Raw genomic sequence first — 129273 nt, 5'->3', positions numbered from 1 at the left:
GGGCACATGGCTGGGTTATGGGCTCGATCCCCAGTGTGGGGCATATCGGGGGCAGTCAATCAATGATTCTCTCATCTTTGATGTTTCTATCACTCTCTCCCTCTTCCTTCCTCTCTGAAATCAATAAGAATTAAAAAAAAAAAAAAAGAACTGTGAGAAATAAATTTCTCTTGTGATAAGCCACCCAGTCTGTGATCTGTTGTCATAGCAGCTGCCTTTATTTCTCTTGAGGATGTTGTTGCTGAATAAAGAAGGATGTAAAATTGACAATTAGCTTTAGATTTGTCCATTTACATGTTATTTTCAGAAAAGAGGGAAACGTGAGTAAATGGTAACTTATTTAAGGATCTCATATAAATTCTCTAGAAATGTCTACAATTTGGAACTATGCTTGATTATCCATTCAGCAAGCATTTCCCTCACTTTCTTCTTCTTCTTCTTCTCCTTCTTCTTCTTCTTCTACTTCTTTCAGTTACAGGAAAATCACAACATCATTTTCACCTTGGAATAGATTATAGGCATCTGGATATTACACTGGTTTTAGAAGAGGCAAATATTATGTTTAAAGAACTTGGTCTATATAATATCACATAAAATTAGCACCAGTAAACAGAGAATTTTATGAAATTAGTAAAAATAAAAATTCAAACATCTAAGTTCATATATATATATATATATATATATATGTAAAATCTTTCTGGTAGGGTCTTTATTTTTTTTTTAAATATATTTTATTGATTTTATACAGAGAGGAAGGGAGAGAGATAGAGAGCTAGAAACATCGATGAGAGAGAGTCATTGATCAGCTGCCTCTTGCACACCCTCCACTGGGGATATGCCCGCAACCAAGGTATCGAACCGGGGTCCCTTCAGTCCCCAAGCTAACACTCTATCCATTGAGCCAAACCGGTTTCGGCAGGTCTTTATTTTTTTAACAAGAAACTGTGCTCATAGAGACTGCTTTGTTACAACCACAGTCATGTGCTTCATGGAATCTAATTAGAATATACCATTAGAGTCTTAAGATTTTCATACTTCCCTTTTTGAAGACCACTTGGTACTTTCGAAAAATTAGTTTTCTGAACAATGCTTGTGGTTCATTCTTCCGTTGAGAGCAAGAGCAGAACCACGCAGTCACTCAGCTGCAGGACACACAGATGGCCAGTGAGTGGCAATGTTTAGATGCTCTTCTGAAAGCTGATGCCACAGCTCTGTGCATGGATTACAAATGCACTCCAGGGTTATATTTTTCTTTCTCTCTTTCTTTCTTTCTTTCTCTTTCTTTCTTTCTTTCTTTTTTTGTTAATTTTATTGATTTTCTACAGAGAGGAAGGGAGAGGAGAGGGATAGAGAGCTAGAAACGTCGATGAGAGAGAAACATCGACCAGCCACCTCCTGCACACCCCCCACTGCGGACATGCCCACAACCAATGTACATGCCCCCGACCGGAATCGAACCCAGGACCCTTCAGTTCACAGACTCTATCCACTGAGCCAAACCGGTTTCGGCTATTTTTCTTTCTTATTGCTCAATTTGCCAAACAGAATATGGGAAATGAACATGAGATTTTCTTGCACAATTTTTTATAGATATATGATCAAAGTGTAAGCTCAATTGCTTAAGAAAATCATAAGCATGATTTTTTAAAAATATATTTTTATTGATTTCAGAGAGGAAGGGAGAGGGAAAGAGAGAAACATCAATGATGAGAGAGAATCTTTGACCTACTGCCTCCTGCATGCCCCCTATTGGGAATCAAGCTGCCCTGACCAGGAACTCAACCATGACTCATAGGTCAACAACACTCAACCACTGAACCAGGCCAGCTGGTCATCATAATAAACACAATTTATTCACTCAATATGGCTGTAAGTAGGTTGTTACTCTGGAGTATCCTGGTATGAAAAAGTATTATTTTCACTAAAAATTCTGAAGACCCAGGTTCTTCCCTTCTCCCACATAACACTTAAAAACAAACAAACAAACAACAAAAAATACATGCACTCACACACATTTTTGTTGTACAAGAGAAAAGTAAGGAGACATCATAACAATGTAACATGATCTTCTGGATGGGATTTTGGAACAGAAAAAAGGTCATCAAGTAAAAACTAAGCAAATCTGAGTAAACTATTGACTTTAGTTAATAACAATGTATCAATCAGGGGGACAAATGGTGACAGAAAATAAATAAATACATAAAGTATCAATGTTAGTTCACTATTTGAAACAAAAGAACCACAAAAATGTAAAATGTTAATACTGTGGTAGGAAAGCTGTGGAGGGAGGTACTATTGTACTTCCTGCACTATTGATTCATTTTTACTGGAAATCTAAATGAAAAAAGAAAAGATAGCAACAACAACATAACTCTCATCCATGTACCCATGGAGATGGATGGTGGTAATGACTGCACAATGGAAATGTACTTAATACCACAGCAGTATACGCTTAAAATAGTTAAAATGATGAATTTTGTTTTGTATATACTACAATACACAGAGGTGTGCCATTTTTAGTTCAATTTTTTTTTCTTTCTGTTCACAAGGTTTAGAATTAGGTGACTTGGTCAAGACACACTATTATTTTTTTTAAAAATATATTTTATTGATTTTGTACAGAGAGGTAGGGAGAGAGATAGTTAGAAACATCGATGAGAGAGAGTCATCGATCAGCTGCCTCCTGCACACCCCCCACTGGGGACATGCCCGCAACCAAGGTATTGAACCCGGGATTGACCGGAATTGAACCCGGGACCAATTCCCTTGACCGGAATTGAACCCGGGACCTCTCAGTCTCCAAGCCGACGCTCTATCCATTGAGCCAAACTGGTCTTGGCAAGACACACTATTATTAAGTGGCGGAACCGATATTCGAACCCAGATTTGACTGCCTCCAAACCACCACTTTATTGTTCTTCCATTCGTGTCCCTGGAGCCCCTCCTCCTCTTGCACTTTAGGTATATTCCAGGGTCTTACCGCCTGCCGGAAACCATTATTGCCACTAATAGAGAAATGTGAAAAGGTAATCGGAAGGCTGGTCAATCTTAATTGCTCTGAATGGTTGGAGCTAATCACTCATTATTTAGTTGAGACATTGTTAATCATATGTAAATTCTTGCTGATTATCTATTATTGAAATTTCCTGCCTAAAGGATATGGGTGTATCTCATACATCAATAAAAAGGATAGCAAAGACCAGAGCAGTGGTAGTTCTCCCACTAGAGTTGGACTACCGCCTGGCCCTCCATATCACCAAAATTAAATTTCTTCTAGTTTCTTTTCATTTGTGTGCGGCCCTTCTCCAGAACCGGAACCCTGAACCACAGGGGACGTGGAAATTCACAAAATGTCATATTCTGTGATAGCTCCTCCTGGAGGCGGAGCTACGGCGAGGGCGTGGCCAGACTCGGAAAATAAACAAGACTTAAAAACTCACAATTGTCCTGTGAAGCCACGGACTTGGACCCACCTTTTTTTGTTTGTTTGTTTTTAATGTATTCTTAATTTTTTCAGAGAGGAAGGGAGAGGGAGAGATTGAAACATCGATGATGAGAGAGACTCATCGATGGGCTGCTTCCTGCACGCCCCCTACTGGGGGGATCGAGCCTGCAACCCCAGCATGTGCTCCTATCCACTGAACCAAACCGGCTAGGGCTGGCCCCATCTTTTGCACCACGGGGAGCCTGGCATTTCTGTTGGCACCTACACCTGAGATAACTGGGGGGCCGGCCCCAGCCCTGGAACATTTACCGCCTCGCTCAAGACGGATACAAAGGCTCCACAGGTGCCTCCCTTTCCAAGCCTCAGTACAAAGAGTTACTTCTCGCACCCGCAGTTGTGAGGTGCTTCCTAATTACTACTTCCGACTTCCCCTGGCCAGTTTGGCTCAGTGGCTACGGGACCGGCCTGCGGACTGGACTAAAGGGTCAAGGGAATGTACCTTGGTTGCGGGCAAATCCCCCGTCAGGGGGTGTGCAGGAGGCAGCTGATGGATGTTTCTAACTCTCTATCCCTTCCCTTCCTTTCTGTAAAAAGTCAATTAAATATATTTTTAAAAAGTTTTCTGATTTAAAAAAAAAGAGAGAGAACAGCGCGGGGGCAGAGCCCCGCCTGACCGCAGGCGGCGCCGAACATGCGCAGAGACATCGGCGTCGTGGGCGTGGCTCAGACACTAGCCCCGCCCCTTTCTCCTCCCACCCCGACGCCCCGCCCCCTGTCCCTGTCTCCGCATGCGCGTCCGAGACCCGGGGGTGGCACTGCTCCATCCGGGTATCCGGCGGCCTGTGGTGGTTTTGTTATTTTGCCTGAAACCGGGAGCGTGAGGCGGCCCCGAGTGGCACGACACCGGGCTCCGGACCGACTGCACGGGCGGGGCTGGACGTAAGTGTCGGGAGGGAGCGGGGGAGGACGGCCGCGCCGCGGCAGGACGGTGCTCGGACCCGGACTCTGAGCCGGCGGATGCTGAGTCGCGGTCTCCCACTCTGGGAGCTGCAGGCGGGCTGTGCCCGGCGGGACCTCAGGCTGCCTCCTTCGGAGCTGGGCCGGCGGCGGCGGCGGCGGAAAGGGCCCCGCGCCCGGACTCCGCCAGCTGCGGGCCGCGCCTCCCCGGGACTCAGGAGCCCTGACACTCGCCTTGCCGCCCTGCCTCACCGCTGGAGAAACTGAGGCGGGCCGGCTCCCCCGGCGAGCCGGACCGGCACCCAGACCTCCGCGTCCACACCCCACGCCGAACACCGCGCCTGTGGGCGGAGCTGGGCCGGCCTGTGCAGCCATAAAGCCCAGGAGCCGGGACCGGAGGCGGGGCGCTGGGAAGAACCGAAAGTAAACACACGCCGGCGTGCGGTTCCTCCCGGGGAAGGCTAAAGCGAGTGCATTTTCAAAATTAAGCTTGTTTTAAAGGCAAATCAGCCCTGGTTATATCGCGGTTTTTAATATTTAATTTTAAATAGGGAAGGCACAGTTGGATTCGATGCTCTTTATTAGGATACCATGTTTTTTAGACCGTCATGAGTGCTTGCTGCAGATAGCTTAATGGACGGCTTCAGGTTGGCTGTGGGGGTTTGGGTGTCTCTGGATTATCAGCGAGTTATACGTAATTCTGGCTTTTTCATGCCCCGAAACAGATACTATGGCTGTGTCTCAGGGCCATGTCTGTACAGCTCAGCTAGGAAGAATGTTTTATGTAACTTGGTCAACTATGGTAATTTAGTAGTGCATTTTTACATCTGAATATTAATTTCAATGTTGTATTTTCTTTTGGCTGGAAAATAGCTGTTAGAATCAGAGAGAGAGATATCAAAATGAAATGGGTGTTCTTTTTGTAGAAATGACACCAAAAGCCAGGCTTGGAGAAAGAAAAAATAATGAGGTGGTATGAGTAGACCTGCAGTGCAGTGTTTTAATTTCTTAATCTGAAGAAACACATTTTCAATAAAGTGTATAAATTCATAAGAGAAATCTTTTTCGTCTGCATGCTTTAATTCAGCAAAAGTTGATCATTTGTGTCTCCACTATGTTAGTGCTCCTGGACTATAAATATCAAAATAATATAATAACATAGCTTAGAATTAAAATTAATAATTATTATAACAATTTTAAATACTTGGCTATTTACCTTTGTTCAGATTGCTTAAATATACCAAAATGATCTCTTATTTTTTTATTGAGATATAATTGAAATATATAATAACTTTAGTTATGGTATACAGTATAATGGTTGGATATGCTTTATATTTCAAAATGTTCACCACAATAAGACTAATAACATCCATCACCATATAGTTACAACATTTCTCTTGTGATGAGAAATCTACACTCTTAGCAACTTTCAAATAATACAATACAGTATTACTCACTGTATATTATATCCCTCCCCAGGACTTATTTATTTTATAAATGCCATATTTTAAATTAAGAAAAATACTAAATAGGAAAAAAGGGAAAATAAATGAATCCAAATTTTGTTTTCCAAAGTTATAATGTGGAAGTTTATTAAAAGTTAAACAATGTTCTGAAGAAGTGTATGTAGCCAAACTACAATTGAACCTTGCGTAACATGGTTTGAACTGTACAGGTGGATTATAGGCGGATTTTTTTTCCAATAAATATACAGCCCTCCGCATCCTGGGATTTCCCATCCCAGGAATCCACAGATGCAGAGAACCTACTGTATGCATTGGTCTACACTATCCTATATAATGAAAGCCTAATATGCTAAGTTTCCAGTTGTCTGGTCAGCCAATCAAAGCATAATATGCTAATGATATGCTAAGGCTGCTCAACCTCTCCTTATTATATGCACTGACCATGTTGGGGGGAGGCAGAGTGCAGACAATTGACCAGTTGACCAGTCTCTGACCACCAGGGGGCAGACGCTCTGATAGGTTAGCTTACTGCTGGGGTCCGGCTGATCAGGACTGAGTGAGACGGGCTAGATATATACCCTGGAGCCCTCTCGTGGTCCCTCTCTGGCTGGCCAACCTCCCACATCCCTCCCTGGCCCTGATTGTGCACCAGTGGGGTCTCTCAGGCTGGCCTGCACCCTCTCGCAATCTGGGCTGAGGAATACCCCCCCACACCCACCTCCTAGTGTTTGAATTTTGTGCACCAGGCCTCTAGTTTTATGTAAGGGACTTGAGCATCCTTGGATATTTTTAAAAATTATTTTTATTGATTTCAGAGAGGAAGGGGTGGGGGGGGGGAGAGAGAAAAAAAAAACATAAATGATGTGAGAGAATCATTGATTGATTGCCTCCTGCACACCCCACTCTGGGGATTGAGCCCACAACCCAGGCATGTGCCCTTGACCAGAATCGAACCTGGGACCCTTCAGTCCACAGGCTGACGCTCTATCTACTAAGCCATGCCGGCCTGGCCATCCTTGGTTTTGATATCTTTGGAGATCCTGGAACCAATCTCGCTCCTCGCAATTCCACCCCCCCCGCCCCCCACCTCCCCACTGGTTACTGAGGGGCTATAGTTAAGTTTTTGAGGACTTAGATTTCCCACTGTATGAGTGTTGGGCTCCCCTAAACCCTCTTGTGTTCGAGGATCAACTGTATTTGTAACTTTACTTTCATTAAGTTATTCCTGAGCTATTAATTATTTTCTAAGAACATAAGTCAGGTGTGAAGCAAGTAAAAAGAAGTGCTTTATTTAACTGTTTTTCTTTGTTTTTTTTAAGTGACCTGAAAAAATGTCTGGGTTTCTGGAAGGCCTGAGATGCTCAGAGTGCATTGATTGGGGAGAAAAACGCAATACCATTGCCTCCATTGCCGCTGGCGTTCTGGTAAGTGTCACTGGTAATGTGGGTCTTCACTGTTTTGGTGTGTTTGTTTTTATTTTAAATTCTGTATGCTGTTTTAAATTAATGTTTTTCATTATATATTTGTCCTTGATAATATCCAGAACCAGATTCAAGTAAAATAAATTATCATTTGGTGTTAAATTGATTTTCGCATCCTACCTGAAACATCTGTGGACTGTACTGTAATCAAAAGGAAATGCAAAACTGCAGCCATTATTCACAATGTCAAGAGAATAGCTAAAATTCTATCAACAATAATTATTCTCCATATTACTTTGAAGCTTTGTTTTATTTTTCAATACATATATCTTTCTGGAGGCTTATAGTATATCAGCAGCCGGCTATTAAATTTGTCAGTTGGAATCTGAATCATTTCTTTCTCCTGCCATGAGATAATTGTACCTGATTTCTAGTTCCCAAACCTAGATTATAGACTTTATTATAAAAATATAAATAATGACTAAAGTAAACATAGAAAAGAAGTTCATGTTAATAGATATTCATTGTTGTCAGATTTAAGGGTGTTTAATATTTAATCCTATATTATACCATATGTAAATGTGCCAATTACATGTAAGAAATTGCTGGGACATTAAAGAAAAATTAGAAATTCATTGAAGGGATTCCTTCCCTTTAATGTCTTGCTTTCTGCCGAGACCGGTTTGGCTCAATGGATAAAGCGTCGGCTTGGGGACTGAAGGGTCCCAGGTTCGATTCCGGTCAAGGGCATGTACTACCTTGGTTGTGGGCATATTCCCAGTAGGGGGTGTGCAAGAGGCAGCTGATCGATGACTCTCTCTCATCGATGTTTCTAACTCTCTATCTCTCTCCCTTCCTCTCTGTGCAAAATAAAAATAAAAAATAAAAAAAAATTAAAAAAAAAAATCTTGCTTTCTTTTGAGCCAGTAATATATTTAGTTAATATCTGAAATTTCTCCTTGACATCACCTTTTTTGTTTGTTTTAGTTTTTTACAGGCTGGTGGATTATCATAGATGCAGCTGTCATTTACCCCTCCATGGAAGAGTTCAACCATTCATACCATGCCTGTGGTGTTATAGCCACCATCGCCTTCCTAATGTAAGCGTCATTGTCAGTGACACTATTACATAGGTTATCACAAAGTAAAACTGTTTACACATAGTTGAGTAGATTTAAATTTTTGAAATGTTGTGGAGTTAACAGGTTGGGCATTGTTTAAAAGTCATAATAGAAGACTTAAAAAGAAAAGCCACAACGCTCTTTTCCATTCTTCCTTTTACCTCTCCTCTTCCACTTCTATCTCCCAGCTTCTCTCAGCTGTCCTATTTCTATTCTATCAATGTTTATAACATTACTTTTAGGTCAGAAACCATGTACTTTGAATAAGGGTTTGTTTATTCATCTAACAAATATTTATTAAGCTTTTATAGTCCCAGACTCACTCTGCTGTAGAAACAGGAAATACAGTAGTGAATAAGCCAGGAAAATCCTTGACTTTTTTGGAATTTATACTCTAGTTAATGAGGCAGATAGTAACAAAAGAGAAATCAATTAAATCATAGCATGTTAGATAACGGTTAGCACTAGTGAGAAAAAGCAGAGAAGGGAGATATGAAATGTCAACAGAGCGTGTAGAGATTTCACACCAAGAAAGCAATGCCTCACTAAGAAGGTGGTTTTTGAGCAAAGACTTGTAGAAATGAAGGAACTTATCATGGGGAGGAACATATAAGAGAGGATCATTTCAGACAGCACAAGTACCAGGACTCTGGCATGGAGATCAGTAAGATTGGAGTGAAGGGTTCAGGTAATAAAAGCTAAAGAAGACTGAGGAAACTAGAGAAACACTAGAACAAAGTGTACCTCATGATTCTGGACAGGATACTTTTGCTATTAAGAGCATTACTGGGGAGGGAAGGGAAAACAGCATTATTGGGACAGTTGGGAAACTTGAATGAGGTGTGAAGATTAAATGGTAATTAATCCTTGCTCATTTCCTGCTTTTGATGATCGTATTGTGATTCCTTCGAATCAACTGCCTTGTTTGTGGGAAATACATATAATTGTATGCCTTGTTTGTAGGAAGTACAGTTCCTGGGATTGTGGGGGCATCATGTTAACAACTTTCAAATGTTCAGGGGCAAAAATTTGAATTGTACTTTTCTGTAAGTTAAGACTGACAAGGCAGGGTCATAGCTATTTAATAGAAAATTGTGAATTTTATTCAAATGACTCAGCAAGGAAAAACAAGAGCTAAGAACCACTAACGCAGGAACATCTGGATTTTTAAAAATACCGGTATGAAGCTTGCCGAAACCGGTTTGGCTCAGTGGATAGAGCGTCAGCCTGCGGACTGAAGGGTCCCGGGTTCAATTCCGGCCAAGGGCATGTACCTTGGTTGCGGGCACATCCCCATAGGGTGTGTGCAAGAGGCAGCTGATTGATGTTTCTCTCTCATCGATGTTTCTAGCTCTCTATCCCTCTCTCTTCCTCTCTGTGAAAAATCAATAAAATATATTTAAAAAAAATAATTAAAAAATATGAAGCTTGTTTTAAAATATATATATTTTGCCTGGCCTGTGTGGCTCAATGTTTGAGTGTCAACGTGTGAACCAGGAAGTCACAGGTTTGATTTACTGTCAGGGCACATGCCTGGCTTGTGGGATGATCCTCAGTAGGGGGCATGCAGGAGGCAGCTGTTCATGATTCTCTCTTACCCTCTTTTCCCTTCCTCTCTGAAATCAATAATAACTTATTAAAAAGTAAAAATAAAATATATCTATTTTATGTACTAGGTAATTTAGTTAATGTCATTGAAAATAGCCCTAGTTGGTTTGGGTCAGTGGATAGAGGATTGGCCTGTAGACTGAGGGGTCCCAGGTTCAATTCTGGTCAGGGACCCATGCCTGGGTTGTGGGCTCGATCCCCAGTGGTGGAGAGGGTGTGTGCAGGAGGCAGCCGATCAATGATTCTCTCTCATTGAAGTTTCTGTCTCTCTCCCTCTCTGAAATCAATAAAAATATTTTTAAAAATAATTATGAACATTTAAAAAATTTATATATTTTATTGATTTTTTACAGAGAGGAAGAGAGTGGGATAGAGAGTTAGAAACATCAGTGAGCTGCCTCCTGCACACCCCCTACTGGGGATGTGCTCGCAACCAACGTACATGCCCTTGACTGGAATCGAACCTGGGACCTTTCAGTCTGCAGACCAACATTCTATCCACTGAGCCAAACAGGTTTCGGTTATTAGGAGCATTTTGATCATTCTAAAACAGATTTGAGTCCTCAGTGGTTAGAGCATCAGCCCAAGGACTGAAGGGTTCCTGGTTCAATTCCTATGAAGGGCACATACCTCGGTTGCAGGTTTGATCCCCAGTCCTGGTCAGGGCATGTGTGGGATGGGAGACAACCAATCAATGTCTCCCTCACATTGATTTTTTTCTCTGTCTCTCCCACTCTCTCTAAAAATTGATGGAAAAGTATCCTCAAGTGAGGATTAACAAAAACAAACAAAAACAAAGTTTAGATTTGAATGAATAAATTTAGACTATATTATTGAAAAAAAATTAGGGTTCAAATATTCAGTACACTTATTGAACACCTACTATGTGTCAATCCCAGTGATAGATACTGAAAATAAAAATGGGGAACAAGCCCCTGCCTTCATGACACTTGTATTGGTATATGTGTGTGTGTTACATGTATATAATGTTTAACTTTTTAACTTGGTATATTGTGAACGTTTTCCCATGACATTTAAACATTTTTAAGGGTTCTAAAGAAGGCAAGGCTATCTCATTCTACAGTGGTACTCTATGAAAGTCAGCAAGAGACTTTTTTATGTTTCAAAGATCTATCAGGAAGTGAAAAAAAGATTTACCACTTGATTCTCTTTGTGTTGAGTATATCTAATATGTACAAATAGAAAACTAGATAGGACCAAGCTAAAGATTATTCTAGTCTTAGCAAGATAAAACTTTGAGAATTTTTAAAAATTGAGGTATAATTGACTATTTTGAGAATTTCACTCACATTTTAAAAGGCTTCAGAATCATCTAAAGGACCTGTTAAAACTCATATTGCTCAGCTGCAGACCCAGAGTTTCTGCTCAAGTTTGGATAGGGCCAGGAATTTTCTTTCTAATGTGTTTCCAGGTGGTGGCTGATTCTGCTAGTCTTGCAACTGTAACTACTGCTTTAGAGCATATCTGGACAAAGGGACTTGCTTAAGGTCATATGAATCTATTACTTGAGACTTCTGAGGCCTAAGATTAAATTTGAGGAACTCTGGCTTATTGTATCTGATAATTTGATGTCATGGCATCAGGAACCCTGAATTCTTGGTTTTATTTATACAGGATTAATGCAGTATCGAATGGACAAGTCCGAGGAGATAGTTACAGCGAAGGTTGCCTGGGTCAAACAGGTAAATAGGTACAAATAATGTCTTACTATGCATCCTTAAAATGAGAATATATATGGGAAGGCCACTTATCTAACTCCTTCAGATTAGGAATAGAATGGAGGTGTATCGAGAGCAGAAGTTGCAGGTTCCAAGGCATAAGGTAAAAATTGCATTTGGTTAGAGTGGCTTTAAAGTACAGAAGATGCAGTTTTGAATATGGAACCCTGTGCAAGAATGTAGACATAAGTGTTTACAGTAAAGAACTGTATATAATGAATATATATGAAAACTAGAACTCGCCTTACTTTCAGCTGTTCTATATAAATTTCATTCCCTTTTGTAACAACCTTATTTTATTGAATTAGCATTTTGAAATAGTTTAGAATCATAGGTTTTAGTGTCTGTTTTAAAATACACAACGTAAAATTTGCCATCTTAGCCATTTCTAAATGTAGTTCAGTAGTGTTAAGTACATTCACATTGTGCAACCAACCTCCAGAACTTCTTTTTATCTTGCATACTGAATATAATAATAGAATTTTAGTGTGTTGGTTCATCCAAGCCCTTCCTCCTCAGCTGAGAAAATCATGTCCCTGGACTCCATTGCCATGCACCTGAGGTAGACAGCATACAGGACATGTGTGGCACAGTTTCCTAGAGTCCAGTTTGCTCAAAGAATTGAGGAGACAAATTTTTATTAAGCAATGTAAATGGTAAACTGAAAGTATTACATCCATATAGAAAAAAACATGGATGGATATAGGCAAATTGCAAGTTTTTTTGTTTGTTTTTATAATGAAACTAGAGGCTCGGTGCATGAAAATTCATGTACTGGAGAGGGGCATCCCTCAGCCCGGCCTTTCCCCTCTCACAGTCTGGGAGCCCTCAGAGGCAGGAGGTGACCCAGCAATCGGGAAGGCAATGCCCCATCACACCTCTGCTGCTGCCACTGCCGCCAGTGCAAGCCTCGACCAGCCCTGGTTACCTGAACCTTGGGCAGCCGCCATCTGAGGCTTGCCTGTGCCTTGGGCTGGCCCTGGGCAGCTGGGGGGCTGAGGAGACTGGGGGACTCCAGAGGCAGGTGCACAGAGCTGCCGGACCCACCTAGGGGCGGGCCTGACCATGCCACATGCATGCTGCCCTGGAAGGGGTGAGGGGACTGAGTGCTGCCATCTTGTGGCTGTGGGCATTGCCATCTTTGAGGATGTGATAGTCAATTAGCATATTCCCTCCTATTGGTTGTAGACACAGCCATAGTTGTGAGGGTGTGACAGTCAATCAACATATTCCCTCTTTATTAGATAGGCTATGAGAAATCACTAGTCAGCTATGATCTCTCTTGGTTTGTTCGCTGTCTTCACAGATGAACATAAGTAGAAGAGATACAGACACACACACACACAAAAAGGCTAATATGCAAAGTGTCACCTCGGGAGTTTGTCTGGTCTCTATGATATGCACTGACCACCAGGAGGTGGTGTAGAATGAAGGGAGGTCCCAGCTGGCAGCCAGAAGGAAGGTCCCAGCCAGCAGCCAAAAGGCCCTGATTGGCCCTGATTGGCCCTAATCTCCGGCCAGGCCTAAGGACCCGACCCATGCATAAATTTCATGCACTAGGTCTCTAGTAAGACAATAATAGCTAGAACTAAGACTAGAAGAATATGGCCATCATCACATCTTTAAATAACATTTTTTAGCTAGCATAGCTTTGTAAGGGTCAAAGACAATTGTGTGTGTGTGTGTGTATTTTAATATCACATCTATGAGTAACAGCTTATTTATTTTGTAACTATTATTTTATTCTATCTAATAAAATAGTAATATGCAAATTGACCATCACTCCAAACACAAATGGCTACCTCATGTGGTTAAAGATGACTGCCCCCATATGGACACAAGATGGCTGCTACAAGATGGCCAGCAGGGGAGGGCTGTTGGGAGGGACCAGGCCTGCAAGGGAGGCAGTTGGGGGCGATCAAGCCTGCAGGGGAGGGCAGTTAGGGGTGACCAGGCTAGCAGAGGAGGGAAGTTGGAGGTGACCTGGCCTGCAGGGAAGGGCAGTTGGGGGATACCCAGGCCTGCAGGGGAGAGCAGTTGTGGGGGACCAGGCCTGCAGGGGAGGGCAGTTGTGGGGGACCAGGCCTGAAGGGGAGGGCAGTTAGGGGTATACAGGCTGGCAGGGGAGCAGTTAGGCATCAATCAGGCTGTCAAGGGAGTGGTTATGGGGTGATCAAGCTGCAGGCAGAAGAGGTTAAGGGCAATCAGGAAGGCAGGCAGGCAAGCAGTTGGGAGCCAGCAGTCCTGGATTGTGAGAGGGCAGTCAGACATCCCTCGAGTGGTCCCAGAATGGAGAGGGTGTAGGCTGGTCTGGTGAATTTCATGCACCAGGCCTCTAGTGTTTGTATATGAAATAAATCTTTATATATAGCATTCTATTTGCCATCCTAATTAAATAAACTCAGCTCAGAGTTCAATTTAGGCATTATAATGATTTTATAGCAGATCTTCATAAATATTATTTAAATATGATTTAACTCTTCCTCAATTAACATAATTTTAATGCAGCTTTTCTAAGTGCAAGCCACAATAAATATGTATTTATTTTGCTGTCAAACTCCCTGGAAAGTGAAATATAACAGTGTTTAGATTCAAATATCACTGAATATTAATCTTTTTTTTTTTAAATATATTTTATTGATTTTTTACAGAGAGGAAGAGAGAGGGATAGAGAGTTAGAAACATCGATGAGAGAGAATCATCAATCAGCTGCCTCTTGCACCACCCCTACTGGGGATGTGCCTGCAACCAAGGTACATGCCCTTGACCAGATTTGAACCTGGGACCTTTCAGTCCGCAGACCGACGTTCTATCCACTGAGCCAAACCGGTCTCGGCTGAATATGAATCTTTTGAAAGTATACCTATGTTTTTGTTTGAAAGTTCTCTTGGAGGACTTTAAATTTTGCAGCACTATTTCTAAAAATTATGAAAAATGAGTCTCTATATATGGTGAAACATATTTTGTAAGACTTTTATTGGACAGTTGAGGACAGTTTTTTTTAGTGTAGATATTTAGGGAAAGTAAATATAGGCACTTAAAATACACAGACAAGCCAACAAGAAAAAGGCCAATGTTTTCACTATTGAAAGATACTCAACACATCTGGTATTTTTATTTTAGATTTTAATGATAACTACACATTTTTTTTGTTAACGTAATATGGTAAGTAGTTTTTATTTTTTAAATTTTTTTAAAGTTAATGGAAGTGACTGCTACCATCTGAAAAACAATTCTGGTAAAATGTTATTTCTTTTAAGGTGCTCGTATTTGGCTGTTCATTGGTTTCATGTTGGCCTTTGGCTCTCTGATTGCATCTATGTGGATTCTCTTTGGTGGCTATGTTGCTAAAGGTAAGAGAGCAGCTTATATTTTACTTCAATGGAATACTGAAGTTGAGCATTACAATTGGTTATTTTTTTCATTAGCTTTTTTCGTATAGCTAGGCCACCTACTAGCAATACATTTATGCTTGGGAACTCCCCTCTTCCTGGCAGTATTTTGTTTTGTTTGGTATATTTTTAATATCCTGGAGGGAATGGGACATAGCTCCAAGCCTTGCTATTCTTTAGTTTCCAGAAACTCAAAAGCAGAATATATATGTTCTCCAGCTACTCGGCAGATTTTATTTGCTGAATAATATCCATGCAAAGCTCTAATATTCTAAAATTAGAATTTATTGATATAATAAATTTCTGATAATGACATCATTTTCTTTTAGATAGAAAAGTAAATTGACATTTCACGTGCATCTGTTACATGAGGCCAGTATAAGGCAAGTTCAGATAAAGGCCTGCTCTTAGATCCTTGGCTGAAATTTTGCCTGAGGGATATCAGAAAAATATGAAAAACCTTTTAATGTTTCCACATAAAATTGACTCTTTATCATAGTGAAAATACAGCATTACTGATTTGTAGAAACTGGACTAGCAGAGATATAATCTAACCCTTTACTTCTTTGAACAAAATGTGGTTCTTGAACTAAAATCATGAGTTTCCTGAATTTTTATTAAAATCTTTTAAATCATACAGATAACAATGATAGGCATTTTAAAATATTTATATCTTTCTTTTGCTTATATGTTTTTTATTAAAATCATGTTGCCAAAAATATAAAAAAAGAAAAAACAGAAAAAGGAACTATAATAATCTTACTGCTGTTAAATATTTTGGTACATTTTCTTTGGTCTTTTCTGTTTTTTGTGTAGTTATAATTATAGCATAAATAAACTCTTGAAGCCTGCTTTTGCGTGTAACGTAATATGGTAAGTAGTTCTCTTGCTGCTACAAAATCTTTGTCACCATCATATTAGAAAGACAAAAAATTACTTTTTTTATTTGAATTGCATAATACTTGTTCATTATAGAAAACTGAACTATAAAAGAGCTCAGAGAAGAATATAAAATTACTGTTAATTCTTCTTTCCCAGATATAACTATTAATACAGAGTTCCTTTTTATAGGAATGTGTTTATCTCAAAGAATCTTTTAAAAATATATTTTTATTGATTTCAGAGAAGAAAGAAGAGGGAGAGAGAAATAGTAACATCAGTGATGAAAGAGAATCATCGATTGGCTGCTTCCTGAATGCCCCCTACAGGGGATTGAGCCCACAACCCAGGCATATGCCCTGATCAGGAATCAAACTGGTGACCTCTTAGTTCCTGGGTCAACACTCAACCACTGAGCTACACCAGCTGGGTGTTCCTCAGCACATTAAACAGTGTCAAACATAGTATGTACTCAGTATTTGTTGAATGAAGGGAGGGATCTGTCAACTACTAAACCAATACTAGACTCTGTCATGTATTATATTATGTCATTTAATACTCAAACCAACCATAGTTACCAGCAAAATCAATTGTATTAGTAAAATTGATACGCATCAGATTATCAGAAACTAAAATATTTTGAGATTATAAATCTCTAAATGTTATAATTATTATTAATATTTTACATTATCGTTAGTATATTATTATTATTATTATTATTATTTTTACAGAAAAAGCCGTAGTGTACCCTGGAATTGCTGTATTTTTTCAAAATGCCTTCATCTTTTTTGGGTAAGTTTTGCTTTTTTTCATCTTTTCTTTTTAATGCTTTCTTTATAATAGTTTCTTTTATGCCATTTATATATTTAGTTGTTTTATTCACCCCTGTTTAGTGCCCCTCTATGTTATTATCATAAAATATAAAGAATGAGATTTTTTTTTTAAGAATAATTTATTAACTTTTAGAGAGAGAGGTAAAGAGAGGGAGAGAGCTGAAACTGGTTTGGCTCAGTGTGATAGAGCGTCAGCCTGCGGACTGAAAGGTCTTGGGTTCGATTCCGGTCAGGGGCATGTACCTGTATTGTGCGCACATCCCCAATGGGAGGTGTGCAGGAGACAGCTGATCGGTTTCTCTCTCATCGATGTTTCTAACTCTCTATCCTTCTCCTTTCTTCTCTGTAAAAAAATCAATAAAATACATTTAAAAAAAAAAGAGAGGGAGAGAAAGACAGAAACATCGATGCTCTTTCTACTGCCTTCTGCACACCCCCATCGGAGACCATGCCTGCAACCTGAGCATGTGCCCTCGATCAAGAATTGAATCAGCAACCTCTTGGTGCAAGTGATGGTGCCCAACAATTGAGCCTCACAGGCCAGGGCAAGAAATACGTGTGTGTGTGTGTGTGTGTGTGTGTATTTTTTTTTTTTATGTTTTATTGATTTTTTTTTTTTTTTTTTTACAGAGAGGAAGGGAGAGGGAAAGAGAGTTAGAAACATCAATCAGCTGCTTCCTACACATCTCCCACCTGGGATGCACTCACAATCAAGGTACATGCCCTTGACCACAATCGAACCTGGCACCTTTCGGTCCTCAGGCCGACACTCTATCCACTGAGCCAAACCAGTCAAGGCCAAGAAAGATATTTTAAATACATGGGTTAGTTTGCTGCCAACCTTTGGAATATACATTGATTTTTAAAATTGCTACCACCACCCTGGCCAGGTAGTTCAGTTGGTCAGAGCATCATCTTGATAAGCCAAGGTTGCGAGTTTGATCCCTGTTCAGGGCACATACAAGAATTAGCCAATGAATGCATAAATAAGTGGAACAACAAATCAGTGTTTCTCTTTTTCCTTCTCCCTCCCCCATTTCTCTCAAATCAATAAATAAAAATAAAATTTTTAAAGAATAGAGAAATAAATTAAAGAGAGACCTGTTAAACAAGAATCAGAATGCTTTTTTATTATTCTTTTTTAAAAAAAATGATTTTTAGCCGAAACTGGTTTGGCTCAGTGGATAGAGCTTCAGAGCCTGCGGACTGAAAGGTCCCAGGTTCCATTGGGGTCAAGGGCATGTACCTTGGTTGTGGGCACATCCCCAGTAGGGGGTGTGCAAGAGGCAGCTGATTGATGATTCTCTCTCATCGATGATTCTAACTCTCTATCCCTCCTCTCTCTTCATCTCTGAAAAAAAAAAAAAAATCAATAAAATATATATATATATATTTTTTTAAATGATTTTTAGAGAGAGAGGGAGAAAGCGAAATGGCGATGTGAGAGCGATATGTTGACCAGCTGCCTCCTTCACACCCTCTACTAGGGATGAGGTCTGAAACTTGGGCCTGTGCCCTGACCAGGAATTGAACCAGCAACCTTTTGGTGCACAGGTCAACCTTCCAACCAACTGAGCCATACTGGTCAGGGCTGTAAATCCTTTTCTAACACATTCAGACAGAATAAATTCTCTGTTTCTGTGCTCCCTTAACATTTGCTATATATACCTTTTCCCTCCTCCCCAATACTTACCACATTGGATCATCTAGAATGTGAGCAGCTTGCCCTGGCTGCTGTTGCTATGTGATTAGAGCATAGACCCGTGCACTGAAGGGTCAGTGGTTCAATTTCCAGTCAAGGATACATACCTGGGTTGTAGGTTTGATCCCCTGCTCTGGTTGGGCATGTGTGGGAGGCAACCAATCAATGTGTCTTTCTCACATTGATGTTTCTCTCCCCACCCCCTTCTTCCTTTCCGCTCCCTCTAAGAAATCCTCTGGTGAGGATTTAAAAAAAAAAAAAGGAACAACTTGAGAGCAAGGACTATATCTTATTTATCTTTATAGCCCTAGCATCTAGTACCTAGTGCCTTGATACTCAAAAAAGGTTTCTTGAGCCCTAGCCAGTTTGGTTCAGTGGATAGAGTGTTGGCAGAAGGATCCCAGGTTCAATTCCTGTCAAGGGCACGTGCTCAAGTTGTGGGCTCGATCCCCAGTAGGGGGCGTGCAGGAGGCAGCTGATCAATGATTCTCTCTCATCATTGATGTTTCTTCCTCTCCCTTCCTCTCTGAAATCAATAAAAATAAATAAATAAATAAATAAATAAATAAATAAATAAATAAATAAGGCTTGTTGAATGAATTGATGAAAGTCAGGCATATAATGGTTACATATTAAGCCTTGATTAACTATTTAAGAGTGACATGTCCCCAGTACTCATAGTTAAGGATGTGGGACGCTGCTGATAAATAGCACAGCTGAGCCCAGTGGAAGAATTTACTGCCTTAAGAGTGATCAGTTTCTTATTTGATAGAGAGCATGGTTTTTTCATACAGCTCATCAATTATTCCCATGATTGGTGCTAGTTTCCCATGATTCTAAGTCTCACAAACCTTTGCTTTTCCCAAACTTAACTAGTCATGTAATACTTCTCGCTTTATTCACAGGGGACTGGTTTTTAAGTTTGGCCGCACTGAAGACTTGTGGCAGTGAAAACATCTGATTTATTGCTCCTGTACAACAGCCCTGCATGGGTTTGTTCCATTCTGTTTTTTATTTTTAATACTCACTCCCAATCTTTTGTAATGACATTTTCTAAACTTATTTCTGAGTGTAGTCTCAGCTTACATTTGTGTGATACTAAAATCATGAGAAATCACTATTTAAACAATAACAACAAAAATCTATTGTGGTATGCATTTGAATAACTTATCAAATGTTAAGGAAAGGTATTCCATGTAAGTTTTGTTAAGTTTTATCATGGCATAATTGAAAAAATAGAAAATTAGAAGAGAAATTGTGAATACATCTTATATGAGCATTTGTCATAACCAAGATCCAAAATGCAATTAAAGTGCTCTTAAGATATTATGTGTTTATTTAAATGTGGGCTCTTCTGTGTCAAATATTAAGTGAAATATAAACATTTTCTTGTTTTTAAAAACTATTCAGTGGTCAGAATTCTTTCTCACTATACTTTGTGTTGGGTTTATTCAGTTTTTCCAAATTCTGGAAATGTTTCAGTGCAAGTAAGGAGCTATTAAGTCTCCCAAAGGGTGAGTGAGCATGTCGGGAGCAGCTCCTGATCCAGCCACCAGGCTCCTCAAAAGTGCCCCTTCTGGCCCTAGCTGGTTTGGCTCAGTGGATAGGGCATCAGCCTGCGAACTGAAGGGTCCTGGGTTCAATTCCGGTCAAGGGCACATGCCCGGGTTATGGGCTCGATCCCCTGTAGGGGACATGCAGGAGGCAGCCAATCAATTATTCTCTCTCATCATTGATGTTTCTTTTAAAAAAAAAAAAAAAAAAAAAAATATTTTATTGATATATTACAGAGAGGAGGAAGGGAGAGAGATAGAGAGCTAGAAACGTTGATGAGAGAGAAACATCGACCAGCTGCCTCTTGCACACCCCCTACCAGGAATGTGCCCGCAACCAATGTACATGCCCTTGACCAGAATCGAACCTGGGACCTTTCAGTCCGCAGACCAACGCTCTACCACTGAGCCAAACCGGTTTCGGCTCATCATTGATGTTTCTATCTCCCTCTCTCCCTCTCCTCTCTGAAATCAATAAAAAATATATATATATTAAAACGAAGTGTCCCTCTGTGCCACTGATCCGTCATCAACTGTGCCACCTGGTTCTGGTGGGACACAGTCACTCCACAGCTGCCATTGAAGGAAAGAAGGAAAGGATAGGGATTGACGCTATACTCAAGTAACTCATTTTGTTGGTGGTGGTTTTGTTTCATAGTAAATTGGATTTCATGTTTCATTGTATCTCTGCAGTGAAACACTATGCTCAAAATAGACCAGCCAGGTCCATTATGATTACAAACGTTAACTACTGGGAGTGCTCATAGTCTCTTCCTCTTTGGAACCCTGCTATCCCTTCCCTCTTGCCCCCACATTCCCCCAGTCTCCCCACCTTATTTAAGCCAAGTGAGATTTTTTAAAAATATATTTTATTTTTTACAGAGAGGAAGGGAGAGGGATATAAAGTCAGAAACATCGATCAGCCGCCTCTTGCACACCCCCCACTGGGGATGTGCCCGCAAGCAAGGTACATGCCCTTGACCGGAATCGAACCTGGGACCCTTGAGACCACAGGCTGATGCTCTATCCACTGAGCCAAACCAGTTTTGGCCCAAGTGGGATTTTTTTTTAAAGGAGCTAACTAACTATGGGTACATGTTCTTCAGAACTACAGTTTGAAATGTTTTCTTTCATAAAACTTGCTACAATTAGCCTTCATTAAACACAAAATCTCTCTCAGGTGATTTAAACCTTGTCGCCATAGTTACCTCCCTGTATGTATGTTTTGAATGTGGCCTGGTCAAAGACATAACTGTACTGCTGTCATCCCACAGCACATCGGCCATGGTGCGTTTCACAGCCATAGGCTGTGAGGATTGGAGGGGATCTTAGAGGTTGAAGTCCCCTTCTGTTTTCACAGATGAGAGAACTCAGACAATGCAAATTGAAATCATTTCCTCAAGGTCATGGAACTAGGGTTTAAAGTTGAGGCCATGCACCTCCTCAGCCGACCATGATGTCTTTCCCCACAGCTCATTCAGAATGTGCCTGGGGAATAAGAACTGCTGTCCCTGGAAAACCGTTGGAATAAAACCATAATGTCTGCAGGGACTAAACATAAGTGAGCTCATTTCCCCTATTTTTTTTATTTATTTATTTTTTTTTTTATCATCTGCTCTGCTGGTGTAGACAAGAGTTAATTGGGTAGCATATTTATTAAGCATGAAAAAGAATCTATGAATTGTCAAGAAGTTTAACCCAAACCTTAATGAGGTGCCTGCATCCAAGAAAATACTGGTAGCATCATTTTTAATGAAACCAAACATTTATTTAAAGTTGTTATGACAGTTTGGGAGGATCCAAGATGGCTGCGCCCAGGTGAAGACCTAGCCGCAGCCGCACACAACAATTTCAATAAAATACAACTAAAATATAAAACAGACATTGCCCAGAACTACAGGAAGGTTGACTGACTGGAAATTCTACAGCGAGAAGCAAGGACAAAACCAGAAGGAGGCGCGGAGGAGATGGAAAAGCCCAAGGTACGGAGACGCGGAGCGCGGAGAGGACGGAGCCAGAGAGGAGGGGGAAACCGAGTGCCTGGCGGGCGTTCCCTAGCGGAAAGGAGATAAAACTCCGACTGTGCTAGGCCCCCGACGGCTCTGAACCCCAGTTCCCCAGACCCCGGGGACCCAGGCTCAGCCATAGGGAGCCGGGCTGTAAGGCGGGACCCCGGGAAAGCCGCGGCGAAAGGAGGTCCCGGCGGCGCGCACACCGCGCGCAGAGAAGGGCCGGCCGGCTGTGCCGCGGGATTGCCCTGACGGGAAGGAGACTGGGGCTCCAGACTGCTGTGAACGCCACCTCCAACTCCACTTCCAACTGAACTGAACCCCAATACCAGGCTCATTGGGGGAGAGCATAGACAGTTTGGCAGCAGGCGAAAATCGAGGGCACCTTTCTCTCAGAGGCGCCGGCAGCGAGCACTGAAGGACCCGCATAGGGCAGGGCTGACGGAAGCCAAAGCTGCAGGCTCCACCCTGAAACCCCATCCCATCTGTAACTGCGAAATGCGACAACAAAATAAATCACAAACAAAAGAAATGGAGGACAAAAAGCGTCTGGATATAGAGTTCAAATCTACGCTTATAAGGTTTTTCAAGAATTTCCTAGAAAAGATGGATAAGACCTATGAGGATATGAAAAGAGATCATCAAGAAATGATAAGGGAACAACAAGAAATAAAGAATACATTGTCTGAAATAAAACATATTTTACAGAGTCCTAAAAACAAAAGGGAAGATCGCAAGAATCAAGTCAAAGATTTGGAACATAAAGAGCCAGAAGACACTCCTCCACAGAAGCTAGAAGGCAAGAGAATCCAGAAAATTGAAAATAATGTAAGAAACCTCTGGGACAACTTCAAGAGAACCAACATCAGAATTATGGGGGTCCCAGAAGATGAGAGAGAGCAAGATATCGAAAACATACTGAAAGAAATAGTGACAGAAAACTTCCCCCACCTGGTGAAAGAATTAGACTTACAAGTCCAGGAAGCGCACAGAACTCCAAACAAAAGGAATCCAAAGAGGACCACACCAAGACACCTCATAATTAAAATTCCAAGAGCAAAAGACAAAGAGAGAATATTAAAAGAAGCAAGAGCAAAGAAGGTAGTTACATATAAAGGAGCACCTATACGATTGTCAGCTGACTTCTCAACAGAAACCATGCAGGCCAGAAGGGAATGGCAAGAAATATTCAAGGTGATGAATAGTAAGAACCTACAGCCAAAGATAATCTATCCAGCAAAGCTATCACTCAGAATCGAAGGTCAGATAAAGAGCTTCACTAATAAAAAAAAGCTAAAGGAGTTCATCACCACCAAACCAGAATTATATGAATTGCTGAAGGGGGTTCTTTCAGAAGAGAAAGTAAACAAAGATAAAAATTATGAACAACAAATACGTAACTATCAACAAGTGAATCTAAAAACCAAGGAAATTAAAAAAAAAAATCTGATGAACAATAGTAACTGTTGAATATAATAGAATCAGAGGTATGGAAGGGGAGTGAACTGATGATTCTTGGGGAAAAGGGGAGAGGGGGGTGTGGGTAGAGACTAAACATAAACTGTGCACCTATGGATGAGGACAATGGGGAGTGGGGAAAGGGCAGAGGGTGGGGTGGAAACCTGGTGGAGGAGAGCAATGGTGAGGGGGGGAAAAAGGAACATTTGTAATAATATGAACAATAAAAATTTATTTAAAAAATAAAAAATAAAAAAAATAAAGTTGTTATGAAACTGCCATTTAAACAAGTTTTTAGTCTTTTATTTTTAATATCAAATCTATTTCTGACCCCGTGTCATTGCACACAAGGAGACTGCAGTGACGAGTGTTTGTCACACACAAAAACGGGAAAGGAGGCGCTCTTGTTTCGGAACAGGCCTTGTTTCTCTTGGATGCTTTTGCTTAAAATCCAACAGCCAAATGAGGAAACTGTAAAAGCAAAGCAAACATTTTTGTTACAGATGAGCCCTTCCACTCTTAAAATTTGTACACATATTGATTCTGCCTTGATCTTCTGAAATCTATATTGACCAAAATGTCTCATCACAGAGGCTCTTGCATAAAGGCTGAATTGGAAGAGCTCCTAGACAGATCTCATTTCCAATGGCTCCGTACATGGATCATTGCCTAATAGAACTCTGTGTGTGTTTTTAACACCGCCAGTAGCAGTGGACTCACTACCATTTAAAGGAGCTCATTCCATTTTGCTGACAGTTCAAATAGGTAACAGTTTACACTGCATTACTTACGGGGCCCAGGTACATTTTTTGGAGACGCATAGAAAAGAACCTTTTTTCTCCCGCACAACAGCTTCTTAGTGTTTGAAGACAGTTCTTAGGTCACCTTTGGGTCTTCTCTTCTGCAAGCTGACTACATCCTGAATTCTCTAGTTGTGCCTTATAATATTGAGGCGCTTGGATTACAGAATTCTAGAATTGGAAGTCAGAGTAGCTAACATGTGGGGTGTTTTCTATGGATCAGGGTGCTAACATTCACACGTTATCTCCTTTGAATCCTTACAACAGCCTAGTGAGACATGACTGTTCTCTCCAGTTCAGAGATGGGGAGGCTGACGCTCTGAGAGGTCACAGAGTTAGAGGTGGCAGAGCCCAGATCTGTCTGCATCCAGAGTGTGGAATTTGATCCCATTCTACCAATGAGGAAACAGCCCCAGAGAAGTAAAGCGGTGTGCCTGAAGAGCTTACCAGGTGTGAGCTAGGACTAGAATGCAGATCTGCTTCTGCTAAAAGGGTAAGAGCACACGCAGGGCATGGGAAGAGATTGGCTGTTGGGAAAAGCCAAGAGCCAGTGATGAGAGAGAAGCAGGTGCAGCATGAGGAGGCTACACACAACAATGTGGATGGCTCTCAGAACAATGCCGAGGAAAAGAAGCCAGGTGAAGAAGAGCATGTGTCCTGTGGTTGGTTCCATTTCTGTAAATTTATAGAAAATGCAGACTAGCCTACAGCGATGGGGAGCAGGTCGGTGGATGCCTGGGGATGGGTGTGGTGGGGTAGGAAGGGAGTCGTTCCGAGGAGGCGGGAGGAAATGTTTGGTGGTGACGGATAGGTGCGTTATCTTGATTGTAGCTATGGTTTTCCCAGGTGTGGAGCACATTTAAAAGTATCAGATTGTACAGGCTTTAAATATGTGTGGTTCATTGCCGGTTACAACGCTGTTAGAAGAGGCGGAAGGAGGAGAGAAGAGGCAGGTCCTCTGTTTTGCTCCTACGGAGACAGGTGGCAAGGCCCGTACTAACACTGGTACTCTGACCCTTTAGTGATCAGTAGATGGGCAAGCAGGTGGAGAAAGGATTGGCCGGGGACTCTGAAGGGTCCTGGTCTTGTCTCTGCCACTCCTGAAGTATGATCCTGGGCACTAGCCCAACCACCGTCAGCCCCCACTTCCCGTTTGTAACAGGCAGTATTGATCAATAACAGGCAGTATTGATCCCCGCTTCTCCAACTTCAGCTTCAATAGTAGGATTACCCAAGGCAACCTACATCCGAGTGCGTTGTGAACTGTGAGTGTAGGTCAGATGGAGGAGGGCAGGGGGCGACAGTGTGTAGCCCAGTTATGATAACAACGGCTACAATGTAATGCAGGTGACTTCTTTGAGCTTTGTGTCCCCTGGAGAAATGACCCCAGATTCTATACTAAACGTTTCCTTGTGTCCGCCAGCTATCATTGATCAAGAGTTGTTTTAGATTCAGCTCTGCCACTCAATCACTTGGGAGCTTGGTCAGTCCTGGCTCCACTCTGAGCATCTGTCAAATGAGGGTATTAAGACTTGCTGACTCTTGCATTCAGGATTCTATCACCTTCACGTCAAGCTGCCCACATGGACAGCTCCAGGTGGGAAGAAGTGTGGCCAGAAAGAGCTCTCTCAACCCTGGTTCTCGCTGACTTTGAGGCATCAGGGAGCCTTTACCACATTGTGGATTTGCTCCTCCTTTCTTACCCTTTACTTCACTTTCATGTGTTTTTATTTTACTCTCATAAACACCAAATTAACATATGCCGCCATATCTTTTTTTAAGTTCATTCACTCAACATCTATGACATTAAGAGGTTAAAAAAACAACAACTTACCTCCCAGAAAGCTTGGTCATCAAAATATTTAACCACATGAGGAGCTTTCCATATTTTGAGGTTTAAGATGAGACCTGTTTAAATTCATTAAAAAATGTTGAACATTTAGAGCACAGCATTTGTTGTCTCAAAATATCCTGTCAACTATAGTATCTCAGCAGAAATCCTTTTTTTCCCTCCCACTACCAGGAGACAGACAAATGGAAGCACTGTTCTTCTTTGGCCCGCGTAATTAATCCTATACGCATCTTTTCACAGGAACTGGCAAGAGCAATTATTTTTAAAGATTTCGATGACCCTGAGAGGTGTAGGAAAACCATGGATCTGACACGCTGCCCGAGAAGGATAGAACAGCCCTATCAGACTGTGCCCCCAACGTGAAAGCTTATCCGTTTGAAACACAAGAGCTACCATGGAGAGCAGCTCAAACAAAGTAGGCACCTGGAAGGTCCAATACTGTGAACTCCCAGCAGCCTCAGCTCCAGGTTCCGCTTGCGTAGTTAGGAAAGTAATTTATAACCATCGGCTTTTGCCCCTTCCTTTTCACCCGTCCAGGCTCTCCCCGAGAGCTTGGCCCTGTGCATTCAGAGTAAAACCTGCCAGATTTCCCAGAATCCACGAAGTGAGCGCTTACCTTTCCCAGGAAGCAGGGACATGCCATTCACAGATTTATCTGTGTGTTTTCAATGATGATCGGTCTCCATGTATTCAGTAGTAAGATTAACAAGAGTGGGCGCATGCATAGTCATATTTCTCTGTTGTTGTGCATGCCTTTAACTGATTTTGGCAGGTAAGGTGCAATTAGCACGTTTCGTTTTGCTAGAATTACTCAGAAACGAGCTCTATCACCGACATGAATTTTCCAGGCAGCTGAGGTTTACTCGTCACTAATGAAAATCCTTCTAAATACGTAAATCCATATTGCATTTTCTTGTCATCACTGAATACATTTAGATTCTTAAAAAAGCCAGAACCATTGCTGGGAACATCCACTTATGAATTGTTATAGAACACAGGTAGATAGCTGTCAAGGGTTGTCGGCCTGCTGTCCAGCAGCCCAGGTTTTTGTGTTCCTGTGTCTGATGTTAAGAATGTCTTGCCGAAACCGGTTTGGCTCAGTGGTAGAGCGTCGGTCTGCGGACTGAAAGGTCCCAGGTTTGATTCCGGTCAAGGGCATGTACCTGGGTTGCGGGCACATCCCCAGTAGGGGGTGTGCAAGAGGCAGCTGATCGATGTTTGTCTCTCACCGACGTTTCTAGCTCTCTATCTCTCTCCCTTCCTCTCTGTAAAAAATCAATAAAATATATTTTTAAAAAATAAAGTAATGTCTTGTCCTCTGTGAGACTCTGCGTTCACTTCTAACATACTAGTGTGCCTTACCCAGAGGAACCTACCCCATTTCTAATCTATTTCTAATCTTTTTAAAAATATATATTTTATTGATTTTTTACAGAGAGGAAGGGAGAGAGATAGAGAGCTAGAAATGTTGATGAGAGAGAAACATCGACCAGCTGCCTCTTGCACACCCCCTACTGGGGATGTGCCCGCAACCAATGTACATGCCCCTGACCAGAATCGAACCTGGGACCTTTCAGTCTGCAGACCAACGCTCTACCACTGAGCCAAACCGGTTTTGGCTATTTCTAATCTTCCTGAGTCGGAAACCCAAAAACCACACCTGATGGGGTTGTACCTTAAATAGCATAGACAGATTCCCATAATGGGGTCTCTTGACAAGTAGAATGCTTGGCTTTCAGAAGGCAATTGGTGCTATTTTGGTTGCTTGGGGGCCACTTTGCTCTTCTGTTGTCCAAGTTCTTTCTAAATAGTTCCCTTGTGTCCAAAGCAACATGTGAGGAGGAAAGCCCATTGGTTTTAACTCTTCGAGGAATAAACTAGGTGTCTCTTCCGCTATTCTCTTTCTTAAACCCATTAGAGCATAAGGAACTCCCGCCCCCAGCATCCTGTACAAGTCAGTGAGTCCGTGTCACTTCGGTAACATCGGCGAATGGTGGAGAGCCCAGGTGTAGTAGGGTTGCCAGAATGCTCAGCTAATTTTGAATTTAAAATAATTGGGCACCTTATACTTTCATTTGCTAAATAGGACCACTCTACCCAGAACAGAATGTAAACGTATGGATGGAAGCATTTTTCTCATCTGTATTGAATTAATCACCTCAGACTCAAAAGCTGAGGCCAGATGGTACATTAAGGTAATTCTAGACAGTTTTACTCTCTAAAGGCACCCGGGGAACTCCAAAAAGTCTCTCCCTACATGTGTCAGAGCGGAGAGGAAGCCAGACGATTCGTTGCCATAATCCCTCCGTTATACAGAGAAGCCAGCCAAGCCCAGAGAAGGGGGGTAATGCGCCCAGCGCCACACCGTTCATTCGTGTCTGCTTATGCTGCTTGGTCTCCTGTTTGGCACCCACTCCCTGCTTAGGGACGCAATGTATGAGTGTCTAACCCATAAAAGCTGCTCACTTAGAGTAAAAGTGGACGTTTCTGAACAGAATGCGCATTTTCACCTGGCATGTAAGTAAGACTGGCACATTAACAACTCTCCCAGGTTCTTTTCTGTTTGACCATATTGCAGAAGCAGAAGTATACTTCAATCCTCCATGTAAAGACCCCCAGTAGCTCCCCACCTCTAAGAGGGACCTGACTCCTTGCTACCACTCTGTCCTCAACCCCAGCTGCTCCGCCCCTCCTCACTCTATCCACATCAGCTACACCGACTTCCTTGCTGTTCCCCAAACACACAAAGCATGTTTCTGCCTCAGGGCCTTTGCACATGCTGTTCCTTCTCATAGGATGCTCTTCTCCCAAATAAACACGTTGTATGCCTCCCTCCTTCTCTCCATTCAGGTCTCTGCTCAAAAGACTTACTAGCTAGGCCTTCCCTTACACCCTTCCAGAAGAGCAGACTCCCCTCACACTGGCTAGTCCCCCCACTCTGATTTAGTTATCTTCATAGCACTTACCGCCATCTTGCATAGTATGCGTTTGTTTGCCTATTTATTGTCGACTAGTGTGTCAGCTCATGAGATCAGGGTATTGTTTTATTCACTGCTTCGTCCCTCGTGCTTAAGAGTAGTGCTAGGCTCATAGTAGATATTGAATAAATATTTGCTGAGCCAAATAATATTATGGATGTCCTCAGGTAAGCATTCTGGCATAAGGATTTCCCTGGCCTTCTGTACAAAACTGGGTGCGATCACCAGTCCTGGCTCTAAGAGGCTGCAATCCACTCCTCCTTTCCCTGGCCCTCAGTGTCCACACCTGTGGCAGGTGACCTCGGAGGGCCTTTCCAGGTCTGGAAGGATGTGATTCTGTGTGTGTGTTTGTATTTTTTTTAATCATTTGGCTGGAGCTGAGGAGGTGGGCTCACAGGGAACAGGATGGGCCTGTGCACATCCAGCCATGAGGCAGATGCACTCTGAACCCGGGCCCCGGGCCTGGGCAGTGGTGGTAGGGTGGTGCGCACTGACCTGTCAAGAGACCAGATGCTAGACCCATCGCCAGGGACAAGCTGAGTGCTGCGAAGTCGTAGAGCATCTGGAAGGCGATCCTGGAAATGACAAAGCAAAGATGGTCACGTCCAGCTCTCAGGCTGCAGAGGTCATGGGGACAAGGAACACTGCTTGCGTGAGTAGCGACCCTGTCAGGAAGGGCCATCAGGGGAGCAAGTGTCCTCTTCCTGGTGGTATATTCCCCTGTCATCTTCCTGCAAAGCCATGCAGACATGGAGGAGGGGATTCTAAGGACCCTTTGGGCTTACTTTAATCCTCAAACCTCTGGACAATGAACTAGACCAGGAGCTAGAAAGACCAAGTTCAAGTCCCAGACCTGTCACCAGCTGTGTGGCCCTGGAAAAGGCACTCACCCTCTCAGAGCCCTAGTCTCCTCATTAGGCCACTAAAGATGAAGACCTTCAAAAAACTATGGTACATCTCTACAATGGAATACTATGCTGCCATAAAAAAGAAGGAATTCTCATCATTTGCAGCAACCTGGATGGAATTGGAGAACATCATGCTGAGTGAAATAAGCCAGTCAATGAAAGAGAAACACCACACACATGACCTTACCCATTTATGGATAATAAAGAACATTATAAACTGATTAACCAAAAGATAGATATAGAGACAGTAAAGCAACAAGCAGACTGTCGCATTACAGCGGGGAGGGGAGGGAGATCTGAGGGAGATAAGAGATCAACCGAAGGACTTGTATACACGCATATAAGTACAACCAATGGATATAAAACTCTGGGGAGGGTGGGTATGTATGGGAGTGGGGGGGGGGCAATGGTAAAATATGTGCACAGATAATAATTTAATAAAAAAAATAAAATTAAAAAAAAAAAGATGAAGGCTTTATTTCTATCAAGTCCAGGAGGGTACAGTTTGGCCATCAGATCCCGCTCCCCTGCCTGCCCCTCTTGAACACGCTTCCCTGTTCGTTGTCCTTCGAGCAACCCCAGGACTTCACTTCAAACAGTTAAACGGCCCTGAGAGGACATTGGCGTGGCCTTGCAGTAGAAATACAGGGAACAGTGATAAACTGGACTATATCAAAGCTAAGAACTGTTCGTCAAAGACACCATTAAGGTGGTGAAAGATAACCCACAAAGTGGAAGCAGGGGTTCACAGTACATCTGATAAAGGATCTATTAATATATCCAGAACAGATAAAGAATTCCTAAAAATCACCAAGGAAAAGACAAAACAACACAATAGAAAATGGGCAAGAGAACTTGACATTTCAAGAGAAAAAATATCCTAAAAGCAAATGAAAAGTGCTCCACTGAGCCATCAGGGAAATTAAATCCAAACCATAAGTTTGCTGGCTACATGGCTAACATACAAAAGAAGGAAACCACACGGAGTGTTAGAGAATATATGGGGGAAGGGGAGCTCTCATGTGTGTAGATCACAATGGAACACAGCCAATAAAACGGATGTATGCAAGCTGTGTGATCCCACAACCCCACTTCTAGGCATACTTTCACTTGAAGTGCATGCATATGTTCCCCCAAAAACATTAGAATGTTTATAGCAGCAATACTAGAATGTTCCTGATAGCTCCCAACTAGAAACTGCCCACAAGGCCATCAATAATGGATCAATGAATTGTGCTGAATTCACACGATGGAACACTTGTTTCAACTGTGTTTTCTTAGGCTCTGTAATCTGTCTACTTGGTACTCATTTATCACAGGGCCAAACTAATGGGCCAGGCTATCTCTCTCTCTCTCTCTCCCTCTCTCTTGCAAGTCAGCTTTTGTGGGAATTCAAAACTCATATTACAACCCCCTCAACCACAAACTCTAACACGTGTTTTCACTTCCTGCCCAGTAGGGGATGTCCCCACCGCCATACTCCCACAGGCACAGTCTCAGTTCCCCGTTCTCTGCTGCCTGGCCCCGTGGGACATGTGGTCTAGCATGTATGCGGTGCTTCTCATTTTGAGGGGAACTGTAACGTTAACTTGACCTCTTCATGTTGTCACTTGTCACCTTTATAAATTAAACCCAGGCACAATTCAATACTATACCCCAATGAAAAAGTGCAGTCTGCAGAGATACTCAACAGCATGGGCGAATCTCACAATACAATGTTGAGTAAAGGAAGCCAGGCCCCCAAGGACACAGACTTCCGGTATGACTCCATGTGTATAAAGAACGAAAGCAGACAAAGCTGACCAATGCTGTTAGAAGTTAGAATAGTGGTTATCCTGGGGCGGGACATGAAGGAGCTCTGGGTGCCTTTTATATGGACGGGTCAGAAGATCAATATCATCAGGGTGTCTTTCATTGATCAAGAGACACCCTGATGATATTTGCACTTTTCTGGAAGTAGACTGCACTATAAAAATAGTTTGCTTGTTTTTATTTTTAAGTATTATTAAGTGGCAGAAATAGAAGCTAAATCCAAATCTGCTGACTGCCAACCCATAATTCCCTCCATCCTGATGCCATCTGAAAGCCACTGGATGAGCAGGAATCACCATACGACAGTCCCCACACAGACCCCCTGGGCCAGGCCCTCGGCTCCACGCTTTTCCAGCTGATTTCACATGGTCCTCACAGCAGCTCTGTGACAAGGTGCTTCACAAACGGGGAGGACTGGGTTAGGAAAGGGAACCGAGGGTTCCAACGTCATAGGCTTGGAATGGATGGTTCTTGGGACTCAAACCAGGCAGGTGTGTCTGCCCACCAAGGCTGGCCAGATCTGTCTCCGCTTTCAGCATTCGAGGGTTACCTTTACAAATCTGGCCATTCTGACATTCCAGAAACAGTTTTTTAAAAATATTTTTCTTTAGATTGACTTTTTTTGGTTACATTAAAAAAGACATATTTAAAATAAAACTTTGTGTCACTAAAGTGGAAGACAAATGAGAGGCAACTATAAAAAAAATACAATGAAAACAAAACAAAGCTAGAATCTCCCCAAGATGTGGCAGCTTGTACAAGTCTCTCAGCCTGAGACCTCCTCTGCTGTCATTCAAACGGAGGTCATCGTTTGAGTGTGTGCAGACTCCTAAAACCCAGTGGAGACTTTCTCCCTGATCTAATCAAAGGTCTTAATGAGAATTGAGAAAGAGCCAGCGCACTCTGTGATTCAGTGTTCTTCAATTGTTTTCACACCTCTTAAAATCCTACATGTTGGGAAAATCTCTCAGTCCTGGCTCAGAGCACTGCCCCTGACTCATTCACATCCACTCACCAATATTGGCAAATACTGTTTGTGGAAGGAATGAAGGTCAACTGGCTTGCCCAATGACACCACGCAATACAGTAGCTGATCCCCATTTTGTATGGGTATTCTCGCCTGCCCGCTCAGTGCTTTCTCCATCTTTCAACTATATTCAGATGCCCCTCTCTGGAAGCAGCGGCATCCATAACCATAGGAAAGGGGCCATTGTGGGGTAGTTTCTCTACCCCAAGCACCGTCCTGAGCCCTTTAATATGTTGCTAAGTCTTCACTGCAGTCCTGAGATGTAGATCTTATTATCCCATTTTACAGACAGAGAACTGAATCCTAAGGGGAGTTTGAGTACCAGGCCTAAGGTCACATGACTGGTAAATGCGACCTCATCTGTCCCTTCCGGCCGAACGAAGGCCTCAGAGGTCACTGCCGTCAATGCCCTCCCCTGTGCTGGGTTCCTGCAGAGGAGAAAGAAAACCTCTTGGGCCTCAGCTGTCTGGTCCTGGTGAGAGCTGACTTGCAGAGTGAGCTGGAGGCAGGCCACACAGGCTCTGGGCCCTTGTTCTCATCTCTGCCCTACTCCACGTTCAGTGATGTCCCTTTGATGGCAGCCATGGTGGGAGTATTAGCACCACAGAAATCAGCAAATGCGCTAAGTTAGGATTTTGTTTTCTTTGGAGAGTGTTCATCCTTTACTGGTATACCATTGGTTGGCTTTTTTGTTTTGTTTTGTTTTCTCTAGGCCAGTAATGTTCAAGCTTGTGTGAGAATCACCGGGAAGGCTTGTTGAAACACAGACTCCTGGGCCCTACCTCCAGATTCCTAATTGAGCAGATCTGGGTGGGCTAGAATTTGCATTTTTAAAAAAAATATATTTTGTTGATTTCAGAGAGGAGGGGAGAGGGAGAGAGAGAGAGAAATATCAATGATGAGAGAGAATCATTGATCGGTTGCCTCCTGCATATCCTCTGCTAGGGATCAACCCTGCAACCCGGGCATGTGCCCTTGACCGGAATCAAACCCAGGACCCTTCAGTCCATAGGCTGATGCTTTATCCACTGAGCCAAATCGACTAGGGCTCTTTTTTTTTATTATTAGAATTTTATTTTTCAATTACAGCTTACACTCAAAAAATTATTTTGTATTAGTTTCATGTTTACAGCATAGTGGTTGGACAATCATATACTTTGCAAGTTGAGCCCCCTGGTATTAGAATTTGCATTTCTAACCAATGCCTGGGTGATGTTGGTGCTGTTAAGAACCACTGCTCTAGGCGAGCCATGGAATCACAGAATTTGGGATCTAGAAGGACAGATGGTCCAGATGTTCCAGATCAGCAGCCTGGAATTTGCCCCACACAATTTTTCTAATGATTTTGAATCTTTTGCCAATGCTTAGGAGAAGGCCTACCATTTTCCTACATTCACTTATCTAATCCTCTAAACCACAGGGTTCCTGGCCTCAGCAGCCTCCAACAATCCCATGAGGGGCGGTATTATCAGTATCTTCATTTAAAACCGGGGGACCAAAGCTCAGAGAAGTTAGGGAGCCTGCCCCGCTCGTAAGAGGTCAAGACCAGTCTGACTCCACGGCACACTCCTCAGAGACCTACACCACAGAGGTTGAAACATGGGCTCACTCAGCTGGCATGGGCCTGGTTGCCCTGCTCTGTCTGTTTTCTGGGGGGGCCTCAGGGCTATCTGCCTTTGCCTGGCACCTAAGCTGTCCCTTTTGGGAAGAAGAAGTGACCTGAAGAGGCGATGACTCCACACAAGTTAGGGGCTGGGAAGAGTTTCTGAATGAATTGGCCAACAAATACTCACCGAGGCCTGCTGAGGCCTAGCCCTGACTGCATGCACCCCAGCTAAGGGCTCTGGGCACACGCGCCCTGAGTTGGGTGGGGGTATTAAGGGAATAAGCCAGGCGACTCACAGAGGATCCTTGGACCAGCTTGTCAGGTACACGATGTAGGTGATCCCTCCGAGCAGGCCCGGCAAGCCGAAGGTGTAGTGCACGCCACAGGTGTCGTGGATCCCCAGCACGCGGTTAAAACACACCTGGGGACAGACGTCCTTGTCAGTAGATCTGCATGTGAGACTGGCGTTCCCTGACACCCTTTGCACCAGGGCCACCCACAGGGATGGGCTGGAGGGCTCCCGTAAGAAGCACTTCTTAGACGCACCCGGGCGCTCACGTTACCTGGGGAGCCTGGTGAACCACAGAGTTGGATCCAGAAGGTCTGGGGCCTGAGATTCTGCATTTCTAACAAAGGCCCAGGGAATGCCAGCGCTGCTGGTCCAATGGCCGCACATGGGGAAGCAAGGGTCTAAGCCAGGCACTACTCACATTGTGGGCTATGATTCTGCGTTGTGAGTGTGCTGTCCTGTGCACTGTAGGATGCTCAGCTGCATCCTTGGCCTGTACCCTTTCGATGCCTGTAGCACCCCCACTCCAGTGTGTCAACCAAAAATGTCCCCAGATACTGTCACACGTCCCTGGGAGGAGATTAAGACCTACCGGCCCAGCCCGAACTTCACTGCCACCCAAAGACAAACGGCTGATGGGAATAAAAGTCAGGAGGAAAGAATGTGACCACACTCTGAGGTTCCCACTCACAGCTCCTCCTCCTCACCACCGAGCCTCCCAGATGGCCATCAGCCAACAGATAAGGCTACAAATGAGGATTTGTTCAGGCCACTTCCCTCCTTAGATCCCCCACTGTCTTCAGAATAAAAACCCCAGACTCCTCAACTCGCTCAGGAGCTGTACCCGAGCACCTGCCGTCTCTCAAGACTCTGATCCCACCACACTCCCAGGTGAGCCCAGCGCTTCAGGCAAGAGAGCATCTTCCTGTTTCCTGGCTGGGCCGTCTGCTCTTCTCCCTGTTGAGCCTCTGAACACACTGCTCCTCTGACTGGAATGCATCTCCCTCTTCTTGGTCTTGCTGATATTAGTTATTTGTCAGTGCTCAGAGGGGTCATCCTCTGCTCTGGGAAGCGCTTCCTCAGTGCCTCAGGCTGGCTTAGGTGCCCTGGAGCAGTCATCACCCCAAGTTGTCTTTTTTGTCCCTTTTCCTCGCTGCGCTGTAGCTTGGGAAGCAGGATGAATGCTAGGATATATGTGATGAGTGAATGAATGAATGAATGAATGAGTGAGTGAGTGAGTGAATCATCCTTGAACTGTTTCCCCAGTGATAGAGTCAAGGAAACCGAAGCACAGATAAAGTGATGGACTCTAAGACTGATGATAACTTAGGCGTTTTAAAATACTGTTTTAAAATGTGATTTTTGGAGAGAGAGGAAGGGAGGGGAATAGAGAGAAACATCGATGCGAAATGAACATCATCAGTCGGTTGCCTCCTGCAGGCCCCCTGCTGGGCTCTGACCAGGAATTGTACCAGTGACCCCTGGGTTTCTGACTAGACGCTCCACTGCTCAGCCACATCTGCCCGACACCGTGTGCGTTTCCTGCTGTGCGCTTCCTCCTTGCATCATAGGGCCTCAGAGCCAGAGGAGATAAAAGGCATCTGTTCCCATTCCAAAGATGGAAATCAGACTTTGCTCAAATTGAACTATTGGTAATCTCTTCCTTATCTGGAGTTGAAACTGCCTCCCTGAATAGCCACTGTCAGTCAAATTCAGCTTCCTATGCCACCCAAAGTATACTCCTTTATTCTCCACCAGGCCTTCAAAAGCCAGGAAGGTCTGTGGTTCCTGAATATTTCCTTTCGAAGTGTATCCATAACCAATGGGCTATAATGAAGTATTCTGGTATTATCTGTGCCTGTTGAATTTTGAAGGAAGAAAAAATCCAGCCACTTAGAAGAACTAAACAATCAGAAGCGGGCATGACCTGATGATCAGCCAGCATCTTTCTTCTAGGTGCCGCCCTTCCCACCATTCTCACGGATCATGGGCAGCCGCCATGGGTGCACAGCATGCCCCACCCCCACCCCCACCCAGACATGGATGGGCGCAGGGTTCAAGTTAGACCAAGAGCTCCTTCTTCAAAGAACTTGGAATTAGGACCAAGAGATGTCACCCAGCTGTATCTTTGGAAAGAGATACTCCACCATGTGAAGCAGCAGTAGGAGAACAGAAAGGAAGTCTACAGCATGAGAATAAAGCAGATCTTCGGGAGAAACAAAGAAAGGAGATCAGGACCTCCGTGGGCTCCCCAAACACTCCCATCCCCGGTGCCAGCCATTCCTGGGCTCCCAGGAGCATTTCTGTCCTTGGGCCCCATGACATCCCAGGGGCCTTATAAAACATTTCCTCTTACGTCTGAGCAAGCTTGATTGGGTTCCACTACTTGCCCCCCAGATCCTAACACATGCACCACCCAGCCTGGGTGGGTCCTTCACCCCCAGCTTTGAAGCTAAACAGAGAGGGTGCCCACACCTGTCTGGTGCAGCCTCTGGTGCCACACGATGGTCCACCATGGTCCCAGGGTCCTTCTGGTCCCAGACAAAGCAGAGGGCGTTCGTTGCCCAGCTCCTTACCGGCATAGATTTGGCTCCCCCGATGGAGATCAGCCCTGCCAAAAGGCCCAGCACCATGGCCAGCCAAGGAGAAGGGATCAGGTGGCACGGGGCACCCACAGCCACGCCTCCCGCCAGCACTGCATTGTGGATGTGAGTCTGCAAAGAAACAGCCTGTGGGTGAGTGAAGGGAGACACAGAGAGGACAGCATCTTCCCCAGAGTTCCTCAGGGAGCTGGTAGGCAGGCACTGCTGTAAGGTGCTCCCTGCCTCAGTGGTCCTGGACTTTACCAATGGTCTCCTCTCACCCCACTTCGCAGGCTCAGGGAACAGTCACCCTGATGGGGCGGCATTTAGGGAATCAGCTGGAAAGTCTAGTTTCTCAGCATTCAGCCACCCTCACACCCATCAGTGATGTGTCCTCGGCACGAAACAGCTCAGCACTTCAACGTTTCTACCGGGTAATGGGGTTTTGATTGTACCTGCTGAACGCAGGTTATTGTGAGAAATAAATGAGTTGCCACTTTAAAACCCTTAGCCCAGTTCCTGGCCTAGAACATGAGTAAACGGCCAATAAACATAAGCCATTATTATAGTTTTTATTGTTTTTATTATTAGTGTTTGCTACTTGGTGCCTATGCCACCTGTATGTACCCAATAAGCCAAATCCCGGATCACATGTCTGCTCGGTCCTTCATTCCACTGGACTGGGCCTTGCCTCCTCTTAGCTTCTCTTCTCCCCCCCCCCCCCCCCCAAATCCCTCTCTACTCTGACCAGGTCTAGGAGCTCTGGGCCCTTGGACCAGCTTCTGGGCTTCCCTGACCTGTTGGCCAAACTTGCCTCCCGGGATGACCCCGCCTTGTCTGACCCTAGACTGCCTGTCACCATGGAGCTCACCCGTGGGGATGCCTGCCTCCCCTCAGTACTGTTAACCTGTCACCCGTGGCCACGTTCTCTCCACTCCAGGCCCCACTGCCTGTCTAGATTTCCCCACCACCTCTGGCTGGCTGACTGCATGCCCTGAGCATCATGGGAACTTGTCTTGTCTTTAGCTCTACACTCTCACCATCTCCCCCTCCTCACACAATCTCCCGGCTCCACTGATAGTAGCAGCCAATGTTTGCCCAGAACTTACTCCACACGAAGCAGGTTACATATCAAGTTCAAGTGGCTTCACCAAGGCCACGTGGCTAGGTGAACCTACTTCTTTACTTCTGATTCTTACTCCAATCTCGACATTTCTTGGGTTAAGAGGGAAAGGCTCACACATTCTATTCTAGCCTCTCTCCTCCCTGCCTTCTTACCCCCTCTCCCCCCAACTCTTGCTCCTGACGGCTGGCTTTAATAACTGGCAGGAATGGGGCTCAAACCTGGGTCTGTCTGATGCCAATGCTGCTGGACTGAATCACTTCCCTGGTAAGCCTTTCAGCACTGCGCAGCCTCCTGAGTCCCGGTGCCCATTTCACAAGCCGCTGCTCTCCCCTGGGCCCCATGACACAGCAGACAAGGCTCCCCCACCCAAACCGAGGGGCTGGGGCTGGGGGCAGGGCGTGAACATGTGTGGGGCCCAGGCAGCCCCCTCCTCACCATGCTGATCTTCCCTTGGGGGTGAGCCAAGGCCGACAGGGAGATGGCCGTCACTGCGCTGACCGTGAGCGCATAGTAGGTGTTGAACACACTGTTCTTCCTTTCCTCCAGGATGCGCAGCAGAGCAGAGTTGAAACTCGGCCAGAACATCCACAAGAAGAGGGTGCCTGGGAGGGGGAAGGAGGCAGAGAGGGTCAGTGGCCAGAACCAGGACTCCGGCTCCCGAGCCTGAGCCTCGGCGGACTTCAGACGGGAGGTGCCCGGAGCAGGCAAATCTGGGCTTGATCCCTCTCTAGCTAGGTGACTTTGGGCAAGACCCGTGTCCTTCCTGGAGCCTCCAGTTTAGGGCCCAGCTAACGGACTTCACAGGCAGCGAAGCCAAGGCCTTGAGAGTTTAATCACCAACCCCCAGACCTCCTGACCACAGCCCGGGATGGCCAAATGCTTATTTTAAAAGTTAGCATGCTGCCTTCATCCAGCCCCATGGCCTGACCCCAGGGGTCTGATTGCCCCTAAGCCAGCGGTTCTCAACCTTCCTCATGCCGCGGCCCTTTCATATTGTGGTGGTCCCCAACCGTAATATTATTTTTGTTGCTACTTCATAACTGTAATTTTGCTGCTGTTAATGAATCGTAATGGAAACACCTGTGTTTTCCAATATTATTCTACAGCAGCGGTTCTCAACCTATAGGGCGAGAACAGGCTGAGAACCGCTAGCAGGGTCGCCTAAGACCATCGGAAAACACAGATACCTCCACTACGATTCATACCAGTAGCAACATTACAGTTATGAAGTAGCAACGAAAATGATGTTATGGTCGGAGGTCACCACAACAGGAGGGACTGTATGAGAGGGCCGCGGCATGAGGAAGGTGGAGAACCGCCGCTCGAAGCTCTCCCAGCGGTCTGAGTTCATCGTTTGCACCGCAGCTTTTCAACATAGACCGTTTTTGCCTTCCAGTCCCTCCCCTCTCCTTTCCTCGACGTCAGGGCCCTCCTTTCTTCGCTTGTCCATTCCCCTCCTCTAAGGTGAGGCCAGACAGATTGGGTAAACTTATTGACACACCATTGAAGGGGGTTTTCTTCTCCCCTGGACGTGAAGGAAGAGGGTGCCCGCAGGGGAAGGCTCCGCTCAGAGGCCTGAGTCCATCCCTCGCCACGCGGGGAGGTGAGCCGTGGCAGAGGGGCTTCCGACACCGGGGCGGCGGGTGAAAGAGATTTTCTGCAGAGTTCGGGAGCCTCTTGCTCCCCCCAGGTACGAGACCCCCCTCCTCCTCGGCCTTACCCAGCATGGCAAACAGACTGGGGCTCGTCTTCCTCTGGTCTTTCTCCTCCGCTTCCCTGGGCAGAGGTCTGGAGAGGCACCAGGCCACCGTCAGCCCGAAGTAGGCCGCAAACACGTGGATGTGCATCATGCTCACGTGGGCGTCCGCCTGCAACCAGCCCAGCGGGAGCAGTGAGTGTCGGCACCCTCCGCCCACCGTAACCCCCTCTTCCTTGGAGAATGTTCTTTTTTTTAATATATAATATATTTTATTGATTTTTTTACAGAGAGGAAGAGAGAAGGATAGAGAGTTAGAAACATTGATGAGAGAGAATCATCTATCAGCTGCCTCTTGCACACCCCCCATTGGGGATGTGCCCCCAACCAAGGTACATGCCCTTGACAGGAATCAAACCTGGGACCTTTCGGTCCGCAGGCCGATGGTCTATCCACTGAGCCAAACCGGTTTTGGCCTTGGCGAACGTTCTGAGCTTCACAGAGAGGGATGACTGGAAGTCATGAGACGGGTGCTTGAAGCTTATCCAGCCCAGCGGTTCCCCTTTCAGAGGAGCCCCGTGAGCAGCTGAGTGTCTATTCCAGGGATGGTGCTGGGTGGTCCTATCAGTAGCTTTTATTATTACTTCTTTTAAAAATATATATATATATGTCTAAAGTTTTACAAATGTCTCCCTTTCCCCCTATTGAGCCCCCTCCTCCTCCCCTGCCCCCAGCCATTCCCACCCCCGGCAAGCCCCCACCGCCCCAGTGTCTGTGTCCTCTGGTTATGCTAATCTGCGTGCATACATGTCCTTGGATTGCTCTCTAATCCCCTCCCCCCTCCCCTAACATTTGTCTCTGGATCTATTCTTCTTTTTTTTAAAAAAAAAATATATTTTTATTGATTTTTTACAGAGAGGAAGGGAGAGAGATAGAGAGCCAGAAACGTCAATGAGAGAGAAACATTGACCAGCTGCCTCCTGCACACCCCCTACCAGGGATGTGTCCGCAACAAATGTACATGCCCTTGACTGGAATCGAACCTGGGACCCCTCAGTCCGCAGACCGACACTCTACCACTGAGCCAAACCAGCTTCAGCTGGATCTATTCTTGTTCATCAAATTATGTTGATCATTATATCTCACACATGAGTAAGATCATGTGATACAGTGGTGCCTCACACAACGAACTTAATTCGTTCCAGGAGCAAGCTTGTTATGCGAAAAGTTCGTTATGTGAAACACGTTTTCCCATAACAATACATGTTAAAAAAAATAATTCGTTCTGTAGCATAAAATATGCTAAGATGACATAAAAAAATATGCTAAGATGACATATTTTTATTTAGATACATCTAAAAACATAATTTTTTTTAAAAAAAACACATTTTTTTAATTTTAAGACAGACTAAGTAGAGTCTACCGAATCTTGCACATCTTCATCCATTTTCTGCTTTTTGGCCGATGGTTTCATGAAAAACCTGTCCAAAGTTCGCTGTGCGAGGCGTTCGTTATGTGAGGCACCACTGTATTTATCTTTCTCCAACTGGCTTATTTCGCTTAGCTTAATGCTCTCCAGTTCCACCCATGCTGTTGCAAATGGTAAAAGCTTCTTCTCTTTTCTAGTGGCGCGGTATTCCATTGTGTAGTTGTACCACAGTTTTTTAATCCACTCATCTGCTGACGGGCACTTAGGCTGTTTCCAAATCTTAGCTATTGTAAATTGTGCTGCTATGAACATAGGGGTGCATATATCCTTTCTGATTGGTGTTTCTGGTTTCTTGGGATATAGTCCTAGAAATGGGATTACTGGGTTTCATTTTTAACTTTTTGAGGAAACTCCATACTGTCTTCCACAGTGGCTTAAAATATATTTTTATTCATTTCGGAGAGGAAGGGAGAGAGAGAGAGAGAGATATCAATGATGAAAGAGAACTATTGATCAGCTGCCTCCTGCACGCCCCAAACTGTGAACTGAGCCTGTAACCCCAGCATGTGCCCTGACTGGGAATCCAAGGTTGACCTCCCGGTTCATAGGTCAATACTCAACCACTGAACCACACTGCTGGGCTACCAATAGCTTTTAAATGCTTTTGGCCAACCCTGGCTGGTGTGGCTCAGTTGGTTGGAGTGTACATCGGAAGGTCACAGGTTCGATTCCCAGTCAGGGTACATACTCAGTTGTGGGTTTGATCCCTAGTTGGGGGGTCCGGGGTGTGTGCAGGAGGCAACCAAATGTTTCTCTCTCACATTGATGTTTCTCTCTCTCTCTCCCTCTCCCTTCCTCTTTCTCTAAAATCAATAAAAACAAACAAACAAACAAAACAAAAAACACCCACATATCCTCAGGTGAGGAGTAACCTAAATAAATAAATAAATAGTCTAGGCCAAGGTCCGCTAAGATGGGGCCAAAAGCCACATGGCCATGTCCCCACTGCTTCCTACTTTTCAGCAGAACTTCATGGAGTGATGAGTGTTGTAAACTCTGCAACATGAAACAGCCAGATTTCTCATAACTGAACTGAAGTCCTTAGTGCATCCTAGATATATGCTAATTTTGCTTTATAAATATCAAGTTTAGAAATCCTTCATAACTCACTCAGTGGGCTACTCCTGAATCCCGTCAACCGTGCCTTCAAAAAAATATCCAGAATTGGCGGAATTTTCACCACCATACCTCAGGGACCTCGCTTTGGTTTAAGCCACCATCACCACAAACCCAAATGATTGAAATAACCTTCTTAACAAGAGACCGAAGTTAACATCCCAGGTAATGAGACAAATGCCGCTGCCTGGCTGTGTGATCTTGGGCACCAGCTTTCTCCTCTGTGACCATCTCACCTCCGGGTCATAACTGCCGCAGAAGAGCCGGGGAAACCATCGGCCTGGCCTCAGCCTCCCTTGGCCTCAGCCTTAGCCTCCTGGCAGTTCCCCCCATGAGACCCCAGGTTCAGCTCGTGACACCCATTGACCGGTTTGAAAGAAGATGTTGGCCAGGCAGCTTGCTAGGCCACAGCTGGGGGAGGTGCGGGGAATGAATTACCTATTTATACATCTTATAATTATCTTGTGATTCCTACTATGTCATATTCTAGAAGCGAAAGGCATTCATTTGCTATGCTTAAACATTTAGCATAGATCCCACTTTTGTCACCCCACGTGGGCCTGCTGTATTATTTAAAACTAGAGGCTCAATGCACGAAGATTCATGCAAGAATGAGCCTTCCTTCCCCTGGCTGCTGGCACTGACTTTGCTCTGGCCTGGAGCCACCTTTCCACCTTTTCTCTGGCCTGGAGCTGCCTTCCGCCTTCCCATGCTGCCCAGAGACCTGGAGCAGGTGCGGAACACCTGTGTTGTCGCCATGGCACCACCCCTGGCCACTCAGAGCCTGTGTATGCAAATTAACCCACCATCTTTGTTGGGTTCATTTGCATACTCACTCCTGATTGGCTGGTAGGTATCGCAAATGTATGGTCAATTTGCATCTTTTCCTTTTATTAGTGTAGATGCTAGAAGCTTCACCAAATAGAGGCCCCCCCTTCCACCTCCTTGTCCACCCTCACAGCACCATGACTCACAGAGAGGAACTGCCGGCTGATCATCCTCGTGGCACTAAAGGCTGTCACCTCCAGCAGCACCAGCAGCACCAGCTGCGCCAGGTTGGCCTTCCCCAGGATGGCACCCGCAGAGATCAGCACAGACATGGCAGTCATGGTCGCCTGCTGAATCCTGGGGAGGAAGGGCGAGACAGGGAGGACTAAGGAGGAAGGATGACTCTCGTGCATGCACTCGGTCACTCACTCATTTAACAAACACGTGTTGAGGATCTTCTTACTCTCTGCCTGGCACTGTTCAAAAAACTCGGGACACAGAGGAGAACGGGAAGGCGAGATTTCCGCCTACCTGCCCAGCCTGGGGTTTCTTTCGTCCCTTTCCCCCATCAGGGTGGCATCTACACTCGGAGAGACTGGTCTCTCGTCCACACTGAGGGTGCTCAGAAGTTCTCTAGGAATGCCACTGCGAGTTCCAGGCCAAATGTTCCCTCGGGGCTCCCTCCTGGGATCTGACAGCTGGGACTCTGCCCATGGCTTTTCCTCTGCCGGCATTGCTCACAAATGCTCAATAGAGGGCGCTCTTCGCCTGCCGCCCGCGCCCGCCACCCTACTCTCCCCCTCTCCGAGGGAGTGGAGAAATACTGGGTTTGGAAGTAGGACAAGCCTGGCTTCCAGGCTCAGCTTTTCCACTTGAGCAGCTATTTAATCTCACTGAGCCTGTTTCCCCACCTGTGGACGAAGAATGATAATAAAACCCCATGGTAGTCCGCTGGGGATTAGAAGGAGTATTTGTGCATGTGTGGCCGCACAAAGAATTACTGAGGAGTAGAAGCCGGCATTATTAGTATTATTGATCTCTTCCTCCTCTTGGCAAATGAGCAAGCTCAGTGTGCGGATTCAGGATAAAACCATGTTTGTTTCTGAGGAACTTGTGACTCAGCTGGGGAGATAGGGCTGGCTGACATTATGAACCCTGCTGTAACGAGGCTAGCGAGGGAGACATGGAAGGGAAAGAACAGTACAGTAGGCTGGACTCATCGAGGAGGGCTTCCTGGGGGAGGTGGCACCGGCTAGAGCAATACCTGGTGGTTAAACCAACCCATCCTCTCCTGAGCACTTTGTTCTGAGACACCCCCACCCCCTCCACTTGGGAGTTGATAATGATGATGCTACAACCAACATCACAATAACAATAATTTGTTAAGCGTCATGTATCAACTCATTTAACTTTTTTTTTCAATTACAGTTGACATTCGATATTATTTTATATTAGTTTCAGGTGTACAGCATAGTGATTAGACATAATTTTTGAGGTGATCCCCCCGTAATTCCAGCACCAACCTGGCACCATACATAGTTATTACAAAGTTATTGACTATATCCCCTATGCTGTATTTTTACATCCTTTCACCTTTCCCACCCAGCCTCCCAACCCCCCTCCCATCGGCAACCATTCGTTTGTTCTCTGTACCTATGAGTCTGTTTCTGTTTTATTTGTTCATTTATTTAGTTCTTTAGATCCCACTTATAAATGAAATCACATGGCATTTACCTTTCTCTTTCTGACCTATTTCACTTAGCATAATAATCTGTAGGTCCATCCATATTTTTACAAGTGGTAAGATTTCATTCTTTTTTTATGGCCAAGTAATATTTCACTGTATAGATGGACCACATCTTCTTAATCCAGTCGTTTATTTATGGGCACTTGGGCTGCTTCCAATCTTGGCTATTGTAAATGATGCTGCAATGAACATAGGGGTGCATACATATATCTTTTAAGATTAGTGTTTTGGATTTCTTCACATGTATACTCAGAAGTGGAATTGCTGGGTCATAAGGTAGTTCTAGTTCTAATTTTTTTGAGGAAACTCCATACTGTTTTCCATAGTGGCTGCACCAATTTGTAGTCCCACTAACAATGCATGAGGATTCCCTTTCCTTCACATTTTCACCAACATTGGTTGTTTGTTGATTTACTGACAATAGCCATTCTGACAGGTGAATGGCACTATATTACTATGGTTTTAATTTTCATTTATCTGATGATTAGTGATGTTGTATTATTAATGAATATAACCTTCCCATCAGTAGGCTGACTTTTCATTTTGTTGATAGTTTCCTTTGCTGTGCAAACCTTTTTGGTTTGATGTAGTTCTACTTGTTTATTTTTTCTTTTGTTTTTCTTGCAAGGGGATATATACCAGAAAAAAATATTCCTAAGAGCAATGTCAGAGATTTTGCTACCTATGTTTTCTAGGATTTTTATGGTTTCAGGTCTTACATTTAAGTTTTCAATCCATTTTGAGTTTATTCGTATGTGTGGAGGAAGAAGGTGGTCTAGTTTCTTTTTTCTTGCTTTCTTTTTTTTGCATATACCTCTTCAATTTTCCAACACCATTTATTGAAGAGACTATCTTAAGCCCATTGTATATTCTTGCCTCCTTTGACATATATTAATTTAACATATAAGAGTGGATTTATTTCTGGACCTCTATCCTGTTCCATTGATCTGTTCTTAATCCCAGTACTAAGCTGTTTGATTACTATAAATTTGTAGTATAGTTTGATATCAGGTAGCATGATACCTCCCACTTTGTTCTTTTTTTCTTCATGATTGCTGTGGCTATTTGGGGTCTTTTGTAGTTCCATATAAATTTTAGGATTATTTGATCTAGTTCTGTGAAAAATGTCATTGGTATTTTGATAGGGATTGCATTGAATCTATTGATTGCTTTGGGTAGTATGAACATTTTAATGATGTAAATTCTTCCTGTCTATGAATACAATATATGCTTCCACTTATTTATTTATTTATTTATTTTTATTTATTTATTTTTTAAAATATATTTTATTGATTTTTTACAGAGAGGAAGGGAGAGATATAGAGAGCTAGAAACGTTGATGAGAGAGAAACATCGACCAGCTGCCTCTTGCACACCCCCCACTGGGGATGTGCTGGCAACTCAGGTACATGCCCTTGACCGAATCGAACCTGGGACCTTTCAGTCCGCAGACCAACACTCTACCACTGAGCCAAACCGGTTTCGGCTCCACTTATTTATTTTGTCTTCAATTTCTTTCTTCAATATCTTACAATTTTCTGAGCACAGGTCTTTTACCTCCTTGGTTAAATTTATTCCTACATATTTTATTTTATTTTTTTATGCAATTGTAAATGAGGTTTCCTTAATTTCTCTTTCTGAGAGAAAGTTTATTATTGGTGTATAAAAATGCTACTAATTTCTGGATATTAATTTTGTATCCTGCTATTTAATTGAATTTATTTATTAGTTCTAGTAGTTTTACCTATATACGGTATCATGTCATCTACAAATAATGACAACTTTACTTCTTTACAATTTGGTTGTCTTTTATTTATTTTTCTTGTCTGATTGCTGTAGCTAGGACTTCCTCACTTACATTTTAATCCAAGTGACCCTTTGAAAATGGTGCTAGGGTACCATGCAGTCTCTCCATCTTACACACGAGGAGACCAGAAGAGGAGACTTTTTTTTTGGCAACGACCCACAACCAGTTAATGACAAACATGAGGTTCAAACCTACTTGGCCTGATTCAAAGACTGTGCTCTGAAGTCTGGACACAGCGCCCCCAGTGCTTGCTGCCAATGCAGGGTCCCGCTGAAGGTCAAGGACTTCAGAGGGAAGGTCAGGGGCAAAGGGCAAGGGAAGGAGTCTCACAGGGACCAGGAGTTATTTAGATTCTTACTGTGTGAGGAAAACAAAGGACAAAAGCTGAGTAAGTCAGGCCTCTGCCCTGAAGGAAGTGGTCATGGATGACTCAAGGCTGAACCAAGTGAGCGCCAAGTCAGGCTTCACAGAGCGGGCGAGGCTGCGGGAGAGGACCCATCCGGAGGCAGGCCTGGGCGCACCCACCAGCCCAGTCCAGCTGGAAAGGTCAGGAGGGAGCCCATTGTTCACATCTGTGATGCCAGGCTAAAGGGGTCACACCTGGGGAGGACCCAGCGGTCAGAGGCGGGGCAGGGAGGTTCCGGACGGCACATGACCTCTCCTTGTCTTTCTAGGTTGAGTCAAGAATAAACAGGTCCCTGCGGGCAGGACCTCAAAGAAGGCAGCAGCCCGGAGATGCCTGTGGACTGAAACACAGGAGGCTGAGGGCTTGTGTGCCATGATGCCCAGGCAGCAGGAACAGCAAGACCAGGGCTATCCCTGTCAGAGTGCCCCCAGCGTGCCTTGTGGTGCATCCCATGTGATTACTGGGGTCATCGAATCCCTACGGGGATTAGCTCTAAAACGTTCTAGAAGAAAAAATGTGGAGGTTTTATTTTGTTTTGTTTGTTTTTCAGGGCCAGTAGGGAGCTGACTATTCCGTGTTTCATGTCCTGACAACCTGGAGTGTGACAAAGCCAAAGCCATGTCCCCACTTAGCTGTGTGACCCTAGACAAGTGCCTGACCCTCTCTGGGCCTGTTTCCTTGCCTGCACACCAGGTTAGACCTCACCCAGAAGGCTTACACAAAACCGTGTTTGCCAAGTGCCTGGCTCATAGACAGAGTGCTCAGAGGGCTAGGAGGGTCTCAGAGGGGAGGATGGAGGGGCCTTGAGAGGTGACCAGTTCCACAAGATGCCTACAATGAGATATACCATCATCTGGGCAATACAGAGATTTGGAGTTCCATAAAACAAACAAAAGTAATAAAATGTAAGAAAACATTTTACCTCGTTCCTCCTGTGAAGTGCTAATATCATTTTTAAAAAGTGTATGGCTCAATATATTAGTATATACCCTTGTGAAACCATTACTCAAGATAACAAATAACACTTACTATACACCCGTAAGGTTCTTTGTGCTCCTTCCTAATCAACAACTACCGCCTTCCCTGGGTAACCATTATTCTGACTTCTAGTAAACCGGATTAATTTTTATGGTTCTTAGAATTCCATATAAATGCATCTAAATGGATCAAAACTGATTTATAGAAAGTAAAGATATGGCTATTTCTTGTTGATCAGCATTTAAGGACTGAGAATACCTCTTTCTTTTCAAGAGACTGTCTCACTGAGTATGACATTTCTATTTCTTTTTGTCTTCACTCTATGAATTTTTATTTGAATCCTTTATTTGAATCCTTTGGGTAACTTTCCAAAATTAAACCCAATAACAAAGAAAAGACTTAGGGATTTGAGTTTGAATGTTAGATAAACAATGAGCAATTTGCTACTATAAGTACGTCCTAAATATTGCTTAGTTTTGATGCTAGGAAGAGAAGTAGACATCTGGCTTTTCTAGAATCCACCCTCATGGGCCCCATACCCTCAAAGAACCCAAAAGGAATCCAGCAGCCATTGGGTTTTTACCTGGACAGTTTGATGAACACTTTCTCTAAGGGGGGATGTTCCAGAAAGCCATCCAGCAGGACTGCCCACTGCACCCCGAGGGCCAGCATGAAGAGGTTGAAGGCCACGCTGCTCCAGCTGTATCTCCACAAAGACGAGGAGAGGAAGCCCAAGCCCAGGGCCGCCATGACCACAATATCCTGTAAGATGGCTGAGGGAGGAGCCACCGGGGAGGAGGAAGAGAAGCAGACAAGATAGAGCAGTGATTTTTCAACCTTTTTTTTTTTTTTTTTTTTTTTTAATCTCAGGGCACACACAAACTAATTACTAAAATTCTGCAGCACATCATAAAATATATCCTATTTTTTATCGATCTGACAAAAAACGGTATAATTTTAATTCATTCACACCAGAGGGCTATTGTTGTGTTGGCTGTTGTCATATTAAAAATATATATATTTTTATTGATTTTATAGAGAAAGGGAGAGAGAGACAGAAACAGCCATGATGAGAGAGAATCATGGATTGGCTGCCTCCTGCAAGCCCCCCATTAGGGATTGTGCCTGCAATCTGGGCATGTGCCCTGACCAGTACTCAAACTGTGGCCTCCTGGTTCATTGGCTGATGCTCAACCAGCGAGCCACACCAGCCGAGCATGTTGTCATTTTTTTTATTTGACAATCTAAGGGGAAAGAGGTCAGTGCCCCTGACTCAATAGTCAGGTATTGCAAGCTCTAAAAATTCTTGTGGCGTCCAGCCAATGTGTCTCAGTGGTTGAGCATCGACTTATGAACCAGGAGGTCATGGTTTGATTCCCGTCATGGCTGCCCTGGTTGCCACCTCCATCCCTAGTAGGAGGCAGCCAATCCATGATTCTCGCATCATTGATGTTTCTCTTTCTCTCTGAAATCAATCAATTATATATACCGTATATATATATTTGTGTTTTTAAATATATATTTTATTGATTTTTTTTTTACAGAGAGGAAGGGAGAGGGATAGAGAATTAGAAACATCGATGAGAGAGAAAGATCCATCAGCTGCCTCCTGCACACCTCCCACTGGGGATGTGCCCACAACCAAGGTACATGCCCTTGACCAGAATCAAACCTGGGACCTTTCAGTCCGCAGACTGACGATCTATCCACTGAGCCAAACCGGTTTTGGCTGAAATTAAGAGTTTAATAGAATGGCAGCTGGAAGTGACATTAAAGGTCACTTGAGAGTGCTTGGTCAAATTACTTCACCCCTCTGAGCCTCAGTTTTCTCATCTGAATAACGGGGACAGTACATGCATGCCATGCAGGGTGAGGGAAGGATTAGATGAGCTAAGCTGGGTAAGCATAAAGTCAGAGCTTGCTTGGTCCACTCGTGAGTGCTCAGGAAATGTAGCAACTATTGCTATTATTAAGCATAATGATATGAGCAAGAACAGAGCCTCAGGACCAGTGCTTGGCACATATAGTAGCTGACACCCAGGAAAGGTTATTACTGCTGCTATTGAGGACGAGGTTCAACCTCCTGATCTCAAGCACGAGACAGTAAGGTCCCAGGAGCCAGCGGCAGAAAAGAGGGAGGAGAAGCTCGCCAGAGGGGCCCAACATTGTTTTAATCATTTTACACAGACTGTTGCTTTAGTTCTCACAACTCCCCTCAAGGTGTGCTATTCTTAGGACCATTTTACAGATATGAAAACTGAGGCACAGAGGTGTTAAGAAACTGGCCACAGCCCAGCCTGTGTGGCTCAGTGGTTGAGTGTCAACCTATGATCCAGGAGGTCATGGTTCAATTCTCAGTCAGGGCACATGCCCAGTGTAGGGCATGCAGGAGGCAGCCTGCAACCTCTCTTTCATCATTGATGTTCCTATCTCTCCCTTTCCCTTCCTCTCTGAAATCAATAACTATATATATATACATATATATATATATATATATATATATATATATATATATATATATAATTTTTTTAAAAAATTTTAAATAAACTTGCCTCAGCCGAAACCAGTTTGGCTCAGTGGATAGAGCAAGGTTCCGGGTTCGATTCCAGTCAGGGGCATGTACCTTAGTTGCGGGCACATCCCCAATGGGAGGTGTGCAAGAGGCAGCTGATCGATTATTCTCTCTCATCAATGTTTCTAACTATCCCTCTCTCTTTTATTGATTGTAAAAAATCAATAAAATATATTTTTAAAAATAGTAAAAACAAACAAACAAACAAACAAACTTGCCTCAGCTGGTAGAGCCAGAATTTATACCTGCATTTTGGGGGGAGGGGGAGGGAGGGTAACCAGGATCAGGGCAGAGGTGGGGCTCTGAGGATGAGAAAGATCTTGGGTGGGGACTTCATGGGCACAGCAGCCACCGCTGCTGGGTACAGGAGCTCCGGGCCTTCCTCCCCAAGGCCCCGCACTGTCCCTGAGGGGAGGTGTGCTCCAGCCAGGGGGATGAAATTAGGGGGGCAGCATCTGGGAGCCGTTGACAGAGCCCAGTCACCCCACACTCGTCAGTACATAAGATGTCAGGCCCCTTTTTCCTCACCCCCTGCTCCCTCCGGCTTCCTCTCCCGGGGCACTAGGCCCACACCTGCTCCTCCCACATCTCACTGCCTGGATCCCCCCTCAGGGCTGGGCCCCAGCTCCAGTGTCCTCATCAGTGTCAGCCTCCACCTCTCCGAGCCTAGGCTGCACCTGCAGCAGCTGTGGGTCTGATAAGCTAATGACGGTAAGGTGTTCCTGGCTGATAAGGAATTCATGTGCCCCAGGGGCCCCAGGGTCTGGGCGCCAGAGGGGAATGTCACCTCAAAGGCAGGCCTTCCACAGACGTTTACAAAAGCCCCAGGAGCCGGAGATGAGGCAGTAATCACTATCATGGTGACAGCGGGCACATGCGCGGTGCCCTCCACATACCAGCTTCTGTTCCAAGCGCCCGGCAGCCTGAACTTGCAACAACCTCATGCCGTAGGGATAGTATCCCCATTTTACAGATGGGGAAAGGGAGGCACAGAGATGCCAAGGTCACACAGCTGGCAAACAGTGGTGGGAGATGTGAATCCTGACTGTCTGGGCACAGCCACTGTAGCATCCTGCCTCGCCACACAGCATAGATAGTGTAATGGTGAAGCCTCTGGGGGAGGTTGTTCAAGTTCACAGCGTGGTTCTACCTCTGTGTCCCAGCTTCCTAAGCCTAATGTAAAATGGGTATGAAAACAAGGGTGCCGGATCCGAGGATTGCTGTGAACATTGAACTTGCTGGCTAGCATTGGAAATCACTCAACTTAGCACTGGATGCATGGTAAGTACTAGTAATTATTACCCCATGCCTGCCACTTGCTAGCTGTGTGACTTTGGGTAAGACTGTACCTGCTCCCTGCTCCCCCAACCCCACCTCGGGCCTAGATGCCCCAGCGATCCTGGCTCTGTGCTCCCACCCACCCTTGCCCCTCCTTCTGGCCTGTAGACACAGCAGCACCATCAGCTCTGATGCCAGGACCTCCTTCTGCCCTCAGATGGTGGGCTTGATCTCCACTCTGTGTTCTCACGGCTGATTGGGAAGATTATTGCAGCCCCAACCGGGACCATCCATGGAGCCCCACGCAGCCTTCCCCTCCCCACAGACTCTATCCCACCGTCATCCCTACAGCAGAGAAGAAGTGATTTCCCAACCAGAGGAGCAGCCAAAGCTAAGGTGTGGAAGGTACCAGGATTTGGGGGTGTTCCCGTGTCACTGGGAAAGCCCTCTTGTCTTTCAGTAGCTCTTCCTCCTGCTTCTGAGGAGTACAAGGGGATGGGTCTGGGTGGCAGTCACAGTGCAGGGCCAGGCTGCACCCCTACCCCCCCATTTTGGCAGTCTTAGAGCAGGCTCTGTGTGACAGATTGTTACAGTAATGCCTCCAATGAGTCATGCCTTTTCATGTAGATCCCTCCCAACCTGGGCTGGGCCTTGTGATTTGCTTTGGCAAATGAGACATTAGTAAACATGATACAAGCAGAGTCTTGAAAAGTTCCTGCACATTGGGGCTTGCCCTCTGCTACTGCAGTAACTCTTTTGCCGCCATGTGAAAAATTCCGGGCTTGTCTGCTGGCACCACACGGACTAGCTGCCAACCCACAGCTAGAGAGCTAGCAGACACGTGGATAAGGCCATCTGAGGCTACCTGCCCCAGTTAATCCTCCAGGCTGGAGTTACGTGAGTGACTTCAGGTGAAACCAGCAGAAGAACTTCATTGCTGAGCCCAGATGCTAAACCCTATATAGGATCGCGATCGTGAGCAAATTAAATGGCTGCTATTTTAAGCCACTCAGTTTGGGAGTGGTTTGTTATGCAGCAATAGATAACTGATACGTTCTGCTTTTCTGAATTATCTCAGAGGCACCGCAACCCCAAGCCTAAAATGAACATCTCCTTATTCATTTACCCCACCATCTGCCCTTGCCCTTGCTCGTCATCTCAGGAACTAGCACCTCCATCTGTCAAACCACACATCTGAGGCCATCTTTGACAACTTAATTTTCACCAAGTGCTGCTGATTTTACCTCTGAAATATCTCTTGAATCTGACTCTGCTTCTCCTTCTCTCCCCATGCCCATTTGGCCTCATCACAGGTTATCTAGGCCAGTTGTCATCAGAGTAGGGAACACACCTCAGAAGAGTCTCCAGCCCTAGCTGGTTTGGCTCAGTGGATAGAGTGTCTGCTCAGTGGATAGACTGAAGGGTCCCAGGTTTGATTCCGGTCAAGGGCACATGCCAAGATTGTCAGCACAGTCCCCAGTGTGGGGCGTGCAGGAGGCAGCCAGTCAATGATTCTCAACATTGATGTTTCTCTCTCTCTTTCTCCCTCTTCCTTCCTCTCTGAAATCAATAAAAAGTAATAAAAAAAAAAAAAATAAGAAGATGCTCCAAACAAATCATAGAGGCTGCCGGAGGAAGCTATTAGCACTTCCAGTTTTACTTATTTTATTTATCGTTTAGTTAGTTAGTTATTTAATCCTCACCTGAGGATATTTTTCCATTGATTTTTTTTTTTTTTAAAGAGCGGAAAGGAAAGAAAGAAAGAAAGAAAGAAAGAAAGAAAGAAAGAAAGAGTGGAAAGGGGAAGGGAGGGTGGAAGAGAGAGAAAACATCCATATGAGAGAGACACATTGATTGGTTGCCCCGAACCAGGACTGAGATCGAACCTGCAACACACACAATGATTCCTGCTGTGCTCGCTGCCTTCCATTTTCACATGATTCACTCCGACTGCGCCTTTCCGACCTGGCTAGGTAGTCATCCTCCTGCTTGGTGTGGGCTCCTCTGTGAGTCCATACACAGTAGATGTCTGAGGACACTTTATATCTATGTTAGCAGCACAGCATGGGGGCGAAGAACACAGACCCTGGAGCCAGTCAGTGAAGTTGGAACACCGGCCCCCATGCCTATCGGTTATATGAGAAGTGACTCAGCCTCACTATCAAATGGGGTCATGGAGGATAATGGTTAAGTGCATGCAGATGAAAACCAAGCTGCCTATATTTAAATGTGCGGTGCTGTTGCTAGCTGAGTGACTTTGGGCAAATTACGTAACGTCCCTGGGAAAAACAGAGGTCATACTAGTGCCTATCTCCTGGGGTTAGTGTGAGGGCTCAGTGAAAGCATTTAGAACAGTGCCTGGTATACAGTAAGAGCTCAGTAAACACCAGCTCTAATTAGCACGTGTCTGGATCCCACCCTGGTGGTAGCAGAGGGTTGAATGAATGAATGAATGAATGCATTGAATTACACTGTATTGGACTGAAAAGAATTAAATGGAAATGAATTAGAACTGTGCCCAGGCCTGGTTTGTCTGTAAGGGCCCCTCTGGGCCAGCCCACTAAGTGGTGTAGGGGCTTCCTTCTCTAAGTCATCTTTTTGTCCTGCTTTCCAGTGCTGAGGGCCTAGGGGTACCTTCCCTTTGCTCCCCGTGAACTAGTCACTGGACGTCACTAAGGAACAAGCAAGGACTCAACCAGACTCAAGGGTCAGCTTTGTCTCAGGAACCTCACAAGGAGATCGGCCCGTGATCAGGAGATGCTTGAAAACTCATCTCAGTTTTTGTGAACAACAAAAGCCACACCACTGTGGACATCTGTCTTGTGGGCACCTGAGTTGCTCTCATCATCATCTGTACATATTTTTAGCTGTATATGAAATAACAACCATCCTACACTCCCTTCCGGCCACACCTTATGGCTTTGGATTTGCTGACAGAATGCAGACTTTTCAGCCTCAAAGTGAGGAGAGGCTGGGAACAGAGGAGGGGCAATAGACTAAAGCTTCCGAAAGGTGGTTAATGCAGGAAAGAGCAGGAGAGACCGCCCCCCCCCCAAGAAAAAAAAAGATAGCAAAATCCCCAAACCCAACAATGTGAAATTCTGCTGCTAAGGAGAGAGAAGTTGGGGGAAGCAGGGAATGATGGAGACTACCTGTCCAAGGGAATTCTGGGAACGCAAAAGAGGAGGCTCCTCACTCCGTTCTGAGAAATCAAGGCAGGCTTCCTGGAAGAGGTGATGCCTACACTGGTCCTAAAAGAGAGCCTACGTTGTGAGCTGCATCTTGGTGCAACCTCTGGCACCAGATCAGAGAACCCCTTTCCTTGGAGACGTGGTGGAAAGGACCATTTAGGCTCCTGAGGACCACAGACCTCCTTTGCCCCCGCCCCTATCTGCCTCTGTGTCCACCTCCCCTCGGGCACTCACCTCCCTGAGTCACCACCTTCTCCGGATACTCTATGAAGCTGTCATAGCTGGCGAAAAAGAAGAAGATGACAATAAGAGCTGCCTGCAGCAGTAAGGTCCACAGGGGCAGGCAGCCCCGCACAGACCGTGGGTACTTAGAGGCCATCCTGGTGCGTCTCTGTGCCTGGTTCCACCAGCACCGGCATCACCCCTCTGTCCCCACACCCCTTGGAGGGAGTGATGGGGAGCCACCCGCCAAAAGCCTTATCTCAGGCTGCAAGGCTGGCTCTGCTGGCCTGTCTATGAAGTTAACACGGGAGCAGAGAAACTATGACGGGGGGTGAGGGGGGGATGCAATTATTCCAACATTCATTCATTCATTCATTCATTCAATCATTCATTTATTCACTCAACAAGTAGTGGCTGCATGCCTACTAAGAGCAGACTGTTGTGCTCAGCTTAAAAGGGGGGCAGCCAAAACTGGTTTGGCTCGGTGGATAGAGCATCGGCCTGCGGACTGAAAGGTCCCAGGTTCGATTCCAGTCAAGGGCATGTACCTTGGTTGCGGGCACATCCCCAGTAGGGGGTGTGCAGGAGGCAGCTGATCCATGTTTCTAACTCTATGTTTCTCTCATCAATGTTTCTAACTCTCTGTCCCTCTCCCTTCCTCTCTGTAAAAAATCAATGAAATATATTTTTTTAAAAAAAGGGGGGGGGGGGAGCATTCATTCACTCAGCCCCTAACCATCAGAATCCTCCTTTATTCATTTCTTTACTTTACCCTCATCATAGTCCTGCAAGAAAGGCAGAGAATGGATCCACAGCCCCATTTTACAAACGAGGAAACTAAGGCTCAGAGGAGGCTTTAGATTGGCAAGATTTTACTTTAAAACTTCATATATCAGAGAGGGCGTCTAATAAGAATGTATTAGCCAAAGCCGGTTTGGCTCAGTGGATGGAGCGTCGGCCTGCGGACTGACAGGTCCCAGGTTCGATTCTGGTCAAGGGCATGTATTTTGGTTGTGGGCACATCCCCAGTGGGGGGTGTGTAGGGGGGCGGCTGATCGATGTTTCTCTTTCATCAATGCTTCTAACTCTCTGTCCCTCTCTCTTCCTCTCTATGGAAAATCAATAAAATATATTTTTTTAAAATGTATTAAATGCGAATGAATGAGTGAATGAATGAATGAATGAATGAAAGCAAGGAATAATACTAAGCCCTCGGGAGGATATAGATATACCTCATGGAGAACTCCTTAGAGTTATACAGATGAAGTTATTTATATTTTAATCTGTATTTAAATCTGCTTATTTCTAAACTAGAGGCCTGGTGCACAGATTCGTGCACTGGTGGGGTCCTTTGGCCTGGCCTGCGCCCTCTCACAATCTGGGACCCCTTGGAGGATGTCAGAGGCCCAGTGCACGGATTCGGCCCATCCCCACAGGCCAAGTAGAGGGGCCTCTAGTATGCATATAAAATCTTTGGTTAATATCTTCCCGCCCTCCCCCTTCTGCCCTTCCCTCTGAGATTCATCTGTGCATTGAACGTCTGCCCCCTGGTGGTCAGTGTGCATCATAGCTACTGGTCAAAGGGTCAAACAGTTGCTTAGGCATATATATATATATATATATATATATATCTTTTAAGGGTAGGTGGGAGAAAAGAAAGGAGGCTTCAGTCCAGTAAAAACCTGGTGGGAGACCTGATCCAGTCCTAGGCTGAAGTTGCTCCTACCTCTGGTCACTTCCTCACAGAGCAGCCTAGGAATCGGCTTGGGGCATGAGCACTTTGAGGGAAGACACCAGCCTCAGCATCCCCACCCCACAGTGGTGGGCCGTCCCTGAAATGGGGTTTAGGCCAACTGATTTCTAATTCTGACCCTGCAGCTAATTTCTCCTATGACCCACATGCATGTGCCTAGCGGAAGCTCTGACATATAATAATCATAAAAAAAAAAAAAAGAGGGAGGGAGGAGGAGGAAAAGGAAAGAATGAAATAAGGAATGAAGGAAGGAAGGAAAGAAGGAAGGAAGGAAAGAAGGAAGGGTGGGAAGAAGGGAGGGAGGGAGGAAGGGAGGGAGGAAGAAAGGTTGCTTTTGTTTCAGATGCTTTCCGGAGCTAACATTTACTAAGCGTTTACCATTGCTAAGCACTGATCTAGGCGCTTAACATGTGTGAACTCAGGTGATGACCCTGCGAGATTGGAACTATTCGTCTTACAGCACAAATGAGGAGGCCGAGGCGCAGACAGGTTAGTGAGCTGCCCAGGTTTCCAGGGCTGGCAAGTAGGAGAGCCGGGATTGAAACCCAGGCAGTCTGACTTGTGCACGTGAGTGTTTAGCCACTTAACTCTAGCCCTCATGACGTCGAAGTCTTCCAATTCCAAAGTCTAGGAATACAGGATTCCTAGCCCTCGGCTACCTCAACAGTAAATAAGGGAGCGGGGGCCCTGGCTCCTAGAGATCAGAGATCAGAAGTCTCCATTCCCCTCACGATCCCGGTTCTGATTTCCAGCCTTTTTCTGGCCATCAGCACTTCCTATGCCCTGGGTATCCTAAGGCAGGACTCCGCTGGGTGGAGGAATACATGAATATGACCCCTGTTGGTCTGGGTCCTGGGCCAGTAGCTGGTAAAGCAGGCAGTAAGACCCACTTGCCCAGGGGCACCAGACGTCAGCCAGATGAACCCAAGATCTCCAGCCCCTATGACTGCATCCCCGTGACGGTTGTATCTCCCAGCTGACAAGCCCAGTGTGAATGGCAGCTGGTTCCAAGGGACGCCAAACACCTGTGCATCCTGATCCAGCCCCAGAGAGAGCCTGGCTGCTTGACATGGGGGCCAAGCTCCTTGCTGAATAGAGAAGCTTTCTTTAATAAAGGAAGGTCCCCCCACCCCCGGAGTTGGCCTCTTCCAACAGGTTTGTCCAAAGGGGAGTTTTCTCTCTTCTCCTCTGACTCTTGCAAAGGCCCCTGGTTTCTGACAACAGTCGCAGGTGGTCTGCAGGTCTTCAAGGCAGGTCACCTGGAACCAAAAAGCACAGGGGATCGAGAGCAGCTGTGTCATCAAACAAACACAGCTCAATGTCATGTGTTGAATCTAGGTGGAAGGGGACTGACTTCACCGAACCAGTCTTTCCACTTTTTTGTGTGTGTGTTGGACATTTTTCATAATAAAATGGCGGGAAAAGAGCAGTGTGCACCCGCCGCTCGCTCTGCCTGAGATACTCCTCCCAGCAGACCTCAGATCCAAGCCCCTGGGACTTCCGACGGTTTAACCTTCAGCACCTGGTGCTCGGTCCAGAGTAGATGTTCAAAAAATATTTGTTGAAGGAATAAGAGCTGCCATTTCTGGAATGCCAAGCTCTGCATCCATTCTTTCATTGAATCTCCCCCTCAAGCTTGTGGGTATAGGCATCATCACTTTTATTTTATTTTATTTTTATTATTATTTTAAAAAATATATATTTTATTGACTTTTCACAGAAAGGAAGAGAGAGGGATAGAAAGTTAGAAACATCGATGAGAGAGAATCATCGATCAGCTGCCTCTTGCACACCCCCTATTGGGGATGTGCCCGCAACCAAGGTACATGCCATAGACCGGAATCGAACCCAGGACCTTTCAGTCCACAGGCCAACGCTCTATCCATTGAGCCAAACCGGTCCCAGTGGCATCATCACTTTTAGTTCACAGATGAAGTGCTGCTCAGAGAGATGAAGCCAAAGCTACACAGTTGACAGATGGCAGAGCTGGGACCCAACTTCATGTCCATCTGATGCCACGGCTTATGTGGTGAGCTACTTTACAATTATGCCTTCCCTTTCCTAAGCCCTTTGCAGTCTCCATTTCCACATGAGCCCCATAAGATGAGCTTCTCTGCTTTCCTCACAGGGTCAGTATAGAAAAGACTATGTAAGCATGCTTGGCACGTGTGTAATAGAAACGGAGGTGGGCAAATGGTGCTATGACTGTGTCATCCCGGTTTGAGTGGTTAGGTGTGATGACTCAAGTCAGAGGGGCTGCAGCTTTCACAGGTAATCATGCGTTTTCTGTAAAAACAGGACTCTGCGAGAAGAATGCCCTGCCCTCCTCACCTCGGTCATGGGCAGTGATCGAGGAGGAGCAGAGTCCCTTCCTTCTCTTTCATGAAAGGCTGACCACACCAAGGAGATGATCCTGCTCTGGGCACACACCCAGTTCAAGTGTGGCTAAGTCAATTATTCATTCATTTAATAAACATGAGCTTGAGAGTCAGGCAGCCTGGGTTCAAATCTTACCTCTGCTGTGTGACCATGGGCAAGACGATCAATATCTCTGAGTCTGTTTCTTCATCTGTCAGGTGGCTTTCACCATGGTGGGCAGCCTTGGTGAGAGTTTGAGTTCCGAGTTTATCCTTGGTCACCTAGTGCCACTTTATCAACATGCTGGAGTAGAGGCGAGGGATAAAACAAAAACAAACAAACAAACAAAACAACAACAACAAAAAACAATGTCCTGGTTTAGTCATTTCTTGCTATCACCTACTGCCTGTCTTTCCCTGAAATTTTATTATCCTGGAAGCCTTTAAAAGATACCAAAGTGGAAACAGAGGCTCTGAGAGATTCTGTAACTTGCCCAAGTTAGTAAGTGGCCAAGCTGGGATTTCTATCCTCGTCTGCCATTTTCCTAACTTCCTCTCTGCTGGGTATGGATCCAATCCCCAAAAAGCTTTTCACGGAGGCAGATGGATGAGCCTCACCCAAGAAACCACCGATGAAGAGCAGTACTGAGGGAGCTGCTCTGTGCGAAAGCAAAGGCAGGGAGGAGGGAAGAGAGGTTGGGGAGGGTTTGAGGACAGTGAGTAGATAAGCTTGCTTGCCTGGGTAGGCCTTGAGAGGGTCCCATCGTGACCAGCTCTGGACTCCATAATAAAGAGAATGGGTTTTCTCTTTCAGGCACTGAGGATATTTTGAAGATTTGCCATTAAGATACGGTAACAGAGAGCAGCGATTGAGGACAATGCATTTGGTATAAATTGCTAGTTCCTCCTTGGAGTGGGTGTGGATTAAAGGAGTGATCACAGGGTAGGGAGAGAGAGGTCGACCCTTGCCAGGGCAAAACAAGATGCCGTGCACTTCCTGGAATTTTAAAAACTGTGCTGGAAGGCCACCTAATAGTCCACTATTTGTGAACAGTTAAGTTGGTATAGCCACTTGCTAGATTCTACAAACATCAGAAATATCTAGGAAGGGGGCATGATAACACTTAAAAATGCTTTTTATTAAATAAAGAACAGAATGCAAAATTGAGTATCTAGTATGATCACTATTCTGTTGAATAATAATAACATAATAGTAATATCACACATAGAGAAAATAGGGAAGGAAAGAAAAAATAGAAAATACTAACAGGACAGTGGGTTTGTTAAGGTGATGCGATGCATGGGTGTTTTTCCCCCCTCCAGTGACTTCTACACCTTCCATTTTCTTTAATGACATATGTTCTTTTTTTCTCTTAAACACACACACACACACACACACAAAAACCAAAAAACAAAAAACCGGTTTGGCTCAGTGGTAGAGCGTTGGTCTGCGGACTGAAAGGTCCCAGGTTCGGTTCCGGTCAGGGGCATGTACGTTGGTTGCGGGCACGTCCCCAGTAGGGGGTGTGCAAGAGGCAGCTGGTCGATGTTTCTCTCTCATCGACGTTTCTATCTCTCTCTCTTGCTCTCTGTAAAAAATCAATAAAATATATATTAAAACACACACACACACACACACACACACACCAACTTTGCTATTTTTTCTAGTAGTGATTTTGTCATACCTACGTTGCAGGAGAGTAATTGTTACTGGAAAGGGGACCTGACCCTGAAGGGGCCTAGGGTCAGTTGGTAGTGCGTGGGTTTTGCCTTGGTGCAGGAAAGTTTTTATAACACGAGTCCAGGGGATTTTGAGGGTGTGTTTATTAAAGCGGGGGACAGTGAAACATAGAAAAAGCAGCAGGAGAGACCTATTGGGGCTGCTTTGGTTCTCCAGAAACGTTATAGGAAAGAAATGAGCAGAGGTGCGGCTGCTTTAGCTCACTGGGAAGTCAGAGAAGATAGGATTTACTGGATGGCTGTAAACTGCTTGGCCATTTAACTGTCTCAGGGCCTTGGGGACAGGTTTGGGAATTGGCCCTGGGAGGAGCTATCACTGCCCATTGCTCCCCTGGTTTCAAGTCTCTGAGGACGTTTAGAGTTTACGAGATGCATGCCTATGGGGAAGGAGGGAAGGAAAGGAAAGGAAAGGAAAGGAAAAGGGAAGGCAAAGCTCCCAGGAGAGAGAATACACACTGGGGCCTTCTTTTTGAGGTTTTTAAAGGCTAGGAGTTTAGGGAAGGTCTTGGGGGAGGATCTCTATATAACATTTTTTTTTTTTTTTTACTTTAAAAATTGTATTAAAATTTTCTTTTGGTGGCTTTGGTTAATAAGATTATGTTTCGCCCTGGCTGGTTTTGCTCAGTGGATAGAGCATTGGCCTGTGGACTAAAGGGTCCTGGGTTTAATTCTGGTCAAGGGCACCTGCCTGGGTTGCAGGCTGGATCCCTAGTGGTGGGCGTGCAGGAGGCAGTTTATCAATGATTCTCTCTCATCATTGATGTTTTTTTCTCTCTCCCTCTTCCTTCCTCTCTCTGAAATCAATAAAAATATAAATTTTTAAAAAAGATTATGTTTCAAGTGTACAATTCTATAATACATCATCTGAATATTGCATTGTGTATTCACAATATCCATCAGGTTTATGCTGAGGGTGCCAAAAGATTTATTTCCTTAACTTCATCTGTCTTTGGTTGTGGTTGGCACAAATGGCACTCTTTGGATTTCTGCTATCTACCTCCCTGAGTAGAGTGGTTTACGCTATTTATCCTCCGGTTGGGGAAGAGAAGTGTAAGCCATTTACTCTTTTCATCTCCCGCCTAGTCACTCCTCGGTTCCTGGACGGGGCAGATACTCCTCCGACGCCCACGCTGGCTCTGTCCAGCAGAGGCGGCGCTCCCGGAGCCCGCCGCCCGGCCCGCCCTGCGGACGTGGAACCCGGGCTGCGCCGCCCCACGCGCACACCAACAGCCTCGCGCGACGTCGCGCGCACCCACGGCCCCGCCCCGTGACGTAACGTCAGGGGGCAGGACCGCAGTGGCCCCGCCCCACGCTTCTTCTTATTGGCCGCCGCGCTGTCATCACCTCGCGGGAAGCTGGCAGGGTATGTGCGTGTGTGCGTGTGTGCCTGTGTGTGGGGTTTGCTTTGTCATTTATACCCCCATCGCACACTGACGCGGCCGGCCTGGCCCCGCGGTCCAGGAGCCGCAGAAAAGGCCCCCGGCGCTGCCCCTGGAGCCTCCTGGCCGGGGAAGATGCTGCGAGCTCCTTACATAATGACGCGACTGACCGGAGCACATGTCAGTGCAGAACCCGCACATGCAGCAAACCCAGGCCTCCTTGCCGCTAGTGATAGCCTGGTGTGCTCTCGTATGGATTATACAGTGAAACGCACTCCATGTGATAATGAAGGACACAAGGCATAATATAAGGATGTTATATTTATAGGGCCTATTTATAAGCCTCTATTTAAATATTTTCTGATAGGCCCAGGCACTGGCCCAGACACCATAATGATTGGCGCATTTTTCTGTCCTTCAAAGAGGCGGGCTCTCGAGTTCGTTTAGGCTCAGTAGGCCCTCGGATTGGCCAGCAGCTACGTAGCGGCGCCTTCGATTGGCCCCAAGGGCCGTCCGTCGGAGCCGAGGAGGCGGGGCCGGTGGCTGGCTGGTGCTGGGGCGGGCGGGCCCCGGAATTGTCATTTCTTTGTTTCCGAAGGCGGAGGAGGCTCTGAACCCCCCTCCCTGGCCTCCCCCCCTCCCCCGGGTGCTGGCTCCGTGTCTGCGTGACCGGCCCCAGGGGTAGAGTCCAGGCCCGACGAGGGGCGGGCCGGCGGCGGCGGCGGCGGCGGCTGAGGTGAGAGACGGCGGCGGCGGCGGCAGCACCCGGCCCCCCAGCGGGAGGATGAAGCGGCGGAACGCCGACTGCAGTAAGCTCCGCCGCCCCCTCAAGCGGAACCGGATCACCGAGGGCATCTACGGCAGGTGAGCGGCCGCGTCCCGGCCCCCGGCGGCCTGGACCCCGAGGCTCCCGGCCGCCCCAGAGGGTCCCAGCCCCGTTATGTAACCCCGACTAGGCCGCACGCCCGCGCCGGGGGCTCTCCTGTGGAGCGCTGCCCCGGGGGCCCAGCCCGCCCGCCGGGGTCCGCCCCGGGGGCGCGGGGCGGGGCCGAGGGCCGCCGGCTCAGCTCGGCTGGGCTGGGAGGGAGCGGCGGGCGCGGGCCGACGGAGCCGCCGCGCCACCGTTGGAAGCGCCGGGCCCCCCCGGGGGGGAGGGGCGGCGGGCCCCCTCTCGGGCCCACGCCCCCCGCCTGCGTCGCACACCCGGGGGCCGCTCCGGGGGCCGGCTGGCCTCCGCCGGCCCAGCCCCGCTCTGCCTGGGGAGTCGCCGGCCTGAGCCCGGAGGCTCCAGGACCATAGGCGCTGGGGGGCAAGGCTGGCAAAGTTGGGAGCGGGCAGTGTCCCCGCGGCCCCGGGCAGACCGGGCAGGTGACCACAGCGCCCCATCTTTTCGCTGTCTACTTCTCTTATGGGACCTCAAACTTGGTACCGAGAGCTGAAGCCGATACCCCCAAATCATGCCCCGTGGCCCCACTCCAGACTCGGGAGGAGCCGATGATCATTTTGTCAACAAACGTTATTTTGACAATTACCAGTGGATGGTGATTTTCGAACCTTTCCAAATGGATTTTCTCCAAATTCGCATTTTTATTTATTTTTCCCTCCAAGAGAAAGGCAGTGTGCCTTTAAAGAGAAATTGAATTCCGTACTCTGGGGGTGAGGGGAGTGTGTGTGTTGGGGGGCGGGGAGGAGAACAGGTTCTTGGGGCAACTTAGGGACAATCACTGCTACCCCGAGCAGCATTTGTGTACGACTGCTCTTTTCTGCTTCTCAGGATGTCAATTCTCAACGGTACTTGCCTTGATAAAGAAATGATTTCAGTGGAGAAGTAATTAGTTTACAAAGGAGAATTCTCAGCACGTGGATACAGGTTAAATTGAGTCCTCATGGTGTCTTACAGGTTAGCGTATTTCTCTAAGCTGTGGGACTTCAAGAAATATGTGAGGTAGCCGAGGACATCCAGTTGTCTGAGCATAACTGTACACCTCGCACATGCTGCTGTTTACACCAACGGGGTGATTTCTTTTCCCAAGCAACCGACTGCTGTAAACATTGGGGGTTTTCTCTATTTCACGCTTAAAAGCATTAGGAAAGTCAAAGTAAAAAGTCCTTGAATATCTTCCTATGGAAGAGCCATAGATCATAGGAATAATTCATTCATTCAACAAATAGCTACACCATATGCTAGACCTCTTCTAGCCAGTCAGAAGACAGCATTGAGTAAAATAGACCCAAACCCATGCTGAATTAATCAAACCTGACCGTTTTAACTAGGACTGTAAAAGGGAAAAACTGGTTTTTGTTTTCCTATAGATTTAATGGATGGGCGAAAGGACTCTTCAAGTTAGTTACACACACTAGAATTCTTGAGAAACAAATGGCTTTTTTTCCCTGGCTATTGAAAAAGAGTTGGACAACTAAATATTAATACTGACTCAAGAATAGAAAAAGTATATGAAGCAGAGTTGGTAGACAAAGGACAACGGTAGCATTTTAATGGCTATTTACAGTAACGATGTACTTCCATTTATAGAGAGAAGATTGGGAATCCCCTGTTGTTTACATGTCTGCTACTGTATTTCAACTTCTCTTTGTATTTGAACAAATATACCCTGTTTAGTACCTGTCCCATTATAACCACTCAGTCAATGTCAATCAATGTGAAGAAGTGAATTCATTGTCTAGTGAAAATTATTTTACTGATGATCTTTTGTCATTTCCATTCTTACATTAAAGATTAATAGTAAATACCTAATGCAAGTGATTTAGAATTTCATATGTAAAATTTTAACTAACCAACAATGCTTCAGCTTTCAAATCTGTTTGCTTTCCTCCGTGTGGCATGAAGTCAACTGTTAATAAAGGACCTAAATATATTTTTGCATCATCTGTCAAATGAGTGTTTCATTATCTGTTTCTTGGTTTATATGACGGAGTATTGGACTGAAGAATAAGATCATAGGTGGTTTCCCCCCCAATTCTGTTTTTAAAAGAAGATTTAGAAAATTATAATCATTCTTGAAGCAAACAGATGGAGTGAGCTAGTTATAAATTGTGATGCTTGAGGATTTGTGAATATCAAATTTCTGTTGATCATCAAATTTAAGTCTATCCTAAATTGCTTTTCACACTATTGCCCATTTTGTTTCTCAACATCTGGCCAATTTTGGTCTTATTAAACAGAGAACTTGCTTTTTATTTTTATTTTTCTCTGAGACTCTGTTGACAGTTTTGACAACTATTGTCCACTGTGTCATAGCATAACCTTTCATGGATTTATATTTTCTTATGTTGTCAGTCTATACAACTTTCACAGCTTTTTCTCCAGTTCTCTCATCTTTCAAATGAGTTTTGAAGACTACAGGAGGTATATGCAGTTTGTGAAACTCCATAAATTCTGACATGCCATAGAAATATTACTTGACATGTTATCACATGTTTGGCTTATTCTTTAAAGAGGTAAAGAGGCAGGAAAGACTATAAAATTTGGTACAACTATAAACACCAGTCGAATAGTCAAAACAAGGGTCGGTTGCTGCTGGTCTTGAAAAAAATCCGGTTGCTGATCTGTTTTTAATCATGGGCTCCAGTCCAGCCACTGTGACTGAGGTGATTATCAAATGATAGCGTTATTGTCAGTATAATGGCTGTGATAGAATTTTTTTCAGGGGCAAGATAGACGGAAAATGGATTTTAGACATGATATTAATGTTAGCTACATTTAGATATATGCTCATTATTTGAAAATTGAAATGTTTAGAAATATGTTAGTCTAGTCAAGTTAATCAAGAATGAGAGAAAGGAAACAGGAATGGTGATCATTTTCTTTTGCATAATTAAGGGCTAAAATTTAGTATCATTAAAAAAAAAATCTGAGCCAACACAGAGCAAGAATTCAGTGCTCAATAAATATTGAGTGAGTGAATTGATAAATGAATATAAACTAATCCAACCCACTGATTGAAGAACCTGCATTGTTCAAGGAATTATGGGAGGCTACAGGATAAGACAGGCAGTTCTTTGTCTTCAAAGAGTTTGCAATCTAGTAGGTCATAGTAGTTCCTCTTAAATTTGTGCAGTGGTTTTGAGGTTCTAAAGAATTTTGAGTTCTGTCCAAATAAACATACTTGTGTTGACTTAAATTTTCGATTGCTGTTTCCATGGTTCACCTGATACATTAACAGCTTTATTTTGCCCCATGCTATTTTATGATGAAATAGATACTTAAGTGAGGGAATATTTTCTAACTCAAAGAGACAGATGTGAAAGTACTGTGGAAGTTATGAACACAAGTTATTAATAAGGGAAAGATGAATAATTCTAAACTATTGCATTGCAGAGGTCCTCGAGTTCTGTGGCAGTGGTTCTCTCCCTGAGTTTGCCTTCACACATGCACCAGACACTCCCCAGTCATATCTAATTCTGTGAAGTGACCCTCCAGGCCAAGTGGGGCTGGAGTGCTATGCAGAGTTTAAAAGCCTTAAAGGGGTTCTGGGTGACTCACCCACCTTTCACCTTGCCATACTCCTCACTCCTCTCTACCTGAAATCACTGACTTTATAATAGGAAGATGAGGAGATAAGGTGTGGTAAATAGAAGACAGAAGCAGAAACATTTATTTCAAGTCTCTACAGTGAAAATTGTTACCTAAGTAAATAAAATAAGAATTTTAAGTAAGTCATGTGTTTTAACTTCAGGAAACTACTTTATAGCTTTGTTACTGATGATTGAAGAAAGCACCTCTTCATTTGTGAATTTATGAATATATCCTGCCATTGTACTGGATTAGGTCTGCATGTAGCATGTTTCCTGTAGCTTAGGCAGTGCCATACTGTACCGGACTCTTAGATTTTTATAGCTTAGTGTCATAAAACCAGGACTGAGGACTTCCCTGGCATATATATCCTTTTCCCATCTTTGTTTCAGAGAAGAGTTTTCTGGCCTTTAACTTTTTAATTGGTCAATTTGCATCCTTCTGAGCTTCCTTTTTCAGACCCTTGTCTGAATGATCTGGTCTCTAGAGATTTCACTTGACTGTTTTTCCTGCCTCCTTAATGATGTTGCTTTGCCTAAGCCGAGTCTTAGAAGCCGAGTCTTAGACTCCTTTGGGCTGTGTTTATTAAAGCCACTGGAGGCTGGTATAACCTTTGGCTGCCTTGATTTTATATGTGTCCTGCAACTGAAACCCCAGATACCGGTGTTGCAATCTCACAGCCTAAAAGCATTTTGGTAACTTGGTAGGCTTAATGTCAACAGTGCGGGACCTGACGTAAAAGTGGTAAATTCGGTGTTATTTTAGAGAGGTGTTGGTACAATGGGGTAGGTACAATCAAGAAATTGAAATGTTTTCACCAACCTTTCCAGCGTGGTGTTTAGCCAAAACTTTTTGTTTGTTGCTTCTATAAAATACATTTTTAAAAATCTGCCACACTGGAATTTTGTACTTAATTTTTGTAGTGTACCATGTTATAAAAAGAAAAAGTACTTTCCTCCAACTTTCATTTATGATTCTTCTTTTCTGAGCACTCTTGGCAGTTTAGTTTCATTAGACGTTTTGAAAATTCCCTTTAAATTGCCACTACCATTTGATGCTGGGAAAAAGAGAGAACATGATCGATTTCAGATTTGCTTAAAAGCTTCCTGTTTTATCAGTGATATTCTTTTTTTCTTCATATTGAGTCCTTATGGCCTTTCTTGAACTCCATTGATGTTTCTATCTCTCCCCTCTCCCCTTCTGCTCTGAAATCAATATAAATATACTTTAAAACAAACAAACCCAAAGTATCAGCCAGTCCCTTATTACCCCGCCAGATTTCTCTATTAAAAAAAAAAAAAATCAATATAGCCCTGGCTGGTGTGGCTCAGTTGGTTGGAGCATCCTTTGGTACACCAAAAGATGGCAGGTTCGATTCCCCATCAGGGCACATTTCCAGGTTGTGGGTTCAATATCCAGTCAGGGCACATGCAGGAGGCAGCCCATCAATGTTTCTCTTTCACATCAATGTCTATTTGTCTGCCCCTCCCTCCCTCCCTCCCTCCTTCCCTCCCTTCCTCTCTCCCTCCCTCCCTCTGTCTAAAAATAAATAAATAAAATAAGAATCAAATAGATATGACAACAATGCAAAGTGTGATCCTGGACTAGGATCTGTCTATCTGTCTACCTTCCTATCTACCTATCACTATAAAGGACATTAGTGAGATAATTACTGAAATTTGAATAAAGTCTATAAATCACAAGTAATACTATAGTAATGTTAATTTCCTGATATTGATAATTGTGCTGTGATTATATGAGACTGTCCCTGTTTTCAAGAAATCTAGGAGTAAAAGGGCATTATGTCTAATTATTTTTAAATAGTTTAGGAAAAAATAATATGTGTTTTATATAGGGAGATATATAGGGAGATAATAATAATAACAGAAAGTTGGTAAAATGTTTTTATCATTTGTGAAATCTGGGTGAAAGATATATGGGAATTCTGTGTACTATTTACGCAATTTTCTCTAAGTCTAAAATTATTTCAGAATGAATAGTTAAAAAAATAAAAGTAATACGTTTGTTACAAAAAAATTAAAGCAGCTCTGGCCAGGTAGTTCAGTTGGTTAGAGGGTCCTCTCATATGCCAAGGTTGTGAGTTTGATTTCCAGTCATGGCACATACAAGAAGCAACCAATGAATGCACACATAAGTGAAAGAGCAAATCTCTTTCTCTCTCTCTCTCTCTCTCTCTCTCTCTCCCTACCTCCCTCCCTCTCTCCCTCCCTCCTCTCTCCCATTCCCTCTAATTCTCTCCCTCCCTCTTCCCCTGTCTCTAAAAGCAACAACAACAAAAACTTTTTTTAAATTAGAGCGATATGATAATATTAGTGTATATGTCTAATGTAAGAACCTTAGTACTCCTGCTCTGGGATGTCCACTGTTATCTAATTTATAAGATAGTTTCTTTTTTTTTTCTTTTCTTTTTTTTTCTTTCTATAAAGCAAACGTATTTCTTAACAGAAATAGGGTCTATTTCACATAAAATTTCTTGGCATTTCTCCTCATTTACTCTCTTGCCTGTTTCTTTACCTACACATTTATATTTCTAGCAGCAATATAGCATTTCATATAGAATTCACTCTATTCTCTATGGTTTTCTAACTCCCATTTCTGTGCTCTTTCAGTAGTGCCCTTCAGCCTATGAGGCCCTGTTTCTCAGGCTTCTTTCCTATAAAATGGTAATAGCTACCCTTTCCATTTCGCAGTTGTAAGGATAAAATGAGATAATTAATATAAAAGCATTTGGAAAAGTTACAAGTGTAATATAAGTGAAGGTGTGGCCGGGTATTGATGTTGTGAAGCATATCACTTAATTTACTTATGAAATGAGTTTCTAATGTTTATACAACATTAACATAGTTTTTTAGAGCCTGTGTGTTATTTCTCTGCATGTTTTATTTCTCTCTCCATCCCAAACCCCATGGAGTTCACACTGTTGAAAGTATTTTTGAAGCAGAAATTCTCCAGTTGCATTAGGTTATAATACCTGTCCTTGATATCTCTGTAGTCTACATGATCTTTTATAAAAGTACTATACCACACAATTCTTAAAACCTCTTACAGTGATCCATTCTAGGTGCATTTTTCTTTTTAAATCGGACATATTTCACACTGATAGATTTGTCGTCATATACATTGGATGTATATGTATGAGTTTGTGTGTATGCTTGTGTAAATGTGTAATTGACTCTAGAAAGGTTCTCTTTGCAGTCTGCGGAGGCTTAAAATAGAAAAGAGAAATATGGAATAGCTTAGGTCTTCTCAGGCTGCTTCCCTTTTCTGGATTTACATAAGTATGTGGTTGCAGAATGCAGCACCAGTTTTGGTCCAATTCATCTGGAGGCTCAGACACAACTTTCTGCGCTACACCATTGTCCTGTATTAGAAATTAAGACAAAAAATGTAAAAACAATTAGTAGTTTATATAAAAATAACAATAACAAATCCGTGAGAAGAGTAATGATGTTTTACATTTTTGCAGATTTTTTTCACGTCAGGCATAATAGAAGACACTTTGAGAACCCCTCGTGTAGTCAGAGCCAGGGGCAGGCAGGCCGGCTGGAGAGAGAGTTTGGAATCCAGAACAAGGCTGATGACATTCATTTCTGCCTGAAGAAGAAGAATCAGAACGGATTGGTAGCAGGTGCCTGGTAATCCTTCAGGCAGAAGCTGTATTTGTTATCTTTGTTCATGTTGCTTTGTTAGGCACCCTTCCCAGTCACCTGTGCATCATCCCTCCCTCTACCTTCATTGTAAGTGTACGTTGAGAAAAGCCCTACAGGCAGTCCTAAACACTCTTATGCGTTGCAGATCAGTTCAACAAATATTTGTTAAGCTCTTGCAGTGTGCATGGTGCTGTGCTGGGCACTGAGGATGAAGCAGCTCCTCTGTTCTTGTGGACTTCACATTTAAACTGTTACTGACACAGAATATTATTTAATTATAACTGATTAAATATTCTTACGGCACAGCATGTGATGTGAGCATATAATCGGGGAACTAGTTTTGCTTTGGGGTCAGGGAGGGCTTTGCTGAAGAAGTGATGTTCCCGTGTGTGCTGAAGGATGCGTAGAAGTGAAAGTGCACCTCGTGTAACTTAAATTGTATTTAGGTAGGGACTTTTTTTGTGACTTAGAAAGAAATGTAGAAAAATGGAAGCTTTAACCCTGAACAAGTTGAATGTTCCCAGTTAAGGGAAGTACAACTAACAGTTTGGAGATAAGTACTGATTATCTGAGCAGATCATTGTCTTCCTTTTGAGACATTGCGGATGTCAGTGGCAGTTCCATGACAGGCGATTGAACCAGCAGCCTTGGTGTGTCAGGACGACATTCTAATCAACGGAGCTCCCTGGCCAGGGCCTCCGATTTTAATGTATGCACAAATGGCCCAGGGAATCTGGTTCAAATACAGGCTTAGATGAAAAAGACCCGGGGTAGGCCCTGAAATACCGCTTTTCTTAAAAGCTCATACGTGATGCTGGTGCTGCTGCTGTTCACGGACCACGCTTTGAGTAGCAAGACTATATTTCCACATTGTAAGACTTACACAGGAATACCAGCTGAATGAGAGGCTGGATGAATATTCTAGAGGCGATGCCCAATAGGGAGAGGTATTTGATAACAGAAGACAAAACAGTTTGGTGTAGCAAGTTATCTTGCTACCACAGAAAGCTAAAAGCAATTCACAGTTACTATTACAGAGGACAGGAAAGCTAGGGATTGAGATAAATGTCCACTTCACAGCCAGTGAAATATTCCACAGAGTCATTTCTGTCGAGAGGAGCGAGTGAACTAAATGGCCATTAGTCTGCCTAGGGAAAAGGTCAGGTACTGAGGATTGATGGCCACCCCGTGGTCATTATGTGGACTCTAAAAATGATCTGTGACAAGCAACGAAAGATACGAGAGAGGAAGGTGCACTTGACTTTGAAAAAGAACATTTAATACTACTTTTTGTTATTCATAGATGATTAATCCATAAATGGAGGGTACTGCTACATAGATTTAGGTTAAAAAATGTTGCAAATGGCAAAGATAGAAATAAAATGGGAAAGGGGGGAATCTTATAGTTAATACCAGTTCGAAAGAATCACCTCCATTAAGCCTATTAATTGCACGTGTCTCTTTTTTATTTCACTGGCACCCAAAATAGAAGCTTATAAGACCGTCAAAAGACATCACTGGTCTGCCCTTCTTTCATATGTTATTATGGAAAATATCTTTTTGTTATAGTTATGCTTTTAAATTTTTATAAGGTGTTTTATAGTTCTTAGTAAATTTATTTGGATCAGAAAATTAAAGTAACATCAAGTTAGCTTGTTATATTATGAACTGTATGTATAAAATATTTTCTATTTAATCATATTTTCTTCGTGGTTTATTTTTCTAAGAATATGTCTAGTTCGTCTAGGTTGTCCAGTTTGTTGGAGTAGAGTTGTTCATAGTATTTTTTTTACAATCCTTTGTGGGATCTGTTGTTACTTCACCTCTTTCATATCTGATTTTGTTTATTTGGGTCCTCTCTCTTTGTTTCTTGGTGAGCCTGGCTAGAGGTTCATCAATCTCGTTTATCCTTTCAAAGAACCAGCTCTTGGTTTTATTGATCTTTTGTATTTTTTTTTTTTTTTTTGTCTCTATGTCATTTATTTCCGCTCTGATCTTGTTGCTCTGTTTGTAATTCTTTAAGTTGTAGAGTTAGATAATTTATTACTGTTTTTTCGAGGTAGGTCTATAGAGCCATGAACTTCCCTCTCAGGACTGCTTTCACTGTGTCTCATAGATTTTGGTTCTTCATGATTTAAGATAAATATTTAAGTTATAATGACTTGAAACCCTGTCTACTTTTCTCACCCTTTAGAATGTCATGTCTTTGGATTTGGCAAAATTATATGACCTTCAGTGCATTTAAAGAAAGGAATTAGGGGTTCTACAGTGATAAGCAGTCATTTTAGGCTACTTGTCTTTTAACTTTTGTATATTAACTTATGGAAGGATAATAGACATCATTTACTAATAAAGAGGACTAAGAGAATACTAAATCAGGCAACTGTCATAAACTTTTTAAACCCCTCTAGGACTGAATTCGTAGACTTCAAGATTCATTCTAGAATAAAATCCACTTTGTTAATTAGATTGCTTCTTGATTTTTAGACGCAGGCCCACCTAAAAGGGGAGACTGAGAAAAGCTGAGGGTATGGCATATGTTTGTAAAAAATCAACTTTCCTTCTAAACTGACTCAGTAAGAACTGGGTGTCAAGGAACATCAAAGGTATGGGAGTCTTTGTTTGAAAAGAGATGAAATGTGTAAAAGGGGAGCCCCTTGAAGTTACTGAACTGAAAAAGAGTAGTCACTGTCACAGAGATGATCATTTTTGTGTTGCCTTAGGATGAAATGATTGAGTATTTTAAGTGTTCAATAGGCTGCCATTCTATGGATAATGCTATCGTGGCACGGAATGTTGCCTGTGAGACTGGGTTCCTGCCATGCCTGGGAGCATGTGGGGCAGGAACAGTTGGTAGTGCTCTCCCTTTCCCACCTGGAAAATATAAGACTAGAGACAGGAGGAGCTACAGCTACATTCCAAAGGCAGCCCCATGGAAAAAATGATTCATCAGAGAAGTAACTACATTTCCATGCTATTTTTCTAAATATGTTTTTATTGATTTTCTTAAGAGAGAGGAAGGAAGAGAGATAGAAATATTGATGAGAGAGAAACATCAATCAGCTGCCTCCTGCACGTGCCCAAACCCATTCATGAGCCCTGACTGGGAATCGAACTGCTGACCTCTTGTTTCATGGGTCGGTGCTCAACCACGGAGACACGCCATCCAGGCAATTTCCATGCTATTTCTTAAATGCCTTCGCAACATGGATGAACAGCTATTATTTCTTCTTTAAAACTTAGAAACAAGAAAAAAAAAAAAAGCCTTTCGATTTTATGCCAAGTAGCTTGGCAATCTAGTGGCAAGCTATTTGTGCTCCTGAATGCTTGCATGATTCAGTTGTTCCTTCTAATAAAATAAGCCTTGCTTTCCCCTGGATCAGTGTTGGGGTTTAACGGGTGAGAGTGAAGGCCCTGTTCTCATCTGGCTAACGTGACTCTAGTGAAATGAAACTAAAAGGCTGGGTTTAGGATTCAAGCCTGTGTCCTGCTGGTTTACCTTGGGTTCCTCTATTCTACAGTAAACCTCTTAGTTGAAACTTATTTGCTGTCAAGCCCAAAGAATTCTACCAAGGATTAATATTAGAAATTGACCCTAGTTGCAAATTATGGATATCATTATGGTACTGTATTATTGAGGGTCGTATGTGTCTGTTCTTGACATCTTTCCCTGGATAGCTTCAGAGGGCACAGAAAGAGTCCTTAGTGGTGGATCCTGTTTTTGTTGTTTTCTCCAGAGGTATATACTTTTCTTTGTATATTACTTTAGTTCAAAATTATCTCGTAAAAGTCTTGATTTTTGTTGTTACTGGCATATATTCAAACAGCTCATTTAATCACGGCATTATTGGAATATTTGTATTGCAAAACACCATGCAAAGTGAATTTTATCTCCAATCAGTATATTTTTGAAAACCTTTTTAAAAAATCCTCACCCAAAGATAACGTTTTATTGATTTTTAGAAAGAAAGGAAGGGGAAGGGAGGGGAGAGAGAGATGCAGGGAGGGAGGGAGGGAGAGAGCACTCTGAGAAAAACATCCGTTGGCTGCCTTCTGTACCTGTCCGAACCAGGGATTGAACCTGAAATCTACGTATGTGCCCTGATTGGGAACTGAACCTGCAGCTTTTTGGTGTATGGACTGATGATCCAATCAACCCAGCCAGGGCTAGGAAACCTTTTATTATTATTATTATTATTATTATTATTATTATTATTATTTTTATACCTCAATTTAACCTGCCCTAGAATTAGGTTAAGGACCTAGAATTAGGGGTTTATTGATGGGTAGAATTTGAAGACTTCTGTTACCTATTATACAGTTAATGAACTGGAAGTTTGGACATGAAAAATATATTTTTTTAATCCATGCCCTTACCTTGTTTTGAGTTCTGTGGTGGTTAGATATGTGTTCCTACTGGCTTATCAGAGTATGTTTCTGTTTAACGTAAGTCCTAAGGGAACTGGGAGCAGACATTTACAGAGCAAGGCCGGACACTTTAGGGTTTTTTCTTTATGCTTTTTTGTGCCCTCACAGCCCTTAGTGTTGACATCTGCTCCCTAAGTTGGTTTCTGGCTCTTTTGGGAAGTCATTTGTTTTTTTATTTGGTTAATGCAGATGAAAACTACATAGAGAGGTAAAAGGAGAAATGGGGGCGGGGGGGACGACACAATTCTTCAAGCATGTAGGGATGTGCATAAAAATTTCAGAGACTTCATCCAGGTGTAAAGAGGTAGGAAAACAGCAAATTTGAAGCCTTTCAACTGTGACGTTTTCTTCTCATGAAGAACAGCTTGAAAGCTGTGATTTTGAGAGTGTTTCAATGTTTGAAGTCAGACAGCACATTTAAAAATAATGGTGAAATTTAATTTTTCCCCACTTTAAATGGAATTAAGCATAATTTGATCATCATCTTATTTTGATAGTTGTGGGTCCCCGAATGAATACCAGAGCTTTGAAATTTTAGATGGCCCACGGCATCATCTCCATTGTTTTCATGGTATATGAAGATCTTTTTTGTCTCTTTTAAGCAAAACAGTGCATTTTTCTCTTTCTAGTTCTTCACAAATGACCTTGAATTAATTGTTGATTTTTATATTTTGCAGTACATTTTTATACCTGAAGTTTCTGGTAGTGTGGGCACTTGTCCTCCTGGCAGATTTTGTCCTGGAGTTCAGATTTGAATACCTGTGGCCGTTCTGGCTTTTCATCAGAAGCGTCTATGATTCCTTCAGATACCAGGGACTGGTATGTTAATTATCACATGTTTTTCAAGTGTAATGAGTTTAATACCTTCCAAGAAAATAACTGATAATGAAACTGTTTAAGGTGGATTTTATTAGTAATACTTAGGGGACTGTATTGAGCTAACTAGGGTCTGTGAACTGACTCTATGGCTATTTTGTCTAAATCTATTGATCAAGTCATAATCCCTCCTCCTCTCTCATGGCAGGGAAAAGGGGAGGGCAGGAGGACTCCCGGGCGGAGACAGAGCAGTGGAGGAAGAATGGTTTCCCTATTTTACTCTAAAATGTTTCTGGAGCCCCTGCCACTGTGTTCCTGATTGGCTTGGAGCTAGAGCAGCGCTTCCCAAACCTTATGGTTTCAGAACCTGTTTACATTCTTAGAAATTAATGCCAAGACTGGTTTGGCTCAATGGATAGAGCGTCGGCTTGGGGACTGAAGGGTCCCGGGTTCGATTCCGGTCAAGGGCATGTACCTTGGTTGCGGGCATATTCCCAGTAGGGGGTGTGCAAGAGGCAGCTGATCAATGACTCTCTCTCATTGATGTTTCTCTCTCCCTTCCTCTCTGTACAAAATCAATAAAATATATTTAAAAAAAAAAAAAAAAAAAAGAAATTACTGAGGACTCCAAAGAGCTTTTATTTATGAGGGTTACATCAATCCATATTTACTATATTAGAAATTAAAACAAAAACTTAAATATTTATTAATTCACTTAAAAAAATAACAGACTTATTACCTGTCAATACAAATGACATTTTTAAATGAAAAAATAAATATATTTCCAAAACAAAAAAAAAAAGGAAGATTGACTACAGTTTTGCAAATTTATATGATGTCTGTCTTAATGGAAGACAGCTGGATTTTCATTTTCATTTGCTTCTGAACTCAGTTGATTGCAATATCACATATCATGTAGCTTCTGGAAAATGCCATCGTACTCTTGAGAGAATGATTGTGGAAAAGACAGATAACATCTTAGTGTTATTATGAAAACAGTTTTGACCTGGAAGACTTGCTGAAAGGATCTCAAAGACCCCCTGAGGTCCCCAGACCATGTGTTGAGAGTTGCTGGTTTAGAAAAGGGCACAGGTCTTTAGTTCTGTTGTGTACCAGAGTCACATTTACACTTGTAACTCCTTCTACCTGGGCATGGTGCTTTGGTCAGAGCAAATCCATATCTTGAAAAGATGGTTTTGAGCTCATGTCCCATTGGTAACAAGCAGAGATGTGTCCCGAGGAAAGCTGCACAATTAAAATCACTAACATCAGCATAATTCTTATTACTTAGTTTGGTTCATATGTGCTCCAGGAGCCTACCCTTTAAGAATGAGGCTCTCTAGGAATGTGTTGTAAGGAGAGAGGAGACTTTTCTGTGTTAAAATGCTAGTTCTTTTAGTATCCTACCTATGGAGTCCAAGTGAACTCACTGGAACCAACCTCAGTTTGTTCTAGTCCAGTTCTTCATGATTTGAAGCCATAAACAAGATTACTCTTTAACACTACTTTTTATATGGTTGATTTTAAATGTTTAATATTTCCTGTTATAACTTGCTCTGTAGTTATTGCATGGCAGTTTCAGAGATTTTGTCCAACATACTTTTAATAATCTCTGTTTGAAAATAACAGTTCTAAGTGGTGTTTCTTATTTTGTTTTGTTTTTCCCTTTAGGCCTTCTCAGTGTTTTTTGTTTGTGTAGCATTCACGTCAAATATCATATGTCTGCTGTTCATCCCCATACAATGGCTTTTTTTTGCTGCTAGCACATATGTATGGGTTCAGTACGTATGGCACACAGGTAAGTGTTAATGGTTTCTTAGATGGACAAAAATCTTAGATTCAGACTTTTTAAATGTGGTGATTAATCTTTAAAATAAATTATTTAGAGTACAGTTTAATGTAGACATTTTAAAATTGTCTTTTCCTAATAGATTATAATATACCTTTAAAGTATTTTATTTTTTCATTATTAAATCAAAAGTTTAAACCTTTATGACTTGATATCTTGATTGTTATTGCTCTCGTCACCATTTTGTTGTTATTTTGTTAATCCTCACCTTAGGATATTTTTCCATTGATTTTTCAGAGAGAGTAGAAGGGTGAGGGAGAGACAGGAAGAAAGAGACATCGATTGGCTGCCTCCCACAGGCGCCCCAACCAGTGCTGGGGCTTGAGCCTGCAACCAAGGCATGCGCCCTTGACTAGAATTGAACCTGGACCCATCAGTCTGAGGGCCAACGTTCTATCCACTGAGCCAAATTGGTCAGGGCTCTCATCATCATTTTTTTAAGAAGTTGAAGTGATTTCTATTTAGGTAGACTTGAAGACAGCTATGTGCCAAATAGGAAAAATGTTCTGGGAGTTTCAGCATTGAAAGGAAGTCAGAGGTCATTTAGTTGAAGCCTTATTTGGTATAGCATTCCTCACACATGGTATTTAGTCTCTGCTTGAAAGCCTATAGTGACAAGGCACTTACTAGTACTGCTGTTGTTTTTGGGCATCTGTAATAGAAAGTTCCTTCTCAAACTGAGCCAGAATTTTCTTCCTTATACTTTTGACCTAGTACGTCTTAACTGTTTTTGGACTTACTGATATAACATAGAGGATATAAAAAGGCTTTCTCCAGGAAAAACATATGGGACATATAAAACTTTTCCTTAAAATTTTAGGGGAGCTGCAGCTCATCTACTCAAGGCCAAATATTGGACCTCCTTGCATTAGAGCCGCACTGAATAAGTGTAATCTCCATCCATATTCATATATCTTTATTTTTTTAAATAAATCTTTATTGTTCAGATTATTATAATTTTTCTCCTTCCCTTATTAATATATCTTTAGAGAGTTAAAGACACTGTCATATTCTCTCAAGTCTTCTTTTCTGGAGGTAAAACATCTCTGGTTTCATCAGCTTTCTGATGTGTGTTATTTTAAACACTTTATCACCCTAATTTCCCTAGTTCTTAGTGTTTTGTTTTGTTTTTTAAGAATACTTATCTGCCGAAACCGGTTTGGCTCAGTGGATAGAGCGTCGGTCTGCGGACTGAAAGGTCCCAGGTTCGATTCCGGTCAAGGGCATGTACATTGGTTGCGGGCACATCCCCGGTAGGGGGTGTGCAAGAGGCAGCTGATTGATGATTCTCTCTCATCGATGTTTCTAGCTCTCTATCCCTCTCCCTTCCTCTCTGTAAAAAATCAATAAAATATATTAAAAAAAAAAAGAATACTTATCTTTTTAAAAAAAATGTTTTTATTGATTTCAGAGAGAAGAAGGGAGACGGAGAGGGATAGAAACATAAGTGATGAGAGAGAATCATTCATCCGCTGCCTCCTGCACGTCCCACACTGGGGATCAAGCCTGCTACTAGGGCATGTGCCATAACAGGGATCAAACCATGACCTCCTACTTCATGGGTTGACACCCAATCACTGAGCCACACCAGTGAGGCCTTAGTAGTTCTTGCAACCAAAATTTATTGTTTCAGGTATGTTCTGACTTGAAGTTAACACAGTCACCTCCTTTCTTCTTACTGCTATTTCAAATTAAGATGAAATGAGATGTTTTGACAGTTCCAATCCACTGTCAAAGACTGAACACCAGATGCATAGGGATGTGATCATTTAACTTGTCTGCAAAGCTGTCTGAAACTTGATTCTTAGGACCAGCTGCCCCCTGTAGGATTTTGACCACTTAGGGAGCACCAGCTAATAAAAGCTCTCTGGAGCATCAGCCATCCTCTCCTCTAAGTTGCTAAGAGAGTGGTGTTGGCCCACGTAGAAGACGCAGTCCAGCTCCATTATTTAAAGTCTCCATCATGAGCAGGGTTTTCTCCATCTCCGTCTTCACCACTCTTTCATATATGACTTGATTAATAAGCTAGCATGATGGTTTCTGAGTGTGCTTTCCTCTAATTAAAGATATTTTCCTACACTCCATTGTTTACTTGTATTTCCTTGTCTTGGGCCTGTTTCGAGTGGGTTACCATTTACAGTAGTCACTGTCTCTAGGTCTCAGTTTATTCTTTGTCATATGAAAGTGGAGTAATCTAGATAATATTTAAGGGAGCCTTCCAGCTCAGATAATCTGTGACTCTGATGAACTATAATGATTTCCTAAATTACTTTAATAATGTCTCAGTAGTTGAGAAAAAACTACTCATATAACTATTAATAGAACCTACTGGGAACGAGTTTGGTGGGTGACCCACAGGGCAGCAATGAAGCTAATGTCATAAGTGATACTCATTAGCCCCAGGCTCAGAAATGTATGTTGGATTACCTAAGCTGCTAAGTATGCTTTAATTAGGAATGATTTGAGCTCAAACAAACAAACAAAACAACTTTGTGTTACTATTGGGCCTGACATCTATGAGTGCAGTTTATATAAGTTGGGATTAATTTTTTTTCCAGTTGTTAAAATTTAAAAGTCTTTCTTAAAAATATTAGGAATGGTTGATAAAATTATATATTGCTACAAAAGAATATTATTTTATAAACCTTTTCCCTTGCTGTTAAGAGTGGGAAATAGATATAAAATTGTATGTACAACATGACTGATGTTCAAAAATATTTTTAACATTTTATTATTTGATAGGTTTAGAAATACAGATATTTTGTCCAAAATTTTTTTCTGTGATGTGTTATATTTATGATAACCTTAGAAATCAATATAGAGAGTAGGGAATATAATCTTTAATGTGTTTTTATTGATTTCAGAGAGAGGAAGGGAGAGGGAGAGAGGGATAAAACATCGGTGAAAGAAAAACATCAATTGGCTGCCTCCTACACACCCCTACTGGATATTGAGCTCACAATCAGAGCATGTGTCCTGTGAATTGAACCAGCAACCTCCTGGTGCATGGACGATGCTCAGCCAGCCAACCGAGCCACTCTGGCCAGTTGGAAATAGAAATTATTTTGAAACTAATTTGAAGATGCATTATCCTAAAGGTTGCTATCTATCATCCTATATTGTAAAAATACCCTTTTTTTTTTTGTATAATCTATAAAAATGATTGACTGTTACCTTCACAGAGGTTGGAGTGCTTTCCTTCTTTATGCACTAGGCCTAAGGGAACTTAGGTTTATTCTCCTTAGAAGCAGAGTTAGTATTATCTCTGTAAACTTGGACCAATTTGTATAATCTCTGGGCCTCACTTTACTCTTCAGTAAAATAAGGAAGTAGGGCTAAATGACATTCTTTCTAGTTCCAAAATTGTATGATTTGTTTGTTTGTTTGTTTGTTTCATCCCAAAGATCCTTAGCAAAAAGCATTTGGTCACTGATTTTTCTCCCCTAGTCTCTCTTCTGTAACTTGCTTGCCTTATACAGTCTCAAAGGAGCTCTTTCCACAGTTATTGGACCTCATGCCTATGTAGTCCATCTTTATAAAATACCCATTATTAGTCACATCCTGACAAAGATGGACCTTGCTGCAGATTTTGATTCTAAAACAAATGAAAATTATTTCTTATTTGCAACTTACTTATTCTGTTGCAAGCTGCTTTTTTATTCCTTGGAAATTGTTTTTAATTACAAAGGGAATATGAGCTTGTAGTTAAGAAAAAAAATTTTTTTAATAGTACTTCAATATCAGAAAAGTTACTTTGCGCTGTAGCTCATTTGTACTTTATTTATTTATTTTTTTTACATATTTCATATTAGTACAGATTTTCATTCTTTTGAAAACTACATCATGTTCTATTATGTAAGTTAACCAAAATTAAACAGTTCTCTATTGATGGACATCTTAATTAATTCTATATTTTTACTATTGCAAATAATACAGTGCATAGTCTTATATATTTATCTCAAGGCTCTTAATTTCTGTAGGGCAGATTTCTGGAATTGGAATTTCTAGGTCAACAGTATAAGTATTTTAAATTTCATTTAAATTTGTCAAATTGCCTTTTAAGATGTTTGCCTCAATTTATATCATTGCTAAGTATGAGAATGAACCCTTCCTCATACCCTCCCTATATGAATTACATGTCTTAAATTTATGCTTATCTGATAGGTTAAAAAATGGAATCTCATTTTTAAAGTTTGTATGTCCCTAATCACTAGTAAAATTGAGCCTCTTATTATATGTTTTTAGCCATCTATGTATTTTCTTTTATGACTTATTATCATTGCCTTTCTGTTGATTTATAGGAGCTCTTTGTATGTTAGGGCTATAACTCCTTTGTTTACATATATTGTAAATATTTTCTGCCAAAATGTTTGTCTTTTACTTCTTCCTATGATTCCATAGCATCTTTTGTCATATAAAAGCTTTCAGTTTGTATTAAATTGCTTTTTAATTGTTTGAAAGTCTTAATGAAAGTAACTGTAGTCAAGGCAGTCTTTCAAACAAACCATCTGTTCTGTTAGTCAATGTATCATTGATGCTTGTCTCTCTGCTGCTTTTCCACAGAAAGAGGAGTGTGTTTGCCTACAGTGTCCCTCTGGATACTCTTTGTTTATATTGAAGCAGCAATTAGATTTAAAGATCTCAAAAATTTTCATGTAGACCTTTGTCGTCCATTTGCTGCTCACTGGTGAGTATTATGTACATTCTTAATCTATAATTCAGCTCAATGTTTTTAATGTAAATGGTAAATTCAGTTGTAAATTTTTACTTAGAGATTTTATAAGTAAAACCACATAACATGGAGGCAAGGAGCATGAGCTCTTTCTAGTCAGGCAAATGAGTGTTGGAATGCCAGCTCTGTCCCCTAACAGCTTTGTTGCCTTGAACGTGTTTATCACTGTCTCTAAGCCTTAGTTCTCTTACCTGTATATTGGGGACTTGTCTCATGGGGATATAGGAAAGATGAAATGAAGTGATATATGTAAAGTGTTTAACTTAATGCCAAGTACATAGGGATCTGATAAATGTTATCTGTTTTCATTATGATCAGGTATTGATTCTAAAAAATCTTAATGAAATATATGGCTATTTCATAAAGCATAAACGAACTTAACATTTTTCTTACCTAATTTATAAAAGCAAGAAAATATTAATGTTTAATGGAATATTATTACTGTTTAAAGGAATATTATTTTTTCTTTTAAAATATAAGTTAATATTAAGATAGTTTATTCACTTAACCTTAACCATGAAACTTTTGTTGTTGTTGTTAATTCTTATATGAGGATATTTTTCCATTGCTTTCCAGAGTTTTAAAATTAATGATTTAAAATTAATATGATTTTTGACAGTGTTTGCAGAGGCTTTGAAACAGACTGATGAGTTGAATGAAAATATTTCAACTTGTATTCCCCCAGGTAGCAAGAAGATTAAATTAGTCACTTGAATTTGACCCTGTTTTGTGGTATTAAAAAACAAATGATGTCCTTTTGATTTTTTAACACTTACGATATGTTTACTTATGATCCCTACTCCATTAGATCTTAAAAGCATACAGGTGCCCAAATTTTAATATTGCACAAGGCACTTCAGTGTTAACAACATTAGCCACTGTATCCAGCAATGACTGTGGTAACTTCTTGAGTTAGCTTGAAGAATGCCAACTCTGATGGGCAGCTTCTTATTGTCTGATGGTCCCACTGTTCTCTGGGGGTTTGTTCTACATACCAACTGCTTCTGATTTTCACAGCAGACATCCTATTTATGTGCTTGCTGAATGCTTAACTATTATCATCTAGAATTTATTTCTTTTTAAAAATATATATATTTTATTGATTTTAGAGAGGAAAGGAGAGGGAGAGAGAGAGAAACATCAATGATGAGAGAGATCATTGACCGGCTGCCTCCTGCACGCCCCCTACTGGGGATCGAGCCCGCAACCCAAGCATATGCCCTTGACTGGAATCGAACCCGGACCCTTCAATCTGCAGGCTGACACTCTATCCACTGAGCCAAAACAGCTAGGGCTAGAATTTATTTCTTAATTTCAGTCATAGGTGTCCTCATGTGCATGATGCACATGTTTTTTGTTTTGTTTTTAACTTGCAATTACTGGCTGGATTGTCTTCTTTCTAGTATTGGGTACCCTGTGGTGACTTTGGGCTTTGGCTTCAAAAGTTATGTAAGCTACAAAATGCGGTTAAGGAAGCAAAAGGAAGTACAAAAAGAGAACGAATTTTACATGCAGCTTCTTCAACAAGCCCTACCCCCAGAGCAGCAGATGCTACAGAAGCAAGACAAAGAGTCTGAGGAAGGTAGGTTTTTACCCTAAAGCTGTTGGCTCAATAGTTTAGTCATTATTATATTTTTCAGTACAATTTTATTTATATTTTTTGGAAAAGTTGCTAGGTCTTTGGAAGATTACCAAGGATTTCCTATTTTCTGGTATTCCTCATTAGGGCCATTGCTTTGTTTGGTCATGAAATATAGAATGTGAGTGATGTTCTCTACCTAGGATCTGAAGACCATGTACCTTTAAATATGTTTATTTTTTATTTTTTATTTTTATAGCTTATTCAGTATTTTTGTATTTTAATTGTTATAAATATTTTTAAATATTTATTCTCAGTAACAAAGTAGTATGTGTATATGTATGAGTTTGTACCTGAAGCAAGCCAAGAATCAAAGTATACATCAGATAGAGAAATAGACAAACAGAATTGTTTTGTAAGTCAAAATTTTTCTGAACAGAGCAAAGATGGATAAGTCCCATTTTAAATGGTTCATATAAAGCAATGTGGAACTTAAATGGCACCTTTTCTATAAGGATCTCTTTAATGATCATATAATTAATTCAATAGATGAATTTACAGCAGTACCAGTTTTCTTTGGTTTGATAGTTGAAAATTTGGGGTCATTATGTAGTTGATATATGCCGAATCTTATTCTTTGGTATGGTGCAAAAATATCTTCAAGTAGACTTTGATAAGTTGGAATGTGTAGACCTGATACAGAAATTTTTTTATAAGATACCTAGTAAATGATACAGACTTCTTTAAAAATTTTTTAAAATTGATTTCAGAGCAGAAGGGAGAGGGAGAGAGAGATAGAAACATCAGTGATGAGAGAGAATCATTGATTTACTGCCTCCTGCACGACTCCCACTGGGGATTGTGTCTGCAGCCTGGACATGTGCCTTGACCAGAGATTGACCGTGACCTCCTGGTACATAGGTTGATGCTCAACCACTGAGCCACATCAACCAAGCCAGACTTATTATGTCAAAGCTAGAGTCAAGGAAGAAAAATGTAGATTTGGATTCTAACATTACACTTCTTTTGTTTCATTTAATCTCTTTGTTTTTATTTTTATTTATTTTTTTAAAATATATATTTTATTGATTTTGTACAGAGAGGAAGAGAGAGAGAGAGTTAGAAACATCGATGAGAGAGAATCATCGATCAGCTGCCTCTTGCACACCCCCTACTGGGGATATGCCCGCAACCAAGGTACATGCCCTTGACCGGAATCGAACCCGGGACCCTTCAGTCCCCAAGCCAACGCTCTATCCATTGAGCCAAACCAGTTTCGGCTATTTAATCTCTTTGTTTTTAATTAAGTTATTAAGTTTTTTTAATTTAAACATCTTTTAAAATATGGCCTCTTATAAATATGGTCTGCTTGTGTCCTCTCACCTCAGTGATAGACAAGTTTGATTTGACTAATAAGTGAAGTATGATTTAATTATAAAATCCTCATCTCATTTTTTAAATTTCTTTATTGATTAAGGTATTAACATATGTGTCCTCATCCCCCCATTACCCCCAACCTTCCCACTCATGCACTCACCCCCCTGTTGTCTGTGTCCATTGGTTAGGCTATATTGGTTAGGCATACAAGTCCTTTGGTTGATCCCTCATCTTATTTTTGAGGCAAAGTTTTAGTGGCTTGTTTGGTGTTTATAAATGACTAGAGGTCCGGTGCATGAAATTCATGCATGGGTGGGGTTCCTAGGCCTGGCTGGAGATCAGGGCCAATCAGGTTCCCCACATCCCTGCCTCGATCCCTCCTTCCCTCACTGCCCACATGCTGCCACTGTGCTGTTCCCTGCCTTCTGACCTCCACTTCTCCTCCTTCCCTCACTGCCTGCATCCACCACCACCCAACCCTGGTTCCTCATCCCAGCCCTGGGCCTGGGCCTGGCCCTGGCCCTGATTGGGTGATTGGGACCTGCTGGCTAAGGAGAGGGACTGGGAGGTGGACTGGCAGGCCCTGATTAGGTGATTGGGGCCTGCTGGCTGGCAGGCTGGGGCCACAGGAGGTTGAACACCTGGCGGGGGTTGGGGGCCTGATTGAGGGAGGGGCTAGTGAGGGGGCTGAGAGCGGTTGGCCAGCTGGCCCCGCTCCCAAGAGGGGCCCAATGGGGCTGGGCCATCTGAAGGGGACTTGGCTGGCTTGCCCCACCCTCTATTGGGGTGATGGGGGTCAGGGCTGACCAGGGAGAGGGGCTGCAGGAGGTTTGGGGGGCTGATCAGGACCTCGATCGGGCTGGTTGGCCGCCCCACTGTGCATCATAGCGACCAGTCGTTCCAGTTGTTCTGGTCTCCCGTAGTTCTGGTTGCTTGGCTTTTATATATGTAGATGCAATTTTCTAAATATTTAGCTTCTCAGATTTATTTGGATTTGCTTCTTGAAGTTAGCATGATGTTGTGAAGTTACTGCTCCTAAGTAAGTGTGCAGATTAATATAGTGAGTTTCTAAGGGTAGATAATGCAGTTTGTTGAATCAGTCTCTTCTGTGTTTCATACAACTAAATATTCCGATGTGGATTTTTTGTTTGTTGGTTTGTTTTTGGTTTTGTAGCTGCCAAAGGATTACCTGATATGGATTCCTCCATCCTTATACATCACAACGGAGGCATCCCAGCCAACAAAAAACTCTCCACAACTTTGCCAGAGATAGAATACCGAGAAAAGGGGAAAGAAAAGGACAAGGATGCCAAAAAACACAACCTTGGGATAAATAACAACAATATTCTACAACCTGTAGACTCTAAAATACAAGAAATTGAGTATATGGAAAATCATATCAATAGTAAAAGATTAAATAATGATCTTGTGGGAAGTACAGAAAACCTCTTGAAAGAGGACTCATGCACTTCTTCCTCAAAAAATTACAAAAATGCCAGCGGAGTTGTGAACTCCTCACCTCGAAGTCACAGCGCCACAAATGGGAGCATTCCTTCTTCATCGAGTAAAAATGAGAAGAAGCAGAAGTGCAGTAGCAAGAGCCCAAGTACACACAAAGACTTAATGGAAAACTGTATTCCTAATAACCAGCTAAGCAAACCAGATGCACTGGTAAGGTAAGTGTGCCCGCTCTGTCCTTACCAACACTTTCCAGTAAACTTACCTTAGGTCTTGAAAGACAAGCACTTCTTTGGGCCTGTGGGAATTGTTGGTGATCAGATACTATAACTGTAGGCTGTGGCATTTGACATTTAGTGTTTATTTCACAAGGGTTTGTTGGCCCCGGGTGCCTTTGTCCTGAAGCATTGATTCCAGCTCTTTCCAGTGTTTTGAGTAAGAAGTGACAGTGATTACTTTCCACAGTTGACATATTTACATATAACTTGATTTTCTAGTGCCATGGAGAAGCTTATCTTTTGTCTCTGTCCTTTTTGCATATTCAAAGAACTTGTGGCATAGACACAAAAAGCAGAGTGTGTGTCCTGTTGATGCAAATCTCTTTGTCAGATAGATACCAAAAAGGGTGGTGGAAAATTGCCCTTACCATTTTGTGCTTGATTGTTTTTCTACTTAAAATGCAAATGATTCCCCAAATAACTCTGGGAAAGTTAGATTTGAAAAGTAATCTCTTTCTAAAAGTTCCATAGGTAAATACAATATTGGACATGGATTTAAATCAGAAATATTCCTTTTTCCATCTTTAATAAAATAATAACTTATTACCTTGACTGGCTCAGACTTAATTTTGCTGTATTTTATATTTTTGTGTATTCTATAAAATACCCATGTTCCTTGTACTCTCATATCTTTTAATTTGGAAACCAGGATCTAAACTAGAGTTTTTTTTAAAATATGTAACTGAAGGGGACAATTGTAACTCCCTCTAAGAGTTACCTTACAAGCCTCATCCTTTGGCTTGCTTAAGAATAATGTATTCTAGGGGAGAAGGTTTCCAGTGTTATAACTTATATAAATAAGATTATTAATTTCTTTTCATTTCTAATTGGTAGCTAGGTCAAGGGAAGTCTATTTGGGTCCTACTGCTAAAGGCTCTTGAAACTTTATAGCCCAGACACTTTTGGAAGCATACCCAGTTGTTGCTGATGTCAGGCTGATGTCCACCTCTGTTTGTCATGACATCATGCCCTGTACAGAAAGCACTCAGCAGAGAACCCTCCTGTAGATGCCCATGGGAGAAAGACCAACTAGTTGACCTTTTACTTCAACTATCTCACAGATTTATTATATGGTATAAATAAAAGCTTTCGATATCAAGCTTTTTGATATCCTTTCTCCTATACAATTTTAATAATAGCAGTCAACTCAAAACAATTTTCCTCTGTTGGGTATGGCAGAGAGAGCAGTCATGGCTCAGTCTTATGACACCATCTCACTTGGGCCTTCAGTTTGATTGACTCTACTTCCTGATCTACCTTCAGTAAAGAAGTTCGAGGACTCACTCAGATGGACAGTCTTCCAGTATGTGGTGGGTCCAGTGCCCCCGTGCCTCTTCCTGTGGTCACTAATGTGATGTGCCTGATCGGAAGGGTCTCAGAATATTACTCTGTTTTAGGGAATACCTTCTATCAAATACATGAGTAGAAAGTGTTGTATTTAAATAGTTTTGTAAGCTTCCATAGGATTATTTTCAACTTTTAATGTAATATAAAAAATATGGAGATGACCTAAGTATCCAACAATAGGAGATAAATATAAATAAATTATGGTTAATCTATTTGATGAACTTTTTAAAAAAATACATTTTATTGATATTTTACAGAGAGGAAGGGAAAGAGATAGAGTTAGAAACATCGATGAGTCATGGATCAGCTGCCTCTTGCACGCCCCCTACTGGGGATGTGCCTGCAGCCAAGGTACATGCCCTTGACTGGAATTGAACCCTGGACCCTTCAGTCCGCAGGCTGACGCTCTATCCATTGAGCCAGACGGGTTTCGGCTATTTGATGAACTTTTAATAAAGACATTACAATTATATTTTTGAGCCATATTAAACAATATAGGGAAGTGCTCATAACAATATTTTATAAAGAAAGTAAAAAGCATTTTTATTCAAAACAGTTTTTTTTAAAAAGCATACATAGGAAAATGATTTGAAGGAAGAGGAACCAAAATGATAACAATGGTTATTGCCCCATGGTAGTATTGAGGCTTTATTTTTTCTTTTTACTTTCATGCATTTTCAAATTTTTCTATGATGAACAACAATGAAAATTTATGAAAAGAAGACTATCTATCTGAGTAAATTATCCAGCTTGCTTGTAGAAGGTCTTATCACACTTCCTCTTGCCCTTCTTGGCGCTCTCCTGTTTCCTCTTGTTTGACTTCATGATGAATATTAATAAGACTGTAACTGATCCAAACTTGACGTGTTTGAATTGTTCGCTAGAGAGTGGGTTCAGATGGGGAGGGCTGGACTCTGGCTCCTTCAGGTGCAGCATAAACGGCTGACACTGCATATTAGCCCTTTGCTACTGCAGACACACCCAGGGTTGTGTGCAGGTCCAGGCTGGCTGTTGGGAGAATATTGAACTACCCCTTTAAATATATACTTTAAAAAATCGTTTGAAAGCCATTACTGTATTATTAGTAGTAAATTGATCGCAACACATTCTGTAACTATGTCTTTCTCAATATCATGGTTGAGAACTGTTATATTTAAGGAACCAATTCAGTGGCTTTTTTTTAGGTGGTGGGAATTCATTAGTATACTATGTTCAAAGAGAATTCTTGTAGATCATTATAGCTGTCAAAATAAGGTTTTATGTTCATTCCCTAAGAAAGGGCAAATAGTCCTTCAGATCTTTTTTCCATTTCTCCAAGCCCTTTGGATGTTCTCTAATGTGCTGTATATTAAAGGTTGTCAAACAACTGGGCACAGGCCAAATCTGGCCCACTGCCTGATTTTATAAAACATTTTATTTATTCACATAGTGTCTATGGCTGTCTTTGCACAACAGTGACAAGAGTTGAGTAGCTGTAATGGCTTACAAAGCCGAAGGTGTTTACTATTTAGCCCATCACAGAAAACATGCTGCTAGATCACTAAGGTTAAGGAATGTGGGTGATGGATCCTTCCCAGGAAAAGTTTGGAATTTGGTAAAACCAGCCCAAAGCCCTCTTTTGATTTGAGAAATACATATCTTACAAAATCACTTGAATTCTGCCAGCTTGGTTTCTGAATTCTTTACCCAAGGTATTTAGCAACAGACTTACAATGTTGGTAGCCAAAAATATTTTTAATTCTGACATGTGAAAAAATTCTAGACAAAAAACAGAAAAAGCAATGAGAAAGATCAGCTTTGTGTGAGTTTTAATTAAGTACTGGGTTAGAAAGAAGCAATGTAAATTAGAATGAGAGCCCTAGCCGATTTGGCTCAATGGATAGATTGTCCGCCCTTGGACTGAAGGGTCTGGGGTTTGATTCCCATCAAGGATATGTACCTCAGTTGTAGCCTTGATCTCTGGTCCTGGTTGGGGATTGTCTGGGGACAGTCAATTGATGTGTCTCTCTGTCTCTCCCACTCCTTCTAAAAATCAATGGAAAAATATTCTCAGGTGAGGATGAACAACAAAAATTAGGGGAGTTGCTTAGTGTTCTCCCCCCTCCTCCCAGTGCCATTTAAAAAATACTTTAAGTGTGAAATAATTATAGAAAATTTAGGTAGAGAAAAGGTGAAAATAGTCCCACCACTATCACACAAATTAGTTTGTTTGTTTTTTTAAATATATATTTTATTGATTTTTTTTTTTACAGAGAGGAAGGGAGAGGGATAGAGAGTTAGAAACATCGATAAGCTGCCTCCTGCATACTCCCTACTGGGGGTGTGCCCACAACCAAGATACGTGCCCTTGACTGGAATCGAACCTGGGACCCTTGAATCCGCAGGCTGACCCTCTATCCACTGAGCCAAACCAGTTTCGGCACAAATTACTGTTTAAATGTATTTTCATCAACTACATTTATATAATTGTGGCTACAGTGTTTGTATAGTTTTTTGTTCTGGGTTTTTTGTTGTTGTTGTTGTTGTTTTCTTATTTAAATAATATAGAAAGCCTTTTCCCAATTTAACCTAACCCTCATTTTCGCTTGAGGTGGAATATTCCATGGCAGGTCTGTGCAGTCACTCAGCAGTCTAAGCCTGGGCAGATCACTGTGGGACACCCGAGCTGCTTTCCTGCAGTTTCAGGGCCTGCAGGCAGGAGAGCCAACAGTTTTGTTTGCACTTGGCACAGTCTCCTCTCAAATACAGCTTCAGGACTCTGGGTTTTTTTGTTGGTGATTGTTACTTGTTTCAGTTTTCCTGGTTAAGAGAGAGAATTTAAAACTTTGAGTACAAGATGTAAAGTGTTCCATATTCTATAGAAGTATTGACGTAGAAGTCTCTTGGTTTATTTCCATGTCACTTTTTTGGTTCCTAAGACAGAAGATTCATCTTTTTTTATATTTAGTGCTAATTCTTAATAATATATCAATTATTTAACTTAGTTGAATAATGTCTGGTGTGAAGTCATAAAGGAAAAGTATCCACAGTTTGCCTAGTAGAAATGTATTCAACAAAATGGAGTAGAATTTAGAATGATGATTATTTTTTTGGAACAGCAAGAGATCTAAAAATCTAAACCAGCTTCCTCATCCCTTTTAGCAGTGAGTAAATGATAAATGAGCCTTAGAAGGCTGATGGCTAGTCCAAGTGACCCAGTTAGAGTGATGGTGCCAGGACCAGAACCAAAGTTTCTTGACTTCTGTCTTTCCTGTTATACCATGCTGCTTAGAAGAAGTTTATTGACCTGCTTCATTTTTCTGCTTTATATTTTAGTTTTAGTTTTAAATGCACATATAGATACAGTTGGTTTAAGCGTTGGCACCAGAGCTAGATTTTATGCTCCGATAGTTAACATTTTTAGAAGAAATGCTTAGAATTTAAGAATTCATTTATTTTTCTTCTAGAAAGATGCTGTTCTAAGTGTTTTAAAAAGTCTTGCTCCTGTTAAAGACACAGTGCATACTTATCTCAAAAGAGAAGGGGACCACCCTTGCGAGCTTACACCCTTGAGAATTTAACTCTGGTTAGGTCTAGCTTGGGAGTTAGTCTGGACCATCTGAGCATGGAATTTGCCTTTTAGGGATAATTATGAGGGTAGACTTAGCTTGACAGCAGCAGACCTAAGAACCCTGAACTAGAAGAAGTTAAGATAAGGGATGTAACCATCAGCTTACCCTGAGATGAGCCCATCATTGGCTGCTTAGAAGATCTCTGGTCCTGAGGTCTGGGCTTTGCTGAGATAGTAAGTTCTAAGGAAGTTTGAAGCCGTGGAATGGGAAGAGGGGCCTGTTCTTCAGAGGAAATCTGAAATCTGGAAAAAGTTGTAGTATATTGAATACCCGCTCTTTCATCTCTGTAAACTCATTTGGTTATTTCAAATACTAAAATATTGTTACTTATAATTTAGATTGTTTATACAATTCTGCTTATTTGGAGACTTGAGAGCCTGGCGGGGTTGGGAAGTGGAACTAAGAAAGAGAATAAGTTTATCAGGATATTCCCAGCAATCTCTAAGAACGTGGGGTCCTGCCTCAAAGGGGAACAAAGGGGAGGGGAGGAATAGAGAAGTACTTTTAAAATATATATATTTTATTGATTTTTTTACAGAGAGGAAGGGAGAAGGATAAGGATAGAGAGTTAGAAACATCAATGAGAGAGAACCATCGATTCAGTTGCCTCCTGCACACTTCCTACTGGGGATGTGCCCGCAACCAAGGTACATGCCCTTGACCGGAATCAAACCTGGGACCCTTCAGTCCACAGGCTGACGCTCTATCCACTGAGCCTAACTGGTCAGGGCGAGAAGTACTTTAAGAAATTTTAACTCATTTACTTGTACCGAAGAGTGTTTTAACTTACACTCATACCTAGGAACTAACTTATGTTACCAGATCTAGGTCTTAAGAGAAATTATATTCTTCGAGTGTATAGATTGATAACAATAGTCTTTATAATTAGGCTATACAATATAGTGTTCTAGTTCATTAGGAGGATATTGATGAGTATTGTGTGTTAGTAGGCTGTGATATGAGTTGAGTGTGTGACTTTCTAATTTAAGCTGATGGGAATGTCATTGCTCTTCATTCCACTTTCTAATCCAATAAGCCTTTTAAATACATGTTTTATAATTTTAGGTTTCTCTTAAAAGGGAGGATGAAGATAGCAAAAGCTAAAAAATAACCAGCTTTCCCCTTTTACTGGACTCGCCCAAATGTGGTTTGACTAGCAGTTCTGTCTTCTATACTTCTGAGTAATCTTATCTTCCAGATACCAGCACTTGAGATTGCTGTGTAACCTCTGACTTAGTGTGGTCTTGCTGTTTGGGGAAAAACAACAGGAGACAGTTTATAGTACTTCATATTTTTTGTTTCCCCACATTTTTAAGATGTTTATGTACAATCACAAATGATATATTATCCAATTATTGTGGCTCAGTGGTTAAGCATTGACCTATGAACCAGGAGGTCATGGTTCGATTCTCAGTTAGGCCACATGCCTGGGTTGTGGACTTGATCCCCAGTAGGGGTGATGCAGGAGATAGCCAGTTGATGTCTCTCTTTCATCAGTGTTTCTATTGCTTTCTCTTTTTTTTTTTTTTTTGCCTTCTTTTTTTTTTTATTGTTTAAAAGTATTACATATAGTAGTACATATATCTTCTTTTTTTCCCCATTTGACCTTTCTCCAGCCTCCCCCACCTCTATCACATCCCCTCATCCCACCCCCCAGTGAATGTTAAAATACATATTCATGGAAAAGAAAGGGTCATTTTTTAAAAATACTGGTTTTTAGTAATCAGATTCAGTATAATTTGGTGTGAATAACTGAAAAAAAGCTAAGTTAAGAGATTCCAAGAAGCCCCTATGTTGTTAGCTTAAGAAGCATTTCAAAGCAACAAGGAAAAATGAGGGCTAATACTCTTTACCAGAAGAACAAAGAGGCATCAGTTCTTCCTGCAACTATCCATCTTTCCTTTCCCTTGTAGGGAGCCATCTGGGTTCTGACCTGGATTGAAGTTAGGAGTGGGTGGTGTTGGCTTTTAGCTCCCAGAGCAGGGAAGGGAATGAACTTGTTAGTTCCAAGTTACAACAGAAAGTGGAAAAGATTCAGATCATGGAGTCCAAGATTGTAGACACAAAGCAGGAAAAGAATTTAAAGCCAAGACCTGACTATGGAGAAGAAACAAGACACAGCAGTCAATGCAGGAGTAAAGCCTATGAGCATTCCTGGGACAGGTGCCTTGGGGAGGGGCATGGCCTTATAGGAACCATTTCTGCCCTCCCCAGAACACTGAAGAGTACTCAGTGTGGAAATTACAATAGTTTTAAGTGGGAAGGTTACAAAGGATTCTCTTGAAAGATAGGAACCCATTTTAAAAGAAGGTAATTGGAAAGATGGATTATTAAAGGGGAAGTAGAAAAACATTATTTATTATGAGCCCATTACAAAATATGGGAGGATACAGTTCTCATGTACACAGAAAATTATTTGAAACTAGAGGCCTGGTGCACGAATTCATGCACCAGTGGGGTCCCTCAGCCTGGCCTGTGGGATCGGGCCAAAACTGGCTCTCCCACATCCCATAAGAGGTCCTGGGTTGCAAGAGGGTGCAGGCCAGGCCAAGGGACGCCACCAGTACATGATCAGGGCCGGGGAAGGATGAGGGAGTTTGGCCCGTCAGGGAGGGACCGCTGTAGGGCTCCAGGATGTGTCCAGCCCATTTTGCTCAGTTCTGATCAGCTGGACCTCAGCAGCAAGCTAGCCTACCAGTTGGAGCGTCTGCCTCCTGATGGTCAGTGCACATTATAGTTATTGGTTGACCAGCCGACTGTCTGCCCCTTGGTGGTCAGTGCACATCAGAGCGAGCAGTTGATCAGCCTTAGCATATAATTAGCATATTATGCTTTGATTGGTTGAATGGTCGACTGGACACTTAGCATATTAGGCTTTTATTACATAGGATAGTATATACCAAACGGTAAATTGTAGATGATTATAGGGGACTAGAGGTCTGGTGCATGAATTCGTGCACAAAGTGAGTTCCAGCCAGCCCACCCCGATTGGGTTGGCCATGGGGAGGGGCCTCAGGCAGTTGGCTAGCTGGCCCCGCCCCTCGTGGAACTTTTGGTTGAACTCCCAGTCTAACTCCTTGTCAGGACAATTTGCATATTAGCCTTTTATTATATAGGATCTTTACTCAGTAATTTCATTGCAGTGCAGTATAGTTCTCAAAATTGAGTTGCAGTGTAGCTCAAAGGCTTTCGAAGCTAGAAAACCTACAAATCACATTTGAACAGGCCAAGGACCAGACACCAGCATCAAACTTTGTTGTTCTTGACTATTGCTCCTTTCCTTGGTATTTCCCAGAAAGTTTTGAAAGTCAGTACTCTGTCAGTACTTTTTCGAAGGCTGTGCAGGGAGTTCAGGAATTTCTGGAAGTTACAAGGGAAGAAAACTGAAAGGGACTGCTGGCAAAAAAGCCATTCGCTTCAGCAGTGCTTGTTTGTTCTCCAGGGTTCTGTGGTATTGCAGCAACTGGAGAGAGCTCAGATCCCATGTTTCTGTTTGAAACTTTACTCCATGGAAATCTCCCTAACCTGGAAATAGGGTGACAGCTTATACATAGATCTGCTCCGTGCTCCAGTGAATTTGTTTGTTCTCTTTCGCATTTGCATGCATTTTACTGTGTGTCAGGAACAGTTTGCCGAAGGAAATCTGACATGGGAGACAGTGATTTGGGTGTTAAGCTTTTACCCTGGCTGCTTTCCCTGTATGTGCGGTCACATGCAGCTCAACCAGACAGCTGCTGCAAATGGCTTGCTTGACACCCTCCCCAGGCAGTGCTGGCTCCCAAAGCAGGCTGTCCATTTTACAGGTGCACATAGTAGTTTATTTGTAACAGTAGCATTTCCAGCTGAGAGGCAAAATTTAGAATGAAGATTATGAAAACTGGACACGTGGAGGTTCTAACTAGATGAAATTTATTGGATATAGCTGCTAGTAATTTACTTGAAATTAAGTGGAAAAAATAAGTTGTAGAGCCAAGTTTGGTGTGTTTGCTTTCTCTCTGTGGGAACATGTATTTGATTTATGTTTGTCTAGCATTGTCTCTGAGTGGATTATGTTCTCAGACCTGATGTATTTTCATTTTCCGCCATGCTTATAATATTTAAGGTACCTATAAGTTTTATTTGGTTAGCTCTGTTTATATTAATTCACAATATAGTTTGAGTTTATTTTAATAATTGCAGTGATTTAAAACTATACTATTCTTGGGATAAATGTGGCAATAGAAGCATGATCATTTTATACTTAAACAGGCTGTTTTTTTACTTGAAACCCATATAGCACTTTAGTACCTAGACATTAATAAATTTAAGCCAGCAATTCACTTAATGAGCCCATACCCAGGTGGTCAAGGAAGATACTTATCTATGTTGTACGAATATATGAAGTTTGAAATAACACATTATCTGGGGGCAGAGTCTGCATTAGGAAAATTTTTATGTTGAGTACTAAGACTTCATTCTAATGAAACAGATTGCAGTTTCCTCCCTAGAATTCAGAAGGAACTACTCTAAAACTTTGAGTCAGTACCCCTGCTGGCACATAATGAATTGAGATTTGCAGCTAAGGGGATTAGAGGTGGATTCCCTGAAGCTGAGGTACTTCTAGCAAAAGGAACTATGTTCTTCAAATGTTACTCACGCTATCATTTAGAAACTGGCTCTTTGAATACTTTGACAGTCAACATGAGTATACTTCAGTCTGTGCACATTTTGGGGGATTTTGAGCTCTTTTTTCTAGCCAACTGAGACTGTGGCAAGAACACAAAACAAATTTTGTGTTTGTTGATTATTGTTTTGTTTTTATGGGGAAAATGCAACTCTTCTCTCTCATAAGGTGCATTTCACCTTTTTTGTATTTTTAAAACATTTTTATTGATTTGAGAGAGGGAGAGAGAGAAACATCAATGATGAGGGAGAATCATTGATTGGCTGCTTCCTTCAAGCCTTGTACTGGGGATCAAGCCTGCAACCTGGGCATGTGCCTTTGACTGGAATCGAACCCAGGACCTTTCAGTCCATAGGTCAACACTCTACCCACTGACCCAAACCAGCTAGGGCCACTTCACTTTCTTGATAGAACACTATAACAGATTTAAAGCAGAAACACAGAATAATGAACTCAAAAGGAACACTGCCCTGACCCTTCCCTTGGCTCTAGAGCGAGTGCTACAGACGCACCCACTATGAAGAAGTGAGACAGGGCTCAGGCATGGGGGGAGGCCAGGGTTCCATCATCCGTATTTAGTACTGCACCGGGCACCAGAGCGTTTGGGGCACATACTCTTCAAAACAGGACAGCTAATGTGGCTTGAGTAAGGGGGAGGAGGAAGCGAGAAGGGGGGGGGGGGGCGGGGAAGATGGTGGTGGTGGTGGTGGTGTTGCAGGCCCAATGTTGCTAAATCTGGTATTTTGAAGAGATGCCGAAAATAGATATCTTTATGTGAAATCTACCAGTTTAAAAAATTGTTTTTAACATCATGCGGGGAAGGGTCAAACAAAATTAGTTCACCAGTTTGCACCTGACCCTTCCTGTTATTCTTACATTTTTTCCCCTCCTACCCCATGACCCCACTAATCCACCAATCAAATTTGACTCTTATAGGAAGGACTTTTGTTAGGGATTATCTGGTAAATCCCATTAACTAATTTGCCATGTACTATTGGGACCTTTTTGCCTCCTCTTTATTAGTTCCTTGTGCTCCTGGAAAACATGCACTTTTGACAGCACTCCGCCCCCAAAGACTAACTCTTTATAGTTTAATCCTCACATCAACTAGGAGGCTTTCAGATCACTTAGAAGAGAGGGGACAGCCTTGTGATAAGAAGGCAGTTTAGGTTTCTGGTGTTCCTCAAACAAAACAGCACTGCTTAGGCCTCCTATACCTAGGACTGGTGACTTCTTCCATGCCAAGATGTTTTCTGCCATGATTTTAGAGCAAAACACACACCAAAACTTGGGACATGGACACTAGTTATTCACAGGTTTCACAGGCCACTAGTTTAGAATTTGGACCTTTTAGTACCATCCCTTGTAATGTCAGGCATGATGTCAAAGAAACGCCTGCTCTCCTCTTTCCTTAGGGTGCCAGAGCAGGACAATAAACTGTAGCTCTAGAATCCAGATTTAGAACACTATTGTTTTGATGGGAACTGATGAACCGAATGTAGATTTAGGAACTGAACCATTATCTACTTCAGAAAGTTAAGTCCCCCTTTTTTTTGGAATGACCTAAAAAGTTTATAAAGTAAAAGAGTTGGATTTTCCCTAAGACTTTCAGAATATTCTAAAACTGGTCTATAACATGGGAAGATCTAAGAGCAACAGTGAAAACTATGGGAAGTCCATTAACAGCCTCCTCTATTAAAATAAACTTTCTCCCAATTATAAAATAACAATTAAAGTGTTGAAAATAAGTTGTACCCTGTTTCCCCGAAAATAAGACAGTGTCTTATATTAATTTTTTCTCCCAAAGTTGCGCTAGGTCTTATTTTCAGGGGATGTCTTATTTTCGGGGAAACACGGTATATGTTGATTATATCCAACTTTTAAGATAAAGAAAAGATAGTCTATATATGTGTGTGTGTGTGTGTGTGTGTGTGTGTATACTATATAATAAAAGTAATATGCAAATTAACCATCATTCCACTACGGCCGCAAGCCATGCTCACAAGCCAATCAGGAGCAAATATGCAAATAAACCCAACCAAGATGGCTATGGCCACAGAGAGCAGAAGGGAGGCTTGGGTTTCCCCGGCGATGGAGGGAGCCAAGCTTTCCAACTTACCTTGCCTGCCTAGGCCTCCACTCAAGGCTGTAAAGTTTCAATTATAGAAGATACATAAGTCCCAACAGAAATGGCTGCCGCCATGGAGTGAGCAGGAGGCTTGGCTCCGTTCCAGGCTACAGAGTTTCAATTGTAGAAGATAAATAAACCCCAGATACCAGGGCCTCTGCTTGGGTTGCCAGGGGATGTGGTCGGCCTGCAAACCACCACAGGCCCCTCACCCAGGCCTCCCCATGCCCCAAGAGAACTCCCACCCTGATCTGGGACATCCTTCAGGGCAAACCAGCTGGTACCCACTCGTGCACCAGGTCTCTATCCTATCTAATAAAAGAGTAATATGCAGATTGACCATCACTCCAACACACAAGATGGCTGTCCCCATGTGGTGAAAGATCCTGCCCCAATGTGGACACAGATGGCCAGCAGGGGAGAGCAGTTGGGAGGGACCAGGCCTGCAAGGGAGGGCAGTTGGGGGTGATAAAGCCTGCAGGGGAGGGAAGTTATGGGTGACCAGGTTGGCAGGGGAGCAGTTAGGCATCAATCAGGCTGGCAGGGGAGTGGTTAGGGGGTGATCAGGCTGGCAGGCAGAAGCAGGTAGGGGCAATCAGGAAGGCAAGAAGGCGAGTGGTTGGGAGCCAGCAGTCCTGGATTGTGGGAGGGATCCAGATTGGAGAGGGTGCAGGCTAGGCTGAGGGACAGCTCCTCCTCCGCCTCCCCCATGCACGAATTTCATGCACCAGGCCTCTGTGTGTGTGTGTGTGTGTGTGTGTGTGTGTGTGTGTGTGAGTATATGTGTATATTTCAGAGAGGAAGGAAGAGAGATAGAAACATCAAGATGAGAGAGAATCATTGATTAGCTGCTTCCTGTGCAGCTGATCAATGGGGGATTCCTATGAGGGATTAAGCTCACAACCTGGGCATGTGCTCTTTACTGGAATTGAACCCAAGACCCTTCATTCTGCAGGTCAATGCTCTATCCACTGAGCCAAACCAAGTAGGGTACGACTATCTTAATATATAGCCTCCAAGTCGTTTTTCTTTTTTTGTTCTTTTTACTGACTGTATCATTGAGCATGCTCCCTTGTCATTGATTATTCTTCCTCAAGGGTTTTTTGATGGTTGCATGTCAGACAGACACATGGATATACAATTTAGCCAACCTCTGTTGATTATTTAAGTGTTTCTTAATTATAAGTAATGCTGCAACAAACACACTTTTACACATATCTTTCTATCACCAGTCTTCTGAAGAAATATTGGGAGTAGTATGCTGCATCAACAGATATGAACATTTTAAGGACTTTTACAAACTATCAAATCTGACCACATCCTTTAAAGACCTAATTAGAAATACTAGTTTGTGCACTTACACCTGTATTCTTGAAGGATTTCAAGAAGTCAGTTGTTCATTTCTCAAAACGACCAGTTGTGTGAAGGTCTCTGGGATTCCTTTTCTGCATTTCTTTGCATTCCTTAATGAAAATGAATGTGTCTGCCTTTTGTGTTTGGCAGATGAGGGAGCAGAGGCAGAAGCTGTTTTGTAATATGCTTTCACCTAGTAATTAGGTCATCAGGCTGCTGCTTATTTTTGGATGCGTGCCTGGTAAGCAGTTGTGAGACCTGAGGCAGCTTTATTTTGCTGCTTCCGAAGCTGTGGTTCATAGGATATACCTGAGCAGCTTCAAGTCAGTGATGAGATATTTTCACGTTTTAATGAGAAGGACCCATGCTGCCTGTCCTATCAGTGTGAGTGAACTGGAAAGGGGAGAGGGGAAGGAGTTATGGAGAGGATAAAGACTATTTGGGGGTAGGCGAACAGATCTTTGATTTATGAGCTCAGCTTTCTGCATAGACAGCTGTGCCGTCCCTAAGCAAGTCTTGTTTTGTATGATTAATGTGTACCAGGGGATCTCCTAATGGAATTAGATACTTACCAAGATGGAGCAGTTGCTCTTCATTCATTCTTTTTCTGCCTTCTTGATAAGCAAGAACCTACTTGCCCCTTCTCCTTCAGCCATTATTTAAATTAAATATCTGACAGCCTGCTATAGATAGGTTTCTAAAGCCGCCTCTGTCATAACACTGATCTGTCCTTTTTAAGGACAGAGTGTGGGTCAGAGACATGGTCTGGAAGGATTGGAAGAAACTAGAAATGTGGTTCCAGCTTCTAATTTGATAGCACAATTGGTTCCTGGCTTCAGAAAACTTACTGTCTTTTTAGAAATAAGACACATGGGAAACGACTAAAAACCAGAACAAATTTTAAAAAGTACAAGGAAATGAATGGTTTCATGCCAAACAAGAAGCATTCACAGTAACGGCTTTCAGATTTCAGAAAGAGAGGCAACTTTGGGCCCTGGAGATCAGCACCTCATGCTGGAAAGTTTGTGCAGTTGTTTGTTTTTACTTTTTTAACTGGGCCTTGGAGAATGAGTAAGATTTGAAAGTTAGAGTCCGTTCCTCCCAGGTCAGTGGTATAATTAAAGGCAGAAGATGTTTGGAAGCGAGGAGTCGGTGATTTTGACTGTGCGACAGGTTTTGTTCAATCACTTGGCTGTATGATTTGGAGAGGACCTGAAGCCCTTTTCTTAGAAAGCAAGCAGAAGTGTCAGGGCCGTGTTGTCCTGGAGAGCCGGTAGCATCTCTGTCACTAGCACTTAAGAGTTCAGAGAGAGCCGAAACCGGTTTGGCTCAGTGGATAGAGTGTCAGCCTGCAGACTGAGGGGTCCCGGGTTCGATTCCAGTCGGGGGCATGTACTTGGTTGCGGGCACATCCCCAGGGCGGGGTGTGCAGGAGGCAGCTGGTCGATGATTCTCTCTCATCGATGTTTCTGGCTCTCTATCCCTCTCTCTTCCTCTCTGTGAAAAATCAATAAACATATTAAAAAAAAAAAGAGTTCGGAGAGAGCCAGCAGGGCCCAGGCTCCTTATCTTCCTGATGGGCTCATGGGGCCCAGCCAGCAGATAGACACGAAGGTAGTTTTATGGAGTGTGACTCAGAGTGTTTAGGGAACCTAGTTGTTCCTAGGTAAAGTCCTGGCTGAGAAAAGGTCTCCCTGCTTTTTGTAAGACTTGCTTCCTGGGGAAATTTACTGCCCCAAAGCCTTAAGTTCCTCTGAGCTTCTCAGTTAGGCCTCAAAGCTTCGGGCTTTATTAAAACATTGAAGTTATTGGAGCCTTTTAAACTTTCAATGAAATCATCTTACTGTGGGCTGTAATTTAAGTTATTCACAAAAGACAAGGATTACAGATATTCAGACATAAATATCTTCCAATGTTTACCTACACTTACTAGTAAAAACAATATCCCTTTCAACTAAAAGCTGACACTTAAATACTGTCCTTTGTTTTACCACCAGGTATACTTCAAGGTACTCAAAGATATTTTTCCTATTTAACCTGCCTGAAAGGCTAATATTTGAGATTCATTCTTCTGGAGGTTATTGAAATGTAAATCTTTTCCTATTAAAATTAAATAATTATCCACGATTTACATTGTAACGTGCCTTAGGTGAGAAGGTGAGAGAGAGTTAAGGTTTGGAGTGGGTAAGAGGAATCCTCACCTTGTCAGTTGTGCTTTGAAGTCAGCCCAGCAATCAGAGTGCAGACCTGAGAAAGTTCTGCTCTGGATGGTCCCAGCTCTCTCTCGCTTGAGAGTTAGAGTTCAGGTGTAGCTTCACAAGCTTAGAAGTTGAGTGCTGTCTTCTAAAATAATCAGTGAAGTGTCTAGGAAAGGTGCCTGGGCCTAATAGTAACATTTTCAGTTGGCTAGAACCTTGGTTTGTTGAACTGGCACAAATGGATTTATTTATTGGACATAGACTGGCTTTGCCATGGGCCCTGTCTGTATTCCAAGTGGTGACACCATTAGGCAGCCTTTGTGGGGGTGAGTAGTGCCACAGGAGCTGGGCAAGCTGGAAGAGCATTTATGGCCTGCCTAAGCCTTACCAAAGTTTGCCTAAGATGTCTGGCGCCTCTCTCTCTCTCTCTCTCTCTCTCTCTCTCTCTCTCTCTCTTTCTCTCTCTCTCTCTCTTGATGAGGTTGCAGTTCTACTGGAAGAAATTTGCCTTTACCCCTTAACCTTCTATTATTCAGCAAAGAGAGGAGGATTTAGCTATCAAAAATGGGGAATGAGCTCACAGATGAACTTTTTTCCTTCTTTTTTCGATCCATATTTACTGAAATGTGTTTTAGGGTTATAAACTATTACTTCTGTCTCATGTTCTTCCTGACCACTTGCTTTAAATTTATGTTATAGCTATTGACATTTTAATAAAATCTCATGAATACATTTGAAGATTTTGCATTAACTTCTTAACACAATTTACTCAATTCTTCTTTGTGCATCACATCAATTATATATCTGTACTAGAGGCCCGGTGCACAAAATTCGTGCACTTGGAGGGGGGGTTCTTCAGCCCAGCCTGAGCCCTCTTGCAGTCCGGGAGCCTTTGGGGGATGTCCGACTGCCACCGAGGCAGGAGAGGCTCCCATCACCACTGCTGTGCTCGCCAGCTGTGAGCCCAGCTCAGGGCTTCTGGCTGAGTGGCACTTCCCCTGTGGAGTGCACTGACCACCAGTAAGGGACAGCTCCTGCATTGAGCATCTGCCCCCTGGTGGTCAGTGTGCATCATAGCTATTGGTCGTTCTGCTGTTTGGTCAATTTGCATATTAGCGTTTTATTATATAGAATTTTTACCTATGAAGTATCGACCTTCAGCGTCAAAGGAGTAAGTATATCATTAAGACAGGTAGTAGTTATCTATCTAATAAATGCTCCTGCTCTTGACTGGCTTGATTCAGTTCAATGTACTTATTACATAATTCATTTAAAACTCATTCAGACACTTTCTAATAACCATATGCAAAAACTGAACTGTATCTTCAAAAATAAGGTTGCGTAGTACATTCACACAATGGAAATTATGCAGCAATGAAATTATTTATAAAAACTTTATAATGGCTTAAGATTTATAAACTGTTACATGTGTTACTCTCTCACCAAATATTAAAAATATTTACATGTGTGAAGAAAGATACAGGAAAAAAAGACAGAAAATGAGTAAACCAAATGTGAATAGTGAGTGGTTCTGTCTGGATGAGAAGATTATGAGTTATTACATTTTTATTCTTCATACTTTTCTGTTGTTGTATGCAGTTTTTTAAAACCATAGACTGGGTACCACTTCTATAATGAAAAATAAACCCAATAAGGATCAGGAATCAAACTATGACCTCCTAGTTCACAGGTCGACATTCAACCACTGAGCCACACTGGCCGGACAGATCAGTGTTTCTTAAACTGGATAATGCTGGTGCTAACTCATAGGTTTGCTGCAACTGTTTGGAAAACAGTAATTCAAAGTTTTACAAAATTGATGGTAGCAGTTATGAAAATCCTGAAGCATTTTAAAATGTTCTGTATCTTGTGAAATTATTTTATTTTTAAAAATAAACCTTTTATTGAATTTTAACACACATCCACAAAAGTACACAAATCTTAAGTTACAACTTATAAGTTTTCAACATACCTTCATAACCACATCATTTTATATATTTTTTTGTTTTGTGCTGCTATGTCTCTGACAAAATTTTCATAGTACTACTTTTAAAAATACATTGTTGGTTAGTGTTCTGTGGTTTCCATAAATTACATTCTAGGTGTTCTGCACTTTTTGCTCTCATAACTTTTTTAACTCTTTGAGTTTTTACATTTTTCAAGGAGCTCTAAAATTTCATTCAGAATATTGCTATTCTTAGTGCATGGCAAAAAAAAAATTGGCTTTTATCAATTAAAAATGAAAAAAAGTTAATAAGTGCAAATTATTGACATCTAGCCTGTGCAGATTTAATTTTTCTTTCATTCCCAGTGTGGCACACGTTTCCCCCAGTTGGCTGGTTGTGTGGAACTTGATTCCTGTGCCTCTGCCCATGATACAGCTCAGGTTGCTAATCTGAAGAAGCAGATCAGCAGCCAGCAGTAAGTGTGTCAGGCCTAGAAATGCTAGACCGGCTGGGAGGAACTTTACAGACGTTAGCTTCAGGTGGGGAAACTGAGGCCTGGAAGGTTACATGCTTCCTCAGGGTCACAGAGTTGGCACCAGAACTGAGTCTAGAACCCCATTACTAAACCATGCTAAATCCCTATTCTCATCTTAAAATTCACCCTTTCTACTGAAAATGCAACCCTCAGACTGCAAAATCAACTTCTGAAGAAAGATAAATTACCTACCACGTTTTCCAGCCAAACTTCTTAATGGGGATAACTTGACAACATTGATCTATTTTGGAAAATATCCCTTGGGTTACTTCGGGCAAATGAGGGATGGTGTGGGATGGTATAAATGCCGTCAGTAATTGTTTAGAGCAGTTCTGGGAGGACATTCAACTGGAATAACCCTGACAATAGGGAAAGTGTGGCGTGATGTTGACTTGTGACCCTTCCCTGGGGAGCAGCGGTGTCAGGAGACCTGACAGAGCTTCTGGAACACAAAGTCCCCAGTCTGTGCTCCCCGTCACTGGGCAGGTAGACTACTGTGCCTTCATCAATGTTATATTCCTTATTGTTTTTGAGATTTTGTTTCAATTGGCGAAAGGTAGTTAAGTAAATAAGGCTGCTCTTTAGTTTGCTAAGAGAGGCCAGGGAATATATTTAGTAAGTACTAATAACTGTGGTGGGCCCTGGGGATTTAGTGCTAAATAAAACATGTCTGTCAGTACTTAGTCTGTGGAGCTGGCAATCCATCGCTTTCCAGAAATCCTTGGTTCTGTTGGTATGTTGTTTAGGGCATTGCACAAATCTCATCAGAGCACACTGATTTCTGCCTTCCTATAAGTTTGTAGAGAAAAGTGTCTTCTGAGTCTCACATGGCAGCCATCCTTGGTCTAACCTCTAGTGCCACTCGCTAAAGTTCCATCCAGCAGACCCATTCTATCCTTTCTCACTCTGTTCCCGGAGGACAAGCCTTTCTCAGAGTCTCTGCCCCTCAAATATCTATGGCTGCTTCTGCCTTTGAGCTTTTGGACATGTTTTCTCCCTTATTTAGAATGCCCTTTCCTCCCCTTTGTTTCTCCAAATCCTGTCCAACCGTTAAGACCCAACTCAGTTCCCATCTTCTCTCCTCAAAACCCATGTGACATTCTACCCATACCATGCTATGGATGATATAACTATAATTCAGCCTGCTGGTGAAGAGTGGACTCTGGAGCTAGCCTGTCTGTGTTACCTTGGCCAGAAGCTTTTCTGAGCCTAGATTTCTTAATCTTTAGAAATGAGAATAATAATTGCACTTAGCCATAAGTTGTGTAGAATGAATGAGTTCATAGTATTAAAATCCATAGAACAATGCCTGGTCCATAAGTTCTCATTAAATATTAGTTATTATTCCTTCTAGCATGTATGTAATCATGGCCTTACTTGTGGTGTTTAACAGTTTTAAATATTTATTGGCCCCTGGTGAAATTGTAAAGTCCTCTCATGAAGAAAGTGGCTTGATTTTATACTTTTTATTGAGCTTTTCTAGCCATACATGTGCATACAATCGTTCCCCAATACGTGAAACTAATGCTGTATTAAGTAAAGAAAATAGGTGGAACAGAAGTAAGGAATTGAAGAGAAAATATAGGCTTCAGTTCACAGATGGTGTTTTCTTATGATTCTTAGAGCATGCAATTTGTTCTTTTTTTCTTTCCTTGTCATGAGTCTAATGAGCTCTTCTGTCACACTCACCAGAGTATGAACATCCTTTAGCAAGGATGCTAGAAATTTCAGGAGGTTGTTTCAGACACTGTTTTCTTCTAGGCTTGTGCTGGGATGGAATCTCAGACAGTAGATTCTGATCTATCTGAATATCTCAAAGCAGGTGGGTCCTGAGCTGGGTGTTACTAACATACCTCCCTTGCTGAAGGGCATGGGCAATTCACCATTGGGAGGGGACCTTACCCTTCAGCCACCCTCTCTTTGCCTTTCCCTCCTCCTCTATTGGCAGCTTAGATGTTCGCAAGCACCATCTTTACCTGTCAGTGTTCACAAACATTTGGGGGATATCAGAGGTTACCTTCTGGTGGGAAGAGGTGTGGACCCAAGCAGAAGCTTTCAATAAAGAGCCAATTGCAGATAGGAGTTACGGTGATGGCAGGAACTGCCAGAGGGGTCCTCCGCCATTCACCCAGCTGTCTGGGGCTTTAGCCAGCGTATCCACAGAGCCCCGTGGGTGCCCTCTCTGTGATGAAAATGCTGTGTTTCTTCTCCTAGGCTGGAACAAGACATTAAAAAATTAAAGGCTGACCTGCAGGCCAGCAGGCAAGTGGAACAAGAGCTCCGCAGTCAAATCAGCTCCCTCTCTAGCACCGAGCGAGGGATCCGCTCAGAAATGGGCCAGCTCCGGCAGGAGAATGAGCTGCTGCAGAACAAGTACGTGCACCTATCGGGCCTTTTATGAGCCACGTGGCCTCACTGCTTCTTTTGTTTCCAGGGATTGGAGCACAAGATTCATGATGACAAAGGGACCGAGCAGAGAGGTTTTCAAATAAATGTATAAAATGTTTAATTTAATACCAGATAATCCAACATGTTATAAAATCTGTAAGAACCTATTTCATTTCAACAAAAGCTTATTAATATTGCTATTTTGTCTTCTCTCATTTAATGACTTCTCTTAATTTAAAACAGTTATCAAGCTTTTATGATTATATACGGAAAGTTGACAAGTATTTCTGCCACAATTCGAAGCTCTTGCTCCTTTGAGTGAAAGGTTCCAGACATTGAACTCTATTTACTTTGATTTCCAAAACTAAATTACATTGAACTTTAATTTTACTTGAAGAGGCAGGCAAAAAGCCAACTCTTCTGTGTGAATTCTTATACTTTCTATTAATTCATTCTGGAATTATTTCTTGACTCAATATGGGTCTGTCCCTTTTTTTTTTTTTTTTTTTTTTTTTTAAATTTCTTCACACTGTGTGTCTGCAGTAGGCTTTGGATTTTCTGGACTTGCCCCATCAAAAGAGTAGTTCTTCAACATTTTTAAGGAATGTAACTCAAAAGTTCAAGCATTATAGGCAAATAACCTCACCACTGTTTTTGACCCACATATGTGGTGGCTATAGCATTGATACATAGAGAACATCTCACCCTTATTGATATATTTAGATAAACTGACCTTATATTGTTATGTTAAGCTGGGGGTGGTTGTAGGCAGGGAAGGGAATATGGCTGAAATTTCCATCTGAAATGAAGCATCCTATGACCCTACAAGATCTAGTTTGGGATAATCTAGAAAAACCGTCACACAGCTGGAAAGGAAAGTCAGCACCATAATTATTATATTCAGGCGAAGACAGACATTCCCCACTCAGCCTTTACCACGGTTTCATTGGGGCTGGTTCCATCAGCTGTGCCTTGGTCAGACTGAAGTTCTTCCGATGTGCCTTGGGGCACTTGAATTAGTTTAGCTGTTATATTTCCCTCTGATAGAAACTTGTTTTACCCTATTCTCTGAATGACCTTCTGTAGATAGAGCAGAAGCTAGGTCTGTATCTTGTATGGCAGCTTGCTTATTGGGATTTAGAAATTGTTAAATAATTATGATAGTGTGTTCTATCTGGGCATTCTGGGAGTTGACATTTATGTTTGCTGTTCAAACCTCTTTTTTTACTTTGGCCTTAAAATGACAAAGAGGAACCATGTATTTCCAAGGTTCATAGTGGGTATTGTAATTGTAAAACTCTGTGTGATAATCATTTCCATTTAGGTTACATAATGCTGTGCAAGTGAAGCAAAAAGACAAGCAGAATATCAGCCAGTTGGAAAAAAAGCTAAAAGCTGAGCAGGAAGCCCGAAGCTTTGTAGAAAAGCAGTTAATGGAAGAGAAAAAGAGGAAGAAGTTAGAAGAAGCTACTGCTGCCCGGGCTGTTGCATTCGCTGCTGCGTCTAGGTATGTCCGGATCACCTGAATGCTTAATCTGTGGTTGGCTTTCGAGACAGCCATGGGAATTTGATGCCTCGAGCAGGATTAGAAATACAATAGTCATGCATGAATGGATTGCTTTTAATTATGGTTTTATTAGCTGGCTTAAACTACATCTGTGCAAGTTTGCATTCTCTTATAGCAATTTCATCCTCAGTGATCTCCATAAAGTGGGGGGAGGATATCACCATATGCCTCCCACACCTGGGAGGCAAAGAGCTGCTCATAAAAGGGCTTCTAGTTCTAGCTGGTTTGGCCCAGTGCACAAATTCGTGCACATCGAATGGAAATTCATTAGAAGAAATATTTTAATACTGCTATTCGCCCTTTCTCTATGACAGAAGTGTCAACCAAATTCATGATTGACAATGACAGATGGAAACACACGAGTGCGATTGGCGCCAGTGAGAGCTTATATATAGATAAACTTGCTTAATTAGACTTACTTTCTGATTTAACTAAACTTTTTCCAGCTCAGTGAAGCACTCCAACTTCTCTTTCAGGTAATTGTTAGCAACACAGCAGTAAATATCAACATGAAGCAGATTATTATTGTATATCATGCAGGGAAAACAAAGGGTAAAATATTGAACTGCAGCAGTGTTGACTGTATTCTGTGCAGTGAGAAAAAATGAAGTCATTTTCAACGTCCACCATTTCTTCTTTTTAGTTGGGTCAAGTTTCTAAGCTTTATTCTTTTCTTTTTTTTTTAAATATATTTTATTGATTTTTTTCAGAGAGGAAGGGAGAGATATAGAGAGCTAGAAATATCGATGAGAGAGAAACATCGATCAGCTGCCTCTTGCACACCCCCTGCTGGGGTTGTGCCCGCAACCAAGGTACATGCCCTTGACCGGAATTGAACCTGGAACCTTTTAGTCCACAGACCGACGCTCTACCACTGAGCCAAACCAGTTTCGGCTAAGCTTTCTAAAAATCCATTTTCTAATGAAAAGAAAATAGGATTCCACCAAGTCTCCTATCTACCTACTCCAGGACTTCTGTGAGGATCAACTGAGATGAGGCATGGGAAAACGCTTCACAGATATTTGGTTAAAGTGTGAAAAGTTTGCACCTGGCTTTAAAGCAATTTGTGTGCCTGGGCTGAAGAAACTCTAAGGAAGCTAGTTGCTAGGGAGAGGAGGTGGGCATTACTATGTGACGTCATTACCCGGCGTCCCTGGCAACTGTTTCCAGGCTGGGCTTGGCTGTGGACCGCATTTTGTGCCATGGGGTCTCCGCCGTGTCAGCTGCGATTTGGCGGGGTGTTGCTCCAGGGTGGTGGTGGGGCCTGTCTCCCACTTGGGGGAAGCCAAGTGTTGCTTTGTGGGCACCAAGTCCACGGTGCTGTTTCTCTGTCAATGGCCAGAGCACATCCTGACAGCTCTTGCGCTGAGTGTCTGTCACCCTGGTGGTCAGTGCGCGGCATAGCAACCAGTCAGATGGTCGGACACTTAGCATATTAGCCTTCTATGTATATAGATGGAAGAGAGGTAAAATCTTGGTTCCCAAGTACAATGTACTAACTCTCATGTCTTTGTTGGATATCAGCAAATTGTCAAATGTGCTGGAAATGATGGGGGGAAAGGAAACATAAGTCACTCTTAGATGTCATTGAACTTGTGGAGTGATGTAAATTAGGGACCACTTCCTATACCATTGAAAAGTATGCAAATATTCCAAACTTGATATGTAACTGCTATCTGAATATAAGCAAGGAGAGAGAATAGTTAAGAGCCTCTTTGTTTTTTACTTCTACTTCACTTTTTTCCCTTTGTTTTGTTGACTAGTCAAGTCACTTGCATGTTAGAAGTCAGTTACGGGTTTACAGATGCAGATTGAGGGTAAATCATTATTTCATTTTAAGTTTCTATTGTCATTTGTATCTATGTGGTATAACTCTGGCATTCTTTCTTGAGTTTTGCTTTTTTTAATTTGGTGTGTTAATAGCCTTTTTTTGGGTTCTGGCATTTGAAGAATGATTGATCAATCCTCAGCTTACCTTTTAGGAAATAACAGCAGGAGAGGACTCCTTCTCCTGTGTTATCCTGTCTCACCCCAGCAGACTCTGTACTGCACGTAGCTGAGCTCACTTGGCTTAGCAGCATCTATACAGACACACAGACCCTTTATTAGTCTGCCTAACCCTAACCTAATCTAAAGTGGAGTTTTTGGTTTGTTCATTGTTTGAAGATGTGCAAGCATTTCTGAAGCACTTGCACTTGCAGGAGATTTTTCTGAATAATAATCTAGTGTGGCCTGGGCTGTCCTTAATTCATCTACCACCTACACCCCTCCCATTTCCCCCCCAAAAGTCCACTGAGAAGTATATGATAATTCTTTAACCATGTTGTGTAGTGCCTCTTATACCTGAGAATCAGTAAGTTGGTTTTCTTTTCCTACCCTATATCCCTTTTGTTTCCAGTTAAGCTTATTTGTTTTGCTTTGATCTTACCCTTAGATGGCCCTTATTTGCCATCACTTGTGTAGAGGTCGTTTCTGTTCTTAACAAAATCTCAAGCCTTTGAGTCTCTCACTGGATCTATATTTTTATGTAGGCAAGACACCTACTTTCCCCATCAGGCTGTTTCTGCAATCTTGCCATCATCTTTTGTAGTTTATCCTTATTGTAGCCGTGAGAAGCCACCTAATGCTGTTTCCTTCTGTTTACTCCAGGCCTGTGGCAATCATGATTAAAGAAAGGTGAAAATGTCAAGTCATAGTCCCTCAAAAGTGAAAAAACATTCTGGTTCACTGCCCCCTGCTGGGCTTGTCTGGCTCTGCCTTGCTCAGTTTGTGTGCATTATCTCAAGTCATATGGTTGGGTGGGAAGCTTGTTGGGAAACCTCCATTTTTATCCCAGTTCTGTGACCTACAAGCTAGGTGACCATGAACTAGTATTATACCTTATCTACTGGTATAAAAGTCTATAATATACCCTATCCCCATAAAGAAGGTAGTGTGGGTGAAGTACCTAGCTTGGTGCCTGGCTCATATTAGATATCCGGTTAATGATAATTATTTTTAAAGAGTTGAAATTATCAAAGAATAGAGAGAATACCAGACAGTCAATACTTGACTGACTTTGGAGTATAGAGAAATACCAATCCTGCAATATAAGTAAACCAATAGTCTTTTAAGTCCCCTTATTTTCTTCTCTTCTTTTTCAAAAGGGGAGAGTGCACCGAGACCTTACGGAATCGGATCAGAGAATTGGAGGCAGAGGGCAAGAAGCTCACAATGGACATGAAGGTGAAAGAAGACCAGATCAGAGAGCTAGAACTGAAAGTTCAGGTAATGGGAGAACCAAAGGCTTTCTCGTACTTGAGTTCCTCTTCTGCGTTGATTGGTGACCTATGACATAATGTGGAGATGGTGCTTTTTGATACAGGAGAATCCCATTGCATCCGAAAATCTCTATGACAAGAGGAAGCTCTAATCTTGTCCAGCTCATTGATGTCATATTTAATTTAGTCAGATTCTAATGCAAGCCAGAAATGTTGATGGTCTTTTGACATGTTTTATACCAGAATTTGAATTACTCTAGATTCATTTTATTTTTTTTAGGTTATAGGCCAGATTAAGTATCCTTTGGGATTTGTACAGCTCTTATCAGCCCTAACCATGTCCTCAGGGAATTGACCATTCTAGGTTGCTCTGAGCTTTTCCAGAATGCAGTTCTGTGCAGAACATTGCGAGGAAAGCTGCCAGTGCTGTGAGTGTAGCCAGTTTTGGGAGCCATGGCCAAGTATTTGGCATTGGCACTTCAAGGGAACATTTAAAATGAATGTCATATATCATGAAGCTACTGTAATTTGACTCTGGTAGAACTGGTAAGAAATTACTGGCATGTCAGTGGAGTAAAATAGAAGACCTAGAAACAATACTTAAAGTGTGCGGTAAAGGTGGCATCAGAAATGGATGGGAATGGTGAGGAAAAAACACTAAAATTAGAAGGCCATTTCCATCCTACACAAAAAGAAATTCCAGATGAAGAGTTCAATGCAGAAATAAAAAGACATTTTATTTTAAGCTAGGTGAAAATATAGTAGAATTTCTTTAATCTTGAAATGGGATGACTTTCTAAACAAAAACAATGGAAAAGGTAAAAGAAGGAGACTAAACTTTGGGTGATGAGTACATAATGCAATATATAGCTGATGTGTTATAATATTGGAACTTATATAATCTTATTAACCAATGTCGGTCATCCCAAAATTAAATAAGTTAAAAATTACATTGCAGTAAAAAATATAATGGAAGAAATCACAAAGCAAAAAAATACAAAATATGAGAATAATCAACTGGGGGAGTATAGATAATGCAACAAATATAAATAAGAAATTAATACTCAATATATAAATTATTCATAAAAAGTGTTAATCTCAAATATACAGAAAAATAGGCAAAGGATGCCAACAGTTAATTCACAGCAGAAATAGAAATGGCTGATAAGAACATATCACTATATCCTTATTAATCACAAGACATAGATTAAGATTGAATATCATTTGTCTCCTAAAATTAGCAAAGAATTTTTAAATGATAATGTCAACCTGAGTGAGCCTACAATGAAACAGGCCTCAGACATTGCTGGAGGGTGTAACTTTCTGGAAAGGTCATCGACTTTTTAAGTATTTCCCTTGTTAGGATTTCCACCTAAGGCAAATACTTTTTAAAATCTTATTGATGATATATATACAGAGACGTTCATCATGGTGGTAATATAAATGCAAAAAAAAAAAAAAAAAGGAAACAATCTTAATAGGGGATTCATTTAATAAATTATGGTACATATATACCGTATGTGGGAGTACCATGCAGCCATTGAGAATTACATTTTCAGCTGAAATCGGTTTGGCTCGCGGTAGAGCGTCTGTCTGCGGACTGAAAGGTCCCAGGTTCAATTCCGGTCAAGGTCATGTACATTGGTTGTGGGCACATCCCCGGTAGATGTGCAAGAGGCAGCTGGTCGATGTTTCTCTCTCATCGATGTTTCTAGTTCTCTATCTCCCTTCCTCTCTGTAAAATATCAATAAAATATATATATTTTTAAAAATTACATTTTCAAAGAACATTTGAGATTATATAAGTTTTTTTTAATTCTACAAAACAACATATACAGTTATCTCATTTATGTTAGAAAATAAACATGTGCTTAAAAGACTAAAATAATATGTATCAAATTTTCACAATGTTGGGATTTTGGGTGATTTTCGTTTTCTTCTTTGAACTTGAATATATTTTAAAATTCTCTATAAGAAGTGTGTATATCTCTTTTAAAATGAAGAAATTAAAGTATTTCTACACATATATTTATGGTTACATTACCAGATGTTTTAAGTGGACTTATTCTGCAATGTGCCCTATTAAAATAATTAACATTTTTACAATTGTTAGTGCAAATGGAGAGAATTTTTGGCAAATTTGATTACAGTATTACAGCAACATTTGCAACTGGCAGGCAGGAAAACGTTCTTTTTGGTTCTGAATGAAGCTTATGAGACAGTGTGTTATTTGGAGACAGAAAAATCCAACATAGTCAAATTTATCTAACCTGTTTTTGTATGTTCACATTACCATACAAATACATCCTGCCCTCTACGTGGTGAGGTCTAAACCCGTAAAATACTAGCATTCTGTGTTCTCGGGGCCAGGTCAATAATAGCAGGACTTTATTTGTGATTCCAGGCTAATTTGTAGACATCGATGCCAAAATTACCTTGTAACATTGCTGCTTTGGTGATATTGACAGGAGCTTCGGAAGTACAAGGAAAACGAGAAGGACACGGAGGTGCTCATGTCAGCGCTCTCAGCCATGCAGGATAAAACACAGCACCTGGAGAACAGCCTGAGCGCAGAGACGAGGATCAAGCTCGACCTGTTCTCCGCGCTGGGGGACGCCAAGCGGCAGCTCGAGATTGCCCAAGGTAGGAGGGCAGCGGGCCCCGGGGAGGTGGTGTGGCTGAGAAGGCACAGGGCGCAGAGCACTTCAGTTTTCTCCTCAATGGTGTAAGTGCCCGGCATACCGTTTTATGAATTAGAGAACTGCAGTCACTCGGAGGTGCTGGTGCAGCAGTTCTTACGGGGTCTGTGGGAACAGGGAGAGGCAGGGACAAGCCAGTCTGGGGAGTCGGAGGGCTCAGGGAAGCTGATGTCTGAGCTGGGTCTTGAATGATGAGGAGGGGTTGGTGCCATGAAGAAGCAGTAGAGAGGAGTGAGGACTAGAGAGGCATATAGCAGAAGCAGCAGCTTGCGCGCGAGCCCAGGGAAGCTAGGAGGGCCTGGTGTGTTCAGAGCTGCAGCTGGCTGTGCTTGGCTGGAGAGAAGGTTACAGTCGAAGTGGTGAGTCTGCAGAACTGGCTGTTCACTCAGCAGGTATTTATTGAGACCTACTGTGTGCCTGTAGGATCCCTGTGAGAATCCCTGAGGGACCAGACAGTAACAAACATTTTGGTCTTAGGGACCTCTTTACACTCTTAAAATCATTGAGGACCCCAAAGATGTTTTTATAAAAACTGGATTATCTCTATCAACATTTATCTATTAGAAATGAAAAGTTCAAACATGTATTTCATAATTTATTTTAAAATAACATAAACACATTACTTGCTAACGTAAATAACATTTTTATGAAAAATAACTATTTTCAAAAAATTTTAATGAAAAAAGTGATATTGTTTTACATTTAACAAATCTCCAGTTTCTGGCTTAATAAAAGATAGCTCCATTCCCATCTCTTCCTACATTTAATCTGTTGTAATTGCGCTTGCCATGTTGTTTCTGGAAGACCCTTTCATGTCCATGAGGGAATGAGTGTGAAGAAGGCAAGTCATGCCTTAGTGCTATGGACCCTGTGGGTCCTGTGAGAGGGCAGGCCACGGGGCAAGGCCAGGCCTCCTGCCCTCAGATGGAGGCAGAGAGAGGGCTTGGCAGGGGAGGAGGTATCGGTGGCTTCATGAGGGAGGGGACTCAGCTTTGAAGGATGAATTCTGAGAGCAGAGAATGGCCGGGAAGAACATTGTTACTGGAGGAAATAGTGTAAGTGAAGGAAAGAAAGTGTGGGGAATGTCCAGGTGAGCAGACCAGTGACCCCCCGTTGGGGGATCTGGAAGAAGAGAGTGGGAGACCCGGAGGACCATGAATGAAGCCATCCTGGAGCACTTCTCCCCTTGGTGTTCAGGAGGAAGGGGTGAGAGGTTCTGGCTGTTGTTTTGGAAATCCCTTTCCGATAGCCATGTGAAAGATGGATGTGAAAGACAGTGGAGGCAGGGAGGCCATTTAGGAGGCTCCCACTGTCCCAGCTAAGAGTGGTGAGGGGGGAGCAGGATGTCCGGACGGGAGGGAAGGATAAGGGTGCCAGGACTGAGAACGAAGAACAGGAAGGTGTGAGGAATGAAGAGAGAGAGTTTGGTTTGGGATGTTTCCATTTGGAGTTGCTTCCTGGACACCCAGGTAAGAGTTCATCAGTCATTGGGAGTTTGGGGCCTAAACTCCAGAAAAGACCAAAGCCCCTGTGGGTGTGGGGTGGGATAGAGAAGTTACGAGAAGTTAGTGAAGTGTAAGAGGGGCTTGGAATGGCCCAGATTGTGAGCAAAAAGAGTCGGGAGTTGAGAATTGGGCTTATTAATCTATAGACTCAGGGAAAGCATTTAAAAAGAAGGGTTCTGGGATCCTGCTATAAAGCTGAACTGGTCATACACTGGCTTTTTGCCTGCTTGGCCCAGCTCCCTGAGAAGGGGCCACCTCTCTCTGTAGCATCCGTTTACTCCGATTTGCAAACGTGGAAGAGATTTCCCCCTGCAGTGAAGCAGCACCTGGCCTCCGAGTAGCTGAGGGGAGCTTGGCTTGTCAGCCCAGGAATTCTTCTAAAGCAACAGAGCAGCAGAGAGAAATGTCTTTTTCAAAAGTTCTGGGGATGTTTGCATATCACTGATTAAAGAAATCATATTTAAATCTGTGTAGAAAAAAAAGAAAAAAGATCCAGTGGTTCATGTATCAGACGCTGTAGGTAATTTTATTCACCTGAGGCTAATTGTTCAAAGGGAAGGAGGGCTTAAAGCTGAGGAGACGCAGGAAGTCCCAGGGAGCAGGTTCTTTCCATGGCTCTTTGCTACCGCCTTTCCCACTGCTTCCCTCACTGTCATGCTCAGAATATTCTAATAAGAACCCAACTTTGTAATTCAAGTCAAACCCCTGTGTTGCTTTTCTCCTTCCTATCTATATCATTGATTCATCCTGGTTTCAAAATGACTTTCATCTCTGCTGCATCCTTTTAAAAACTATGCGCCAAAACCGGTTTGGCTCAATGGATAGCGCGTCGGCTTGGGGACTGAAAGGTCCCGGGTTCGATTCCGGTCAAGGGCATGTACCTTGATTGCGGGCATATCCCCAGTAGGGGGTGTGCAAGAGGCAGCTGATCGATGACTCTCTCTCATCGATGTTTCTATCTCTCTATCTCTCTCCCTTCCTCTCTGTACAAAATCAATAAAATATATTAAAAAAAAACAAAACAAAAAACTATGCCATCATGGGCAGCTACATTTTAAATATATTACCATCTTCTGCAGGACTCAGAATGAGTGTGACTCAAATGCATCCTCCTTCCTTTCTAAGCATTTAAGTTTCTGAAGTGCTGCTCCTAACTGTTCTTCCTCTAGCGGACCAGGAAGCTCCAAAGAATGATGGAAATTGCATGGGCTTTGGGACGAGGGGTCCTGGGTCGCCCTCCTCCTCTACCTGTTAGTAACTGGGCAGGATGCATAACTTGCAGCGCCTCAGCTTTGTACTGGGCTGGCACTAGGGATACCGTGATGAGAGAGAAAAAGTAGGTAGTCCTTGCCCTCCTGGAGCTCATGGCCCAATGGAGAGATGATGAACACAAGCCATCACCTAGGTGAATAGTTACAGGAGAGGTGGAAGAATGTGTAGGCAGGAGTGCAGACTCGAGCCAGACTGCATAGATTTTAATCCTGGCTCTGTTTGTCACTCAACCTCTATGTGCCTGTTTCCTCATCTATAAAATGGATGATACTGATAATAATTTCTGCCTGATAGGGTTGTTGGGATAAATAAATGAGTTTGTATGTGGAAGTACTTAGAACAGTGTCTGGCACACATGTGTTAGCTAATATAATTATTGTTAGAGGCCCAGTGCACGAATTCATGCACCAGCGGGGTCCCTCGGCTTGACCTGCAAGATTCAGCTGAAACTGACTCTCCAACATTCCCCGAGGGCTCCGGATTGTGAGAGGATGCAGACCAGACCAAGGAGCCCCTCCAGTGCCTGGGGCTCGGGAGCGAAGCAGGAGGTTGGCCAGCGGGGAAGGGACTGCAGGACGGCTCCAGGGCGTGTCTGGCTCATCTTGCTCAGTCCCGATCGAAAGGCTGGACCTCAGCAGCAAGCTAAACTACCTGTCAGAGTGTTTGCCCTCTGGTGGTCAGTGTGTGTCATAGCGACTGGTTGGTCAACTGTCTGCCCTCTGATGGTCAGTGCACATCATAGAGCGGTTGAGCGGCCTTAGCATATTATTAGCATATTATGCTTTGATTGGTTGAATCGATGACTGGACACTTAACATATTAGGTTTTTATTAGATAGGATCATTATTACAAAAAGTAAAGTGACAGAAAGGAAAGTTTAGAGTGTGTTGAGAATCTATGAGTTGAGGAGATAGGGTCTGGTTTAAATGGGAAAATTAGGAAAAGCATTGTAAGGAATTAGAAATGGAAACCCCAGGAGTTAACATAGAGAGAGCAAGGGAAATAGCCCTGAGGCAGGCATCATTGCTTGGGTGAAAAACTAAGACTAGTGAGGGAGGGTGTCAAAGGCTCAGCCCATGGCAAACTGGACAGCCAGTTTGAGTCACTTAGAGCCCCTGGTGCAGCAGCCACAGAGCCAGAGCTCCATTTACTTTCTGTATGAGGACCTGGGGCAGTTCTGAGGCCTTAGTTGATCTGTATTTCTTGGTCTGATACCCAGAGATAGCCCACCCTCCCAGAAAAACTTTGCAGCTCAAGAGGGAGAGCTATAGTTTAAAATCATTCCCTCTTTTAAAAAAAAAATATATATATATATTTTATTGATTTTTTTACAAAGAGGAAGGGAGATTGATAGAGTTAGAAACATCGATGAGAGAGAAACATTCATCAGCTGCCTCCTGCACACCCCTGCCGACTGGGGATGTGCCCGCAACCAAGATACATGCTCTTGACTGGAATCGAACCTGGAACCTTTTAGTCCGTAGGCCGACACTCTATCCACTGAGCCAAACCGGTTTCAGCAAATCATTCTCTCTTAGGCTGCCATTGGTGACTGCTGTGCTCAAAACGTGGCTCCTGGAAATTAACCTCTTTGCTTAGTCACACCTGCATAGACAGAATCCCTTTTCACTGTGAAACATGCCCCTCAAGCCATCCATTGGCTATGAATGGTTTCTGTATTCTCCCATGGTTTAAAAGCACACACACAAACATGACAAAGACAGTACGTGGCTCACACACCTAAAATATTTACTCTTTGGCCCTTTACAGGAAAGTTTGCCTACCCTTACAAACCCTGACATCAAAGCTGAGTCACGCCCACTTCGGGCTGGCCTAGGAGGGCTTTGTGTTGGGTTGGGTTGCCCTCCCTTCTCACTGATGGCGGGTCTTTGATCTTCCAGGACAAATTCTTCAGAAAGACCAGGAAATCAAGGACCTGAAACAGAAGATAGCCGAAGTCATGGCCGTCATGCCCAGCATAACGTACAGTGCCGCCACCAGCCCCCTGAGCCCGGTGTCCCCCCACTACTCCTCCAAATTTGTGGAGACCAGCCCCTCGGGACTTGACCCCAACGCCTCTGTTTACCAGCCCATGAAGAAGTGAAGGCCGCTGTGTTCCACCCAGCAGTTCGGTTACCAGGAGGCATTGCAAAGGAGCGTCTCTGGCAGTCAAGATAACAAAGTTTATATTGTATTTTGTGGGACTGCATATGTTGTCATTTTTAAAAGGGGGGGAAAGAGAACATCCACATCTGATTAGACCTGCCCATCAGTCTTTCTTGTAAATTTTTAGAAGACCTCACAGAACTTTGCAGTTTATTTTTCTCGGCCAATGCATTAAAACCATTCTTGGATTTCAAGTAGCCAATTTTGCCTTTTGTGTAATCTTACAGTTTCCTCTTGAAGAAAGAAAAGGAAAAAAAAGGGTTTTGCTTCTCAATCCTCTATTTCTGTTTTGTTTTGTTCTTAAGCAAAACTTGCCCATTGGATCCATGTGGGGTGATATTGAAAACTTTGTTTTTAAGAGTGAAAGAGTTAAATAACCTAACACAGTTTTGATTGTATAGTTGAATTCAAGATGGTGATTCTTGATATTACAGAAAACAACATTTGATTACTCCTCTAAGGACCAAACAGATTGAAGGCGTGTCATTTAAGCTGAGGGGAGAGACTCAGGCGATGAGACTAGATGTGTTTGAGATGTTTCTGTTCCCATCAGTGTGTGTAGACCTAGAAAATGGCTAGCAGCAGTCTTGTTCACAGTGCCTTGGGAAAAGACATTTCAAGAGGAAACTCGGTGATTTTAGACTATTTTCCCCCTTTGTCATCACCTATCTTCTTTCTGTATCGAGCTCACTGCGAATCCTGCTGTAAAGCTGGTGAGTGGCTGGGCTGTTCGTCACCACCACGCCAGCACTCTCTTTCCTGTCACAGGAAGCACCACCGTGCTCCCGCTTGTCTGAGAGCCAGCCCCTCGGGAAGGTGAGCTGGGCGGTGTCTGTGTACGTGAGACCGCAGTGACAGCTAATAAAAGCTGCAGTTCTAGGTTCTTTTGTTTTTGTTCTGTTTTGTTTTGTTTTCATTTCATTTCACTTAACTGTGCTTTTCACTCTTCATCATCTTCTGTTTGATGATTTAAAACAAACTTGACTATTCCTCAGCTCTTGTGCCAAGGAGGGTTTTTTTTTTCTTTTTTCGTTTGTTTAAAAAATTTGAAACTCAAAACTCTGCACAAAGATTTCAGTTTCAAGTGTATATTATACATTGATAGGAAAGTGTTTGCACTGGCAACTTTTGGAAGTGTTTAAGAATCAGGGTGGGGGCGGGGGGAGGGCCTGGGAGAGGGAGGGGCCAAGCAAAATTGTATTTGGAAACTAGGAAAATTAAGAAACCAAATAGATTGGTTTTGCTTCCTTGCCATGGGTTCTGGAAGGACATAGTTCTTCCGAAACTTCCTGTTAATTGGCATGTATGTCTCATTTAAAGAAAATTAAGTAGGACAAGCAAGTCAGCAAAATAGAAGTATTAAAAAGAATCATCCTTTTAAACACAGATCTTATTTTGGGATTAAAAAAAAAAACTTCTAGCTTTAGCCAGGTGTGCATGTTGCTGCCATTTTGCATTTTTGAATCATCTTGTGTAATTGTCACCATGAAAGTGTTACTCAGAATTGTCATAGGTTTTTTTCATCTTTGTGCAAAAACATGGAAAATTGTCACTGACTTTGTGTTGAGGTTTCCCCCATTTTGCTGCCTTTTGGGACACTATTTTTGTTAAATACTTGGTCTTGGCTGCATTTTTTTTTTCCTGTGGGGTTCAAAAGAATAAACATTTTCTTACAGATAAACTAGTTTTCTGCCTTTTTACCTTTTTAGGAGGGCACAACAAGTTTGATTGTTCTGAATGAACTTTAGATTATTGCTCTTGTTCTCCCCTCATGTCAGCTCCTGTCAGGTGGCTGTGTCCAGCAGACACAGGATTTGGGGTGAATCCATCCAGTTGGCTTCACTTCACGTCTTACTTAAGACATCTCATTCTCATTCTCTCTCTCTCCCTCTTCCTCCCCAACCCTTCCTCCCTCTCTCCCTCATACTCTCTCTCCTCCTCTCTGTTTTCTTTTTAAACCAGAGGCCCGGTGCACAAATTCATGCAACAGTGGGGTGCCTCTGCCTGGCCTGTGGGATTGAGCTGAAACTGGCTCTTGGACATCCCCTGAGGAGTTCTGGGTTGTGAGAGGATGCAGGCCAGGCTGAGATCCCACTGGTGCATGATGGGGCCAGGGAGGACACGGGAGGTTGGCCAGCCGGAGAGAGACTGCCAGAGTGCTCCAGGGCGTGTCTGGTGTGTCCCTCTCAGTCCTGATATGCCAGACCCAGCAGCAAGCTAACTTACGGTTGGAGTGTCTGCCCCCTGGTGGTCAGTGCATGTCATAACAAACATTTGAGAACCTTAGCATATTATTATCATATTATGCTTTGATTGGTTGAACAGACAACTGGACACTTAGCATATGAGGCTTTTATTATATAGGATCTTTATTGTTCAAAGTATTACATATGTTCCCTTTTCCCCCCCATTGATCCGCCCCACCCCCCAGTCCAGGCCTTCAGTACCCCCTGTGTGTCCATGGGTTAAGCATATGTGCATACAAGCCTTGAGATAATTACTTCCCATCCACTCACCTTCCCCCTCCTTCCCTTCAAGATTCCACACTCTGTTCCCTGCTTCCATGTCTCTGGATCTACCCTGTTCTCCAGTTTATTTTGTTAATTAGATTCCACATATGAGTGAGATCATGTGATACTTGTTTTACTTTGACTGACTTATTTCACTTAGCATGATACTCTTCAGGCCCCTCCACGCTGTCTCAAAGGAGAAAAGAGCCTTCTTTACTGCTGCATAGTATTCCATGGTGTAAATGTTCCACAGCTTTTTTATCCACTTACCTACTGATGGGCACTTGGGCTGTTTCCAGATCTTAGCTACTGTAAATTGCTCCCTTCCTCTTTCTTTCTCTCTGGTAACTGATTAGAACCAAGGCTGACTTGTCTTCCTGTCCTAAAAAAAAAAACACAAAAAACATCAAGTTAGTGGGGCTGGAAGGTTGTTGGTGAGAAAATCTTGAGAGCAAATTTCCTTCCCGTTTTCCAGAATCTTGTCCCACTTTGTGGCCAATACCCTAGGGTTTCCCCCTGCTGTGATCCACACAGACCTCCAGAGGAACCACACCCAGTCCTCCGTGTTCTTGGAGGCTTTGTTTTCGTCTTCTGAGAAGCCAGTGCCTCTCTCAGCCCTGTTTTCCTCTCTTGGCCGTTGTTACCATTGATCTTGGCTCCAGTTTTTTAAAATTCTGCTCTTGGGTCTCACCCATGTCCCTGTTGCTGGATAGCCCCCTACGTCTCGGCCGTTTAGGGTTCGCAGACGCACAGCACGGCAAGCAGAGTCCCCAGCGGGAGCACTGTGCCTTGGCTCTGTTACCTTTGCCGTCCCTGCAGATATGTCTGCCCATAGCCTTCTCCACAGCACGTTCTTTCCCACCAAGGAAATTTCCAGTTGTCTGTCTTTTTCTTCTTTTTTTTAATACTCACCTGAGGATATTTTTCCATTGATTTTAGAGAGAGTGGAAGAGAGAGGGAGAGACAGAGAGAAACATTGATGTGAGAGAAACACATCGATTGGTTGCCTTCTGCATGAGCCCGACCAGGGCCAGGGCTGGAGAGGAACTTGCAACCAAGGTACATGCCCTTGGCTGCACTCGAACCCGGGATACTTTGGTCTGTAGGCCGACGCTCTATCCACTGAGCCAAACCGGCTAGGACCGTCGTCGTTTCTTTAGGCCCGTCATAAAATAGTCCCATGTCTTAGTACTTCACAATTTATTACATGCCATAAAGCAGAGTTGGCCATTCTGGACGGTTAAATATTCACCTAAAGAGCAGCAGGGTGTGCTTTAACTGGCCAGATGACCGCTTATTGACATCTCCCAAGTTGACATAAGGAAGAAGCTCTCCAGTGTGTCCATTCTTCCTGTGGCCGTCTATCCAGGAGGCCCTAGGAAATGAGAATGAGTAGTTCCTCTTGGCTCCTGGCCAGGAGGAAGGGAACACCCTTTCTCTGACCACCGCGGTTTCCCATGCTCGCCCGCCTGTGTGAATTGGGCTAGGGCAAGGTGCCTGGAGGGCCGAGCGTTTCTAAGAGCTGGGATTAGATTGCTTCTGACAGAATTCACACAATACCAGAGGGGCTGAAATGATAAACTGGGAACCTACCCCAAAGCCGATGAAGTGAAGTTCAAGTAGTGATCTGTTTTCACTTGGGCCACAGCAGCTCGACGGCTGAGGTTGAAGGGCCCCTGAGACCCACAAATGTCTGTTTCCTGTGACTCTCAGCGATGTTTCCTGCCGAGCTGGCTGCTTCTCAGGCCAGCAGCACTTGCCCAAGGGCAGGCCCCACTCTAAAGGTCTAGTCCCGTGGTTGGCAATCTGCCGCTCTCGAGTCACAGGCGGCTCTTTGGCCCCTTGTTATCACAACCTGGGCAAGTCTATTCTGAAGAAGTGGCGTTAGAAGAAGTTTGTTTATTTATTTAAAAAATATATTTCTTGCCCTAACTAGTTTGCTTCAGTGGATAGAGCATTGGCCTGCGGACTGAAGGGTCCCAGGTTCGATTCTGGTCAAGGGCATATACCTTGGTTGCGGGCACATACCCAGTGGGAGGTGTGTAAGAGGCAGCTGATTGATGTTTCTCTCTCATCGATGTTTCTATCTTTCTCCTTCTCCCTCTCTGTAAAAAGTCAATAAAATATATTTTATATATATATATTGATATATATATATTGATATATATATATATATATATATATTAATTTCAGAGAGGAAGGGAGAAGGAGAGAGAGATAGACATCAGTGATGAGAGAGAATCATTGATCGGCTGCCTCCTGCACACCCCCTGCTGGGGATCGAGCACGCAACCCAGGCATGTGGCCTTTGCTGGAATCGAACCTGGAACCCCTCAGTTCGCAGGTTAACGCTCTATCCACTGAACCAAGCCAACTAGGGCAAGAAGTTTAGGTTTAAAAATTTGGCTCTCAAAAGAAATTTCAATCGTTGTACTGTTGATATTTGGCTCTGTTGACTAATGAGTTTGCCAATCACGGGTCTAGTCTGTTGCAGGCCAGCAAGCCCTCTCCACAGAGATGAGCGTCTGCTTCCAGCGCTGCCATCGCCTGCTCTGTGACCTCTCTTAACCTCTCTAGGCAGGTGCTGTTCCCTTACCTTCAACAAGTAGTATTCCTGCTGGAAGGAGTTACTATGCGAACGGGGTGAAGTGCAAAAGTGCTCTGCAAATTAGTACCCAGAGCCTCCCCCGTGGAAGCCCAGAACTGTGGCCTCAGAGTGAAGGTGAGGCAGGGACTGGTGAATTCCTGCTCCTGGGTCAGCTCCACCCCCACCGCCCGACTCCTCGGTGGAGCTCCTCAAAAGTGTGTGATCTTCAGCTTCACTCTGGGCATCAGCACCTCTGGGACCCCTTTCCCAGACACCCAGCCCAATCTGAATCTGTATTTCAACAAGATCTCCTGGTGACGTGGTTGCCGTTTAAACGTTTGGAAGCCCTTGTGCGAGCTGCTTTCCTAACTGTGGGAAACAGGCCTCTGGGCTCCATCTCCGGCATAGTCAACTTTTAACAGCAACGGTGCTGAGTCCCCCAGGGCAAACTGAACGTAGGGAGGAGGGAAGAGGATATAAGAACAAAGAACTGGATGTGAGCAGCATCAGGTGGAAACCCCCCAGCTGCCTACCTCAACTAAAACAGGCCCCAGTCCACCTTTTTTTAATGGCCCAATGGGAGGCATATGAGGAAACAGATGACCTTATAGTGCTCAGCCAATGAGGACCTGGAGGAAGGGCTGAATAAAAAGGCTGGTGTGCCTGTGGACGGACACCCGTTCTCGAGAGCTCGCTGAAAGTCACGTTTTCGCCATACTTCTGTCCCCACATCCGTTCTTTGAATTCGGACAGGTGAGCATTTCTCACACTAGCCCGAAGGCTCCACACTGTCACCCTCTTCCGGTTCAGAGAAAGCCACCCCTCAGGCTCTGAAAACTTGGAATTTAGAGCTTCATGGAGGAGGGGCACCTGAGTGAAGACCTCCTTAGGGTTTTGTTCCTCTTTCCTCCCCATGAGAATGCAGGCTCTGGGAGGGCAGAGACTTTCTGCCTTTTCACTGCTGTAACCCCAGAAGCTAGACCGATGACAGCCACACAGGAGGGACCCAATAAATATTATGGAACGAATAAGGCTAATTACTAGGTTAGCCGTGTCATCGGAAATAACGTGTCTTCACTGAATCAGAGCATCTCTGTCATCGTTCCAGTGAAAAACAGAAGGAGAGGGGGGCATATTTATCGGGACGTCTTTCACCTGCCTATCTCCGGTTTCTGCTGAAACCCTGTTTTCCTTATCACATGTTCTCCACCAACGCCTGCTCCACGTAGCCAGGTGCGGAGATCCCCCGATAGCTACGGAGATTTACCGAGAGTAATTACTTCTCTGTCAGGCGACCTGCTGGGGGCCTATCCATTCTTCTCCGAGTTGGAGCCTCAGACCAGATTGGCCCGGCTGCATCTGGAGTCCCCGTGGGGCGTTTTCACGGGATAGTAATTGAATTAGAGAGCATTTCCTCCAGGAGGGCCTCTGGCGAAGTGGATGTCTCCAGGATCTCCTTCCATCTGCCCGAGGGGCCCTTCCTCCTGGCCTCCCTCCTTCCTTGGGCTTACGTGGTTCCTGCTTTATTCCCATCTCAGTGATTGTTTTATATTCCTTTGCCTTTGCCTTTGCCTGAGGTTCAAGTCTTACGTCCCCTCTGGATGGATTTGCTAGGGTTCTGGAATCACCCTGTTATTTTATTTTTTTATTGATTTTTCACAGAGAGGAAGGGAGAGGGATAGAGAGTCAGAAACATCAATGAGAGAGAAACATCGATCAGCTGCTTCCTGCACACCCCCTACCGGGGATGTGCCTGCAACCAAGGTACATGCCCTTGACCGGAATCGAACCTGGGACCTTTTAGTCCGCAGGCCATCGCTCTATCCACTGAGCCAAACTGTTTTCAGCTCACCCTGTTATTTACGGTGACCAGACGTCCCGCTTTTGGCGGGACAGTCCCGATTTGTAACAATTTGTCCCATGTCCTGCGGCGTTTTTAAAAAGTCCCAATTTTTGGAAAGATTCTTTCCAAAAAAGCCCAGATTTTGAATCTTTCCAAAAATCGGGACTTTTTTAAAACGCCGCAGGACATGGGACAAATTGTTACAAATCGGGACTGTCCCGCCAAAAGCGGGACGTCTGGTCACATTACTGTTATTACACCTCTGGTCTCTCTCCTGCGAATCCCGGCTTAGCATCACACACACGTGTGGCCTTTTCAGCCCCATCCAAGGAGCCTGGACTGCTTTGCTCTGGGAGGCGGTCCATCTGCCCTGTTCCCTACCCCTGCGGCCTCCAGACATCTTAGGGTTGAGAAGGAGGTGGGGCTGAGTGTGGGCAGGGACCTCTAGGAGGCCCGGCCCCAGTGCCTTCAGCATCGCCAGTTTTCACCATTCCCTTCTCTCAGCCTCAGACCTGTGCTGACTCATGACCAGGCACCAGGTCCATTCTGATCTAGGAAAATCGTTGTCAAACTTCAGCGTTCATCAGGACTGCCCGAATGGCTTGTGAAAGCCCAGATGCCTGGCTCCACCTCCAGGTTCTGACTTAGGAGGTCTGGGGCAAGGCCTGAAAGGTGTCTCTAACAAGTCCCCAAGTGGAGCTTAGGCCTGGGACCCCACTTTGAGAACCACTGACTTGAAGAGGAAGGGCTGGCCCTGGGCCTGCCCCCCCCCCCCCCCCGAAGCCAATCCCTGAGCTGCCACCAGAGGGCACATGCAACCTGTGGGAAGGTCTTTCTTCACCTCCAACAGCCGGCTGAGGTTCTTCCTTAAGGTTTCTTTCTCCTTCACTGTAATTGTTGTTTCTATGTATTAAGAAGAAATAGGGATCGAAAAAATAACGTGGATTCTCCTAGTCTGTCTCTGATACGTATCAAAGGCCTGCTGGGCCAGTCTTTTGAAGGTACTGAGAGGCTGGGCCCTTCAGCTTCAAGGTGGGAGGCTTAGCTTGCAGGCACCTGCCCACCTCTGGCTGGGTGCCCACCTCCGATGGGTGCCCACCTCCGGCTGGTGCCCACTCTGGCTGGGTGCCCACCTCTGGCTGGGTGTCCACCTCTGGCTGGTGCCCACCTCCGGCTGGTGCCCACCTCGGCTGGGTGCCCACCTCCGGCTGGTGCCCACATCCGGCTGGTGCCCACCTCCGGCTGGGTGCCCACCTCGGCTGGGTGCCACCTCCAGCTGGTGCCCACCTCGGCTGGGTGCCACCTCTGGCTGGGTGCCCACCTCGGCTGGGTGCCACCTCTGGCTGGTGCCCACCTCCAGCTGGTGCCCACCTCTGGCTGGGTGCCACCTCCGGCTGGTGCCACCTCCGATGGGTGCCCACCTCCGGCTGGTGCCACCTCCAATGGGTGCCCACCTCCGGCTGGTGCCACCTCCGATGGGTGCCCACCTCCGGCTGGTGCCACCTCCGGCTGGTGCCCACCTCCGGCTGGTGCCCACCTCTGATGGGTGCCCACCTCCGGCTGGTGCCCACCTCCAGCTGGATGCCCACCTCAGGCTGGTGCCCACTTCCGGCTGGGTGCCACCTCCGGCTGGTGCCCACCTCTGGCTGGTGCCCACCTCTGGCTGGTGCCCACCTCCGATGGGTGCCCACTTCCGGCTGGTGCCCACCTCCGGCTGGTACCACCTCCGGCTGGTGCTACCTCCGGCTGGTGCCCACCTCCGGCTGGTGCCACCTCTGGCTGGGTGCCCACCTCCTGCTGGTGCCCACCTCTGATGGGTGCCACCTCCGGCTGGGTGCCCACCTCCGGCTGGTGCCCACCTCCGGCTGGTGCCACCTCCGATGGGTGCCCACCTCGGCTGGGTGCCCACCT

General features: G+C 43.3%; 3 protein-coding genes across 4 annotated transcripts; 2 read left to right on the top strand and 1 right to left on the bottom strand.

Moving 5' to 3' along the window:
- The first annotated feature begins 4226 nt into the window (after nucleotides 1-4226).
- Nucleotides 4227-19968, top strand: TMEM50A (transmembrane protein 50A). The gene is made up of 7 exons (XM_084875178.1): nucleotides 4227-4384; nucleotides 7188-7292; nucleotides 8277-8389; nucleotides 11654-11721; nucleotides 15018-15110; nucleotides 16760-16820; nucleotides 19469-19968. Exons 2-7 carry the CDS (start codon nucleotides 7200-7202, stop codon nucleotides 19512-19514), a joined length of 474 nt encoding a protein of 157 aa, XP_084731304.1. The 5' UTR covers nucleotides 4227-4384; nucleotides 7188-7199; the 3' UTR covers nucleotides 19515-19968.
- A 3917-nt stretch (nucleotides 19969-23885) lies between these two features.
- Nucleotides 23886-56063, bottom strand: LOC311617946 (RH-like protein). 2 transcript variants are annotated; one of them, XM_084875019.1, is made up of 10 exons: nucleotides 55846-56062; nucleotides 49154-49343; nucleotides 43839-43989; nucleotides 40284-40431; nucleotides 38999-39165; nucleotides 37432-37569; nucleotides 34863-34987; nucleotides 29709-29788; nucleotides 26218-26291; nucleotides 23886-24054 (listed from the first exon to the last, which is right to left on the bottom strand). In XM_084875019.1, the coding sequence occupies exons 1-10, from the start codon at nucleotides 55988-55990 to the stop codon at nucleotides 24028-24030; spliced, it is 1245 nt and encodes a 414-aa protein (XP_084731145.1). In that variant the 5' UTR covers nucleotides 55991-56062; the 3' UTR covers nucleotides 23886-24027. The 2 variants fall into 2 exon arrangements, with proteins under 2 accessions (XP_084731145.1, XP_084731146.1); XM_084875020.1 differs by lacking the exon at nucleotides 34863-34987 and having other exon boundaries at nucleotides 23914-24054; nucleotides 55846-56063.
- Nucleotides 56064-63585: 7522 nt separating this feature from the next.
- Nucleotides 63586-120616, top strand: MACO1 (macoilin 1). Its single transcript, XM_084874947.1, has 11 exons — nucleotides 63586-63926; nucleotides 76373-76514; nucleotides 78183-78309; nucleotides 82924-83047; nucleotides 84496-84674; nucleotides 87223-87724; nucleotides 107780-107938; nucleotides 109278-109460; nucleotides 112667-112787; nucleotides 115249-115423; nucleotides 120158-120616. The coding sequence occupies exons 1-11, from the start codon at nucleotides 63847-63849 to the stop codon at nucleotides 120358-120360; spliced, it is 1995 nt and encodes a 664-aa protein (XP_084731073.1). The 5' UTR covers nucleotides 63586-63846; the 3' UTR covers nucleotides 120361-120616.
- The last annotated feature ends 8657 nt before the right edge of the window (nucleotides 120617-129273 follow it).

The sequence above is a fragment of the Pipistrellus hanaki genome (assembly GCF_964339955.1).
Source record: "Pipistrellus hanaki genome assembly, chromosome: 2".
Classification (NCBI taxonomy): Eukaryota; Metazoa; Chordata; class Mammalia; order Chiroptera; family Vespertilionidae; genus Pipistrellus; species Pipistrellus hanaki.
This window is presented reverse-complemented; position numbering and strand designations above follow the sequence as displayed.

What these genes read in the sequence shown, in the direction of transcription:
- TMEM50A (XM_084875178.1), top strand. Translation starts at nt 7,200, where the DNA reads ATGTCTGGGTTTCTGGAAGGCCTGAGATGCTCAGAGTGCATTGATTGG. An exon ending in GCCACCATCGCCTTCCTAAT is followed by an intron (nt 8,390 to 11,653) that starts GTAAGCGTCATT and finishes TTATTTATACAG; the next exon opens with GATTAATGCAGTATCGAATG. An exon ending in TGGTGGCTATGTTGCTAAAG is followed by an intron (nt 15,111 to 16,759) that starts GTAAGAGAGCAG and finishes TTATTTTTACAG; the next exon opens with AAAAAGCCGTAGTGTACCCT.
- LOC311617946 (XM_084875019.1), bottom strand. Translation starts at nt 55,990, where the DNA reads ATGGCCTCTAAGTACCCACGGTCTGTGCGGGGCTGCCTGCCCCTGTGG. An exon ending in AGCTGGTCCAAGGATCCTCT is followed by an intron (nt 29,789 to 34,862) that starts GTGAGTCGCCTG and finishes TGTCATTTCCAG; the next exon opens with GATCGCCTTCCAGATGCTCT. An exon ending in AGCATCTGGTCTCTTGACAG is followed by an intron (nt 26,292 to 29,708) that starts GTCAGTGCGCAC and finishes GAATTTAAACAG; the next exon opens with GTCTCATCTTAAACCTCAAA.
- MACO1 (XM_084874947.1), top strand. Translation starts at nt 63,847, where the DNA reads ATGAAGCGGCGGAACGCCGACTGCAGTAAGCTCCGCCGCCCCCTCAAG. An exon ending in TCAGTACGTATGGCACACAG is followed by an intron (nt 78,310 to 82,923) that starts GTAAGTGTTAAT and finishes GCTTTTCCACAG; the next exon opens with AAAGAGGAGTGTGTTTGCCT. An exon ending in AATGAGCTGCTGCAGAACAA is followed by an intron (nt 107,939 to 109,277) that starts GTACGTGCACCT and finishes ATTTCCATTTAG; the next exon opens with GTTACATAATGCTGTGCAAG.